At 35.0% G+C, this 128,463-nt stretch overlaps 1 protein-coding gene across 2 annotated transcripts; it reads left to right on the forward strand.

The window, feature by feature from the left end:
• The first annotated feature begins 45,366 nt into the window (after positions 1 to 45,366).
• LOC149796044 (uncharacterized) lies at positions 45,367 to 119,780 on the forward strand. 2 transcript variants are annotated; one of them, XM_089965962.1, is made up of 3 exons: positions 45,367 to 45,551; positions 78,197 to 78,497; positions 115,735 to 119,780. In XM_089965962.1, exon 3 carries the CDS (start codon positions 115,858 to 115,860, stop codon positions 118,660 to 118,662), a length of 2,805 nt encoding a protein of 934 aa, XP_089822088.1. In that variant the 5' UTR covers positions 45,367 to 45,551; positions 78,197 to 78,497; positions 115,735 to 115,857; the 3' UTR covers positions 118,663 to 119,780. The 2 variants fall into 2 exon arrangements, with proteins under 2 accessions (XP_089822088.1, XP_089822087.1); XM_089965961.1 differs by lacking the exon at positions 78,197 to 78,497.
• Positions 119,781 to 128,463: the final 8,683 nt, after the last annotated feature.

Below are 128,463 nucleotides of genomic sequence, written 5' to 3' on the forward strand. Positions count from 1 at the left end.
CAAAATAATCTGAAGAAAATTAACACATAACTCAAAAACTCAAAACCTTCAATACTTCAATACTGGTCACAACAGAAGAAAACAACTTGACATCATTTGTTTAAAAACCCGGACTGTCATCTCGCTCTCTAAACATCGCTATTAATACTCAGTATTTCGCAATTTCGGAATAATTGCGAAATAGAGGATAACGTGATCATGTTTACGTGTAAAAGTCACATAGCTCCTGTATGTCCTTGATAAGAACCAATCATTTTACTCCGAGAAAAAGTTGTTTACGTGACCCTCAATCAAGGCCAGGAACTATGTCAAAAATAGAAAAAAGTGTTTCTATTATTAGGTATACAAATGTGTGTGTGTGTGTGTGTGTGTGTGTGTGTGTGTGTAGATTACATATTGCAAATAATGCAAATATTACATGGTTATCAAATACCATATGAAGAACTTTAAAACAGAAACTCAATACGATAATCGTCAAGAGCTGGAAAAGAGAGGATGGACAAACATATACAATCTTTTTGATGAATTACTCTTGAAATAATAATTATATATCTCTTATTTTAAACGCTTCATAAATAAATGTAGCAGTTGAACATATTTTTTGTTTGTTACTAGAAGTTACAAATTCAATAAACTTTTGAATGGATGGTTGATTCCAGAAGTACTTTTGAATTAGGTTTACACACAAGTTAGTATACGCAGGCATACACAAAGAAGATGATATTCATCTTCAATGTCATGGTTGTTACACTTTCCATTCGTCAGCAAACATTGTCAAAGATAAAGACAACTCGTTTATTTCTATACAGACGTTCGTAGATTGTAATGATATTTTATGTTCTTCAATAAATTATGAAAACAGAGTTGGTGATAACACTTCCCCTTGTATCAACCTACTCCATACTAAAAAAGGCAAAATACGAATACCCTAATGTGTAACATATAACTTATCTACACTGTACATAGAAGGAAGACCATTTAACATTTTGCCATTTGTCTTAAAAATTTCAACCACAAATCATTTCTGTAAACTCTATAAAATGTATTTTAAAGATCAACAAAAGCTGCGTAAAGCCTTTTAACTTTACTTAACTACTTACTAATCAAACAATCTAGCCTCATTAGTCATTGACCTTCTTCCAATTCATCAGTATTTCATAGACAATACTGGTAAATAATTTTCAAAAGCAGCTTAGTAATTTAATACCTGTATACTTTCCAGTATTACAAGCGTCACCAGACTTGTAATGTATGTACTATTTCTCTCGCACCCCATTGGCTAGGAAAATGACCATTATCGAATATTGCATTAAAAATATTACATACATGGTGTCTAAGTATCGTCTCTCCGTTTCTGAAATATTAATTCAAAACGTAATCACTCCCATTTTGTTTCTAAGTTTTGAGATTTTATATAGCTTTTGTAATTTCATTCTCTCTTATTTGTTTTTCGAGTCCTTCAAAGATTGTACATTCATCCATTAGATCAAAATGATTCGTTTTGCAAAACACTAAAATAATGGAAACATTTTCAGGCGAAACACTTTCAGCATAATTTATATTTTTGTTTTTCTGAAAGAAATTTCATATTTTCCCGTGATTATAATTTTCATATATTCGATAGCTCGTGTGAAATTTTTTTATTTTGAAGTTTCTTCTTTCTTGCACATTTGTTTTTCAATTTCGTGTTTTCAAACATAGATAATATATTCGTTTCTCTTAAAGTTTTTCGACAGATTGATATCCATTCCACCCCAGAAGAAACCAATAGTTAGAGATGACACGGGTCAAACATGTACCCGTGTCAAACCTTAGCTTTTAGTGGCACTGGGAATACTTTGAGGTTTTTTATGTTTAATCCTGTACTGCTGAAATCATAAATGTTCGACACCCATTGTTACGTGGAAACTGAAAGAAAGTGAATCCAACAATACATTTTAAAAGAAAATCAATAAAGAATTTATGTCTGTACAATACAAAGTTAAAATGCAACAGTCAGTATTGTGAAGTGAATCCCAAATAATCCTAACTTTCCTATCACAAGTCCAAAAATATATAATGTTCCAAATGAATATCCTTGATGAAACGCAATGATGCAATCCAGCATGTTCTTTGAATGAGTTCACAAAAGTCAATGAACACTTTACTTATTCAAATTAAAATTTTAAATTAGCTTCATGGCCCCTCCTAGGACAGAAAAAAAGAGTAGATTTTTTAAAAAGATCCGACGAGTGAGACTAAAAGAAAGTTTGAACATTAAAATACAATTATTTTTTTAATTGGGATGCAACCTCAGGATCTTATAGCATGAATGAATAATGTCTAGAAGAACAAGATTATATAGTCTTCTACTTTACCTCGGTCACAATTAGCATTTTCTTACAAAATGCCTATTGGAAAATAAACTTCTAGAAGGCTCCTAACGTTTACAAAATAATATTATTAGTTACAATTAGAATATGAAATGTGGTAATGTCCTTGACTCAGGCCAAGATAATAATCCTAATAGTTAACCCGTACAAATAGGTTACTGTTTTCTATGCATTATGTGTTTACAGAATATTAACATCAATGATGCAGGACAAGTAGAAATGAATTTCATTTTGGACAAGGTTAGGTCCAACGTACAATCTTACATAGCATGCAATGAAATGATAAGAAATAAACATAAAAATAACTAACAAACAATGCAATTTAAATATACGTGACACAAATATACATATTAATACAGTCTTCCTGGATTAAATAATTACTGGAGTAAACATGTTAACACAGTCTTCCTTCGTTCAATGTTTACGCGAGTAGACCTAATACTCATACTGGATTCAATTCTTATTCGAATACACATATTAATATAGTCTTACTGGGGTCAGTGATTACAAGAGTAGAAATATTAGCACAGTCTTATATAGATTAAATCCTTACACGAATAGACATATGAACACATTCGTACTGGATTCAATCCTTACACGAGTAGACATATTAACACAGTCGTACTGGATTCAATCCTTACACGAGTAGACATATTAACACAGTCTTGCTGGATTAAATACTTACACCAGTTGATATATTACCACAATATTGCTGAATTAAATGCTTACACGATTAGACATATTTGCACAGTCTTACTGGATAAATACTTACAGGATTAGACATTTTGACAATCGTCAAGAGTAGCTCTACACAAATAAATTAAATGCGATGTATTGTATACTTAAACCACGGTTCCATTTGACTATATTTTTTAAACGAATGGTATATTTTATTGTTACTTCTCAGACTTACTATGTTCCTTCAAAGTGCAGTTCTTGTCTTTCTTTGGTTGTCTGTGACGTTATTTGTTACTAAACAAGACAAACCCCAAACGTTTCACGCATCTGTAAACAAAGGATGACATTGTTTCTTAGTGCTAACTTTAAATAGAGGATGACATTGTTTCTGAGTACTAACTGGAAACAAAAGATGACATTATTCCTAAGTATTTCTGTAAACAGGGGATGCTATTGTTTCTGAGTACTAACTGTAAACAGATGATTCCATTGTTTGTGGTGCTAACTCTAAACAGAAGATGCCATTGTTTGTAGTGCTAACTGTAAACAGAGGGAGGATTCCATTGATTGTGGTGCTAATTGTAAACAGATGATGACATTGTTTGTAGTGCTAACTGTAAAAAGAGGATTCCATTTTTGTGGTGCTAACTGGAAACAGAGGATTCCATTGCTTGTAGTGCTAACTGTAAACAGAGGATTCCATTGTTTGTAGTGCTAACTGTAAACAGAGGGAGGGTTCCATTGATTGTGGTGCTAAATGTAAACAGAGGGTGACATTGTTTGTAGTGCTAACTGTAAACGGAGAATGCCATTGTTTGTGCTAACTGTAAATAGAGGATTCCATTGTTTGTAGTATTAGCTGTAAAGAGATGATGACATTGTCTGTAGTGCTAACTGGAAACAGAGGATTCCATTGTTTGTGGTACTAAATGTAAACATAGGATGACATTGTTTCTTAGTGCTAACTGTATCTATGCAGTAAAATATGTATCGGAAACTGTATGTTCAAACGATAAGTAAACATAATGAAATTTTAAATCAACACTTTTTTCCAGATTAGTGAATGTAAAATCTGATTCTACCCATGAAGCTTCGGACCGGAAGCCAGCTATACTGCATGGTAAACACCAGTGAGATGATGGTGCTGTTTATGAAAGCTTTTATAAATTAATTTGGTAAGTTTTTCATGTTGTACATTTTTTTCTAATGTCATGTCATCATGATTTTTTAGTGACTGTCGTCATGACATGCGAATTTGTATTTGCTATGAAATTGTTTTATTTTAACATAAACGTGGTTGAAGTCGGTCCTAATATGCGATGGCCCTGGGTGGGTGACTGATATATCGTTATCCGTTTTGTAGATCAGGTGATAAGTCATTTGTATAGCTACTTCAATTACCATGAGAAGTCATGAACATGGAATTGTTTTTCACTCAGATTCGAATCAGGCCTTCTTTCATTCACTGGCCGGATATTTGGCCGGATATTTGAAACCAACATATCGTGAGAAGCACAACTTTATCATCAATATATCATCTATTTTTGTCCCTAAGTGAATGAATCAACATGACAAAATATGATATTTATTGGGGTTGTTTAACAAAAGATTACACGGTGTACACAATCTTGCATGATGCATGTCTGACGAATATCATACTTCAAGAAGATTTGTTTTCACGTCTGCCTTTACATACATAAGTAAATGAAATAGCTACATAATATAGTAGAACGAAAGTAATGTACATGAAGGCAACGTAAAATGAAACGATTTGTAGCCCTGCAATCAACGACGTTTGCTAAAGATATATTATTCTATAAAACCATTTAGTAGTCATTGCAGCAATATTTTATCGCCTGACAATGTTTTTCTATAAGAAGATTTCCATTTTGATTTGAATTGTATGTATTGATAGAAGTATATAGATATTTTACTTGGTACGTTCATTAAATCATTATATGTATTGATAGAGGTATATAGACCATTTACTTGGTACGTTCATTAAATCATTATATGTATTGATAGAGGTATATAGACCATTTACTTGGTACGTTCATTAAATCATTATATGTGTTGATAGAGGTATATAGACCATTTACTTGGTACGTTCATTAAATCATTATATGTATTGATAGAGGTATATAGACCATTTACTTGGTACGTTCATTAAATCATTATATGTATTGATAGAGGTATATAGACCATTTACTTGGTACGTTCATTAAATCATTATATGTGTTGATAGAGGTATATAGACCATTTACTTGGTACGTTCATTAAATCATTATATGTATTGATAGAGGTATATAGACCATTTACTTGGTACGTTCATTAAATCATTATATGTGTTGATAGAGGTATATAGACCATTTACTTGGTACGTTCATTAAATCATTATATGTATTGATAGAGGTATATAGACCATTTACTTGGTACGTTCATTAAATCATTATATGTGTTGATAGAGGTATATAGACCATTTACTTGGTACGTTCATTAAATCATTATATGTGTTGATAGAGGTATATAGACCATTTACTTGGTACGTTCATTAAATCATTATATGTGTTGATAGAGGTATATAGACCATTTACTTGGTACGTTCATTAAATCATTATATGTGTTGATAGAGGTATATAGACCATTTACTTGGTACGTTCATTAAATCATTATATGTGTTGATAGAGGTATATAGACCATTTACTTGGTACGTTCATTAAATCATTATATGTGTTGATAGAGGTATATAGACCATTTACTTGGTACGTTCATTAAATCATTATATGTGTTGATAGAGGTATATAGACCATTTACTTGGTACGTTCATTAAATCATTATATGTGTTGATAGAGGTATATAGACCATTTACTTGGTACGTTCATTAAATCATTATATGTGTTGATAGAGGTATATAGACCATTTACTTGGTACGTTCATTAAATCATTATATGTGTTGATAGAGGTATATAGACCATTTACTTGGTACGTTCATTAAATCATTATATGTGTTGATAGAGGTATATAGACCATTTACTTGGTACGTTCATTAAATCATTATATGTGTTGATAGAGGTATATAGACCATTTACTTGGTACGTTCATTAAATCATTATATGTGTTGATAGAGGTATATAGACCATTTACTTGGTACGTTCATTAAATCATTATATGTGTTGATAGAGGTATATAGACCATTTACTTGGTACGTTCATTAAATCATTATATGTGTTGATAGAGGTATATAGACCATTTACTTGGTACGTTCATTAAATCATTATATGTGTTGATAGAGGTATATAGACCATTTACTTGGTACGTTCATTAAATCATTATATGTGTTGATAGAGGTATATAGACCATTTACTTGGTACGTTCATTAAATCATTATATGTGTTGATAGAGGTATATAGACCATTTACTTGGTACGTTCATTAAATCATTATATGTGTTGATAGAGGTATATAGACCATTTACTTGGTACGTTCATTAAATCATTATATGTGTTGATAGAGGTATATAGACCATTTACTTGGTACGTTCATTAAATCATTATATGTGTTGATAGAGGTATATAGACCATTTACTTGGTACGTTCATTAAATCAGTATATGTGTTGATAGAGGTATATAGACCATTTACTTGGTACGTTCATTAAATCAGTATATGTGTTGATAGAGGTATATAGACCATTTACTTGGTACGTTCATTAAATCAGTATATGTGTTGATAGAGGTATATAGACCATTTACTTGGTACGTTCATTAAATCAGTATATGTGTTGATAGAGGTATATAGACCATTTACTTGGTACGTTCATTAAATCAGTATATGTGTTGATAGAGGTATATAGACCATTTACTTGGTACGTTCATTAAATCAGTATATGTGTTGATAGAGGTATATAGACCATTTACTTGGTACGTTCATTAAATCAGTATATGTGTTGATAGAGGTATATAGACCATTTACTTGGTACGTTCATTAAATCAGTATATGTGTTGATAGAGGTATATAGACCATTTACTTGGTACGTTCATTAAATCAGTATATGTGTTGATAGAGGTATATAGACCATTTACTTGGTACGTTCATTAAATCAGTATATGTGTTGATAGAGGTATATAGACCATTTACTTGGTACGTTCATTAAATCAGTATATGTGTTGATAGAGGTATATAGACCATTTACTTGGTACGTTCATTAAATCAGTATATGTGTTGATAGAGGTATATAGACCATTTACTTGGTACGTTCATTAAATCAGTATATGTGTTGATAGAGGTATATAGACCATTTACTTGGTACGTTCATTAAATCAGTATATGTGTTGATAGAGGTATATAGACCATTTACTTGGTACGTTCATTAAATCAGTATATGTGTTGATAGAGGTATATAGACCATTTACTTGGTACGTTCATTAAATCAGTATATGTGTTGATAGAGGTATATAGACCATTTACTTGGTACGTTCATTAAATCAGTATATGTGTTGATAGAGGTATATAGACCATTTACTTGGCACGTTCATTAAATCATTATATGTGTTGATAGAGGTATATAGACCATTTACTTGGCACGTTCATTAAATCATTATATGTGTTGATAGAGGTATATAGACCATTTACTTGGCACGTTCATTAAATCATTATGTGTTGATAGAGGTATATAGACCATTTACTTGGCACGTTCATTAAATCATTATATGTGTTGATAGAGGTATATAGACCATTTACTTGGCACGTTCATTAAATCATTATATGTGTTGATAGAGGTATATAGACCATTTACTTGGTACGTTCATTAAATCATTATATGTGTTGATAGAGGTATATAGACCATTTACTTGGTACGTTCATTAAATCATTATATGTGTTGATAGAGGTATATAGACCATTTACTTGGTACGTTCATTAAATCATTATATGTGTTGATAGAGGTATATAGACCATTTACTTGGTACGTTCATTAAATCATTATATGTGTTGATAGAGGTATATAGACCATTTACTTGGTACGTTCATTAAATCATTATATGTGTTGATAGAGGTATATAGACCATTTACTTGGTACGTTCATTAAATCATTATATGTGTTGATAGAGGTATATAGACCATTTACTTGGTACGTTCATTAAATCATTATATGTGTTGATAGAGGTATATAGACCATTTACTTGGTACGTTCATTAAATCATTATATGTGTTGATAGAGGTATATAGACCATTTACTTGGTACGTTCATTAAATCATTATATGTATTGATAGAGGTATATAGACCATTTACTTGGTACGTTCATTAAATCATTATATGTATTGATAGAGGTATATAGACCATTTACTTGGTACGTTCATTAAATCATTATATGTATTGATAGAGGTATATAGACCATTTACTTGGTACGTTCATTAAATCATTATATGTATTGATAGAGGTATATAGACCATTTACTTGGTACGTTCATTAAATCATTATATGTATTGATAGAGGTATATAGACCATTTACTTGGTACGTTCATTAAATCATTATATGTATTGATAGAGGTATATAGACCATTTACTTGGTACGTTCATTAAATCATTATATGTATTGATAGAGGTATATAGACCATTTACTTGGTACGTTCATTAAATCATTATATGTATTGATAGAGGTATATAGACCATTTACTTGGTACGTTCATTAAATCATTATATGTATTGATAGAGGTATATAGACCATTTACTTGGTACGTTCATTAAATCATTATATGTATTGATAGAGGTATATAGACCATTTACTTGGTACGTTCATTAAATCATTATATGTATTGATAGAGGTATATAGACCATTTACTTGGTACGTTCATTAAATCATTATATGTATTGATAGAGGTATATAGACCATTTACTTGGTACGTTCATTAAATCATTATATGTATTGATAGAGGTATATAGACCATTTACTTGGTACGTTCATTAAATCATTATATGTATTGATAGAGGTATATAGACCATTTACTTGGTACGTTCATTAAATCATTATATGTATTGATAGAGGTATATAGACCATTTACTTGGTACGTTCATTAAATCATTATATGTATTGATAGAGGTATATAGACCATTTACTTGGTACGTTCATTAAATCATTATATGTATTGATAGAGGTATATAGACCATTTACTTGGTACGTTCATTAAATCATTATATGTATTGATAGAGGTATATAGACCATTTACTTGGTACGTTCATTAAATCATTATATGTATTGATAGAGGTATATAGACCATTTACTTGGTACGTTCATTAAATCATTATATGTATTGATAGAGGTATATAGACCATTTACTTGGTACGTTCATTAAATCATTATATGTATTGATAGAGGTATATAGACCATTTACTTGGTACGTTCATTAAATCATTATATGTATTGATAGAGGTATATAGACCATTTACTTGGTACGTTCATTAAATCATTATATGTATTGATAGAGGTATATAGACCATTTACTTGGTACGTTCATTAAATCATTATATGTATTGATAGAGGTATATAGATATTTTACTTGGTACGCTCATTAAATCATTATATGTATTGATAGAGGTATATAGACATTTTACTTGGTACGTTCATTAAATCATTATATGTACTGATAGAGGTATATAGACCATTTACTTGGTATATAGACCATTTACTTGGTACGTTCATTAAATCATTATATGTATTGATAGAGGTATATAGACCATTTACTTGGTACGTTCATTAAATCATTATATGTACTGATAGAGGTATATAGACCATTTACTTGGTATATAGACCATTTACTTGGTACGTTCATTAAATCATTATATGTATTGATAGAGGTATATAGACCATTTACTTGGTACGTTCATTAAATCATTATATGTACTGATAGAGGTATATAGACCATTTACTTGGTATATAGACCATTTACTTGGTACGTTCATTAAATCATTATATGTATTGATAGAGGTATATAGACCATTTACTTGGTACGTTCATTAAATCATTATATGTACTGATAGAGGTATATAGACCATTTACTTGGTATATAGACCATTTACTTGGTACGTTCATTAAATCATTATATGTATTGATAGAGGTATATAGACCATTTACTTGGTACGTTCATTAAATCATTATATGTACTGATAGAGGTATATAGACCATTTACTTGGTATATAGACCATTTACTTGGTACGTTCATTAAATCATTATATGTGTTGATAGAGGTATATAGACCATTTACTTGGTACGTTCATTAAATCATTATATGTGTTGATAGAGGTATATAGACCATTTACTTGGTACGTTCATTAAATCATTATATGTGTTGATAGAGGTATATAGACCATTTACTTGGTACGTTCATTAAATCATTATATGTGTTGATAGAGGTATATAGACCATTTACTTGGTACGTTCATTAAATCATTATATGTGTTGATAGAGGTGTTGATAGAGGTATATAGACCATTTACTTGGTACGTTCATTAAATCATTATATGTGTTGATAGAGGTATATAGACCATTTACTTGGTACGTTCATTAAATCATTATATGTGTTGATAGAGGTATATAGACCATTTACTTGGTACGTTCATTAAATCATTATATGTATTGATAGAGGTATATAGACCATTTACTTGGTACGTTCATTAAATCATTATATGTGTTGATAGAGGTATATAGACCATTTACTTGGTACGTTCATTAAATCATTATATGTGTTGATAGAGGTATATAGACCATTTACTTGGTACGTTCATTAAATCATTATATGTATTGATAGAGGTATATAGACCATTTACTTGATACGTTCATTAAATCATTATATGTATTGATAGAGGTATATAGACCATTTACTTGGTACGTTCATTAAATCATTATATGTGTTGATAGAGGTATATATACCTTTTATTTGCTACGTTTATTAAATCATTATATGTATTGATAGAGGTATATAGACCTTTTACTTGCTACGTTCATTAAATCATTTCCACAACACGTGGGCATGCCTACTCTTCTATAATATGCTTTTATGCTGCACTGTAAGCTATACCTGCAGCTGCCAGTTTGTTATTTCTTAATGCCAGCGTCAATTACACCGTCAATAGTTTGGTCAAGTTTATGTTGCATTCATCTGTATTTACTGATGTTTTGAAATACTAGCGCGATAAACCAGCCTTCCATATATTTATATATCACGCTGCATTGAAATTAGATTTTACAAAAACAAAACACCCCATGATAACATTGAAATATAAACTTGACTCTTGCATTGTTTTTGTAGGTCCAAGTATACTTTGATAATTGGTCCTTTTACGTGCATGCACGTGTGGCTCATTATCTTATGTTCAAGTAATCTCGATGTTAAGTCAATGCACACACATGAATGTACAAAACGCACAAGCTCCTTGAGCGTTTAGTACCGACTATATTCCAAATGATTTCCTCTTTTGTTTCCTTGCGAACAACGAAGAAATGCGGTCTTGGAAGATGTGGAACATGTCATTAGTTAATAATGACTGTGCATAATATTACCAAATGCTGTATTGAATATTTTACTATTGGTATGCTGTTCACATAGAGAATCTGCTTGCATGTGGTCTATTGTTTATATATGGTCTATTGTTGCATATGGTCTATTGTTTACATATGATCTATTGTTTACGTATGGTCTGTTGTTGCATATGGTCTGTTGTTTACGTACGGTCTGCTGGATACATATTGTCTCTTTGCTTACTTATGGTCTATTAGATACGTATGGTCTGTTGGATACGTATAGTCTGTTGTTTACTTATGGTCTGTTGTTGCATATGGTCTATTGTTTACATATGGTCTATTGTTTACATATGGTCTATTGTTGCATATGGTCTATTGTTTACATATGGTCTATTGTTTACATATGGTCTGTTGTTGCATATGGTCTGTTGTTTACGTACGGTCTGCTGGATACATATTGTCTCTTTGCTTACTTATGGTCTATTAGATACGTATGGTCTGTTGGATACGTATAGTCTGTTGTTTACTTATGGCCTGTTGTTGCATATGGTCTATTGTTTTCATATGGTCTATTGTTTACATATGGACTATTGTTGCATATGGTCTATTGTTTACATATGGTCTATTGTTTACATACGGTCTATTGTTTACATACGGTCTGCTGGATACATATTGTCAGTTTGCTTACTTATGGTCTATTAGACATGTATGGTCTGTTGGATACGTATAGTCTGTTTGATACATATGGTCTGTTTGATACAAAGTGTCTGTTGGATACAGATTTTCTATTGGGTACATACAGTTTGTTTGGCACATTAAAAACATGTCACCCTGCTCATAAACTGGATATACTGCATAGACACTACCTGGATTGTGTCAAAGACAAATTTGACACGGAGTAGATCATTTTTATTTGGAAATCATTCTTCTCATTCAGAATCAGTTTTCGTAGTGTTGCCGTACGTTGATTTATATCTTACAAATGCTTACTGCACGAGATTATCATAAAAACCTGTTTTCCTAATAGTATGTTTAATTGAACCCAATTGTCTTTGTAGATGATGCTTACTATCCACATTTACGTGCAGCGTGTAGTTTATCTTCCCTACTTACAATGCCACGTGACTGGTCAAAATTGGTTTTTCTGTAAAGAAGACTTAACACAGTAAATGGAGAATAAAAGTCACTAATAAAGATGACAAAGACAAACAGCTTTTTAAATAAGTTTTGAACAAAACTTTAACATCAAGGTCTTCATAGGAATCAAATAGACTTTACATAAACTTGTTTCTATATGCGTATATTCAAATAATGTATCCAATACCAATGTACACTCAGTACAAATCAATTTTCGTGCTGATATGCTGTCATATAAAACTTCTTAGTGAAAGTCACTATATTACCTTTTAAAACCATTGATCAAAATCTACCCCATAGGCTAAGTGCACCTTTGTCTATTTGCTGGGAGCTAGTCCCAAATTGATGTATGATAATGACATAAAAAGGCGTCCGTAAGCTAGATATATTCTTTGATTTGTGTCATCATGTTTTGTAAATACAACATCAATAGTGTAGGCTTCATGATATAGGCCAGATTTCTATATAGCCCATACATAATAATATAGGCCAGATTTCTATATAGCCCATACGTAATGATATAGGCCAGATTTATATATAGCCCATACATAATGATATAGGCCAGATTTCTATATAGCCCATACATAATGATATAGGCCAGGTGTCTACTTAACATAGACCATGCTATAGGCCATGTGTTTGTAACGACTTAGACAACAATGAATAAAAACATCTTTCTGGCAGACATGACTCCATTTCAGGAGTAAAGTGGTACTAAATTTCAGGAAAACTTTCATGATAAAATTTGGACTGTCAATGCAACAATGGAAGACAGAGACCGATATAAATTATATACTGTAATAAATTTAGAGTATGCGCACTTGGTTATAGCGCCCCGTTTTAAGCAATTCTTAGATTTGTGTGATTACTTGTGTGATTATTGGAATTCGACGCCATGGAAATATTCCTAGCCCGAACTAATGAGCTAGTTATTAGGAGCAAACGTCACGGAGTGAAGTGTTAGTGTGTTTCCATGATGTCCTGGTTCACTAACAGTGAATTCCGACCAAAACCGAATGAATGTCCCTGTCGTAAAATAATCCATATTAAAATCTAGTGGTATACATTGGTAGCGTGATTGCAAGGACAGTACTACAGTATTATACCAGTAAATTACACAAGGGAATAAATAAAAAGGGACTTGGCAGACACCGTTTATGTCGCCATGTGGGCGAATATGGTGCAGTTATATTGGCGAAATGTGCCTGGAAAGCATACATTAACTGGCCTAAGGTGGCGGAGTTAAAATAGTTCCCATTGTTATGGAGTACTCACATATTTTCTAAGGCGTGAACGGTTGGTAGTACGGAAACATGATGAAGGCAAAACATGCAGAGGTGCGGTTGATAGATAGCTGGCAGTTTGGTTTATCTGTGGTCTTGCATTAATTAGACAAAAATTTAGGTATAGAATGGACACGTCGGGCTTTCTAATTTACAACTGAAGTTGTATGGAAGTCTTTGGAAAGTCGGGGTAAACTTATGACTTCTAGCGAGAATCGCGCCAGGGTTTGACAACCTCTCGGTCAAGAAAATACCCATGTGCGTGTAACAATACATTCTTCGCCAGCACTCTTATACAGTTATGTTTACGTCTTTTCTTTATTTAAAACAATGTTCAGGTTTATTTTTTTTTCTTAGAATTTCCTTTGAAGTTATATTTTATAATTTTTCTTCGGCTAATCACTGTTTTTTTGTATACAGATTTGTCTGGAAAATGGAAATTAGTTGATTATAGCATATATATTCAATTGTCTTAGATGTATCCGTACCTGCGTTGTAGCATTCAAGCAACGTTTGTTTCAGATGAAACTAATGTTTGTATGAGAAGTTCGTTTTGACAAAATGTAAATGTAAAAAGTCTAATCCCATTCCCTCCTGCTAATATTACTTGTTTTATCGTTTTCTTTCGGTTTGTTTCTCTTTGCGGAGAACTAATTCAAGAACAATAAAAGATATCGATGTAGATGATAGTGATAAAGCCTATTTTAGTTCAAAATACTAGGGCAGACTAATGTACAATGACGTTTTGTCTCTGATCAGTCAATCCTGTTTACTGCATTTCTCCACGTTGAAGTATTTTCATGAAGAGTCTTACTCAAATAAGTAAATGGTGGTAAAATATTTCACTTTGATAACACTCTTATCCATGACCGTTTGTTGCTAAAATTGATCGAAAAAATGACCCAGTTAGTGAAACCTTCTGCATACCTTTTTGACAAAAATGTCTATTAACAATTTTGTTTCGTGTGGCTGCCCATAATAAATTCCAGCGACGTTAGTCATACAGTCACTGAGCGATATAATAGGGAAAGAATGAATAATTTATATCAAATTTTAACAATCCAGAGTATATTGTTATTTCATATGCCTATTGTCATCTATTGTGTACATCTCAAAACCTAAACAATTTTGTTTCATAAGCCTATAGTCATCTATTGTGTACATCTCAAACCTTGGCAAAGTCTGTGTTTCATATGGCTATAGTCATCTATTGTGTACATCTCAAACCTTAACAACTTTTGTGTTTCATAAGCCTATAGTAATCTATTGTGTACATCTCAAACCTTAACAAATTTTGTGTTTCATAAGCCTATAGTCATATATTGTGTACATCTCAAACCTTAACAAATTTTGTGTTTCATATGGCTATAGTCATCTATTGTGTACATCTCAAACCTTAACAAATTTTGTGTTTCATAAGTCTATAGTCATCTATTGTGTACATCTCAAACCTTAACAAGTTTTGTTTCACAAGCCTATAGTCATCTATTGTGTACATCTCAAACCTTAACAAATTTTGTTTCATATGGCTATAGTCATCTATTGTGTACATCTCAAAACATTAACAAATTTGCCCATTGTCATCTGTTGTGAAGATGTCGATATCTTAACAAGATTTTGACAGCAAAAAGACGATTAAATTATTTTATGAATCTGATGTCATGTCATGTCTCTAAATGTACGAGTCCATTTAACATGTCAGTACGGATTTGTCAATACTGTAGGTACCCATATAATATTATGGTGCGTGCTACATTAGTACATGTTTTTTAGGTCACTAGGTCACTTTCATAAGTCTAAATATGATCTATGTCAATGATTTTCTGATTCATTCATTTGTCAATATATCATGTAATTTATTCTGTCACAATGGAAACGTCTATAAACTCACGCATTTTCTTAAACTGACAAAAGATGAAAATTGACATGTTGTTCATCTAATGAATAAAAGACATGTTGGAATCAGAGTACTATGACCCAGGTATGACCTGAAAGATAAATTTATCTGCAAGATTAATGTCCTGTTACAACCAAATTAAACATAAAGCATTTTGGCCATTTCTTCAACGTCGTTAAATTACGTTTATGTTTTCTTTCATTGCCTACTTTACATGAAACATTTGACCATTTCTTCAAAATCGTTAAATTACGTTCTTGCTTGCTCTAAGTACCTACAGCTGGTAACATTGAATGTTTGCAATAGCTCATCGACAATTAGCACGAGTACCGTACTAAATGGAATTTAACAATTAATCTTGATAAAACTAAGGTTACGGTATTTTGTAAAGGAGGTCTATTAAGGCATAACAAAGTATACAATATAACAGAAAGTAATATTGTAAAGGAGGTCTATTAAGGCATACAAAGTATGTAATATAACAGACAGTAATATTAATGTAAAGGAGGTTTATTAAGGCATAACAAAGTATACAATATAACAGACACTATTATTTTAAAGGAGGTCTATTAAGGCGTAACAAAGTATACAATATAACAGACAGTAATATTGTAAAGGAGGTCTATTAAGACATAACAAAGTATACAATATAACAGAAAGTAATATTTTATAAGGAGGTCTATTAAGGCATAAAAAGTATGTAATATAACAGACAGTAATATTGATGTAAAGGAGGTTTATTAAGGCATAACAAAGTATACAATATAACAGACACTATTATTGCAAAGGAGGCCTATTAAGGCGTAACAAAGTATACAATATAACAGACAGTAATATTGTAAAGGAGGTCTATTAAGGCATAACAAAGTATACAATATAACAGACAGTAATATTGTAAAGGAGGTCTATTAAGGCATAACAAAGTATACAATATAACAGACAGTAATATTGTAAAGGAGGTCTATTAAGGCATAACAAAGTATACAATATAACAGACAGTAATATTGTAAAGGAGGTCTATTAAGGCATAACAAAGTATACAATATAATAGAAAGTAATATTTTATAAGGAGGTCTATTAAGGCATACAAAGTATACAATATAACACACAGTAATATTAATGTAAAGGAGGTTTATTAAGGCATAACAAAGTATACAATATAACAGACACTATTATTGTAAAGGAGGTCTATTAAGGCGTAACAAAGTATACAATATAACAGACAGTAATATTGTAAAGGAGGTCTATTAAGACATAACAAAGTATGCAATAGAACAGACAGTAACATTGATGTGGTGGAAAATTTTAATTACCTTCGTCGTGTTTTCTCAAGCATTGGAAAATTCTATAAAGCTCAAGAAACATTAGCTGATTAAGCATTAACGGCAATTAATATGTGTTTTTGAAATTTGAAAATATCATGCTTAAATTATAACGAATGTTTGAAACTTTTTACATTTATGTTGCTCCAATTTATAATTACACATCAGAGGTATGAGGTTTTCACCAAGATGACGCCATTGAACGTGTACAACGAAGGTTTTAAAAATATTTGGTAAATATAAAAATATCTACTTTTGACGTCAGTGTATAAGGTGAACTTGAAGAATCACACTTAAATATTTAAGGTTGGGTAAGTTAAAATTGTTGAGAATTAAAATGCATGCGAGTATTTTACTGAGCATTGCATTGAAATTGAATTAAATAATCACTAAGAGATACTTTAGACAGATTTGGTTTGGTGAAGTGTTTCCTGATTCTGAGAAATTGTTTCAAGTTTATTCCATTTCAAATAGAGATCTATGGACTATTTCTATCAGACTTGGATAATAGATTACAAACTTCTAACAATACAGCTCTATATAAACATATAAAAACTGACTTCAGCCTGGAAGGTTATTTATAACTCTGATAAAACTCTCTGAGTGTCTTGCCATACCCTGAGAATTGAAATTGGGAGATATTGAAGCAATATAATCTATAGAAGCAAAAGACTTTGTATGCTCTATGCCAGTCTATAGAAGTAAAAGACGTTGTATGTTCTATGCCAATCTATAGAAGTAAAAGACGTTGTATGTTCTATGCCAATCTATAGAAGCAAAAGACTTTGTATGTCCTGTGCCAATCTATAGATGTAAAAGACGTTGTATGTTCTGTGCCAAACATGATATTGATATTTCCTATTAATGTGTCCACTATATATTAGTATATGTAAGCCTAAAGTTCTTTAGAATAAACCATTCATGCACACGAAACTGAATTTTTAATCTCTAGTAATGAGAAAATAATAAGTTCACTATCGAAATTTGTTTACAAAGCGTTTAAACTAAGAAGTGGATAATAATCTCTAGAGTAATTTTATTTTTACAAAGATTGTGTACGTGTACTCGTCCACTCCTTTTCAGCTCTTGGCGATTGCCGTTAACTAAAACTATCTGCCTACTCCACACACAAACACACACACACAGACAGAGCTCTGAATGGAAGTTTATATTTTAAGGAAAATAATGGCATATATATATATATATATATATATATATATATATATATATATATATATATATATATATATATATATATATATATACATACATACATATATAAACCAACAAACAAAAAAACAATAATCCTCAATAATTTTCAAGAAATGCTTAATTTTGAGATGATAAGGGGAATATTCTTAAGTAGACAACACTGGCTACATAAGTTTATTACTAGACAATATCTTTTCACACCTGTCATTAAATCAACTATTTCTTACTTAGTTAATTCAACAGGTGAGTAGAAAATTAAACTGTCTGTTACTTTACAACGTTGTTGAGATCATTTGCAATAATTCCCTCAGTAACACCTCCCCACTCCTATTGTTTGTTGTATGGAACTCTTTTCAAGATATCGGAACTGGAACCAGGTAGATGTAAGGGAGATTCACCGGCCTTTTTGGTGAATGCGTAGGAATATGACTCAGTGACATCTTAATAACTATGTATAAGATCAAAAACGCATTGAAATCTTAGGAACCTAAATTGGGTGACCTCAGTTAATTTGTATAGCTCACCGTGCTGATGTATCCTTTTTCTAAACACGTAAGCCTTCGTTGCATGTTAAATAGCACTTCAAAGAAGATTTGGTCTTAAATTGTACCTACTACATAACTTGTACAGGACTCCTATAATTAAAAAAGTCTGTCTTAGCTTGTCACCATCTTGAACAAAGTTATTACTGACATAGGTGGCGCTCCACAGTTTTGTTTATTTTCATAGAATTAAATTTTCAAAGGAAAAGAATTTCCCTGGTTTTCCTTATTTGCTATTTAGAAATAAAGACCTTATATACCTTAGGTATTGTTAAAAGAACTTTTGATTCCCTTGATTTTGTTTGGGTTATAAAGATTACATATCGGCCTTACTTCAGATGTGCACTTATCAAAAAAGGCCAGCTTCGCTTGCTCATTTCACTTCCTGGACTTGAGGAGTAAATTGTAAAAAGAAGAGCTTTAACCATTTTTTGACATTTTATATACTTGTTAATTCATTCATTGCGCTTTCAGAAACTGGTACTGTGTAGAACTGTCAAAATGCGCATTTCCTATCTCAAGAACTGCTAAAGTTAGTGTACTTTAGAATTATTCAGTCTGTGATTTTAAGCACATGGGAGTAGTCATTTTTGGTTAGCTGTGTATTTAGATCATGTATAATTTCCATAAGAGCAAAAACCAATAAAAGTTCAGCCTCAGTACATGAACCTAACACAGAGGTATGCCAACATTTTCTCCATTGTACATGTTATAAATACAAACAACTTGACCTTACACCCGCCACTCACTCAGAAGTTCATAATATTTGTAGAACACCCCACAAAATAGCAAGTAATAACCATTTTACTTTATGGGTGGTTGGAAGAATAAAATAAATCATGTCAAATTACTACAAGTAATCACCGACTGTTATGAATGTAACTCACAAAAACAAAACATACGACCTGCTCATTAACTCTTAAGCCGAATTTGATGTTTTTTTAAATCCTACAACGTCCTACATTACACAAAAATAATGTTTCCCCAAACGCTTCACCAGAATATTATTAAACCACTTTTTATTCAGTTCATTTGTTAAAATTTTGATGTCCTTGCTGTTACCAAGTTTTTCTTAATATTGATATAATACAGCGACTGTATGCACCTGTCCTATTTTCTTCGCTGAACTCTAATGATCGTCTTAAATTTTACACAATTATGGCTGTTAATGTTTGGAACCTCTTTCTCACAATTTATTCACCGGGTGAATAGGAACAAATCAAAGGGATTTGTCACAAGTCTAAACAGTGTAATTTACTCTCACAAATAGTTGTTCTGGGTGAACACCCATAACTTTGCTTGAGAACTTTGCGAAAAAAAATCTGTTTCACTCGATCAAATATTCTATTTAAGGACAACAATTGAACAATATATCAAAATGTACATGGAATTAACTTAGGTTCCAAGATGTCGGCGATTTGTCATAGTATTTAATAAGGCTTTGAATACCAAACAAGAGCTATTAAAACAAAACAAGGGCTGTGAATACCAATCAAGGGTTCTGAATACAAACCAAGGGCCTTCAAAACAAAACAAGGACTGTGAAGACCAGTCTATGTCTTTCAATACCAATCAAGGGCTTTGGATACCAATCAAGGGCTTTGAATACAAATGAAGGGCTTTGGATACCAATCAAGGGCTTTGAATACAAATGAAGGGCTTTCAAAACGAAACAAGGGTTTTGAATACCATTCAAGAGCTCTGAATACCAATCAAGAGCCCTGAATACCAATCAAGGGCTTTGAATACCAATCAAGGGCTTTGAATACCAATCAAGGGCTTTGAATACAAAATGAAGGGCTTTTAATACAAAAATCAAGGGCTTTAAATAGAAAATCAAGGGCTTTTAAAACGAAAACAATGGCTGTGTATGCTAATCAAGGACTTTGAATACCAATCAGGGGCTTTGAATACCAATCAAGGGATTTCAATAACAATCAATAGCTTTGAATACAAAACCAAGGGTTTTTAAAAGAAAAATCAAGGGCTTTTGAAACGAAAACAATGGCTGTGTATACTAATCAAGAGCTTTTAAAACAAATCAAGGGCTGTGTATACCAATCAAAGGTTTAAATACCAATCAAGGGTTTTTAAAACGAACACAATGGCTCTGTATACCAATCAAGGGCTTTAAATACCAATCAAGGGCTTTTAAAACGAAAACAATGGCTGTGTATACCAATCAAGGGCTTTGAATACCAGTCAAGGGCTTAAATACCAATCGAGGGTTTTTAAAACGAACACAATGGCTGTGTATACCAATTAAGGGCTTTAAATACCAATCAAGAGTTTTTAAAACGAACACAATGGCAGTGTATACCAATCAAGGGCTTTAAATACCAATCAAGGGCTTTTAAAACGAAAACAATGGCTGTGTATACCAATCAAGGGCTGTGTATACCAATCAAGGGCTTTTAAAACGAAAACAGTGGCTGTGTATACCAATCAAGGGATGTGTATACCAATCAAGGGATGTGTATACCAATCAAGGGCTTTGAATACCAATCAAGGGCTGTGTATACCAATCAAGGGATGTGTATACCAATCAAGGGATGTGTATACCAATCAAGGGCTTTAAATACCAATCAAGGGCTTTTAAAACGAAAACAATGGCTGTTTATACCAATCAAGAGCTGTGTATACCAATCAAGAGCTTTTAAAACGAAAACAATGGCTGTGTATACCAATCAATCAAGGGCTGTGTATACAAATCAAGGGCTGTGTATACCAATCAAGGGCTTTAAATACCAATCAAGTCTTTTAAAACGAAAACAGTGGCTATGTATACCAATCAAGGGATGTGTATACCAATCAAGGGCTTTGAATACCAATCAAGAGCTGTGTATACCAATCAAGGGATGTGTATACCAATCAAGGGATGTGTATACCAATCAAGGACTTTTAAAACAAAAACAATGGCTGTGTATACCAATCAAGGGCTTTAAATACCAATCAAGGGCTTTTAAAACGAAAACAATGGCTGTGAATACTAATCAAGGGATGTGTATACCAATCAAGGGCTTTTAAAACGAAAACAACGGCTGTGTATATCAATCAAGGGTTTTGAATACCAATCAAGGGCTGTGTATGCCAATCAAGGGATGTGTATACAAATCAAGGACTGTGTATACCAATCAAGGGCTTTTAAAACGAAAACAATGGCTGTGTATACCAATCAAGGGCTTTGAATACCAATCAAGGGCTGTGTATACTAATCATGGGCTTTCAAAACAAAACAAGGGCTGTGAATACAAATCAACAGTCTGCATACTGGTACCGTTTTATGGAATAGTTTGCATACCGGTACCATTTTATGAAAAATTCTACAAAAAATGGGATTCCATGAATACAAATGAAGTTACAGTACGCAAACTACATTTAAGGATTTCAGGTAATATTTCTTACCAAACATCAATAAACCCATATAAACTAACTTTCATACGGATAAACTTTTAAAGAAATATTTTGACGAGTTACTTGTAGTTAACTTGTATTATACAATTTTACTTTTGATTGTCTCATTGTCACAAGTGACCGTTTTTAATCTATACTTTTAACATTCCAGTTAGTCTTGGCTTGACACCTGTTTCCAGTTTGTAACAAAATTTCCTTACTGGGTTCTTGTCTTTCATCTTGCATGAAAATATTCAAATTATGTCATCACAGAATTTGTAACATTTAAATGTTGGAAATTAACGCTACCATGCTATTATCAATAAATATTTCATCAAAACCAAAATGGGATTTGAGAGAGATTTTTATTTACCATATACGTCAAAGGCTTGAATGGAATTTTTGTCCCTTCATATTTACGATTTTACCAAATCAGTCAGCTTTCGTACACGACAAAGCAGCTTCTGATTGGGTGAATATAAGTAATGACGTAATAATCAATTTATTGATAATATCAACTTTTCCTTGTCTATTTGATGTTTTCGACTTTCAGTCACGTGATTATTTTGTGTTGGGTTTACGGTTGTTATTTTATATAAATTATTGCTATATTATGCCGAGGAAATGGAAATTAAGTATCTTTCACATGCAGAGAGAGATTCATCGCAGTTATGTGGATTTACTATGCTTGCCTGATGTGATTTGTCGTGCATCAGTATTTTTCAGCCGTTGTATTTTGTCGTACATCAGTATTTTGTACTCACTGTATTATTTCGTGCACCAGTATTTTTCAGTCATTCAGCTCATTTTTCTACGTATGTTAAACTGTTTATCTAGTCACAAAATTCTTCAGATCTCTTTACGGTAAAAACACCTTTCTAATTAAACATAAGTAGGGTGTGCCAACACGAACACCAGTATTGTTATAGATGCTGAACATAATGAATAAAACTACGGCATATTTAAAACTACATAGCTCCTCGGCTGGAAAATAAATGCGCCCATAATTTGTAATAACAATAGTTCAGGAGGGCAAAGTGTAAAGGGGAAAAGAAATGTTTTCTTACAGAAGTGAGAACTTTCAGATAATTGTTTCTTTTTCTATGATATTAGTACAACGAAAAAGTATTATAAAAACAATGAAATACGTAAACAATTCAAAAGATATAATTATTGGTTAGAGGGGCAAGTCATGGTTTCATTTTAAATGTATGTTTTGATCTATGTTTACATATTAGTCACAATGCAGTCCAGCTAGTTTTCAATCACTTATATGTACTACTTAAAATGTCTATGTACATTTCAAAACTCGGTAGAAAGAAGTTGCAAATGAATGACAGGTGCAAAATAATACTATTTTGTTTGACTCTAAATGCCATGTATTGATAATACATTTACCCTTAAGGGGTATGACACTGTCAATTTGGTGTTAACGCATTCCATAGTTAATGAAGATATGTCAGTGGGACATTGACGTGTGACATCTTGTAGACATACAACACTATGGTTATTGTTTACGGTGATTAGAGAGGGTACAACACCTCTGTTCGTTCGTCTTGTCTTTTACAGTCGTGTATTGTAACTCCTTGATTCAGCATGTTTGAACTGAATAAAGAACGATTGACACGTCTTGTCTGTTACAGTCGTGTATTGTCACTCCTTGATTCAGCATATTTGAGCTGAATAATGAACGGATGGAATCGAATACATGATGAATTAATTTTCCACATTTAAAATCACACAACAATGGAATCGGCATCTTGGCACATGAATACGTTTTTTGCACTAGCATTCATTGGGATGAAATTGATACATTGATATTGGTTTCTTGTATAGGATATACATTGTTATTTATGGCTTTTAGACATGATGGCAAAATATGCCCCAAATTTCGGGTAATATTAATTTGTATCAAACACCATGTATGACTGAGAAGCTGAACCTAACATTAGTAAAACAATGGTATATCTTTTTCATTAATAATGTATGGCTCTTAGCCAAAACGTTTCAGCGCTGCACGACACACGTTTGACCTCTTGACATCTTCTTTTGGGCGTATGTCATTAGAATCAAAGACCATTAATTTGTATAAATCAATTGAATCTAGATTGGAAGTTTCCGACTCAATATAATCTTCAAAAAAGACGCACTTCCAAGAAACTTCTCAACTATTATCTCAATTATCTCTGTTATTTCTTAGAATTTCTACGGTTTGAGAACATCATGATTGTGTATTTATTTGCCTTGGAGCAAAAAACAAAAATCGCGAGTCAAGCTTTATTAATGTAACTAGCAGAATCGTATGTTCCTATCCCGCGCTACTTTCATATTTTTGAAAGGTAAATGAACTCTGGCCAAACGCCTCTTCACATTTCTGCAAGGGAAATGAACTCTGGTTAACCACCTCCTCACATTTCTGCAAGGGAAATGAACTCTGGCCAACCACCTCTTCACATTTCTGCAAGGGAAATGAACTCTGGCCAACCGCCTCTTCGTATTTCTGCAAGGAAAATGAACTCTCACTAACCGCCTCTTCAAATTTCTGCAAGGGAAATGAACTCTGGCCAACGACCTCTTCATATTTCTGCAAGGAAAATGAACACTGGCCAGCAACCTCTTCATATTTCTGCAAGGGAAATGAACACTGGCCTGTAACCTCTTCATATTTCTGCAAGGGAAATGAACACTGGCCAGCAACCTCTTCATATTTCTGCAAGGGAAATAGATTTCAGCCAACCACCTCTTCACACACAGCAGATGTGCTAAGAAAAGGTTGCGAAGATAGCTATGCAGTTTCTTAGTAGTGCATAATATATTATCTAGTCTGAGGCATGGGAAACTAAAATATATGAAAAAATTTGAATCCTATAAAATTTGGTTACATCGTGGACTTAAGAGCTAAAGTCAAGCGTCAAAAGCAAGACCTAAATGGCGAACATTCTGAATATTTTGTTATAAATTTTATGTTACTTTTAACCTGTAATTAAATTTAATGTTGATCGAGAGACTAAACAACAGGTTATATAAAGTGATTCACTGCTGCACGTGTAGCACACCTGACATCTGAAGACATATGCATGTAACGTAAAATAGGTTAATTACAGCGATTTAAAATGTCAGAGAAGGGGAAATATTGTACTATTGCGCAAAGAGCATATTGTAACATCCGGGCGTTCTTAGGTTACTCTCGAACTAATACCAAGGCCGACTTGGATAAAGCTTACTGATGTAATTCGCTGTTATATCCTCCATCTTTGAGGCAATCGGTGACGTAATGGTCACTTGAATGTGATAATGCAATTCTAGTCAAGGTCGGTGCAGTAATGGTCAGTTGAATGTGATAATTTAATTATAGTCAAAGTCGGTGCAGTAATGGTCAGTTGAATGTGATAATGTAATTATAGTCAAAGTCGGTGCAGTAATGGTCAGTTGAATGTGATAATGTAATTCTAGTCAAAGTCGGTGCAGTAATGGTCAGTTGAATGTGATAATGTAATTATAGTCAAAGTCGGTGCAGTAATGGTCAGTTGAATGCGATAATGTAATTGTAGTCCAGGTCGATGCAGTAATAATCAATTGAAAGGAGCTAAGACTATATAAAGTACGCTAAACAGAACAGAACAGTACAGAACTGAATGTGACCTCATAACATGGTGGCGAGTAGTTGTGCTGTTGAACTTCGGATCAATAATTTGAGTGGTTGAATTTAAGACTTCATTTTTACACGCTAGAGTACTCAATCATGTTTGAAGATAATGAATTTGGGCTGCAATGTTGTGGTTAGAAGAAGACGAAGAAATAGCAAAGCGCTCGAGACTGCAGGAAATTCATCGCGCCCAGTGCAAATGTGCAAGTGTATGGTCACAAATTCACAAGGTCGAACACAGAGTTCTACATGTGATACGTCCGCCAGAGCTAGTACTCTTTTACAATATAGGACATTTAAAACTAAAGACAAAAATGAGTTATTTATATTTGATTGCAAGAATTTAGAATGTTAGTGAAAGGATCCCAATCGTTGAGGCTAGACATTAACAATAACAGATCACGAGACCTGTTTGCAAATCTACTGATCCAGAGGCGCGCTAAAGATGTGGGAAAGCGATATGTTGAGGAATACCCGAGTTCGTTCATGAGGACTGTTTGGCGGTCCTGCATGAGTTCCTGCATGGCAACCTCAGTCATGACTGAGTGTGTATATCTGATGGGAGGATTGTGGAGATTCCAACACTGGATCTATCCAGATGAGACATATCATAATGGTAGCTACTCTTCGTTTCTATCAAGATATTAATAAACTCAATGTCCGGCGTAGCGTAACTGCAAGCTACCCTATTCGGTATTAGTCGTGATTAATTACGAAAAATTGCTGAAGACCGGAAGTCTCTATTTTCTGACCTGAAAGCTTTGAAAACAAAATAGCCAAACACCGCTGTTAATATTATATTCCCGGTCAAGCAGGAAGTGGACGAAATACATTCAGGGTCATGTTCATGTATTGACACCGAAACAACCATCGCTACAGACTGAACGAGAACAGGACAACAAGAGATAGACATCATAGCCCCAAACCAGGTCTTTAGGGCGGGATGAAGTACCACGTGCATTCATACAGAGGCAGCATGTAACGGAGTACGATAGTGAGTGGGATGAATACGATGTACAGGAACAATTGCCAATTATAATCGCATTGGCATTGCAATATGCATGCACACAAGGCACGTGCTCCTGTTATAGTTGATGTTGTTACCACATCTGGCGATCCTTCTAACGAAATCGACTCCATCCATATACTTGAAACAGCTAACAAGATTAATACCAACGCATTGACACGAGTGTCTACCGATCGAGCTATAGATGATTTTGGTGGAGATTCTGGTTTGGACTGACCTAAATCGAAGTTCGAAAGTGGAATATGAGTGAGCGGACTCATTCGTGATGACCATGTATGATACTGAAAGTAATAGTGTCATCGAAATCTAATGTAACTCAAAATACACAGGACTATAACGTGTGACATAAATCCATCAATGCTCATCTCTAAATCACTATCGTCTCTTATGTAAATATCTTTATCCAGATTTTGCCAACTGATTGAAAGTTATTAAACTTGTATGGTGCTTGTGAACCAAAGTTTACAAATATGATATTATCGATTTTTATGATAGACAATACATTTTATTTTGTCATGTACTCACGTGCTAAGATATATCTACAAGAGTGGCAGGATAGGTTTTTGTAACGAATGCCATTTCTAAGTACGTATCAAATATTAAATTAAATTTTGAGTATATTTTGTGAGCAAACATGATTTTTAAACTGATGAAGACATTTATTTGGGAGTTATTCAAGATTCATTACAAACGATGAATTTGATCTGTTCGTAACCAAAAGTTTTCCAGCATGTGTCTCTTGAATATATATGTGTTTAATGTGTGAGTTTTACAAACAGCATATATGACATTTGGTGATTTTATTGTTAAGCATGTTGATTTTGTTGTCATCTTAACTGATATTTACAAATGTATCCAATCATTTTTTGATAAAGGCAATTTACGTACGAAAAGTACATGCAAGGATACTGCACCAAGTGCAACGAGAGCATAATACCTGAATGGAAGATTTGGCCAGGACATAAAAATGTCAGTGTCACGACTTTTATAAATATCCCTGTGATTGATTACTCCGTTGTCTCCTGTCCGGCCTTGACATATGTCCATGCTATAATAGCACACTTGAACTTGACACACGTTTTACGGACGGACATTTTTGTTGGTTATGGGTCGTTTTTTTCAGTGCAAGCCGAATCAGATTATATTTGCCAAGAATGAAAACTTGTCTAACAAACCGCGATTGCCAAAACGATAGGCAGCCGACTTTATTAATGAGATTAAAGAATGCAAAGTCCAAGATATATATTAAGTATACAGGAGGGCATGGGACAGCGTAAAATATATAAGTAGGAATCATGTCAATGATATATATTTACAATTTTTCACGATTTGTCCTCAAAACATTTATCCAAGAGGTTACTGTAATTAAAACCATAATGATAATAATAAATGTTGTTTCAGAGCTAAATGATAAAAAGCTCATAGAGATTATTACGTATCTTGGGAAATACATAAAATCCAAGTTATACACAAATTACGAAGATGAATTTTATCAATGCAAGCAACATAAAAGAAAAATAAATTTGCATTCAAAACAAGAATAACAAATCTTTGTAAATAGGCTGCATAACTAAAGATTGTTGGAAAAAAATGTAATATGTAAATGAATCAGATATCTAAAACGAATATCGTTATTGGTTCTTAGAAATCAAACTATTTTAAGAGACAGAAAAAGCTGAGAGGAAAATAAAATAAATATTTCATTTGATGATGATGATGATGATGATGAACTTATTAATATAGTCCTTATCAAGTCGGAAATTCAAGGACCTCAAAAATAGCAAAGCTCCATCTCAAGACAACGACAATGGATTTCTAAACTAGTGATGCAACGGTACGGTTAATTTCTTTTCAGTGTAATGTTTTATGCTGTGCGGATTGCAGATGCATGACTAGAGTCAATATTTAGACCTATATATATATAAAGGAAAGATATATAAAGGGAAGGCAATGTCAATCTATTCAGATCCGTTCTTGGTTTTCGTAATTTGATACTAAAGGGAAATCAGACTGGATCCAGAGTTTCCTTATTTTCCTGAGATGGGTATGGGAAATCAGACCGGATCGAGATTCGCTTAATTTTCATGAGACAGGTAAACAGAAATCAGGCTGGATTAAGATTTGCTTTTATTTTATGAGCCACTTAAGGAAAATCATGCTGGAATTGGGCTAGGTTAGTCAATAATAGGTCATATATTTGTCCTTCGTTCTCATTCTGAAATATTGAAAAGCAAGAATATAAAACTTTCCTATGCCTTCATCGACTTTCGTAAAGCGTTTGACTCACTGTTGTTGGTAGGGCTGCGGATGAAGTAATTAAGGAATAGTGTAAATTTTCAGAATTATATATATATCCTGTGTTAGTTTGGCAGGAATTATCTTTTTGTGCAGGATGAAAATATCTCAACAATGTTATACTACACTTGGAAAGTTATCATCTTGAAAATAATTGGACTGGTTTACGCATCTAATTCTTAGACAATGTCTTTTCTTCTTTTATCATCCTATAATATTGCTGTTATTTTGGGAATTTGAGAAACAAACTTTTCCAGGATAAGTCTAATGCATTTTATGAAATTTCAGTTATATGGCAGTTGCATAATAATAATAAATAATAATAACAATAATACTTTATTCAGTAATTTAGGTCACCGGCCCATATTACAAAATACATTACAAGTAAATATAATGTGCACCATGGTTTAAAGAAGTTAAATATGGTGTTCCTCATGAGTAAAGATACATAATTTCCAAAATTCGGTGGATTATTTTATAAAGATGTTACTACCTCTAAGTATATTATTCACCATTCGTTTGAGTTATCAAATATTGTCTAAGACGAAAAGCCAAATTGATGTAGTGAGAAAAAATTCTTATGATTAAAATATTGCTATGACTCATTAGGGATACAAAAGTTTTCTACAGACAGAAAGAGATAATAAACTTCATTAAAGTATTTCTTTCTTATATCGTCGTAAGCTGGACAAACACAAACAACATGGAATTCATCTTCTACCAAATAAACATTATTTATGTGGCATAGTTCACAATACCTATTATTTCTCTCAGTCCCGCTATGCCTACATGTCTCTGTTTTCAGCGTATGCACTGAGCGTCTAACGTTAGCAAGTAATTTGATAAGAAAATACGATAATCCACATGAGAGGTATTTTTCCGTTGCTATTTCGGTTTCATACATGCTATAATACCCACCTCTATGTGAGTTGCTAATATCACTTTGCCAGTTTTGTAGTGTTGAATACTTTATTCTTTGCAAAAAGTGCGAATAATTGTTTTGCATCTCCAACATCTTGATTTAGCCAAACATACCCAAAACCGAAACGAAATAACCTGTCTTTAACTTTGCAGCCCACTTGACACGGTTAGTTTCATCTAATATTTTCAACATTAAATAACACTGGTGTGAGTATCGAGTTAAAGGCATTCTTACGACCTTCAAATGGTATTTCATGCAAAAATAAATACGACGTACAAAGTAGATATCTTCCGCACTCCCCTAATACAATTACCTTAGGAACACCTAAATACTGTTTTAAAAAATTATATTGCAAAAGTTCAATATCTCTACTAAATTCACATCCCTAAATTTCTGACCCAGAGCAAGCAATTGGTTTTATTACCGAATCAAATTTTTTAAATACACCCTCTACACTAAAGCAGTCTAATCATTTTGGATAATTCAAAATCTTTGAATTTGCTTTCTTTGCCTGAGCTGCTAGTATCTGCTTTGCTTTCGTCCAAACCAACTTTGGGATAAAAAATAAACCCATGTACTTGTAATAAGGCACACATTCAATACGACTTTATTTGTAAAACCATACTTGTTTTTGCTTGTGATATCTCCCATTTCTGAAAATAATGAATTTACTTTTATTGAGATTGACCATCATACCAGTTTGATCACAGAAACGTTCGATAATATTTATTTGATTCTGAAGTAGCTTTACAGTATCTGCACAGTTTATCAATATCATCAGTGTAAACTATTGCAAAATGATATTCAATATCTTCTGAGATAAATACATCTCTGCAGCAGTCAAGCTTCGGCTTTGTAATAAAATCATTAATACAAATGCAAAACATGATAGGTCTTAAAACACAACCTTGTCTTGTACCTAATGTACATTCCAAATAAGCAGTTAATCCTTTGGGTGTTGGGACACGGCTTTTTAGATATCTATACATATCTGTTAAAATGTTTACTATTTTACCATTTATACCCTAACGTATTATTGATGACCAATATCTATCATGCTGTACTTTATCAAAAGCTTTTTTAAAATCTGCAAAAAGACAATACAATCTACTTTTTCTTTTGGATGTATATTTCTGAGCTAACGCCAGAGTAATAAAGACACTGTCACATGCGGAGTATTTTTTTCCTAAAGCCTGCCCATACCTGGTCTTATGTCACTTGTTTAGGCTCGAAAAATTTTGTAAAAATGAAAACAAATATGAACTTACGGTTTTATAGAATCAAATCCAAAAATAATCCAAAAATAATCCGAGAATAAAATTTTAGTAGTGCTAATAACATGTTCTACTGATTTCACGTTCGAATCTCGACGAAAAATCCAAGATGGAAGACGATGACGTATACTACAATCTGTAGTATTAAAGTCTACAGTTCCTTGTAGAAATAAGAATTTTCACTCCGGTTTCTGATAGTTGAATACATTTTTATGAAAAAAAGCTGTTATTGTTCCACAATATTACATGACCACACGTATTTTCCAGAAAAATAACAGAATGAATCTTTTTGAATCCAAGTAATTTGAAATAACTCCAAACCAAGTAATCTGAAATAACTCCAAACAGCACAACATACAACGAACACTTTAACAGCCCTGCTTCTACTGATATTAATTCTCCAAAACATGGGTTATATGGGCTTTCTAAAACGTAAACAAGGATCACGCGATCATCTTCTGGTAGTTTATAGAAGCAAGTACTTGTTACAGATCACGTTTACTCAGCGTGAACCTGACGAAAACCAATCATTTTTACTCTAAGAAATAAAAAAATAAAAAAATGGTTTATATCTTAAAGACAAGGTCCCATCATGACCTTGGAAACAACCAATCATTTTAAAATAAAATAGAACTTGTTTACAAAGGTTGCTACAAATTCTGAAACAAAGTCAGGATTTAGATCAACACCTGGTGTTTATAAACTAAGAGTCAAGGTCAAACTATTTTCTAAAAAGTATCATCCTTAGTGAATAAATTTACATTACAATATCATATAATGAAAAATAAAAAATAAAAAACTGACAAACAAATAAATTGAAATAAATAAATATATATATATATATATATATATATATATATATATATATATATATATATATATATATATATATATATATATATATATATTAAATCAGATATAATTAAATTAAATATATATAACACTCGTCTAAAACACCACTGTCTTCCGCCCATGTGTATATACGAGTATTCGCTATATCAGTAAAGGATTTGCATAGAGTATCAATAAAAGAAATACCTCTGTAACTGTTTGGATCATTCCTGTCACCGCATTTACATTTAAGACAGATAATACTATTCTCCCACTGTTTAGGAAAATAAATGGATTCAAAGATTTTGTTAAGGAATGGTAAGATCGTTTCCTTCGTGTACTGTTAAAAAAGGATTAGGTATCAGATCAGGTCCAGTGGGTTTTGTTTTTTTTTTATTTTAAGTAATGTATGCGATTGACCGCCAAATGTGGTATGGCCGTTGAACATAAACTCTACAAAAACAAAACTTCTGATATTTTGAACACGAAACGACATTAAATTTTATTTCGTTATTGGAGAAGCAGACGATTGCCACTTTTTATTGATTTAAATACGTAGATGTCTTTTTTTAAAGAGTCGGAATAAAACAACATATTAAACAAGCCAAATAACTGCTGCGCACTTATTGTATCAGAGAATGTAATATTTTTTGTCTGCCAATTGATTAGTTGCTATTTTATTTTAGTACTCTACCTGCTTTGCTATGTTAGTGTAATATGTGAGGGTTTGAATGCATCAAATCATTAAAAACTTGCATTTTGATTATCAAAGAAATATTAAAGCATTGCCAAAACGCACTCTGATCTCTATACGATGAATCCAGTCGATATTATTATCATATCTGAAATGACAGAGTTCTGATTTTGTTATTAGTGGCCGTTATACTAAAATACCCAGAATCATGTGCCAAATTCTTTCTTCTGAGACTAATGGCGAGTCAAGCATTTATAACCGAGTGAACTTCATGACGAATATTTTGACATCTGTCAAAAGACCTGATCGTTTTAACTATGAATGTATCATTAGTTCTCAAGGAACACAACACGTGATTACAAAAACTCTACAAGATTTTTGTATTAAGGATTGGCATGACTCTGTAACCTTATCTAGTGATGGAATTTGTATGGTATTACACAGGATCTAAATTTTGAAAACTGCATGTCACACTGTCCGAGAAATATATGTATGCCACTGATAAGGTTTAGGAATTCAAAATAATACGCTTCCGATTGGAACTGATCGATGAGAAAAATTTGATACACGAGGAATGAAAAATGCTTTTTCGGTTGTGAAAAGGATATTGGGGAAGAGTACTGTTGTTGATTTATTTGTCCTCTTTTCAAGACAAAAGAGCTAAGCTTCTGAATCTCTCCTACTACGCCGACCCAATATTGTAAAATTATATGGGCTTTTTATACACATTGCCAGATTCTTTATAACTCGTCAGTTTCTTTAATTTTCTAATGTGTTATGTATATCTATATTTTCTGTAACTTCTGGTACATGATTTTATCTAAATTTTGTCATTTTTATTCATGGTCATAACCTGTATAGGATGTTTCTTGTTATAAATTGTGTGCGTCATTTGGCTCCGTTGGAAACAGAAATCACGTAGGATCTATAAATAGTTGCTTACACACGTGTTGACAATTAGTAATAATAATCGTAAATTAAAATACAAGGATGAAATGTAGTTAAGAAAGCTTGAGCTTGAAGCAGAGGAAAGAGAAAAACAAATGCAAATTCAAAAAGAAGAAAAAGATATAGAATTGAAAATGAAAATGCAAGAAAAAGAAAGAGAGAAGCAACTGCAAGAAAACGAAAGAGAAAGGCCAATGAAATTGCGAATTCAAAAGGGAAAAGGAAGAAGGGAAGATACCAAAGAAGATAGAGAGACGCAAATGAAATTACAATATCAAAATGAATAGAAAGAGACGGAAATGCAAGTAAAATTAAAGGAAATAGAAATAGCAAGTAAAAAGAACTCCTCTCGTGAAAGTTCAGCATTTTATGTTAGAAAATATATTAGATTGGTACTTCTTTTTACAGAAAAAGATGTAGACCAATATTTTTCACTTTTCGAAAACATAGCTACAATTCTGACATGGCCAAGATAGCAATGGACATTGTTATTACAGAGCGTACTTATTGGCAAAGCTAATGATGTATATACTTCACTATCAGTCGAAGCAAGTAATGATCATGATCTGGTAAAGGAATGTATTCTGAAGGCTTATGAGATGGTACCTGAGGCATACTGACAGAGGTTTCGGAATTGTATAAATGAAAATAGCCAAACCCATGTTGAGTTTGCTAGTGAAAAATAACAATTATTTGATCGGTGGTGTGCATCTAAAACAATTGAGAAAAATTATGACAAACATAGACAACTCATCTTAGTCGAAGAGTTCAATAACTGCTTCCATAGCGAGGCCACAATTTACCTGAACATAAGATAGATATTTTAGAAAACATTTCTGGTGCAGCTAACGAGTATTCCTTGGATCGCAAAGTTTCAATTGTCAATAAGTCTTCCTCTCAGGAAATGGTTAGTAGGAAACCAAATCAGTCTCATTCGAGTACTTACAAATTTCAATCTGGTACAACTAATCGGAATCCAGCGTCTGATAAGACTGATCAGAAATCAGAAATCCTTATCTCTTCCTACGTGCACTTATTGAAAGAAAATGAGCACGTAATTTCTGATTGCTTTAAATTAAAATATGAGCAACATAATAAAGACAGAGCAGTTCCAAATGCTCTTGTTTGTCATAGGTCATGGTCAGAGTCATGAATTGGAAACAATACATTTGTGAGATCAAACAAACCCCAATCTCAGTCTGATTATATTATGGAGACGTATGTACCATTCATGTCTAAGCGTTCTATATCACTTATTGTTGATTCGACCAATCATATCCCAATTAAAATATTAAGAGACACAGGCGCTTCTCGGAGTCTTTTATTGTCAGGTACTTGTCTTTGTCTGAGAAATCCTCTTCGTTTTAAAGTGTTCTTGTTCGCGGAGTAGAGTGCAGCTTTATTCAAATTCCTTTTCCAGAATGTTAATTTAACATCAGACATAGTTTCAGCGCCAGTGACTGTTGCGCTGTTATTTCTTTACCCACTGAGGGTGTTTATTTATTGCTAGACAATGACTTGGCTGGAGATAACTCTGCGGTTAATCCACTTTTAACTAAAAGCCTTATTTGCATCAAATTTGATCTTATTGAAAATGAAATCCCTGATTTATACACAGCTTATGCATTTATTAAAGCTATCACAAACGGAGCTCTTGAGAATGAAGATGATCAGGAAAGTATTCCTTTGGCTGACACGTGTATTGGTCAGGCTTTTGATGAGGTCAAAAGATATTGATCATTGAGATTCTCTTTTTTCAACTCATTATCTTTTGTCTAATCAGGATGAGAAACGACAATAACTTGTCGTCCAATAGGAAACAGATTATGAGATCTCCTATTTGTTTCAAAGGGCTATTAGCAAAGCTGATTATGCAGTGGTATATAAGTTATATATACGAAAAGTTCTAAGTTTAGCCCATGAAACTCATTAGTCTGGTAATTAAGACGTCTTCACGATATACCACAACGTCTTACATCATTTTTATTTGCCGGATATTCAACGTGATGTTTCCAAATGTTATAGATCTTGTTTTATTTGTAAATTGGCCAGTTTTATTTCTTTTAACATGTTGTCCATGAATTCTTTAAAAAAATATTTCTTTTAACAGAGGATTTCGATATTGATCTCTTTGATCATGTCTTTGATTGTGAAATAGCTACAACCATTCTTTTGTCTACTTACTCAAAAGTGACACTGAGGTAGGTCAAAACTATAAAGATAAGAACTTTTCAGCCTGATAATAAAGTTCTGTCTCTCTTGCCTATACTTTAATATCCTCTTCAAGTTAGATAGCATGGTCCTTATGAAGATAAAAAAGTAATTTAAATTATATCAACACTCCTGGGAAGCGGAAACAGAAATATTTCCGTTACCATTTTTTATATAACTATTTGCAATAGTATGTTGATCGATATAGCTTTGTAAATAATTCAATAAATATAGTTGTTCTTGTCCACACAATGTCGATTTAAATGATGAGGTACAACCGCGATATAATGACTTTGGTTCAACCAGCCTTCAAAGTTCTGAAATATTAAAAACAGTCTGGACAGAAAACTTTCACGTCTACAGCAAGAGGAGAAGAATGAGTTAAAAACACTTAACATATGAATATGAGCACTTGTTCCCGGATGTTCCAACTCGAACAAACAAAATATATCACGATGTCGAAATTGTAGCTCTAAAACCTGTAAAACAACACCCTTAATCCTCTTAATCAGGAATGTTTGAAGAAGGAAATTGAATATTCGTTGAATAATTGCTTTATTAAACCTAGCAAAACTAAATGGAGTTCGCCGTCTATTCTTGTGCCGAAACCAAACAATTCTTCCGTATGTGCACAGATTACAGAAAAGTGAACAGTGAAATGCAAAATATGTTGCCAAGTTTGACCTATTAAAAGGATTCTGGCATATTCTACTTACAGGTAGAGCAAAATAAATTTCAGCTTTTGAAACTCCAGATGGACTCCATCAATACGAAGTGATGCCATTTGGTATGAATAGTTCAGCAAACTACATTCCAGCGCTTAATGAACATGGTAACATTTGGGTTTGATGGCTGAGTTGCATACAGTGACGACGTCATTGTTTACAGCAATTCTTGGTAAGATCACATAGAAACTATCTGGAAATTCTTCGTTCGCTTGAGTAAGACAAATTTGATAGTTAATCTAAGTAAAAGTGAATTTTGCCGAGCTTGTGTCAAATTTTTAAGACATATCGTTGGACACGGACAAGTTAAGTCTTTAAAATCTAAGGTGAAAACTATCTCTGAATTCCCTTTGCCTATGAGTAAAGAGCAGCTGATGCGATTTTTGGGTATGGATTGATATTATCGTAAATTTGGCTCAACATTTTCCATAACTGCTGAATCTCTGACCAAGTTATCAAGTAAGATGTCCACGTTTGATTAGTCTGACATATGTCAGGAGGCGTTCGATAAATTAAAAGCCGTCCTTAAGAGTGCACAGTTCTTTCAGCGCCAGATCTCAGTCAACATTTTCAAGAGTATATGTTGATGCTAGTGATGTAGTGGTTGGTGGTGTATTTATTCAGCATGATAAAAATGATGTAAATAATCCAGTGTGCTATTTCTAAAACAAAAATTTAAATAAGCACAGAAAAAAGTAGCTCTAATTTTGGCTTTACAACACTTTGAAGTGTATAATAAGTCTACTCCTTCTCCAATTATTATATTCACAACCCCCTTACTTCCATCAACAAAATGAAAAATAAAACCCATATGTTTTTGAAATAGTGTTTGATGCTGCACGAATATAACATCGATATTTGGTACATCAAAGGAAAAAATGTAATCGCAGAAGTACTTTCACATGTATAAAAATTTCATATTACTTTGTCTTGTATAGATTTTGGTACATTCATTATACCTCTTCCTTGGAAAAGTTTGTAATGTGTGTATTCTTTTAATATGGAAAAAGAAAGCTTTATTGCATAAATCTTTCTTTTCTTTATGAGGGGAGGTGTTATGTATATCTATATTTTCTGTAACTTCTGGTATATAATTTTATTTAATGTTTGTAATTTTTATTAATTGTCATAAACTGTATAGAATTTTTTTAATTATAAACTGTGTGCGTGATTCGGCTCCGTTGAAAACACAAATCATAAAAAATCTATAAATAGTTGTTTACGTACGTGTTGACAATTAGTAATAATAATCGTAATAAAAAGACAGAAATTGCACCTATGGCGTTGTTTCTCAGTGACTGATGGGATATGGAAGTTTCGAGAAGAATTCAGGGGCTTCCACATCGGTTGCGTGATGTCATGTGAATATAGTACGTTGTGGCTTAGTACGTCGTAAATAAATAGCATAAGTTGCCATATGGGGTCCATCGCGAATTACAGTCGAAATTTATACTGTATATAGGAGAAAGTTAAGTTCCTTCTGATTTCTGGAGTCATTCATACTTTTTGTGTTCCTGATGTAAGTCCGCAGACGTAATTGTGTTGTACTTAGATATATTTCGAGACAAAAATCATTTGTTTGGACTGTTCAGTGGTGATAAAAAGAGCTCATTATTTGGACAATAACATCATTCCAGAACCGTTATAAATTATTCGAAAGAATTCCTGACAATGCCATCTTGACAACGTTACGGTTCTTGAAGGACCAGTACATTTCAGGTATTTGAATTATATGGACTTTTCATTCGTTTAGAAATTTCAAAGACTTTTAATAGGACAAATTTGGATTCATTTTATTATACTGTAAATCCCTCTCTCATTTTTCATTTTTCACTTTAGTAATTAAATTGTTTGCTGAGTTTTACAAAACGTGTTGGTTTTGCTTCTTTCCTGTTACTTAAATTTGTGACCATAGAGTTGTAACAAATGAAAATAATATTTTCCATTAAACGTCTTCTATTTATTTATTAATCTTTACAATGCGACTTTTGCAATTAATATTGTACAGTCTACCACCATTATGCTTGTACCCTACTCCATCTATAACATGATTATGTACGGAGAGTTTACTTTTTTTAATGCTGTATCATAGCCACTTATTCAAGCAGTCTGATACTTAAACTATTTATCGCTGTTGCTTATATCCGGATCAACAGCACCATTTCAACTAATAAATCAGTGTTTATTTATAATGTCACGTTTAAATTTAATAATTATTTTGTTGTGCTTTCATATTCTTTCTTTGTTTTGGCCTGAACGACTTGTTATAAATAAAGATTTGTTCTAATCTGGTCTGTAATCCAAGTTAAAAGCAGTACGCAATGGTCAACTTAATGCTTAAACAAAATATGCCGAATGTGGTATTGTAATCCAAAGTTTTAAAAACATCCACCGCAATCACCGCAGGTAAATGTTTTCAAAGTATGCTGAATGTGTTATTGTAAGTCAAAATCAGTATGGTAATGGTCAGTTGAACTGGCTGAATGCGTATTGTTATACTGGTCAAGCACAGTAATCGTCAATTGAACGCACTGAATGTGTATTGTTATTCGGGTCAAACGCAGTAATGGTCAATTGAACGCACTGAATATGTGTTGTTATATTTGTCCAACACTGTAAAGGTCAATTGAACCCGCTGAATGTGTGTTGTTATATTGGTCAAACAGAGTAATGGTCAATTGAACGCACTCAATGTGTGTTGTTATTTTGGCCAAACACAGTAATGGTCAATTGAACGCACTGAATGTTTGTTATATTGGTCAAACGCAGCAAAGGACAATTGAACGCACCAAATGTGTGTTGTTATATTTGTCAAACGCATATATATAGACAATTGAATGCACTGAATATAATATGTGTGTGTGTGTTTGTGTGTGTGTGTGTGTGGTTGGATTTTTAATGTAGCTTTAACAATTTTTCAGTCATATCGCTACGATCTCTGCAGTGTGGCAGTTTCTAGTGATGTCTAGCACTGGGGCATCATGCCGCAGACATGTAGCATGATGTCCCACCCAGTCACATTATCCTGACACCAGGCCGTCCAGTCCTAACACTAACCTCTTAATGCTGAGCGCCAAGAAAGGCTGCTGTTAGTACCATTTTTGTAAGTCTTTGGTATGACTCGGCCGGGGATCGAAATCACGACCTCCCTCATCCGAGGCGGACGCTCTAACCACTAGGCCACCAGAGCAGTCCACAGTAATTGTTAATTGAACGCACTAAATGTGTGTTGTTATTCTGGCCAAGAACAGCAAAGGTCAATTTAACGCGCAGAATGTGAGTGTTGTTATATTGGTCATACATAGTAATGGTCAATTGAACGCACTGAATGTGTGTTGTTATATAGGTCAAACACAGTAATGGCCAATTGAACGCGCTGAATGTGTGTTCTTATATTGGTCCAACACAGTAATGGTCAATTGAACGCGCTGAGTGTGTATTGCTATATTGGTCAAACACAGTAATGGTAATTGAACGCACTAAATGTGTTTTGTTATATTGGTCAAACACAATAATGGACAATTGAACACACTGAATATGTATTGTTGTTTTGGTCAAACACAATAATGGTCAATGCAAATTAGTTACAACTTGTGTATAAAACTGACAGTGAAAACACACAGAAGTCAAATACAAATTTAATGCCACGCGCATTCAATCAAATTTTTTTCAGATAAAAGACATGCAGCTCTTGGCAATATATAGACCTTAACTTGTACTGTTATTAATTTTAAACGTTTTGATTCGAAAATTGTCTTTTTGTGGCGCTTACGCTGTTTTTAATGTTGCTGAAAAGGGAAAACTCGTGTTTGTCGCAAGTTATACCAACAACCATGAATGATTGCACGTGTTTTTGGAGAGCTGATATTGGGTACCGTTTTTATTTTGCTCTTTACTAACACGTATTATATCTACTTTTCATCATTTACTCTCCTTGCAAGCAGTGATGTCAAATGATAATATGGCAACTTGTATACATGTATTCCTGCAGTACTTAACACAGGATTCAACCACATGGAAAATACGGGCATTTATCTGATACAAGTTGAACATGTATATCAACTGTCTGGGTTTTGGTCCATAACAAGATGAAGGCAAATCGGTCAAAGTAAGTATATACATTTGCGGAAAAAGACACATTACATACGTAGTGTTTGTGTAACATATCGTCAAATTGCATTTTCGGTTGAGGAAAAGGCTGGAACTTTCATGTGATGAGCATAAATAGTTCAGTTTCCTGTATCAGGGAAGTAATCGGAGCTTTTATGTGATGAAGATAAATAATTCGGTTTCTTATTTCAAGAATATAACTGCATGATAACGTCTAGCGTTCGTTCCCTAGCTCTTTAACATATTCTCTCTCTCTCTCTCTCTCTCTCTCTCTCTCTCTCTCTCTCTCTCTCTCAGGATTTATGTGTAAACACGTCTGATTCGCCAGTATTCATGCATCTGTTCATTAATTTATATAACAATGTATGCAGTGTATTGACTATGTGTCAAAAATCAATACAATTATAATATATTATATCCCTAACATACGTAGCCATGCGCTTATCCACAAGAAAGAGATGGCACGTGGTAACAGGAAACTATTCGGGGTTGCACGAGAGCTTGTAATCGCTAGGTAACCGGAAATTAACGCACAAAGAAGCCTATTGGATTTAGAAATTCAAGGTATATATCGCAGTTAAATTCTATTTTATTTTGCATTCTTTGTATTTGGAATATAACTTTTAGCTGCGGGCTTGCCATACAAGGCATGGTCAGCTGCAATATGTCTGTGTGTGTAATATAAATGTTGGTCACGGACTGAACATACATATCATGGTCAGCGTCAGTATGTACGTGTATAGAATACAGCTTTTGGCTATGGGCTGGACATACGAGCCATGGTCAGCGTCAGTATGTGTGTAAGTTTATGAAAGAAATTCCTTTGATACCAACACTGTGTATTACTGGACGAACTCAATTTAATCTCTATAAAAATGCATATGAATAAGTTTTGGCTATTCAATGGTAAATCAATACATAACGGAATTAATTTTGGCTATTCAATGGTAAATCAATACACACCAGAATTTGTTTTGGTTATTCAGTGGTAAATCAATACATAACGGAATTAATTTTGGCTATTCAATGGTAAATCAATACACACCGAAATAAGTTTTGGTTATTTAATGATAAATTAATACACACCGGAATTAGTTTTGATTATTCAATGGTAAATCAATACACACCGGAATTAATTTTGAATATTCAATGGTAAATCAATACACACCGAAATGAGTTTTGGTTATTCAATGGTAAATCAATACACACCAGAATTTGTTTTGGTTGTTCAGTGGTAAATCAATACACACCGGAATGAGTTTTAGTTTTTCAGTGGTAAATCAATACACATCGGAAAGATTTTTGGCTATTCAATGGTAAATCAAATCACACCGGAATGAGTTTCGGCTATTCAATGGTAAATTAACAAACACTGGAATGAGTTCTCTTTATTCAGTGGTAAAACAATAGACACTGGAATGAATTCAGGTAATTCATTGGTAATCAGTACGGGAATGAGATTTGGCTATTCAGTGGTAAATCAATACACACCGGAATGAGTTTTGGCTATTCAATGTTAATCAATACACACAGAATATAGCTTTGGCTATTTAATCTTAAATCAGTACACAAAGGAATGAGTTTTGTTATTTAATTGTACATCAATACACTAATAGGCAGCAGTAATAATGAAAATAGGTCCGGTTTATTTACTGCACTTGATTAGTTTTGGTATTAATTCGAACTTGATTGTTGCAGAGCTGCAAATATATTAATGCAATAGACTTCTCATATATAAGATCTAAGCGATATGACTGAAAAATCGCTAAAGCTACCTTAAAAATCCAAAACACACACACACGTACGTACACACACACACACACACACACACACACACACACACACACAAAACAGAGACAAGACAAACACAACAAAAAATAGAAAAATAGTTGAGGTTACACAATTTTACGTGACTATTTCTACAGGAATAAAAGCTTGAATTTTTGTGTCAACTAGTTTACTTTAACTTGATGCAGATGCTGAGAAGTATTTCAAGCGGTTTAAACCAAGAAGACTAGAAAAAGATAGCCATGGTCAGAAATAAAAAAAAACAGTGAACTATCCGAGATATAATTTGCACTTTGAGAAATTTCCATAAAATAACAGATGGCGATATAACTGATAGATTTCTAGGTCAGTGTTTCCCGTAGATGATATTGCATGATTTGGATTTTTAACGTCGCTTTAACAATTTTTCAGTCTGCCTTGTGGCAGTTTTATAGCGATGCCTAGCACTGGGGCATCATGTCGCAGATACGTAGCATGATCTCCCACCCAGTCACATTATCCTGACACCAGGCCGACCAGTCCTAACACTAATTTCTTAATGCTGAGCGCCAAGCGAGGCAGCTGTTAGTACCATTTTTGTAAGTCTTTGGTATGACTCGGCCGGGGATCTAACCCACGACCTCCCTCATCCTGAGCGGTGTCGTTTCCTGTAAAAAATAGTCATGTAGAATTGTGTAACCTCAACGATTTTCATGTTTATTGTTTGGGTGTGTGTCTCTGTTTTGTGTTTGTGTTTGATTAATATTCATTTAGAGTCGAAAGAGCTGAGGCTAGTTAGAAACTAGTTATGCACTGTTCGTTGTCAGTTTATTACATTTATCTTAATCAATCCTTGGCACACGTGATCCCTTGCTAGATACAGTACACTTGAAAGGATTGTTATTCGCCATATGATTTTATATATATATAACCTGAGAATTACTTATGAGATCTGTGAAAACGTCATAGGACAAAAGCTATCGGCAATAAGACCACTACTAGTAATTCCTTGTGTATACATGACAAATTAACTAATCTTAATCATCAAACGTCTGATGTTTGTCTACCACAAGCTAGATAATACGGCGTACAAGTAGTGAGCTGATGTTTGTCTACCACAAGCTAGATAATACGGCGTACAAGTATTGAGCTGATGTTTGTCTACCACAAGCTAGATAATACGGCGTACAAGTATTGAGCTGATGTTTGTCTACCACAAGCTAGATAATACGGCGTACAAGTATTGAGCCGATGTTTGTCTAACACGGCGTACAAATACTGAGCTGAGTTATTCGTTTATCTCTTCAGAAAGAGACGATAAATATCGGGGCACTACCCGTGTTCTTCGACCACTCGAAAAGAAACTTTTGAATAATCTCTTTTTCTTGAGTGTAAAAAAAAAAATCTAATTTTCTACGTTTTTAGAAATATAAAGAACAAAATGTAATCGTAATTAAATTAATATAGCACATATGGAGTAAATATCAGAAATAGGAACAGGAAACAGAGAATGCAGGCGTAAAATATTGCGATAGTGACATACACCGTATAGATACATATATATGTATGTTCGTATATACATGTATACGTATGTTCGTATATTCATGAATACGTATGTTTGTATATGCATATATAACTATGTTCGTATATTCATATGTTCGTACATACATGATTATCGTATCGAAATGCTTTTGAAAGTTCCACTGAAATGCAGACTTTTCATTTATATCACAGGACACAACGCTATATTGAGCCTGGCATAATTGGCCGTGGTAAGCTAAAATATAGATCTAAAATATGCTGGAAGATACACCTCCTAAAAAATCATTGAAATTTATTTACAGTTTCACATATACCATGTAGACTTGAAAGGGGTTACTTTTGTTGAAATACAGTTCAGAAAGGATTTTTTTTATAGCTCCATGGCAGATATTTCGAGGTGGTGTGTTGGCTTTGGGGCTCCAACCCCACTAGTTTATGACTGTCAATTTTTAAAACTTTTATTATCATTTATTGATTTATTTATTTTATTTATTTTATGCATTCCTCTTCTGCCTGGAAATATAATTCTTTTGAGTTCTGTTGAGCCACTATTGATTTTGATCTGTGGTTGGGGTATTGTAAAAGTTTAATTGTGTTTTAAGGTAGTTCATGTGTAATGTAATCATTAAAATGAGTGTCTCATTGATTGTTGGAAAAATAAACAGAAAAAACGATTGATAATGTATTCATCAATTGTAGAAATTGGAATGAAGTACTCAGTGTAGAAGAATGATGCTTACTTTACTGTTCATTCTCTGTTGGAATGTGTGAGTCACGGGTGTACGTAGGTAAGTAATTATACGACAAATACAAAAGATAATTTTATGTCGATTTTATTTTTGGGGTTTTGATGAGATTTTTTTCTCATCCCTTTTACAGCTGGAAAAGATACTGTGCGCTATATAGAAGACCAATAGAGCATACCTCGCCAATCCTCAGCGATGTATAATAATGTGCGTTTTCCTTACCTGGATATTTATCTGACAATACACCTGTACTTACCTGGATTTGAGAGATGAAGCCGACACAGTAGGTTCGTTCAGTAAGTGGGTCCGCTCTGGATTATATTGACTTGTTTTTAGTGCTGTAATGAAAGTACTTCCCTTGTGGTACTTGTCTTGAGGGATATTTATTCGTCCATGTATTCTGTCAACAGGACTTACTAATGTAGATGTATTCGGAATTGCTGTCAATGGGACATATTTAAAAGGTAAGTTATGCAGAGAGAGAGAGAGAGAGAGAGAGAGAGAGAGTCTTGAGAATAAACATAGAAAAATACTCATATGCTTATAGTAGTACAAAAGAATTATAAATCTGATCAAATTTTGTACTCTATATAGCGGTTTACCTGAAGCAATCCATACATACATTACGCTTTCATTGAATGAAAGGTCCGAAATTATTATATTCTCAAATGCATTGTAAATTTTTTTCTGATCTATATTCAGTAATAAATATTTATCACATCAGCGCACGCATACACACACACATACACACACACATTTTAGTTAAAATACATGTATATACAATTAGATATTTGGATAATTGAGTAAGGATGACACACTATTTCTTAATTGTGCATAAACTAATTCTATAATTCATCGCATGGATAAAACATAAATTTATTTGTAAAATTCGATATTAATAATAAATTTTCATAGTGTTATGCAACACTGCCTTGACAGTGCCGTTAATAATAAATTTTAATAGAATTATGAAACACTGCCTTTACAGTGCCGTTCACCTGAAGGTTCGGAATTGACTGATAGCATCGCTTCAACCGTCTATATTTCAAGTGAAACATGATATATATTAAAGTCTGTTCATATTACCTTTTCAATATTTTGGACATTTGCATGGAATAAGCGTTTTAGTCTAAGACGAAATTACGAAGACCGCCATATGCAGCATCAAGCTGATCACTATTCAAACTCATTCTTAACATCAGATCTTCTGTCTGACGCAGCTTACAGTTATTATTACAGAAAGGTCTCTCTACTCATTACTAAAAGTTTTTGATCATTATATTTACAGTCTTATTAGATTACAGACTGAGATGACTGAATACATTGGACGATTGTCCTGGGTCATTGTACACAGCACTTGTCAATTAAATAGATATAATTTTATCGCATGCTTGAAGCACGATTCTGTACGTACTTGCATACAGAAAGCTTTGTTTACTTTTTATTGATGCATGTATCGTGTTCTTCAGTGGTAAAGAAATTTGTCCCATGTTTTATACATAACGTACGTCCCATGTTTTATACATAACGTCCCATGTTTTATACATACGTCCCATGTTTTATACATAACGTACGTCCCATGTTTTATACATAACGTCCCATGTTTTATACATAACGTCCAGCATAACCAATCAAAACTTTTATCAGATGTCCACCGATATGAACACCATTAGATAAAGGGCCTATTGACGGTGCACGGCATACATCCGGGTAATACATGTCTTATGACGTAAAACTATATTGTATGTGCTGTAACATTTTATTGTACAGGAAGTATGTCCTGCAAATCAGGATGGACTTCAGAAGATAAAAAGCTGATGGTATTGAATGTATGTGAAAACTTTAACAAAGCAATACGGTATACTATATAACTATATTTATGAGTGTATGCATGTCTTTGCGTGCTAATAAGGTGGATAGTAATTTTGCAAATAAAGCGGTTGTTGCTATACCTAATTTAATAACATAATTTTATAATATAGTATTGAATCTGGGAAAAGTGTTCCCAATACAGTATCTCATCCGTTGTCTAACACGATAGAGATGTCATCAACATCAAAGGGACTAAGTTATTATTGGATACACTCCCGTGATTCTCATCTGAAATGAATAAGGCGATTTCTAACGTATTACTTGACTCCATAACGAAATTTCGATCTAGGTATATTCGACCTTATATTTCCCCAAGAGTCACAAGAACAGATAAAACAGTAAACGATAGTACAACAAGAACAGATACTAAGATAGTAAACGTGAATGCAACAAGAAGGACGGATAATACAGTAAACAAGAATACTAAAACGTAGGGATATTAAACTGAATTCAGTTATTTTCGTAGACATCACATTTTGTGGTTTGAAAGAAAATAACACTTTTGTTTGTATTTAACATACTGGATATGACCCTTTTTGGGAAAGGGTTCTATTGCTCCTACTTGATGTGACCCTAATCGGGAGGACGTTCTCTGCTCTTACTAGATCTTACTCTAGCTGGGAGTGGCGTCTATGGTCCCACTCTCGATATTGCTCTAATGAGGAAAAGGTTCTATGGTATTGCTGTATTTGTCTTATTGGAAGAGGGTTCTTTGGTCCTACTGTGTATGACTCTAACTGGTATGTGGTTATGTGTTCCTACTGGATATGACTCTGATGGGGCGGGTTCGATGGTCCTACTGGATATGACTCTGATTGGTAAGTGGTTCTATGGTCCTACTGGATATGATTAATTGGGACGAGGTTCTATGGTCCTACTGGATATAATTAATTGGGACGAGGTTCTATGGTCCTACTGGATATAATTAATTCGGACGAGGTTCTATGGTCCTACTAGATATAATTAATTGGGACGAGGTTCTATGGTCCTACTGGATATGAGTAATTGGGACGATGTTCTATGGTCCTACTGGACATGATTAATTGGGACAAGGTTATATGGTCCTACTGGACATGATTAATTGGGACGAGGTTATATGGTCCTACTGGATATGATTAATTGGGACGAGGTTCTATGGTCCTACTGGATATAATTAATTGGGACGAGGTTCTATGGTCCTACTAGATATAATTAATTGGGACGAGGTTCTATGGTCCTACTAGATATAATTAATTGGGACGAGGTTCTATGGTCCTACTGGATATGATTAATTGGGACGATGTTCTATGGTCCTACTGGATATGATTAATTGGGACGATGTTCTATGGTCCTACTGGATATGATTAATTGGGACGAGGTTCTATGGTCCTACTGGATATGAACCTAATTTTTAAGAGGTTATGTGGTCTTCGCCGATGTTTGTTGGGTATAAATAAGATAAACTTGTAAGTAGGTTATTCAGTTTTATTGATATTAGAAGAAATTAAAATGGATTTAATCCGCTCATAGTTAAGATTTTATATGAAACTATTTCAATACCCCGAGCGTTGTGTGGTTGTGAAACCTTTCGCCAACGCTCTCAGAATGTACATGTAATAGAGAGACTATTGATTTTACGCTAAGCATATACAAGGTAAATATTACATACACCAACTGACGTTGCTTTAAGCCTATTAGGTACTTTACCAATTCAAGCTTACATTTACATAAAGAAACTAATTTTCTTTGAGACACTTTGCAGTCTGCCTGCATTTTATTTTGCAAAACAATTATTTTGACTTCGTCTTTTTAGCTATCAGATTCCAATATTACACGTAAAAGAAATGGCTTCATTCCAGAAATATAAAATCTGCTGGATAAATTTAATCTAAAGACGTCATAGAATAGTATATTCTTCATGGTCGATTCCCGGTACATAAATCTGAATGGGGAAAAATATTATTAAATTCCTATTTCATTTATTATATAAAAATGCTTTGAAATGTTGACTTTATGACGATATTTTTCTTGTCGATTTCGTAAGTTATTGCATAATGGCAGTTTGATTCCCTCTGTAATATGGGAAGTAGGAAAATAATTTTCACGATCTCTCGAGCCATGTCGGCTCATTGGCATTATTGTCACAAAACATTTTCCATCTCTGTAAGAATCTGCACGTACTCGTTGTCTGCATCACAGTGGTTGTTCATTTTCTATCCATATGTAGTTTTCTTACACAAGACCGTGAAAAGTCAATGTCTACTACTGACTTGGTAAATACTCTCTTTGAAATAATGACCATAATTTGTTAATTCTTTTAAGCAACGATGAACTAATGTATTTCCATCTCATTTGTATTTTAGCTTTTGCTTCGACGTGAAGAAAATATACAACACACGTTTGAATTTATCGATGCTGATAATGAACATATTCCTTGTTAAATAGTCATAGTTTATTAATACCTTGTTAAATAGTCATAGTTTATTAATATCTTGTCTTCTGTGGGGTTCATCGTTAGTAATTTTTATATCATCGCAATGGATAACAATTTTTTCCAGTACTTTTTATATCAAGGAAAAATATAACTAAATTTGATAAAGTATTTTATGAAAAGTATAAATTGTGTTTGCTTCCAAAGCTATAGTGCAATCATGACATTTCTGTTCAATCAAATGGCAAACCCACTTTTATAATGCGCAGAAAAGAAATGCTGAAAACGAAGTATGACCCGATGATATACTCAGTTAATTTTCCTTAGTTCGCATGGCAAATGTTCACCATATATGCATTTATCTATGATTTATCATTTTCAAATGTGTATTTCTCATCTTTAGTTACTGTACTTTCTATTTTTGCTGTATTTTTTCTACAGTTGATCGTACTCCTCGTAATATACGGATGAAATAAAGATATCAATGAATCAGTCAGTTGGGTCAGGGCTCTTTGGTCCTACTGGATATGACTTTTTGGGACGGGGTTGTATGGTCCTACTGGATATGACTAATTGGGACGGGGTTGTATGGTCCTACTGGATATCACTCTAACTGATCTGTTTTACTGATCTGTTTTATGGTCCTAATGGATGTTATTCTTATTGGGAAGCTGTTCTATGGTCATGCTGGATATGACTCCAGTTGGGAAAGGGTTGCATGGTCCTAATAGATACGACTCTAAATGGGAGGGTTATATGGTCCTAATGGACATGAATCTAATTGGGAAGGGGTTCTATGGTCCTAATGGATATGACTAATTGAGAAGGGGTTATATGGTCCCAATGGATATGACTCTAATTGGGAAGGGGTTCCTTGGTTCTAATGGATAGGAATCTAATTGGGAAGGGGTTCTTTGGTTCTAATGAATATGAATATAATTGGGAAGGGGTTATATGGTCCTGCTGTATATGAATCTAATTGGGAAGGGGTTCTATTGTTCTAATGGATATGACTCTAATTGGGATGGGGTTCTATGGTCCTAATGGATATGAATCTAATTGGGAAGCGGTTCTGTCGCCCCAATGGATATGACTCTAATTGGGAAGGGCTTCTTTGGTCCTAATGGATATGACTCTAATTAGGAGGGGTTCTATGGTCCCAATGGATATGACTAATTGGGAAGGGGTTATTTGGTCCTAATGGATATGACTCTAATTAGGAAGGGTTCTATGGTCCTAATGAATATGACTCTAGTTGGGAAGGAGTTCAATGGTGTTTACGGATGGTTGTTGGGTATTTAAATCATTGGCGGGTAGCAAAACAAAATCCACTATACTTATTCCACCACGACTAGTCTTGATTTTACTGCAACATTATGATTTTGAAGATTCTGTTACGAACTGTGTGGAAATTTTCAGCATTGTTGAGATAAAGTACAAGGTTTGAACAATCTTACCCTATTAATAGAAACATAATAGGCATAACTCAAAGTATATTTGCCCCCGAGTGGCCGAATGGTCTAAAGCCCCGAGTGGCCGAGTGGTCTAAAGCGCTCACCGTTCCAGATCACGGCCATCTCACCTCTGTCTGCGTGGGTTCGAGTCTTAGACTCGGCTAACGTGGGTACGTGAAAAAGCCTTCCAGTAGCTTCTCGTGGGTCGGTGGTTCTTCCCGGGGTTTTCCAGGGTTCTTCCTCCGCCGTTTATACTGACCGCCATTTATAGCTTATCTTGTGCTGAAAAATGGCGTTAAACTATACAACAACAACAATAAATATATTCTTATCCTATGAACAGAAATATAATCGGTACAATATATGGCATTGAAGGATCTTCCAGAGAACAATCTCTTACAATGAATGAATGAATGAATGAATGAAATAATGAATGAATGAATGAATGAATGGTCAAATGACCTCCTAATATAAAACGTATAGAAGCTCAGTATAGATGATAGCCCTGGTGTTATTAGTCTAATATTTCAAAGCGGTAATGGCTTCATAATAACTCCACAATAAAAGAGTAAATGTTCAAATTGTTTAATATATACTCATTATAAATAAGCGTCGCTTAAGGCCAAATTCCACTGCAGGTTTATCAATTATTACAGGTCAACGTGCATGAAAATTTAGAAAGGACGTCTATAATTATCAATTTGTGGCGCCATTAGTCCCTTGTTGATTTTAAAGTCAGTTTTAATTATTTAATGTTTGTAGCAGATACAGTACCACTTTGAATGTTTCAATTGACCCGCTTTCTACATACCAGTTCACGAATACAACTTTCTTTATGAAGGGATTTAAAAGCAATGAACCTGAAACATGAAATTTGAGACATAATCCTAGGAGTCTCATAATTTGGTTTACTGAAATCTGGTCACTGTGACTGAAACACGGTATCAAGCATTTGGTTTTCGAGGTGTAATTAACAACAAAACTAAATCGACATTTTGCGTGACTTTTTCGCGCAGAGCTCATGGATGTAAGATTAACATGCGGGGGGAATAATATAGCCGCACGTTGATGTAACAATTGACATACGGGGACAATACCGATGCAGCACATGGATGTTTTGGAAGTTAATGGTCAACTCCACCAACCTTTAGGAAGAAAGGGTCAAGTTCTGTTAGTACGTCGTTGTGGTCAGTTTTTTTTAGTAAAGTTCTTTTCATCATGCTTAAATTATAGATGGAGCAACTCTCAAATAGAAAGACAGGTAGACATACATCGTTCTAGCCTCCTTTTTGCGAGCGGGGTCACTCCTTGCGATATGAGTTTCGTGGCTAATGTGCTACGAGTCACTGGGTTTGAACTGTGAAAAGGAAGTCAGGACCTGAAGTCTGCAAAGTAGGATTTGTTTACTGAAATCAAGCATCACATAATATATAAAAAAATACACGAAGGTAGGATTTGTTATTGAAACAATATAGAAAAATTACACACACATCTAATTATACAGAATATAATTGTTATGTTTATTTAAAGCTAACCATCTTCACACCGTTCTGAAAGTTCTGTATTTGATAATATGATGTAAATAATTAAATGTCGAATAAGTTAACAATAATCCAAAAAATGTTTAACAATTACATTTTCCAAACTATTACCAAAATTATTTGCAATAAAAGTATTTTATTGAATGTTTGATATAAAAATACCCAAATATTATTTTCTGTAAGTTTAAAGCATTTTTTACTCTTGAATTGATTATTTGTGAGCATGAAGCTGGTGGCGAAGTCATTTTTACAATAGTCATTTCTATAATTATAAACTGATACAAATTCTAGCTAAAACTTTAAAAAAAATCCATTGCACACTATATTTTTAAAATTATTATCAAATAATAAAAGGTGTCAATCGCTTTCAAAGTGAGTGAAATACTTTCTAAATATGTATCTTATCTATAATGAATGTGTTAAGACACTTAGGAAAATTCTCTAAATTATGACTAGGTACATTTCTCTTGCCTGTAAAAAGGAAGTTAGAATCCGAAGTTTGCAGTGTAACAGTTCTGACTAGGCTGTCGAGTACGGAATATATATATATATATATATATATATATATATATATATATATATATATATATATATATATATATATATATATATATATATATATATATATATATATATATATATATATATATATATATATATATTACTCCTACATTGATATAATATTTGCTTTGTCCATAATAGATTATTGGCTTATAACACCTTGCTTCTACTTTCGTGTTCTTGAAGCTCGGAAAGCCGATCGTACTTCGAAAAACTACGAAGGGTTTTCAGATTTTGCATTCCACCGCCAAGAATAATTGCTCCCGTCAAAACTTGCCTACAGTGCAAGACTTAGGCTGTAACCTTATAACATGTATCATTATGTCACTGACGTAAGCAGCGACGAATCTGCTATCATACAGTTTCTTAATGTACTCTATTAATGAACGGAATAAGATAAATACAGTAATATATCTGTGTAATGTACAAGTGCCTTGGTACATAAGAATAATTATATTCTTTATTAAAGATATACAGTCTGAGTTACAATAATACAAATTCTGACAATCATAGACTTTCTTAAATGTATACAATTTGGAATTACACAATACAAAAATACAAAGGCGTCGAGGGTTCTGTTGTAGGATAGCCAAAACACCATTTAAACATAACGACATACAATTACATATTCAGAAGGTATTTAACAATATGATAAAATAGAAGCTGCCTTTATATGGCACGCGTCTAAAATAAACAATGCTGTATTCATCCCAATGATCATTTCTAGTCAAAGGCAATCTGTATAATTCCATTCTCATCCAGCAGAATGGCTCTATCCACAACCTTTATACATGTGTACGACGTTTGGCTATATCCACAAACTTTATACATGTGTACGACGTCTGGCTATATCCACAACATTTATACACGTGTACGACTTCTGGATATATCCACAAACTTTATACATGTGTATGACGTCTGGCTATATCCACAAACTTTATACATGTGTACGACGACTGGCTATATCCACAAACTTTATACGCGTGTACGACGTCAACATTAAATGCAGCATAGATATATGAAAGGAACATACTGATCAGCTTTGAGCGCTAGCTTCAGTGTTACACATACGAATGCCTACAACAAACATAATAGACTATATATAGCATGCTCATTGCATACAGAACTTAAGTACGGTATTTAATGGTAGCTCAAAATGTCAATATGTGTGATTCTTATGCTACAAAAAATAAGCTACATTTATTATACAATCCTAATTTAGGAATGTACATGTCGACCACGGACACCTGGGAGTAGTACACAATGTATAAATTATAACGTATATTTTGTTCTTCCAGAAGGTAACATTTTAAACAATTATAGGGTGGCAAAGGTAAGTTGAAGCCACATACACAACAAACAACAATCATGTATATATGTGGGTGAGTGTATTAGCGAGATATGTGTGTACTGGAGAGATATGAATGTATTGGAGAGATAAAATGAGAAATCTGACGAAACGATGTTTCGACAGAGTATTGAACAAATTGGGCCCTGGTGTCTTTTACTATTGCCCGTCCGTCCGTAAATGTTTTTCTGATAACCTGAACTCCATCAGTACCAGTTCAAGAGACTGATTATATTTGATTTGATGTTCGCTAGAATGTGTCGATAAGACTGTATTCCCTCGGTAGGAGGGGTGGGGTAAACTTTCACATTTTTATTTGTGATATGTAGAGCACTTGTCAAGACTTAAAAAAACCTCTATTTAAAAAGATATCCTTACACATTATGGAATATTAAAAATATATGTCATTTGAAAGATAAGAGTTTCAGCAATCACAGAATTATAATCGTGAATTTTTAGAATTATAAGTGGCAATTTATTTATATCACTGACTATTTGATTAGCGTGATTACCATTGAACCGAAAACGTGAAGTATTATGTCTGAAAGTACAAACTGATAGGCCAGAAATATAGACCTAACCTGGAAACAAACGACTGAATTTTGTGCAAAAATTGTGCATTTTTGAACTTTTAAAATTTTGATTAACAATTCTTCGAGCTAGTCGCAAATACAATGAAGGTCGTCTAAGCCTTTATTGTAACAGTACCAACTTGTTTCATTGGTGGCTGACAATGTTTATCTTGATGAGTTATTTGCCACCGGTTTGCGTTTCACAAATATGTCCATGAAAATTGTATACCACCCTTCTGGGATAGCTGTAATTCTACCAAATTTGGTAAGTTAAAGATTCAAATTGCAGCAGCCCTACGGATATATTTTAAGGATCGATTAATTGTATCAGTCCAAATTATCAAGAAATTGGAGGCATGAACCTGATGATAACAACTTTTGGCCTCGATTAATATTGTGGATTGAGAGGATGATAGTGATGCGTGTATCTGGAATAGATGTTGGACATGTGTGACCCAATGTCAGCCAGGTTGCAGCCACGTCATGGCCGTGTAGGTTGATTGTTTATTTTAATGATAATGTCAAAGCTATTCTCGTTAACACCAATACAGACTCTGGGAGCTTTAGAGCTCATGCAGACAGATGACTAATATCTTATTAATTGGATCCCCAATTCTAACAAGTGCCTTATGCTCTTTCGGGTATCCTGTGTTGTAGAATCAGAGAGGTCGCATTAAAGAACTTTTAAGCTGTACTGGTTATTTCTTTTGTTAAAAGACACTCCACCAGTGATTGGGGCTTTTGTCAATTTTAGATAAATTTGGTGCGAATCTGAGGTTAGTGTTTGCCCTGTTCTCAAAAGGCAATATATTGGCTAGAAGTACACGAAGCATAGAATTGTCTGTAGGGGCCTTATATAGCATGTTGATCGAATGAAATTGGGCCATACTTCAGAGGGATGGAACAAAGCAGCCGTATTGCTGACCGTAAATTTTACATTGGCGCATAAAGCCTTGCCGTAGGCATTTAAGACCAAAGACAGAGTTTGAACTTGAATCTTGCATTAGCAACTGGCAAATTGAACTGCTAAAACTCGTGAATACTCAGAAATTACGCAAACATCATAACAATCGATAATATTCTAAAATATAAACACGAGTATCTATTTGAATTTAATTGTGTCCTTAACCATCTGGTCGGCATTGTTAATGGCTTTATTATATTCAATGGGACCGCTCCGGTGGCCTAAGTGGTCAGAATGTCCGCCCCTACCTAGTCATACCAAAGAGTTATTTTAAAAAACAGTACCAGCAGCTGCCTCGCTTGGCACTCGGCATTAAGACGTTAGTGTTAGGACTGGTCGGCCTGGTGTCACGATAATGTTACTGGGTAGGACATCATGCTACATGTCTGCGGCATGATGCCCAAATGCTAGACATCACTACAAATTGTCACACTGCAGACATCGTAGCGATATGATTGAAAAAAATGCTAAAGCTGCATTAAAATTCCAAATCACATACACACAGACACACGCGCCCACGCGCGTATCCACGGGATCATGTCACTTTTAAGCCGTCGCTATAAAGGACAGCAACAGCTAGCTGGCTTAATGCTATCAAAATCATGGTAATGACAGCAATCATTCCATCATAATAATTCTGTCATCCAGTAACTAGAAAAAACAGGTCAACATTGGCAAATGTGCCAAAACTGTTTATCAATGAGCACTTTGAAGCTACAATGAATATATTTTTAATAAATGATTCCTCTCAATTTATATCTCAACACAACAAAAAATAATTAAGAGCGTGAGCTAAATAATTTTTTTCAGAGTCTTATATCAAAATCTAAGACACAGTAATGTGGCCAGCATGTAGGTCAAAAGTTTTCTTCTAAGTTGTAAATTAGTCTACACCTTGAATTCATAAATATCAGTAAACAACTTTAAAGTCAAAATTATAAAATTCGTTTTTATTTTAGACTTTTCAGGCTTTTTTTTGCAAGTGGCAAAGAAAGATGTCTTCTTTTACAATTTACTAGACGTGGGACTCATATATCTTTGACGCATTTATATTTTCAGTGTGTGTGTGTGTGTGTGTGTGTGTGTGTGTACAAGTGATCACATTAGCGACCACTCTTGTTTTTATTTAGCCATATATTTTCAAGCACGGTTATAATGTTTATTGACGTAATTTTTTTTCAAATCGGTGGCTTTCGAAACAGCGTGAAACAATGTCACATTTTACCCTTAAGCAATCCTTTTGATATGTTTCTAATAATGTCTGAAATTTATGGGCCAGTCAGTTTCAAGAAATTTATGAATTACTTTAATATTTCTGCTGCAATCATCAGACACAATTCTTGTACGATTGCAACGCTTCTTTTCACATTATATTTTTTTTCCAAATAAATTTTCAAATGTCTTTTTTTCATAAACAACTCTAGATTTAGGGAAATCCTGGATGCAGCCTACTGAGTCGATGGTAGTTGTGTTCGTATTGGTGATGGTCGTAATAGGGGAAATCAAAGGTTACATTTGAAAATGTCATTTGGACAGTAATATGAAAATAGGTGCTTTAGATTTCGCTTACTACTTTAGGTTAACGCCTTCATTATCTCATAACTTTACAAATGTTTACCAGCGCGTCACACGAGAACGTATGCAGTGAGGCGAATCTTGGATAGTAAAAACGAAATTCGCACGCTAGTATGAACGATTTTACAAAGCTAGCGCAAATGGCGAAAACGCCTTGAAGCAGATATTCGTTGACAAGTGGACCCAAATTACTAGCGATGTTAACATTCCCTGTCAGCCGATCGGTCATCATCCCTTTCACCAAGTCCAGAATTCATTACGCATATGCAAAAATGACAAATCTTAAACACAAATGCCAATGACGTTAAGTATCAGTGAGGATGGACGTTGCATACGTCAGACAGAATTTCGTCTCTGGCAACTAATGATGTTGATATTGTATATGTAAAAAGTAATTCAACTTTACGATGCTTGTCGATACCTGATATTGGTGGGAATGAAAACTAAATAATATAACCCTGATCATTTATCAACATTATCATTCGACCCCACACACCTTTGCTTCCGGTCACTATAAACAAGTAAGATCTGGACCCGTGCACCTTTAAGTTATGGCGTTTAGGTCTATCAAAGCTATTTTCAATAGTATGGAAAACGTTGCCATGTCAGCTTATTCCTTTGATTCGCTGTACAATATTTCTTTACTTAGGCTCCATGAAGTTACTACCCGTGGTAGTTAAGGCATCTCTGCTGTCTCTTCATCCACGTATTATTTTCTTGTTGTAGCATCAGCCCTCGTCAACATGGGTTTTGATTTATTTGCGCAACCGATATGTCAGTCTCTGATTCCCCCGATTTGTTTAATTTCAGGCAGATTTTTCAGGACGGTAACTTCAGAATAACATTTTAAATATCCACGTTAGCTTTCCAGTTTGATCATGGGAAATTGCAAGCTCGCCCGGGTCGACGTAAACAACAACCTGCCTTGCAAACTCAATCAAATCTACTTTGGTGACAGATCCATCAGCCGTTTTGGGCTTCTTCCGCTCTAGCATACATATATGTTAATAGCCACTTTAAATAATATCAAGTGTACTTTAAGACATGGTACAAAAGCGCCCGCGCGTTGTGTAGGTGAATTATACAGGGCACGCAGCTCTTCAAGAGAGATATCTATATATAGGGTCATCCAGCCGAAACTGCAACGTGGTAGAGTTCCAGGTCCTGCTGATGAAGCCATATAAATGCTTCGGTCTTGCATCGAAGCTGGTTCTTTCTGCATGAAAACACATCACAAATGCTTGAATGACTTTGTCACTGCGAGTAAATAAAAAGTTGATCAATATACATGCGAGAAGCGTTATGAACAGCGAGGCCTTTTGCGAGTTCTACCGGGTGGTCGAGGATGTCTGTTTGATGGTATTGTGCAGGTCATTCCAGGTGGCAGAAGACCTTTTTCTTTTTTTATTCGCCTTAGAGACGCAAAATGACCATCCCAGATACAACTCTGACCGCCTCTATTGCAGCCTTTTTACATCAGCGATAGCAGTAGACGCTAACAATGCTGGAATGGCAGCGATGAATGGAAATATTCCACCTGTCTTTTGAAGCTGCGTCACCTTTGACTTGGATAGCTTTAATGTCACAGCCATATTCGTTTGTTTATCTGCAATAAGCAGATCAAGTCTTTGTTCGTTTAGTCGCACGCCTATAATTAAAGTTAACCTTGCCGGAGAAAGTCTCAATGTGACCCCGCTATCGTTTCCTATTACGCTTTTGACTGCTCTGAGCTAAGGCTATCCTTGACTCGATGACATCAAATTATTATTTTAAAACATACCACACTTAGTTACTATTACTAGTTTTCAACACGCGTCGTTGACCCTCATAAGGTCATATATGCTCTCCTTCTGTAATATCGAATCAGAGAAAATTACACCAATGAGTCTGTAATTGGGGAAAGAGATGATTTTGCGTGTGGGTTTGATTAGCAGCTCAAGCGTTCTTTGAACCCCACTGTGAGGCCTTCCGGTGCAGTCTGTGGCGACTGTAACATATGTCTGACATATCTTCATGCATCCATGTATTCGCATAGAAGTGATAGCGCACAACTTTGCGGCGTCGGTCAGCAACTTCTGTTGTATCATCGTTGGCGAATTCGTCATTGCCTATGTTTTCTATGGTTGTTACATTGCTGCGTCTAGACTAGCTCGATTCTTTTTTCGTGAGACAGAGCCTCCAGATAAGTCAACAACGAGTCAGCTCTAGGAGTCGTGGGTGACCGACTCAAACATATTCCGAAGCTCATTCCCACAAGTGCTCAGCAGCACACCAAATCCAACGAATGTTTGCAAAGCCATCCGCGTTAATGCCACGAAATATCATTAACAAGTTACAACTGTCTCGAATCATATTAGACACGTGCGCGTTTCCTTGAGTCATATAGATCACGTCTGTGTTTTGTGTTAGCAAAAGGGAAAATATTCTCGCGGGTTTGTCTTGGTGTTCCAGGATTACATTATCGCTTCAGGTAAAGATCGTCAATGAATGGCGGAAGCTTCATCGATTGTGGAAAATATACCATAGTGACGAAGAAGTAAGCGGCTAAGCGATATTGACTAAGCACTTCCTTGAAATATTTGAGTACATCATAAAATAGTTGGTCGTCCTCTGATGTCGCAATCATCCCATGTTAGCTAACGTATGACCAGATTCAAGAACATTGTGTGTTTTTCATGATCTAGCCAGGCAAAAGATCAACGTGCGAGCTGAAGTTGTAAACATAAAATCCTGCTTGGATGGTTTGGGGCTTGGTTTGCGCAGAAAAGTCAATGACAGTAATGTCGACAATCCATTTCCATAATGCCATTTTACATGTCAATTTTTGTGTAACACAATCATGACTTCATATTATCTGCGATGCTGCATGAAAACTTGCACTGTACATCCCGCGCGGACTCAAACACGTGATGGTCAAGATTTGATCGCTGGATTTTGGGTTCGATGTGGAGCAAAGTATTTTAAGTTCGTGGGCGTATGCAAAGGAGAATCTGAAAACAAATTTGACTGATATCGCTGCTGAGTTAATGAGGCTAACCAGGACACCATGGAGTAAATATTCTGGCGAAAAGCTTCCTTAGCTAAATCTGTAACCTCGATAAAATTATTCCAAGATTGGGAGATGTATGGATAAACGGCTTGGTTCTAACTCAGAGAATAACCTTTAATCAGCGTCGAGGTTACATGTTACCGACATAGATCATAAAGTGATATCCTTGCCTATCAACGCGTCGATGTAGATCTTGTCCATGACGTCATCGCGAGGCCTGAAAGTTCGTATTGCTTTTGGAGGCGAAGCTTCTTATGGTCACTAGCGCGCCCTTGGTGGACTAAAGACACTCATTGGAAGTAAAACTAATATAAAAGACATGAAACAGGCTGCGATATACTACATTCTCCTCGGTTTATGGAATGGTGAAGCTGCACTTGAAAACTTAGCGAGTGCAGCATAAAGCACCCATTTGGTTGTTCCGCTAGAGAGTGGCTTGCCAAACAGGTATTGTTGTAGATTTACCTACCCTCGTTATGATTTTCTGTTGATGGTTTAATGTGAGGATGGTCAACAGGCGTATCATTGTTTATTCCACATGATTGGGTACTAGAAAGCACATATAGGTACGCTTTAACCATTGTAGATATTATCAGCTGATACAAGTAAGCGGAGCCGCTAACGTTTAGATATTCAGTAAGTGTCACAGATGCGCTTAAACGTGTTTACACACGTTCACCACTAGCATGGCCTCAACTGTTATATGTGGAAACCCCCCCCCCCCCAAAAAAAAAAAGAACTTCTATTAGTTGCTGTTCATAAATGTTAAGGTGCTAGTTCGTCTTGGACATGTTGGCATATGTCGCGACCAAGCGAATGTTTTAACCTCACACTTGCGGAGCGATTATTCGGACATTAGTGCACGCATGACTCGTCAATGAATCGTAAAGATTGGTCTCGCGATTAGGAAACACCGCTTTGATCAGTCATAGCAGCATTAAATAATGATAATACCCTTTCAGCTGGGCTGAAACCTGCTGAGACGATTCGGCAGAGCACTCTCACCGTTACTCAAAAATCAGTTTCACAACCACCCTTGTGAGTCTCAGTGGAAACAATTTAATTCTGTATTTGTATGCACCGGAGGAGTTAAATATAATTCTTTACGAAGAAGTAAGACGAACCTTTTTCCAATACAGTCTGGTCCGGACGGATAACTTCCATTGTGATAAAATGCTTCATTAAAAGTACAGCCGTTCTGGCGAGTAATCATAAAACGATCATTACCATTCGCTTCACGGTAACCCACGAGTTTTCCAGAGGTGAATTTAGAAACTGTAATGAGTTAGTAAAAATTGAAGTTGACCAAGCCTAAATGCTATGTATTATTTACATGCTGTTGGGAATGACACTTATTGGTTTCTTCGATGCCGTTGTTATAGCCTGCATTATTAAATGGCGCTCCGACCAGCACAGGTTATGAATCACTAAGGGAATTCGTATTTTCTTTCGAGACCAAATGTGCTGTAGATTGCATGCGCTGTGTGCAGCTCCTCTGTTCGAGCCATTGATGTCGCAGTGACGACGAACGTGTTCTTCAGTCGAGCTAAAAGCACAATCGCAGATCAAACTCAGATACAAACCATAGCTAGCTCGAGTTTCAAAGTCAAACCAAGGGAAGGTTTAATCACGTGACCTCTTTCTGTGTTACCACTTTTGCCTGTCTGGTTTTTTACTTTTTAGTCACATCAGATATTTTTGACGAAGTTATGCATCCACATACATCATATCTAGGTAGTGTATCTTATAGTCAGGGCACTAGCTCAAAGATTTAATAATGGCGATGGACATGTCACAAAACGAACTATCATTGTGTCGTAAGTGGTACTCTTGTCTCCTTTTTCTATTGTTCACTCATATTTCGCTTATAAGTATATAGACTTCATGTTACATGTCTGATATTTATGTTCTTTCGATCATATATATGGGCGAATAATATACTACTCAAACACACCCGGATGTGCGATAAACTAAACCCCCGGAGAAAGGGTGGTATTGAATTTCATTCAATAAGATAATATTTTATCGTTTAAGTCACGGAAAATAGTTGAAACTGACACATTGTTATTCCTGGTACATAAGACATTACTGTGTTAAAATTTCGTGCATGGTTAAATTTTACACATAACGATTCATTTAGAACAAGTTTTAGACGTACGCATTTCCAATCCTCAATATGGCGATGATCATAGGTTTAACGAAACTTTGGCTAATTTAATTGGTACCTTGACAGCTTCTTATGGCAATGTGAATGACTGGCTATTATTTAATGTTTTCCAAAGTACACAGAATTCTTCCTCTTTGTAATTATATTGATCTATCAATCGTACGAAATGGAATTCAAGCAATGTTTCCATTAAACTAGATGGTATTGTATAACAAATATGGAAAACGTTTTGAAAGATAATATTAACGTGAATATCTTTAAAATTTCTCATGCCTTTTGACAGAGAATTGTACCGCAGATCTTGTTTTCATTTGTTTTGCTTTCTCTTTGTTTTGCCTTTGCAGATTGAGGAACAATAAAAAGTAGGTTAAGACGATGTTAGTATGTATAGTAAACTAATATTCAAATAATGTGACGGGAAAATTACAATCATTTCTTTGTATGCTATGCACTTTGTTGTTTCACTACATAATTGATCATTATATATATTCAACCCTTTGTTGCCATCATAACTAAAAGAAAAAAACCGATCTATGTAGTGAAACCTTTTGCGTACGTTTCTGACATGGTAGTGATCAAAGAGTACATTTGATGTGGCCTTCAATCTATATCAGATTCTAGCAATAAAATTAATATGGTTGACGGGCACAGAGCTGTGGAAATATGCATTGATACCAAACAGTAAGATAATATGACTTTTGTATTTCAAATGCATTTGACCATATATTGTGCAGCTCTCCAAACTTTTATTTTAGAAAAGACTTTGACAGTGAAAATGCATTGTTCAAGAATTCTAATCACATTCAGTCAAGAAACAAAACCCAAACTAAGAATGTCAAAACCGATTACTTATCAAATTTCTATTCTCACCATATCAAAGTAAAGTGCACTTAGCTTTACTCATCTACGTCCGCAGGAACTTTCCGGGGTGGAGGTGGGGCAAAAGATATTTCTCTGGCTTTTTGGGCAAAGATAAAATAAAAGGGACAAGGCAAATACTGCACAATGTATTTTTTTAAACTCGAGGGTTGCAGTCTGAGAGGGGGAAACTGCCCCATCCGTTTGACCCTCCACCAGGGGATTTCACTCGCTTTAGTATATGTGTCATCTAAGTCAACAGCTATAAGAGGGGTATGACCTGTTTTCTGGTCCATTAACCAAACATCTCAGTCAAAAGACATTGTTCCATTCATCTAATATCACAGTCAAGAGGCATTGGTCCATTCACCTAATATCTCAGTCAAGATGCATTGGTCTTTATATCTAATATATCAGTCAAGAGGTATTAGTCCATAATATCTCAGTCAAGAGGCATATGTCCAGTCACCTAATATCTCAGTGAAGAGACTTTGCTCCATTCACCTAATATCTCAGTCAAGAGACATTGGTCCATTTACCTAAGATCTCAGTCAAGAGACATCGGTCAATTCACCTAATATCTCAGTCAAGAGACATTAGTCCATTTACCTAAGATCTCAGTCAAGAGACATCGGTCAATTCACCTAATATCTCAGTCAAGAGACATTGGTCCATTTACCTAACATCTCAGTCAAGAGACATCGGCCCATTCACCTAATATGTCAGTCAAAAGACATTGGTCTATTCACCTAATAACTCAGTCAAGAAGCATTGATCCATTCACCTAATATCTCAGTCAAGAGACATTGGTCCATTTGCCTAATAGTTCAACCAAGAGGCATTGGTTCATTTACTTAATACCTCAGTCAAGAGACATTTGTCTATTCACCTAATACCTCAATCAAGAGGCTTTGGTCCATACTACCCCAGCAAGAGGCATTGGTCCCTAATACCTCAGTCAAGAGGCACTGGTCCATTACCTAACACCTCAGTCAAGAAGCATTGGTCCATTCCCCTAGTATTTCAGTCGAGAAGTACTGGTCCATAATATCTCAACAAGAGACCTTGGTTCATTTACTTAATATTCAAGCAGCTTACATCCATTAATGTTACAAGCAACTTACATATAACATGTTATAAACAACCTACATCTAGTTTGTTACAAGCAATCTACATCTAACATGTTACAAGCAGCCTACATCTAATATGTTACAAGCAACTTACATCTAACATGTTACAAGTAATTTGCATCTATCATGTTACAAGCAACCTACATCTAACATGTTACAAGCGGTCTACATCTAACATGTTACAAGCAACTTACATCTAGCATGTTACAAGCAACTTACATCTAACATGTTACAAGCAACTTGCATCTAGCATGTTACAAGCAATCTACATCTAACATGTTACAAGCAACTTATTTCTAGCATGTAACAAGCAACCTACATCTAACATGTTGTATGCAAATCACATCTAAAATATTATCAGCACTTCACATGTATAATTTTACAAGCAGCACAGTCTAAAATGTTACAAGCCAACTCACGTCTAAGATGTTAAAAGTAACTCACGTCTAAAATGTGCAAGCGATTCGTGTCTAAGATGTTAAAAGTAACTCACGTCTAAAATGTTGCGAGCGATTCGTGTCTAAGATGTTAAAAGTAACTCACGTCTGAAATGTTGCGAGCGATTCGTGTCTAAGATGTTAAAAGTAACTCACGTCTGAAATGTTGCGAGCGATTCGTGTCTAAGATGTTAAAAGTAACTCACGTCTGAAATGTTGCGAGCGATTCGTGTCTAAGATGTTAAAAGTAACTCACGTCTAAAATGTTGCGAGCGATTCGTGTCTAAGATGTTAAAAGTAACTCATGTCTAAAATGTTGTGGGCGATTCGTGTCTAAGATGTTAAAAGTAACTCACATCTAAAATGTTGCAAGCGATTCGCGTCTAAGATGTTAAAACTAACTCACGTCTAAAATGTTGCAAGCGATTCGTGTCTAAGATGTTAAAACTAACTCACGTCTGAAATGTTGCGAGCGATTCGTGTCTAAGATGTTAAAAGTAACTCACGTCTGAAATGTTGCGAGCGATTCGTGTCTAAGATGTTAAAACTAACTCACGTCTAAAATGTTGCAAGCGATTCGTGTCTAAGATGTTAAAACTAACTCACGTCTGAAATGTTGCGAGCGATTCGTGTCTAAGATGTTAAAAGTAACTCACGTCTGAAATGTTGCGAGCGATTCGTGTCTAAGTTGTTAAAAGTAACTCACGTCTGAAATGTTGCGAGCGATTCGTGTCTAAGATGTTAAAAGTAACTCACGTCTAAAATGTTGCAAGCGATTCGTGTCTATGAAGTCGTGTAGCTAGACCTCTATATTGACCTTTTCTCGTTCTTTCCATTCTCAAACGTTGACAGCGGTCTACAGCGTCCAGCAAGAAGTTCATTTGTTCATAGAAAATCAACTAGATAATATTAATTGACTTTTATATTGCGATTCTATTGTAACTGCAAACACCTGTGCCGTTTATGATGTTTTACCTGAAACTCTGCAATGTATACATGACCATAGTTCTTCTTCACTAAGACGGCATATTTAAACGTTATTGTCATTTCTTTTAATATAGTCAAAGGTCCCATTTGTATATCACCAAAGTATATTTCGATGTAATCAAGGATCCCATTTATATGTCCCCAAACATTATTTCAGTGTAATCAAGGGTCCCATATGTATATCTCCAAAGTATAGTTCAGTGTAATCAAGGGTCCCAGTTATACCTCACCAAAGAATATTTCAATGGTAATGCATCTTTTAGCTACAAAATCTGCAGCTGTATATAAACATACGGTTCGTAGTGGAAATCGTTTATAAGTACATGTATTTATAATTACAAAAATATCTTGTCAATTGCCGACTGTCAGTCAGTATATACATTATGTGATAAGACACTTCTAGCTCAAAGAGTAACACTGCTAGTAAAGTCAGACACAATAATTGCTTTCATTCCATTGAAATTTCTGTTCAACAAATATTTATCGCATGCAAGCCCACCAATAATCATTTCTGACGTTGATTTTAGCCAAATTAGTTACAACAGTACGGTGAACCCAATCATCCAATTAGCATGTCGGATCCAATTAAACATCACCTTAAATCTCATCTCCTAACGAAATAGTGACTCCTACACATAGGGTACACTATTTTAAGAATGACTTTACATGCGATAGTACCACTGTGGACAAGAAAATACGTGAATCAGATTGCGATTTCCAAGGAATATCTCCGTTATTTGTACAAATAGGAGAAGGATTTACTCTTAATTTCATAGATATGAAAATAGATTGTTATTTTTACATATTATGATTACCTTCACATATTTCATCGAATTTTCAATCCATCTCCTTTATCAAAATGGAATCATCCCTTGCGATGTCATACTCAAGGTATATCACGTGACATGTACTGGCAAAGACATATTGTGCAAAAAGGTTTGTTTACAATAACCAAATACTTCAAAGGAACCGTATTTACTTTGTGTAAAATAGATTATTCTACAGGGACAGAAGGATATTTCGATCGAGAGTAATCGAGAATACAGTATAATTGACTTATGGTAGCGTTTATTTAGCCTGGATATTTTGCAACTATACCATCCATACATCTCAGTCGCAGAGGGTCAAATATTCCTTTTCAAAGGTCATAACAACTGAAAAGCACATGCCTATTCATCATTTAAATTTAGATGAGATGTTGAATTTATTCATTTAACAGAATAGTTAGCATGGGTGTAAGGATCTTAAAATCATTGTAATTGACATTAAACGACTGTGGTTGTGGCTGCTGTTTAAGATGTCGGTAGGTATTACACCATTTTATCGCCTCTCTCATTAACCTCTAACAGTAAAGGGCCATGTTAATGACTAGTACAATCTTGATATTCATCGTAACATGTAGCAGGTAGACTAAATATATTTTATCTGGCACGTGATAACTGTTTTTGAAACTGATCTGGCAAGTGTTTATTGTTTTAAAGTTTATCTGGCTTGTTTTTATTAATTTGAATGTGTCTGGAAAGAGTTACTGTTTTAAAGTTGCTACACATGAAAGAAAGGATAAGTTTGTGCTTTACTGTGATTCTTTGTTTCTTAATAAAATATCAATACGACCAAAAGAACAATATATGAATTTGTATGAACCGTTGGCTCTTTTTAAAATTCATATCAAGATAAGTCCTGGAATTCATCGAATCATTCAAGTAAGAGATTTGACCTTGTGCCCAGGCCTTGTGACCTTGTGCCCAGGCCTTGTGACCTTGCGCCCAGGCCTTGTGACCTTGCGCCCAGGCCTTGTCACCTTGTGTCCAGGCCTTGTTACCTTGTGCCAAGGCCTTGTGACTAAGCGCCAGACCTTCCGCCCAGAGAATAATTCACATTCTTAGAAATCGTCCTAATATTCAAGCAGAAGTTTTTAACAGAATGGTTTTATTCCAAACATTAGCAAGCGATGATTATTTCATGCTTGCGTCATCCATAATTCTGAAGATATTTCATTTGAAGATTCCAGTAAACTCCGAGTCGTACTCGTGACTTAATGAATTCAAGGCCAGGTGCCATCAACTAAACTGAAAACTAAAATTATTTAGAGCAGAAACATAAAATTCCGTACTCAGGTAGAATTATATGATTTCCTCTTTTTAACATTACTTTACTAAATTCCTGTTTAGTTTAAACCATATTTATGACAAAAAAATCACATATAATTCAATACAATGCAACACTGATCGTGAAATTGAAAGCCTACAAAAATATGTTTCACAAATTACAAAGAAATTCGATAAAAAAAGCATTATTATTAAAAGATAGGTGTGGTTATGATCCATGTATTGATCTGAAAAGAGTTCTGACAATCGTATAAAAATATTCACTGCTGAAACTATGTTTAAAAATGTCATCAGGGTACAGGTATATGTTGAAGATTGTCATCAGGGTACGGAAATATGTTCAGTGTTGCCATCAGGGTACCGGTATATGTTTAACAATGTAATCAGGGTACAGGCATGTGTTCAATATTGCCATCAGGGTACATTCACATGTTTAATATTGTCATAGGGCACAGAAATATGTTTAACAATTTCAGCATGGAACATGCCCAATGATAAGGTCCTAATTGTAAGTCTGTATGGTATTGTAAAAACTATGTCCGCATGTACAGGATCTATTCTTCAAAACACGATTTAAGAATAAAACCTTTTTTCAACCGCAACATTTGGTTCTCAATCGCGTATGCTGGGCTTATACCACCCGAACAATAATGTAATAACATGAAAGTTATATGTTTATACCGGCTATATATATATAAAGTTTTTAAAGGACAAGCTTTCCAATTTATTTTCAATTTCTCCAAGGTATTATCCTCTTCCCATACCTTTTTACATAAATGTTCTTTTAGAAGGCAAGGGGGAGATCGTCGGTTTTTATACTGGTATTTGACAGGTTTTTTCATTGCGTTCTGAATCACATTAAAGCAGATATATCTCTCATGAGAAGGGCCGATTGAGTATTCTCACTTATTTGGGCTTTTGTGAGCTATCATTCAACACTTTAGTAGAAGAAGATAATAAAACAACCTGCGCCTTAAGGCCTGATATAAAATCCGGACATCCATATAGACTTTAAAACTATTCAATGTGCCCTGTCGTGATGTCAGGGTTCAGGCATAAAACAGCATAAATACTGTAATAAACCTAAGGTATGGGCTGTTTGTGTTTACGTGTCCGTATATAGCTTTCTGAGATTTTTGTGATTATTTGTTTGATTATGGAGAGTCGGCGTTGGGAAGATATTTCTCAGCCCGAGTAAGTAGCCAGTTTCTAGGAGCAGATGCCATACAGTACAGTATTCACTAGACTTTATGATAAGATGGATTATTTTCTTAAAATGGACCTTAACTAAGTCCTTAACATCGGGACTGCTCTAGGTGTGTTTAGGTATACGTGTTTAGAAATTTGAGATAGGAAGAATTCTTTCTAGCAGGTATTTGGGTCGTGTTTTGTATCGCATGGGGAAAAGTACTAATATTCGGCTCAGAAATACTTACTCATATGTCATACAAAATGTGAAACAAGATGAAACCGTACAAGTGTGTAAATTAAGAGTTTTGTGATGTGTCGTCATTAGGTGATTAAAATATATTTGTTATATTTGCGTATTTAAGAACCTTCCAGTTAACAACAGGTGATAGCAATTAGACCTTGAGCCACGCTCACACGGGTGTATGATTCGCTCGGTAGATAAATAATACTAATGAGGACTTTGTATAGCGCCTAATCTTTAGAAGCTCTAAGCTCTTTACAACATTAGACAACACCTATAAGATAACAAGCATATAATGATATGATTACAAAAACAAACACCGTGAAATTAGAAAACATGAAAAACATGCTGAGAATATTTAAGGTAGGAAACATTATTAGGTCTTTAAGTTTCTTCTTGCAGTCGATAATCCTTTTAAACTCACTATAAACTAAAATACAAATTTGCACTTCCTCGCTGGCAGAAATTAAAATTGTTATCAGCATTACGTTCGCGTGTACATATGATCCATTAATTGGTATTTTCAATTATATAACCAGAGAGCTTTGAGTTTATTAGCATTTAACTATCAATTGATGGGTAATTAATGATTTTATCGGTTTCTATATCAGTATGCTACCTTGAATTTTTACAAGCATTCAAACTAAAATTTTAATATTTTGTTATTCGAAGAGAAAGATGTTGATGTTTGGCAGTGTTGAAGATTTAAGTTTTACTCCCTGATATGTATAGGTATTTTAATCAATGTACAATTCATTGTCATGTTCAAGTGTTTTAAGCAATCAATATACGTGTCATTGTCATGTACAAGTGTTTTAAGCAATCAATATACGTGTCATTGTCAAGTACATGTGTTTTAATCACTCAATATACAAGTCATTGTCATGTAAATATATTTTGATCAATCAATGTACAAACTCATTGTCATGTACATGCATTTTAATCAATCAATGTACAAACTCATTGTTATGTACATGTATTTTAATCAATCAATATACAAACTCATTGTCATGCTATGCATTCTAATTGATCAATATAATTAGTGTATACGTAGCGTCTTCGTATCTAAAGCCCACCCCTATTTGATCATAGTTTTTTGTCGAGAAACATTACTTATAGGTTTTCAAGGTGAAAACATTTTACTTGATTAAATAAATATTGGGTGTGCCAACATAAACACCTGTATTGTTGCACCTGCCAAAGGCAATAAATGACCTCTGTATATTTAAAATGTTTATAGCACCTTTCGCCCCATACAGGACGGAGGAAGTAAAATGTACATAACTGATTTAGCCCCATACAGGTCAGTAGGAATAAAATGTACATAACTCATTTAGACCCATACAAGCCGGAAGGAGTAAAATGTACATAACTCATTTAGCCCCGTACAGGCCGGTAGGAATAAAATGTACAAAACTCGATTAGCCCCGTACAGGCCTGTAGGAGTAAAATGCATATAACTCATTTAGCCCCATACAGGCCGGAGGGAGTAGCATAAACGGCAAATAATTCGTACACAACTCAGGATTGGATGAAGCTACCTGCACATGGAAATACACTGATAAATTATTTTTGTCTTGTAAATGTGATGAAGGAAAAGTTAATGTAAAAAACAGGAATCACTGAAATACTTCTAAGTGTAACTGTAGAGAATTCAAAGCAATTGGCACGAGGAATAGGGATGTGGTTTAATTTGGAATACATTTCTGATCACTACTGGCATACTATTAGTCTAGATGATCAGTACTGGTATATTATTAGTCCAGATGATCACTACTGTCAAACTCTTAGCCCAAATGATCACTACTGGAATACTATTAGTCTAGATGATTACTACTGTCTCACTCTTAGTCCAAATGAGCACTACTAGAATAATATTAGTCCAAATTATCACTACTGGCATACTATTAGTCCAAATCAGCACTACTGGCATACTATTAGTCCAAATGAGCACTACTGTAATACTGTTAGTCCAAATGATCACTACTGGTAAACTCTTAGTCCAAATGATCACTGCTGGCATACTATTAGTCTAGATGATCACTACTGGCATATTATTAGTCTAGATGATCACTACTGGCAAACTCTTAGTCCAAATGATCACTACTGAAATACTATTAGTATAGATGATCACTACTGGCAAACTCTTAGTCCAAATGAGCACTACTGGAATACTATTAGTCCAAATAATCACTACTGGCAAACTCTTAGTCCAAATGAGTACTACTGAAATACTGTTAGTCTAGATGATCACTACTGTCAAACTCTTAGTCCAAATGAGCACTACTTGAATTCTATTAGTCTAGATGATCAATACTGGCAAACTCTTAGTCCAAATGAGCACTACTGGAATACTATTAGCCTAGATGATCACTACTGATAAACTCTTAGTCCAAATGAGCACTACTGGAATACAATTAGTCTAGATGATCACTACTGGCAAACTCGTAGTCCAAATGAGCACTACTGGAATACTATTCGTCCAAATGATCACTGCTGACAAACTCTTAGTCCAAATGATCACTACTGGAATACTATTAGTCTAGATGATCACTACTGGCAAACTTTTAGTCCAAATGATCACTACTGGAATACTATTCGTCCAAATGATCACTGCTGACAAACTCTTAGTCCAAATGAGCACTACTGGCATATTATTAATCCAAATGATTACTACTGGTATAATATCAGTCCAAATGATCACTACTGGAATACGATCAGTCCAAATGAGCACTCCTGACATATTATTAATCCAAATGATCCCTAATGGCAAACTCTTAGTCCAAATGAACACTACTGGAATAATATTAGTCTAGATGAACACTTCTCGCATACTATTACTCCAAATAATTACTACTGGCATACTATTAGTCCAAATGATCACTACTGGCAAACTCTTAGTCCAAATGAACACTACTGGAATACTATTAGTCTAGATGAGCACTACTGGCAAACTCTTAGTCCAAATGAACACTACTGGAATACTATTAGTCTAGATGAGCACTACTGGTATAATATCAGTCCAAATGAGCACTACTGGAATACTATCAGTCCAAATGATCACTACTGGCATGCTATCAGTCCAAATCAGTTCAAGTCAATAAATAGTTCACTGTCTTTATCTTAGAGTCTATCTACTTTAAAAAAATCAGAAGAAAGTTGTCACACAATTATAGATAATAAAAACACTAATAACGCATTTTGGAAAATTTGTTTTTCTACCACAATGTATTTTGCTATGAAGTTTTACTGCGCTCACTTCGATCTGCTTAAATCTATTAGTGAAAACCACGTGCTCTTTCAGACCTGCTTACAAATGGTCATACAATTTAGTTTACTACAAACTGTTTGAAATTATGCAGCATGCCTGAAAAGCATAGATTTATTGCGTTTATTTCCCCCACCCTTTGTTTTCTTAATTTCTTTCTGAGTGGGAGAGAATGGCAGTATGTTTGGTTTGGCCTAATGTATGACGATGATATGGGGAGGAAAATACTTACCCTATGCCTTCCATTCCATGTTACCATTGGCATTCAACCAGTCCGAAACCACTATAAAGTGGTGACTATTGTGGTGAATAAAAAAGGAGAGAGAGAGAAAATCTTTCCCAAAATAATTTCATCACCATTTATGTTTTATTATTGCTTTATCTTGAAAGTTAAAAATTATGTCAATGAAATGGTTTTCATTTTCACAACAAATATAAAAGAAGTAACAGTGACAGAAATTGAGAACTGCTCTGGTTCCTAATGCAGATCATGTGGCATTTAGAGTAAATAACAACACATACGTTTGTTTTAAATACGGCGCTTTCTGCAATCTTAACTGCGGTAGCTTCATTTTTTCTGATCTCGTCCGAATAAATTTAATTTGTAACAGGTATCAGAAAAGTAAGAACTATGATTACCGTTCCGAAAGAGATTTAATCATGCTTTTCCCTTTGTTTGTGGTTTTAGGGCTGGAGGTGAGGGGTAATGAAGCCTTTTACGAGCTGCCATGTACCATTTGTGTACATGAGAGGAAAAGATTTCAAGTTGTGCATTACCTGTGTTTATAGTTATAACACCGCATTCAATTACACCCGTTCCTGGTTGTGTATAATTACAATGCTGTAGCGAATGGAACCATTATGTAACGATGACAAATAATTACATTCATGCACGGCAGCAAGAAAAAAATGTTGTCATGCGAGCTGAAATAATCATGATATTGTATCTATGTATCACAACTTAAAACTATTTATTTCGTGCTCATAGCGCTGAAACTTACTTCATATTTTTATCTTCAAAGGTACTTAGGGCGATGGATCTTGTATTTAGATGATAATATATAGCTAGTACATATATCTGGAGAACTACTGTTTCTCCAAACTTGTGATAATTGCAGGTATTTTATCTTTCCTATTTTCTCTTGTGTGTGTTAAATGAATTTCATACCAACACTATAATTTAGTATAATAACAAATTTACATTAAATCACAGTATAAACTGTTTAGCAAATAGGCAATGAATATTTATTTATAGGTAATTAACTTGTAAATGAACTAGTCTGGGGTTACAAATATCCGAGTAAAACTCAGTCAACACGCAGATATATATCGTCGCATCTTGTGCAAGAAAATCAAGGTTTACTCTGTTCACAATCGTGGGTAAATAAAGATGCCTACATCAGGTCCTGGTGTTATCAACAAGTCTTAATCTTTAATTCTTGCTTTAACACATTTTATAGGTCAAATTTAAAAACAAACTTTAAATTTCGTGCAATTAAATGCAAGGATACAAACCTCTACTTACATTTTTGCTGGAGAAATCGGGACCTGAACTTCCAATACATTTTGCTATTCACAGTTAAATACATGTTAAGCAGGAATAATACGATTTACAAATGATTCAAGGCTGTATGTGGCAGTAGGCTGGTTCACAAAACGAGGGTACATGTTTCTGGTTATTGCATTGATTACAATAATAACAATGTTGTGGGGCGGCCAAAGTTTCCTAGGAACTCTTCAAAAGCATGAAATCTCCAAATTATTGTCACATTATTTCAATTGATTTTTACGAAATTAGTCACTCAAACTGCCTTCTTGAGAAATATTTGTATGTTCGCTTTTAAAAAAGATTTTAAATTGGATTTTTTTTATATCTGTGAGACCTGCTCTACTTTACCATTAATTGCAAACGCATTTTAGGTAATCTCCAATTCTTTACTGGAAAGCATTGTTAATCAAAGGATAGACACAACATTTATTTTGATGCACTTTAAACAAAATAACATGACTAAGTGAATAAATTGATGGTAACTTAAGAAACTGTTGTTCATCATTATCTAGGTCGAAAATGAATCAAAACAAGTCTTATGCAACTGTCCTCGTTCATTAGTGGAAGACTGAACGACTATACCGCTTGATATAATTTTACATCAGTATAACAGTCCTAATAGCATATATTTAGTAGCAAAGATATGGTTTCTAGATGAATACCTCAAGATATGTAACTTTCCATGCAAATGTTGTTCGTCCTTTGAGTTCTAAGATGACAATGACATCACTAACTGGTTTGACTTCTGTGAGTACGTAATTGGCTGATAAAGCCAACTTGTAATCTAAACTGTCTGCGGCGTACATGACACGAGATGTCGCTAGGGTTTGCTTGAACAAGACGTGCTGCAATTCTGAGATTTCCCCTGCTACTGCTTCTGCATTGCCTTTTCAATTCTTCTTCGTTCAAAGTCGGTAGTTTCAGTGTGGACGAGACTCTGCCAAATGGAGAAATCCTGTTTGAGATCTTCCCAAGACTCAGGGTCAATGTTGATGTGTTTCAGGCATGACTTTAGGGTATTTATGAAAGTGTTTCTTCTGACATCCTGGTGACGTGACCTACCCATCTCAACTGATTTCAACAGGAGAATATGGATGCATGGAATGCCTGTCCGTGTGAGGACATCGGTGTCTGGGAGCCTGTCCAACCATATTCTCCTCAATATGTTTCCTTCGCCATTCCACGTGATAATAATTCACCTTCTTGGGTGTGAAGTTTGTACTTTTCAGATTTCACAGGCAGGGTCGGCAAAACAGTGATTTTGTAAACCTCCACAGAAGACCTTCCTAGGTAGGCGATCTACCGGTATGCGGACAACATTGCCAGCCCATCGGAGTTGTGCCATGCACAGCATGGTGTGGATGTTTGTCATGCCGACCTTAGTGAACACCTCTGTGTTCAGTACCTTGTTCTGCCATCTGTTCTGCTATACACAGTCCATGTCTCCCGAGCATAGCATAACAAGTACGTAACATGAGTCTAAAAGGGAGTTCAAAATGGAGTCCAAATAGGAAGCCGTGAAGCGATACACAGTGAATAATGCAATGGGAGGTAATATGTATGTCATCTTAGCTCCGATTTACACTCCATTTAGCGAATTTAGTGGTTTTATAATCACATGTGTATTTTTTTAGATGATCGATCCATTGATATTCGTTTAAATGATGATCGGTTCTTTTCAACTCTATTGATATTTGTACACATGATGGGTTCTTTTCATCTCTGGCCTGCGAACAACTTTCGAATACTAACATGATGTCAGATTCACTTTATGAAAACTACTGGAAATCTGAGCTTACCATTCCATTTGGTCTTGGAAATCACTGAAGGATATGTCACAAAATTGCCTATGCCAAATAAGCAAATGTTCGGTTTCTTCTATTCCGTGAGTTAGAGGCATTAAATTTACACAAATTGTGGACCGTAGCAATTTTATATCGGAGTTACATACTGCGTTACCTATGTTTCTAAGAGAAAGTTTACACATAATCTAGAAATGTGTTCATACGCCACGGATACAACCGCCAGTACGATGCAAGCAAAAGGTAAAGTTTAAGTCAAACAGGGGCCATAACTCCATGAACTTATTCCAGAAAACATTAAAAACCAAAGAGTTATTTGATCTACGTGTTCTTAATATAACATTCAATATTAAATTTTGGTTCAATCTATATACTAAACTATGGCCTTCAACATTATGTCAAATGTATAGAACACAGACTTCCGGTGAAATGAATTCCGCCATTATGACAACATACGCTATATATTTCAAATCAAAGTCGCGTTAGGTAAAGGACGCTTGTTGACACTAGCCTATACACAGTCATTCTTACTGTCATTTCATTGTATGTCTAAATACGTACTAAAACACCACTCCGTATGATTCCGTATACATCTTCAAATACCCAAAATCTTCGTCCATTTTATTTTTGCCAATACGTTTTACCGACTTTATTTCAGTCAACAAAGTTTGTCGCGATGGTTTCTCGTTAACAGAAGGATGAAATTTCTGGTGAGTGCGGTTCAGAACAGTAAATTTAAGATCACACTTTTCCTTCCTTCATCAAACGATATCGTTCATAATTTACACACACACACACACACACACACACACACACACACTCATATATAATCTCCAGTTGTTGATGAAGAGATGGGCAAAGTCTTTGGATATTTGGACATGTGTAGGAATTATAGAGAAAGACTTGTGGAGTTTTATCTGAGCGCATTTGGCACCAATTTTATGAAAATCCTTAATTGTTCTCAGTTTTACTGAAACCTAGGATCTTTATTTTGGAGTTAGAATTCTCTTGCTTACTGAATTGGGTTTACACTACTAAAACTAAGGTTGATTCAAAGATCTCACATCATTTCTGGAGACTATTTTGTGTAATTTGTATTGCGCCTACGATGAATCAATTTCGTGCGCAATAATAATTTGCATGATCTCTCTCTCTCTCTCTCTCTGAAACTATACTTTGTATCTATGACTTGCATGAAACTAACAATAAAGATGGCGAAGGTGTAAGAGACTTGTAGTTCATCTGCATTTCGTACCAATATAATGGCAACAAAAAAAGACATGACCTTGATGTTTTATCTTCCTTATTATCGTTATCTATTGTCAAGTAGCATACATATACATTTCCTATCTATTGCTGAGCGGTACACTCATAATTGCTATGTATTATTAAACAGTATATGTCCTGATACAAGATAAATAAGGCATTGGAATAAACATGCAACTTCATAAAAAGGGTTTGAATCTTGGAATTGTAAGCATTCTTTATAGTATTATTTCGCTTTATAAAGGACCTTGGAACAAGTAGGGACTTCCTCCAAAGGATATGGTTTAGAGTAAATATAAATAAACGACGATATTTTGAATATATTTCGCACGGTTCTTTTCGTTCATTACGACAAAATTATCTTATTATTTTATGTTCTTTTTATCATTCATCTATGATCTGGCACGGACACACAGACGCACGCAGTACCCAATCTTGGCTAGTAGTTAACTTAACTGAATAGTGTGGCTGGTGTATTTGTGTTTTTCTGATAGCATGTGTGCTATACAATCAAAAAATCTTCATCATTAAAACATAGTCTAACTAAGTGCTGGGAAAGAAGCTAATATGAGAAAAGATGATGTGTTCATTAATTAAATGATGCGGTCAGCTAAATAAGTACTCACTTTTTCCTCATCGTCTCTGTTTAGAGATACGTCACAGGTGTAAGTAGGTAAAGAAAAGTACACGAAAATAGAAAGGATTAATTCGTTTTCCGTGTTTAATATATTGGGGCTTTTTATTCTCTTCCATTTACAGCATGACAAGACTATGTACGTTCAATAGAAAACGGAGCATGGCTCAGCAATCTGAGGGACGTATAAAACTGTTTTCTTACCTGGGTTCTTACCTGACAATACACCTGTACTTACCTGGATTATAGAGCTGAAACCACCACAGTAGGTTCATTCTGTAAGTGGCTCCGATCTGGATTACACTGATTTTCTTACGTTGTGATCAACGTTACAATTTGGTCCTTGTTTTGCGGGACACCTTTGTGTATTCTTTTGACTGAACTTGTTATAGCAGATCTATCTTAGCAGTGAGATGCATGAAACAGGTAAGCTGTTATCAGTTTAACATTACAGTCATAATATCACATCACGAGAAAGAGTGGGGGACAGGCGTAGTATCTGTTAGCATCGTGGTTTTAACGAAATAACAGTTGTCATTTTCCCTTTTTTTTAAAAAATAACTATAGTAATGTAGGTTAGTGTAATGAGGGTATCTATCGGTTAACCTTCTCTCAGTTCCACGTCCAAACTCACACTCTCTCTCTTTCTCTTTCTATGCGTGTATGTGTGTCTGAGAGACAGACAGACAGACATACATAGCTTTGAGTCTCATGTGCACATTAGAAAATAAGTATAAAAATTACATAAGTAGGCTCAAGTTAGTTGAACATCTGATTCGAATCTTACACATTATATACCGGTCTACCTGACAGTTCATCGATCTTGTCTGCCTGAAATGTATTGAACTATTAGCTTGAGTCATTTTACTTATGTTATATTCAATAGAAGGAACATATATATGTCGTTATCTTTCACGACTACAGTAAAATTGGATACCTGTATAGCAATGGCTTCAGTCCATGTATCGAAACGTACTAACCATGAATGTTTAGTATGCATTACTTTTACATAAAAAAACACAAACACAAAAATAAATGTGTAAGCTGGAGTCTCAGAAACAGATGGTGATGTTAAATTCTTTGTATACTCAAATACATAAAATAATTTTGATAATTAGGTTAAATGATTACCGTTTCCTTTATACTGAATATAATTCTATTCATCAAATCCCTTTCGTCAAGAAATAGATATAATTATTCTTGGTTATTCGATGAGGATAGTAGCTTTTATAATATAGTGAGAAAACAACAAGCACTGCACTGTATATGGGGATAGACAACCGGTTCATTTCCAATGGACCGTAACGTTAAGCTATGCTACTATAATTTAGCCATAGTTACGTCATCTAGCCATAGTTCTATAACTTCATGGTATGATCGATCCAAATCGAAACGCTTCAAATGATGAAACTGCTATGTTGCGAAGATCGACTTTTAACAAAATTTCCATGTTGGTACCCACAATAACAGTCCGGCCATTTGAGATCTCCCCATTGTACTTGTGCACTTGTATTAGTTGAAATGTACGAAAGCTACCACGTGCAATTTTAAAGTGCTCAGACAAACAGAGAGGTGGGGCCGGCCATAGACCCACCCCACCGATTGGCTCTGCAGAGAGGCGAGGAGTTTAAGCCACTGTCTGACATCACATGCAGCTATTTCTACACAAGGGTCACTCAATCGGTTCTAGAGTACTCCAAATCTCCATATATGTGTGTAAGCCCGTTAGAGTACAAGCCGACTCCCAAACTGAATAGGTACGGCATTAGAAAATGCATGACCCGCGCATACGCCGTCCCCTAAGTCCAGCCTGAACATGCAAATCCGAGTGTATCGATTGTTCATATTGGATAGCATCTGTCCTGATTGATACGAATATTATGTCAAAGGAGGTATGAGAATATTCTTTGACACCGCCTGGGGGGAGTAAAATGGGTATATACGGTGAAAAACTTTTCACACTATAGCGAAAATTTAATAATGAATTGCATGCTCAGACGGCTTATGCATTCATTAAAGTTGGTGAGTAATGGTTTTCTTTTCAAAAGCATGCCAGCTCTTGGTATTAAATTTGCATATAGGTCAGTTAGGTCACTAGCAGACTTTTCTGAGCCTCATTTGTCATAAATTGACCTTTATGATGGACTAACTGACAGCTGGTCCCATACAATTTCTTATTTCAAGGAAAGCTTCACAAAAGGAGGGCACACATTATTAACATAGCCATTGGGGGTCCCGAGTGGCCGAGTGGTCTAAAGCGCTCTCCGTTACGGATCACTGCCATCTCACCTCTGTCTTCGTGGGTTCGAGTCTCGGATTCAGCCAACGTGGGTATGTGAGAAAGCTTGCCAGTAGCTTCTCGTGGGTCGGTGGTTCTTTCCGGGGGTTTTCCCCGCTTCTTCCTCCACCATTAATACTGGCCGCCATGTATAGTCTATCGTGTGCTGAAAAATGGCGTTAAACCCTACTACAACTACAACATAGCCATTGACAAAAGGTTTGTTTTCTGTTTCGCAATTGATGTACCCTTGTTTCCAAGAGTTTATTTCAGCTGCTTTACCTAACATCCAACATAATAAAACAGATAAGTCCCCCAGGTGCAGATTTGTTGTGCAATACACACATTCTGCAGAAGTTATAAAGAGTCTTATACCTGTAATGCACACACACACACACACACACACTTGAATTTATAAAATAGTATGAGATCAAATTGTCAGTGGTCTGGCTGAAACGACAGAGATGTTGTGAGTTCCACGGATAGTCATTATTCACTGATAATTGGAAAATGCCAGTCGCTAACCGATAACATGAATTCATTATGGAAGTTTTATATTAATATATTCAATCACGCAATGGTAATCTTCTAAATACAGTCACCAGTAACAAAGGTGAGAATACTGCAAAATTACTGAGTAATAGTTACATATATGAATATTGTACTCTTGCAGATACATATAGTAACATTGTACTCTTGCAGATACATATAGTAACGTTGTACTCTTGCAGCTACATATAGTAATATTGTACCCTTGCAGATGCATATAGTAACATTGTACTCTTGCAGATACATATAGTAACGTTGTACTCTTGCAGCTACATATAGTAATATTGTACCTTTGCAGATACATATAGTAAAATTGTACTCTTGCAGATACATATAGTAACATTGTACTCTTGCAGATACATATAGTAACATTGTACTCTTGCAGATACATATAGTAACATTGTACTCTTACAGCTACATATAGTAACATTGTACTCTTGCAGATACATACAGTAATATTGTACCCTTGCAGATACATATAGTAACATTGTACTCTTGCAGATACATATAGTAAAATTGTACTCTTGCAGATACATATAGTAACATTGTATTCTTGTGGATGCGTATAGTAACATTGTATTCTTGTGGATGCTTTTCAATATAGATATTAACATTGTATTGTTACATATACTTCGACAATTATGGGCTTTTTTAGTAACACACGTGTGTGTGTGTGTGTGTGTGTGTGTGGTCCTTGATGAACTTCAAAAAAGCTAACATGGCGGCAGCATAATGCATGATCCGTTAATCAGAGTCTAATATATACAACTTGGTAATGTTTTCTAACAACTCCATTAAACGAGAGAGTCTTAATAACGCTAAATACACATTACAGAACATATCTTATGACTATTTTCCATTCGAGATCAAGGATCTTGTCAGTTTAAACAAGTCAAACATACATTCAGATTTCCAGTCAATAAGTGCAATAAAATACACAATATTACTTATAATTTTACAGTAAGCTATTCCATACATACCATTCAACGAAATTGAATTGTTTGTCTGGAACCGAGACAGAATTTACATTAGAAAGTAAAGACAACCTTAAAGAAATAGAGGGACTCAAAAATACTTTTCTTTAATCCTTTGATATTATACTAAAGTTTAATGAAAGTTCTCACTGAACAAGACGACGCTTCACTGCGCGATATCAAACATGACCGCAAACGCCTGATTTTCTTGATGTAATCTCTTTTTCCATTCTACTTCTGTTAGAAGTAAGCCAACCTTTCAACAAAGTTGCGCTATCCTGTATTAATTGTTCCTTTTCAGCTAAAATGTCCGTGGGTCAAATTTTAACTACAAATGCAACAGTATCAAATGTTGGCAATAGCTATTTTACCGTTAAAGATTTTGGCATCATATATATCTATATTTTAAAAACACGTTCGTATGGAACTGGGCATACCTAGTATTTTAAAAACACGTTCGTATGGAACTGGGCATACCTAATATTTTAAAAACACGTTCGTATGGAACTGGGCATACCTTGTTCTTCAAGATAAGCTAAACCTATCGTTTTTTATTCGGCTAAATATCAACACAACTAATGGTATTAGATTCAAACGGTATTTAAGAATTTTGCGTAATTTTTTTAAACCCCACTTAATTTCGTAAAATATTACTGCATTTCGCTCGACAAAATATTATAATAGACTGTTGATATTGGTTTTCGAATTCATCGAGCATAGAGATGTGTATTACGATTAAGCGGTAAATACTTAACCAGATTCTAGCATAGAGATGTGTATTACGATTAAGCGGTAAATACTTTACCAGATTCTAGCGTAGAGATGTGTATTACGACTAAGCGGTAAATACTTTTCCAGATTATGGCATATAGATGTGTATTACGATTAAGTGGTAAATACTTCACCAGATTCTAGCATAGAGATGTGTATTACGACTACCCAGTATACACATTAAAATTCTAGGATAGAGATATGTATTACTATAAATTTCACGCGAAGGATTCCAATTATGTCTACCCATCAATTTCCGCGCTGAGGATTCCCATTATGTCCACCAACAACCGCGCTAAGGATTCCCATTAAGACCACCCAGCATATTCCGCGCTAAGGATTCCCATTATGTTCACTAAGCAAATCCCTCTCTAAATCTTACCATTATGTCTACCCACCAAATTATGCGTTAATGATAAGACAATTGTAAAGTCGAGTACCAGTCGAGCGACATTACACGCCATATAAGAATATACAAATACGGTTGATCACATGGCGAGTCCACGTGTTTCTTGTTTTAATTGACTGACATGTTTTAAGCACACAATAATTTAAGAATATAAAATTGAAAGCATGCCAAAACATCTTTGAACGTAATGGTATCAAACTGTGTATTACAATATATAATTTTGCTCTATTTTGTAAACCAACAGATTGATATGGCACGCTTACAAAAAAGGCAACTCATTGATTCTAGAAGTAGACAAATGCATTCATCACAATGATCGTAGCGAGTTTAAAGGATATATATCTCAGTAGATGGTACACATTTCAAGGATATATATCATAAGATGGTATACTTATCAAGGATATATATCAATAAATTTTATACATAACAAAGGTGACTATCCGTAGATAGTATATATATATCGAGGATATCAGTCAGTAGATGGTATACGTATGAAGAATATATATCAGTAGATGGTATACATATCAAGTATATATATATATATATATATATATATATATATATATATATATATATATATATATATATATATATATATATATATATATATATGGTATACATATCGAGTATATCTGTCAGTAGATGGTGTACGTGTGAAGGATATCTATCAGTAGATGGTACACATATCAAGGATATCTATCAGTAGATGGTAAACATATCAAGGATATATATCAGTAGACGGTATACATATGATGGATAACTGTCAGTAGATGGTTTACATGCCAAGAATATATATCAGTAGATGTTATACATATGATGGATAACTGTCAGTAGATGGTATACATATCAAGGATATCTATCAGTAGATGTATACATATGATGGATAACTGTCAATAGATGGTATACGTATGATGGACAACTGTCAGTAGATGGTGTTCATATCAAGGATATATATCAGTAGATGTGTACATATGATGGATAACTGTCAGTAGATGGTATACATATGATGGATAACTGTCAGTAGATGGTATACATATCAAGGATATCTATCAGTAGATGGTATACATATGATGGATAACTGTCAGTAGATGGTATTCATATGATGGATAACTGTCAGTAGATGGTATACATATCAAGGATACCTATCAGTAGATGGTATACATATGATGGATAACTGTCAGTAGATGGTATACATATGATGGATAACTGTCAGTAGATGGTATACATATGATGGATAACTGTCAGTAGATGGTATACATATGATGGATAACTGTCAGTAGATGGTATTCATATCAAGGATATCTATCAGTAGATGTATACATATGATGGATAACTGTCAGTAGATGGTATACATATCAAGGATATATATCAGTAGATGTATACATATGATGGATAACTGTCAGTAGATGGTATGCATATGATGGATAACTGTCAGTAGATGGCATACATATGAAGGATATATATCAGTAGATGTTATACATATGATGGATAACTGTCAGTAGATGGTATACATATCAAGGATATATATCAGTAGACGGTATTTTGAACTTTTTGATGTATACATATGATGGATAACTGTCAGTAGATGGTATGCATATGATGGATAACTGTCAGTAGATGGTATACATATCAAGGATATCTATCAGTAGATGGTATACATATGATGGATAGCTGTCAGTAGATGGTATACATATCAAGGATATATATCAGTAGATGTATACATATGATGGATAACTGTCAGTAGATGGTATGCATATGATGGATAACTGTCAGTAGATGGCATACATATCAAGGATATATATCAGTAGATGTTATACATATGATGGATAACTGTCAGTAGATGGTATACATATCAAGGATATCTATCAGTAGATGGTATACATATAATAATAATAATAAATAATAATAATAATAATGACTTTGTATAGCACCTAATCTTTAGAAGTTCTAAGCGCTTTACAACATTAGACAACACCTATAAGATAAAAAACATAATTATATGATTACAAAAACAAACACCATGAAATTAGAAAACATAAAAAAGCATGCTGAGAATATTTTAAGTAGGAAACATTATTAGGTCTTTAAGTTTGTTCTTGCAGTCGAAATAAGTGAGTTTTGAGAGCACTCTTGAATGGGGTCACTGTGTCTTTTTGTCTAAGTTCAGTTGGCAATTCATTCCACGTTGCTGGGCCCTGGTATGCACAAGAACGCTGTCCATACGACTTTGTTTTCATAGTGGGAATAATGAGTATACGATTGTCAAAAGAGGAGCGTAGGTATCTTGCTGGTGTGTGCACGTGTGTGAGGTCGGATAGGTATGTTGGACTATAGTCCGACAGTGAAACGTAGCACAGAGAACAAATTTTGTGTTTGATTCTGGATCGAATGGATAGCCAGTGTATGGTACAGAGCAGCGGGGAGGTGTGCTCTGATCGTGGTACTCTCAGTATGATCCGAGCAGCTGTGTTTTGAACTTTTTGAAGTTTCTGGAACAGATATTGAGATGAACCAGACAGAAATGAGTTACAATATATATATATATATATATATATATATATATATATATATATATATATATATATATATATATATATATATATATATATATATAACAACTTAGCGTGAAGACATAAGTAGTGATTAGAAAATATCATAGTCCAGTCTTGAAAGTACTAATGAACACACACGTGTTTTAGTGGCATCAACTGAAAGATATTTGCGAATTGAGCTGATGCATCTCAGCTTAAGATATGCAGCCTTGCATATGTTCATGACATGTTGGTGCAATGTGAGAGTACTGTCCAGATTAACACCTAGGTTTCGTACTGATTGTGTGAATTTAATGTTGGTGTTACTGATATTTATTGTTTGAGGTAAAGGATGTGAATGAGAAAGTCTTTGTGTTGTGATCAGAATGGCCTCAGTTTTATCATCATTCATCTGCAGCTTGTTACATGTCATCCATGATTTCACATCAGAAATGCACCTCTCTACAACTTGGATGGTAGCATCAACTTCAGTTGGGTGGCTAGATTTGTATATTTGGGTGTCATCAGCGTACAATCGGTGAGACACTGGATGATGATCTATGACACTTGAGAGCGACTGAGTGTATAGAATGAAGAGAACAGGTCCAAGAACAGACCCCTGTGGAACACCACAACATAGATCAACTGGGCTGGAGTGTATTCCATTTGCAGATACAGTTTGTGTCCTGTTGACCAAGTAGGACTTGAACCACAGTAAGGCTGTATCATGAATGCCAAATACATGCTGGAGACGGGGAAGTAATATATCATGGTCTATTAGATGGCATCCATATGAAGGATATATATCAGTAGATGGTATACATATAGAAGATCTCAAATACGTAATGATTTAATATTGAATTCATGAAACGAGTTGAATATTGACAAGCCTTGGCTCGCAAAAGCTGGATATTATTCAACGAGTTTCATAAATTTAATATTAAATCATTGCCCATTTGAGAGTCTTTTTATCATATAGTTTTTATTTCAGTTGAAATTATTTAGATAGAAAGAAGAATTAATAATTTCGTTCATTCTGACATACGTTGCACATTTTATTTGTTGTGCATAAAATATAGTCCCAAACAAAGTTGAACTAATACAAGTAGATTGTAATTTTTTACAAACTATAAATCAAAGGAAAAGCTTCCATCCGAATAAACAGAACATTTTATAACGACAAAATCATTTTTCAAAACAGAATGATCAATGCGATGTGATGCCAAATTGTTTGATACGGTACACAGTAGGCATAGAGTACTTGTTTACCCTAAAATGTCATTCCAGATCATAACATTACTTTGTTGCGATTTTCATGTGAAATAGGATTACTGGATGCAGAAATTCCCATATTTACTGTAATGCATTTGTGACCGGATATTTGCAGTATTTGATTTGGAAAAATAGACTGTACAGAAAACGTAAACAAATTTCTTTTTGCATCCCGTAATATACTGCGTAAATATGCTGTGGTTGGATAAAGTTCTGTCAGTTGGAAGACCCATATATGTCCACATTCTTCTGTGAACAAAGGTGGGTTTATTTACTTCTGTAACTTAACATTTGAACCACGCTTGTATATGGGGTGGATTCTATATCTATGTTACATATATACCGTCCCCCACCCCGCCACCCGCTATCAAATGAGCAATATCCTTAATTTTATTTCTTATTGTCGTTCTTGTCTTGTAGTTTTACGCCATTTTTCTTATGATGAAAATGTGTTACACATGACATAACAAACCCCACGTTTGTCCATATTCAGATACCCGAGATAATTGTTCCTCAACTTAATTTCGCGAGTCCAGTTGAAAAATGGCCGCGAAAATGTTCATTCAAAATATAACATTCCAGAAGGCGTAGTTGAAAAAGTTTGCCCACGATTGCACCGAATCAGTAAAGAGAATATCGCACAATAATTTAATGTGCTTATTTGGACCAATCAGAAATACGTAAAGTGATATGTTCACATGTTATTATAATATCAAAAATATTAAACTGCACACACTGTAGGCAAAGTGTACGGACTCTGATAAAAGAAGGATGGTGTACTTGTCAGAGGTATCTTATCAGTAAACAGTATCACAGTATACATGGGAAGGATATATATATATAAAGGATATCTAACTGTACAAGGTACACATATATAGGATATCAATCAGTAGAAGGTATACATATCTAGTATATCAATCAGTAGATGGTGTACATATCTATGATATCTATCAGTAGAAGGTATACATATATTTGGCATATATCAGGAGATGATATATATATATATATATATATATATATATATATATATATATATATATATATATATATATATATATATATATATATATATATATAGTATATCAATCAGTAGAAGGCATACATATCTAGGACATCAATCGGTAGATGGTGTACATACCTAGGATATCAAATAGTAGATGGGATACATACCTAGGATACCTTTCGGCATATGGTATACATATCTATGATATATATCAGTAGAAGATATACATATCTATGATATCTATCAGTAGATGGTATATATATCTAGGATATCAAACAGTAGATGGGATACATACCTAGGATACCTCTCGGTATATGGTATACATATATATGATATCTATCAGTAGAAGGTATACATATCTAGGATATCAATCAGTAGATGGTATACATTCCTAGGATATCAAACAGTAGATGGGATACATACCTAGGATACATCTCGGTATATTGTGTACATATATATGATATCTATCAGTAGAAGGTATACATATATATGATATATATCAGTAGATGGTATATATATCTAGTATATCAATCAGTAGAATGTATACATATCTAGAATATCTCTCAGTAGATGGTATATATATATATATATATATATATATATATATATATATATATATATATATATATATATATATATATATATGATATCAAACAGTAGATGGGATACATACCTAGGATACCTCTCGGTATATGGTATACATATATATGATATCTATCAGTAGAAGGTATACATATCTAGGATATCAATCAGTAGATGGTATACATTCCTAGGATATCAAACAGTAGATGGGATACATACCTAGGATACCTTTCGGTATATGGTATACATATCTATGAGATCTATCAGTAGATGGTATATATGTCTAGTATATCGATCAGTAGAAGGCATACATATCTAGAATATCTCTCAGTAGACGGTATACATATCTAGGATATCAATCAGTAGATGGTATACATATCTAGGATATCAGTCAGTAGAAGGCATACATATCTAGGATACCTCTCTGTAGATGGTATACCTATCTATGATATCTATCAGTAGAAGGTATATATATCTAGAATATCTCTCGGTATATGGTATACATATCTAGGATATCAATCAGTAGAAGGCATACATATCTAGGATACCTCTCGGCAGATGGTATACATATCTATGATATCTATCAGTAGAAGGTATACATATCTAGGATATCAATCAGTAGATGGTATACATTCCCAGGATATCAAACAGTAGATGGGATACGTACCTAGGATACCTCTCGGTATATGGTATACATATCTATGATATCTATGAGTAAAAGGTATACATATCTATGATATCTCTCAGTAGATGGTATACATATCTAGGATATCAATCAGTAGGTGGTATACATATCTAGGATATCAATCAGTAGAAGGCATACATATCTAGAATATCTCTCAGTAGATGGTATACATATCTAGGATATCAATCAATCAGTAGATGGTATACATACCTAGGATATCTCTCAGTAGATGGTATACATACCTAGGATATCTCTCAGTAGATGGTATACATACCTAGGATACCTCTCAGTAGATGGTATAAATACGAATGAGACACATTGTAATATTGAGACTAAGTTAAAGGTTTAACGTTACCGATATGAATGTATAAACACGTATCTCTTGCATAAGGAACTAAGTGGCATTGATGGACTGAAAGGTGTTACAAAAACTAGGCATGCCAAAGGTCTATGTTACAGACAAAATACTACAGTTAGCGTACAATCTTAGTTCGTGACTGCATTCATCAAACATTGAAACCTGATTGTAATACACGATGTATGCATAAGAATTTGTCTTTTGTTCTCTCAGACGGCACAATTTTAAGCAATTTAGAGCTTAGTAAGGTGACTCCAGTACAACTAAAAATGTACATGGTGTAGGTTGAATACTCAAGGTACATTAGATATTAAGCTACATTAGATATTAATGTATTAGTAAAGGAAACTGAAAACTCGGAAGAGTCAGTACCAGATCGTTCAACAAAATAGTGAACTATTCGGAGTCTTTTCGTATTTTGCTGCAGTTTTGTATCCGCCCGTCTCTGTTTTTCTCATAAATTTCCTCCAGCACCGATTGAAGGGGTGCTCACGTTATAACTTTAGTCCTACACCGATTTGTGAGGGTGTTCATGTCATAACTTGAACTCCTTCTACACCGATTCGTGAGGGTGTTCATGTTATAACTTGAACTCCTTCTACACCGACTGAGGGGGTGTTCATGTCATAAAAACTTTAACTCCTTCTACACCGATTCGTGAGGGTGTTCATGTTATAATTTGAACTCCTTCTACACCGATTGAGGGGGTGTTCATGTTATAACTTGAACTCCTTCTACAACGATTCGTGAGGGTGTTCGTGTTATAACTTGAACTCCTTCTACACTGATTCGTGAGGGTGTTCATGTTATAACTTGAACTCCTTCTACACCGATTGAGGGGGTGCTCATGTTATAACTTTAGTCCTACACCGATTCGTGAGGGTGTTCATGTCATAACTTGAACTCCTTCTACACCGATTGAGGAGGGTGTTCATGTTATAACTTGAACTCCTCCTACTCTAATTAAGCAGGGCGCCATTGCTGATATGTTAACTTGGTTGAGTAGATAACAATTTGGATCCTGGATATATAGCACGCGGTGGAAGAATGGTTGTGTGGCTGATAATCACAATTTCATTGGCATTATGGAATCCTCCTTTTCCGGCCCATCGCTGGAAGCCACGGGCAATAATCCGCTGAGCTCTTTTATCACCCGTGGCCACCTGTGCGAAGATCCTGTCTTTTCTCAGGAATATGCATAGACCTGCTTAACCACTCATTGTGAGAGCAAATAGGTTTTTTTCTTCTCGCGATTGTGACCCAACCTGACTTTTAATGCTGTTTGAGCGGGCTGATCAAAGTTTCTCTTCCAATTACAGTCACCACTTAATGATCGATAAAATCGGGCACTTTCATTGATAGATCGGAACATGGTTCGGTCATTTCCGTCAGATTGAAAAATGACCTCGGAAGTAGTTGAAGGAATACATATCAATTTGATGTGTTTGGTGATTCTCCTCTGGCGGAGTGCACCACATATGTTACAAGAACAACGGCAGCATCCGGTGGAGAAATTTGCTGGGAGTGTGTCAAGGATTATAGATTCATAGGTGATAGGGACTCTATCTTGTAACAGTAACTCAATCAACCACTGAGTCAGGAAGGGCATATTGGATTTATGATGTTTCACGATAATGAGTACATGACAACGGAGGTTTTTGATCCTGAACGTATTCCCAGAGAAGGAAGGGTTGAGTGGGTGAAACGATGAAAGCCAAATTTGCGGGTATTTCTTAAAGCTTCCAGCTGTAGCTTAATTTTATAGTGCATAGCCATGTAGAGAAGTTGCAACGAACACTTCTGTTATGGCTATATTATAAGCAATATTAATTTTAGTACTATCACCACAAGCAAGAATAATTGTTGTACAAGCATCACAAGCAATTTGCAATTGCAGTACTACCACCACAAGGAAGAACAATTGTAGTACTATAACCATAAGCAAGAGTAATTGCAGTACTACCACAACAAGCAAGAGTAATTGCAGTAATATCACCACAAGCAATTTGTAATTGCAGTACTATCACCACAGGCAAGTGTAATTGTAGTTGCTTGTGGTAATTATAGTTATATCACCACTAGCAAATATAATTACAGTACTATCACCACAAGCAAGAGTCATTGCAATAATAGTACCACAAGCAAAATTAATTTTAGTTCTATCACCACAAACAAGAGTAATTACAGTACTACCACCACAAAAAAGAGTAATTGCATTAATATCACCACAAGCAAGGGTAATTACAGTACTATCACCACAAGCACGAGTAATTACAGTACTATCACCTAAAGCGATTTGTAATTGCAGTAATATCACCAGAAGCAAGAGTAATCGCAGTACGAACACCATAAGCAAGAGTAATCATAGTACTAGCACCATAAGCAAACACAGCAGCATAAGTATTCCGATCATCTAGACATGTTCTTCTTTACACTCAGATATGCTGCCATTGGTTGTTGTCTGTTACATCTCGCTAGACCTTTGATTGGTTTATTGTGGCACTTTGTGTAGTCTTATTAATATTGTCAAGAAGTTCCCAGAGAACACTATGACAGATCGCCATTGCGCATGAATGACAGCTTATGGTTAACGGCACACAGTACGGTCGCTAAATCATCACACATATCCCGCATAGACTAAGTCACAACACTGTGATCGAGAATATTCCCAGACAGGACATTATGTCCGTCAATATTTCATTTTAAAATAAATAACTTGATATAATATTGCAATCAACATCAGCTGTTTTTATTCTACTTTGGAATAAATACACATCCATACCCTTATTGTACCTAACGCGAATAAAAATTAATTTGTATTTAAATACAACGATAGAATTGGAACTGTTTCAATGAAGCCAGCTTCTAATAACCACGGATTTGACTGAATCATTTTTTTAACATTCTGGAATATCAACTCTATTTATATCAAGACATTACTTTTACCAGCTTGCTCAAAAAAGCAGAGTTAAGAAGATAGTTGTACACGGTTAGACGACATTACCTTAAACAATTTGCCCCAAAAGGCAGTGTGTTAAGAATTTATCCTTTTTGTTGTTGTTGAACCAGCTAGTGTGTTTTGTACAAAGCAATGCGTCGTTTTCTTTTCAACCGATCTGCCTGCACTTTAAGTGCCGTGAACCAGCTATACACCTACATTCTAACCCTAAATTAATGTCATGCAAAAATTATCTGAATCTAGTTCCACTGATTTAATTATTAAGGCGTGAATTTCAATTACTATGGCAACGACTTTTTCTTTCAGCTTCACATGTCTAATGAATTGATTTGTTTTAGGGTTTAACAGCTCGGCAGTACCATAACGGATACATGTTGATTATGGAATCAGGTCTACGTACGTGCAATAGATTGATTCAGTTTAGGGTTTAACAGCTCGCCAGTACCATAATGCACACATCTTGCTGATGGACTCTAGTCTAAAGGAACAAAGAATTTATCCTTTTGTTGTTGTTGTTGACCTTGGTTATCGATTTTTGAATGGGGTGATGCATTGCAGCATTTTTATATGGAATGTAGCTCTGTGGTGGAGGTTTGCATTTTTATACGGAAAGCAGCCCTGTGGTAGTGTTGCATTTTTATGCGGACTGTAGCTCTATGGTGGGTGATGCATTGTTGTATTTTAATATGGAATATAGCCCTGTGGTGGGGGATTGCATTTTTATACAGAAAGCAGCCCTGTGGTAGTGTTGCCTTTTTATGCGGAATGTAGCCCTGTAGTGGGGTGGTGTATTGTTGCATTTTTATATGGAATGTAGCCCTGTGGTGTGGGATTGCATTTTTATATGGAATGTAGCCCTGTGGTGGGGTGGTGTATTGTTGCATTTTTATATGGAATGTAGCCCTGTGGTGGGGTGGTGTATTGTTGCATTTTTATATGGAATGTAGCCCTGTGATGGGGTGATGTATTGTTGCATTTTTATATGGATTGTAGCCCTGTGGTGGGGTGATGTATTGTTGCATAAGAGAAGATCGGTTTTGAGCGATTGTGGATCTGAATCTGTTGTACACGACACGTCTGCCACGTGACTTTAAAAGAATTTGGTTTTTTCTAAAGCGCAAATCACAGAGCAAAATTATCAGTAACTGCGCATTTATTCATTACTTATTTAGGACATATACAGTTTGATATCCTTCGTAATAAAAACTCACTCATGTCGGTAATTCTTTGCAATTTAACCCAAACAATTGGTTCATATGTTTTGGGAGAGTAAATAATGAAGAATATACCCCATGGTAAATTACTGTTTGAAGAATATATCCAGTCGTAAATTATCTTTGAAAGAATATACTCCAGGGTCACTGAGTTGTGAAGAGTATAACCCAAGTTTAAATACTCCCCATATCGTTGATTTTGACAGTAAAATTCGGATTCAACCATTTGTGGGTAATTTACGTAGAACATGAAATATTTTGAAATGCGTTGACAATATACCTGTACTGTTTCAGCACTGGAATCGTGTTATTTTTCGAGTACCATTTTGAACTTCTTAAAATCTCAGAATAAATACTAAAATAAATAATCTGTCGCGAAAATATAACGTTCATAGGAAATAATTCAGAAGCAACGAACGCTCTGGCTGGAAATAGTTGGCATGTGGATGTTACTTTCCCTTCATTTCTTTTGAAATCGATGATTGAATGCTCTTTTTTCAAAAAAAAATCGGCCTGTCTTTTAACTAGAATATTCTTCACCAACTTTTATCTAACAGATTTAGCACTTGCTCTTTGATTACCAACTGTACCAGCCTGCACAATGAATGATGTAAATTTATACAAAAATGGTGGAAACTATTCATTCTAGTGCAGTCCTTCCTACATAGCTTTTTATTCTGAATGTTATATCCTTGTGCATATATGTTTTGATGGGTGTGAAAAAAAATTATGAATGGAAACGGAAACGATGTGTCGAAACCGATTCTGCAGGCATACACCTTTAAGCTTACTTGTGATTCAAGTAACAAATATTTGTCTTTACTTGATTTCCATAGCAAAGCTTTATTTTGGTCTGAAAAATGGTACTGTCATCCTCATCTGGTAGTAGTTAACTTACTATCCGTTGTTAGATTTACTAATCTGGTAGTAGTTAACTTACTATCCGTTGTTAGATTTTTTAATCTGGTGTTTAACTCGTAACTACATTTCATCTACAGATAAGCTGCTTTCTTATATTTCAATGATGTTCAAGAACACTTTCAGGAAATTGGACCAGATTAATTAAATTTGTTATTGTATAAAATCTTTTTTTGCGATCGAAACAGGTGTGAGATCAAATGTCAATCAGATGTCAAATGCCTATAATTCATACAGGTACACATACATATACCTGTACCTCATAATCATCTCGTGCGATACATTCGCGTTGCTTAGTCTTCGTACTTCGGATTGCGTATCAGAGACACTAGAAGAAAGCAGATGGTAATACGAGTATGGTGAGAATGAACAGGCTAGACTTCATCTACCGTAGCTGTCCATGTATAATCATCATGTAACTGATGATTGCAGGAATCCTGATACATCGATGTATAAAAAGTAGGAAGTAACTGATGATTGCAGGGACCCTGATACATCGATGTATAAAAATTAGGAAGTAACTGATGATTGCAGGGACCCTGATCCACCGATGAAGATAAGATACGTGAGAAGATTCATGCATTACTTCACCCCGGATCTAGTTATGCACTATTCCTTGGTTGCTTGTGCATGGCAAGCAAATGAATGAGCAGTCCTCCTGTACATTTGCATTGTAAATCCCTGTTATTATGAAGTATGGCGTGTCTGTGACAGTACGTCTTCCAAGACAAATACATATGTTATAAATGTATCCAATGTTGTCCAATTTTTTAACGTCCAATGCTGCCTGATTTAATATTCAGTTTTGTCTAATTTAACCAATCCAGTTTTCGGAAATAAAATACTTCACCAAATTATTTTTTAAAAAAAATGATAACCACAAACCTTAACTAAACAGAAACTGTTGAGTTTAAGCAGGTAAGTGACTAAATTTCAATTGATAATGTAATTTATAGCACTTGTATTTATTTATGCAAGCAAATCTCACAACATAAACAATGTGGACCCTGTTCCATTACTATGTAAAAGTTACGATCATTTCGATATGTCATCATAAAGTTATGTACTTGAAAGAAGCGAAGAAATGTTTTTGTGTATATTGTTTTAATTCCGATATGAGTACCCTCCACGATGTATTGTCTCAGCTGTAGTAATCTTAGTCCATTACACGACTTTCCTGCTACACGAATCTTCAGTAAATGGCACTTCCATTTAAAGCCAACATTATACAATCTTATTCTTTACAGTATCAATACAATGTATGCATTTAATATGAGGAATAGGTCAGGTTACGAAGTATCAACTTTTAATTTGGAGATCAGTGTTTATGACAATTTTTGGAAAAAGTTTAAGGAATATGCTCATTTTGAGGTCCAAGGTTAGGAATGACAATGAATGCTTCATTGCAAACTGAGCACATGATCTGTGGAAATTACCTTGCAGCCCGTGTTATAACAGTAATATCAACCAGGAAGTTGCATTTTCAGCAATTAATATTACTGGCATTAGTAGTAATTGCAAGGGTACTAGTAGTCGTTTCCTGCATTTTTGCCACGTTCATTCCTCGCGACTTTTACGTTCACACGAGCCAGCTTGTAGCTATTTTATACATGGGTATTACACTGTCAAATAGTGCAAACCAGACAATTGTGATTGATTTATTATGACACATTGTGCGATGTCATATATATTTGACACCAGTTGCCCAATACGCCTACAACAGATAACCTTGATAGAATGAAGACGAATTATGCTGAGGTACATATACGACAACCACACATAGATGCCACATTGATCATTGATCTAGACATATGTAGTTTCTGCCTACACATTAGAAAATGAATTTGCGTTAATATTTTCAACTTTATGCCATTGAAAAATGAATATTTTAATCAATATTACTAGACTATTGCCATGTCTTCAAGTTCTCGTAAGTTAAGAAGATGCTTTATATACTCAAGATATTGTATTTGACATCTATAAATACCAACCATTTTGGAATATCTTATATACTCACGATATTGTATTTGACATCTATAAATACCAATCATTTTGGAATATCTTATATACTCACGATATTGTATTTGACATCTATAAATAGCAACCATTTTGGAATATCTTATGTACTCACGATATTGTATTTGACATCTATAAATAACAACCATTTTGGAATATCTTATGTACTCACGATATTGTATTTGACATCTATAAATACCAACCATTTTGGAATATCTTATGTACTCAAGATATTGTATTTGACATCTATAAATACCAACCATTTTGGAATATCTTATATACTCACGATATTGTATTTGACATCTATAAATACCAACCATTTTGGAATATCTTATGTACTCAAGATATTGTATTTGACATCTATAAATACCAACCATTTTGGAATATCTTATATACTCACGATATTGTATTTGACATCTATAAATAACAACCATTTTGGAATATCTTATATACTCACGATATTGTATTTGACATCTATAAATACCAATCATTTTGGAATATCTTATATACTCACGATATTGTATTTGACATCTATAAATACCAATCATTTTGGAATATCTTATATACTCACGATATTGTATTTGACATCTATAAATACCAACCATTTTGGAATATCTTATATACTCACGATATTGTATTTGACATCTATAAATACCAACCATTTTGGAATATCTTATATACTCACGATATTGTATTTGACATCTATAAATACCAACCATTTTGGAATATCTTATATACTCACGATATTGTATTTGACATCTATAAATACCAACCATTTTGGAATATCTTATATACTCACGATATTCTATTTGACATCTATAAATAACAACCATTTTGGAATATCTTATATACTCACGATATTCTATTTGACATCTATAAATAACAACCATTTTGGAATATCTTATATACTCACGATATTGTATTTGACATCTATAAATAACAACCATTTTGGAATATCTTATATACTCACGATATTGTATTTGACATCTATAAATACCAACCATTTTGGAATATCTTATATACTCACGATATTGTATTTGACATCTATAAATAACAACCATTTTGGAATATCTTATATATTCACGATACTGTATTTGACATCTATAAATACCAACCATTTTGGAATATCTTATTTAATCACGATATTGTATTTGACATCTATAAATAACAACCATTTTGGAATACATTATCTATTCACGATCTTAATACCAGGCAACTTATATGTATTGATTTTAATTCAATGTTGCCTCACATACAAAATTAATATAAAGTATTGACGGAAAAAGCATTAAGTTGAATCATGCATGAACCGTTTCGCACTCAAAATTAGCATGGCAACTCATCTGATATCTAAAATATGGAAATGTTATTTCGTAACCAATTTCGAGAAACTTTCATTCAAACACGAAAGACGCATTGTAAATGATCCTTGCTGTTAGTATTTCTTGACCTTGAAGAGTGAAGGTCATACAGTTAGGCTCTTACATACATACGGGCTACATGGACATGCGCACTTGCTCTGCATGTATGCTTTGGTCGACGCTGGACCAATGTGAAATTTTCAGAAAAGATCGACCTGGAAACTAGGTTTTGGTTAAAGTGACAACTGGAATGTTGTTCAATTGAAGAGAAAACATTTGTGTATAAACGTATTATAGCAAAATGGAAGCTTGTGGATTCACCAAGATCGGTACAGCTCATGTACCCAGCTGGAAAGGCTACCTCAGTAATAGTCCACGTATCCTGTTTATATTACTGGTTTGCATTTTATGCAATAAAACGACGAAGTAACTTCTGGAGTCTGTCTGAATTAAGGGCGTATCGATTGCTATCTTATATGCTTGCTACAACACCATCCAACTGCGAACGACGTAGACTCAGATCTGTCGGCAAATTGTTCGCAGGTCTCGTTCTAATTATGAAAATAAAGCGAACACTAAAGACTTATCTGCCGGTGAATTATCGACGGAAAATACTGGTCTAGACTATTCACAGTTTGGCGATAGTCAAACCAGAAGCGGTTTTAGTGATGCGCGGGCCCTGTGCGAGAAAAGGACAAAAAGCCTCCCAAAATCTAATTTCTATATCAATAAAGAAATTCTGTGAGATATTCATAGAAAATACAGGTTTATTTTCAAAGTCGTATTTAGTTTTAAAGAATCTGCTTTAATTATAATCTGTTTTAAACAAACTCCAATTTTTTTCCGCCCCTCCCTCCAGCACTTTTTGCGCTTTGCTAAGGCCACTTCTGGTCACACTATGGTTAATAGAGTACTCCAATTGATGCACCCGCTCAGTACAGAACTTTGGCATTGAAAATGTCTAAAAGATGAAACATGGTCTTCTTGTTTTCCTCATCGCACAAGAAGCATTATGTACAAATGATGTTTCTTTCATTATTTTTAATTATTTTATATTGTTGATTTTCACGGCACTTTCATTTAACACGTTTTTGGCTCATGCAGAGGAATTTATCTTGGCATTAAACATTATATATCATATATGACGGTCTTTTCTAGATGGCGGACCCGTGTGTCCGATTGGTCTGAAGCGGTCGTCTTTATCCATCACTGCCATCTGATCTATGTTAGTGTGTGTTCGAGTTTCAGGCTCTGCCTATGTGGGTATGTGAGAAAGTTTGGCAGTAGCTTTCCGTGCGTCGATAGATCTTCTCGAGGGTTTTCCCTCGTTCTTCCTCGACCAAATAGACTGACCTCCGTGTGCTGATAAAAGGCGTTAGGTACACAACAGCAACAACTTTCTAGACGGATATCAAAATGCGACTTTTTATGAATGCGATCGAAAACCAGGAAAGAGGGGAAGATTGAAAATATTCATATATAAAGAGTAGATGACGATAATCAATTTAGAAGGGCTTTCCGTAAAATCTATACAGACGATTGATTGGGACGTCTCGGTAAATCGAGATGACTTTTGCTACACTGCGTGATCTAAGAGAGCTGTCGTATTTCTCTTGTACCACGTTAATGAGTCAGTTGTACTATTCTTCATCTCTGACAGCTAATAGCTAACACAAAAAAATGAGAGTGGAAAAAAGATTTTTTTTCTGGAGATTTGTGGAAATAGAAGTAATAGTTTTTATGAGATTATTCGTTCTCAGTGTTAGTACACGTCATTTTACTGAACTTTCTCGCTAATATTCTCGCTATTTTCTTTAAACAAACTGGAATGGTCCTAAATAGGACCTGTACCAAGACTTTTAAACAAACTAGGATTGATTGTAATGATTGATTGTAATGATTGATTGTAATGATTGATTGTAATGAGAGAGCGGTATACATGCATGGGTGATGCAGATGTGTGAATTATTTAAATGAAGAAAGAAATAAAATAGGGAATATTTGTGAATTTTTGGATTACAAAAATCCCCTCTTTCTCAGACTTAGAAAAAAATTGTTGAAAGCGTATTTGTACATAGAGAGAACCTCTGTTTGTGTACACAAATCTTACCGCATAAACATTCATATAGACGGACAAAGAGAAACCAAAGGATAAATCTGGAAATTTAAACTGTATAAAGCTCGAGTTTATAAATCGATGGTATTTCTGCAGTGTTATTTCATGGACGTTATGTATAAATATAAAACTAAAGAAGCTGTATAAGTCAAACTTCACCATAAGCAATACCCACCGTTCTTCCTCCCCCCCCCACCCCCCCCACCCCCCACCCCCGTGAGAATATGCGTTTAGTTGCACCCCAAGTGACTCTAGAAAGCAGAATTCGCTTGAATGGAAGGAGAAGTGTTGATGATATCCGGTTTCTCTTGAATGAAAAGAGAGTAACTTTTGTTTTTGATCAAACAGTTGGTCAGCTCAGACCGTTTTTGACCACTCAGACAACACGTTCATCTTTGTTAGATAGGTAGACATTATAAGAATACGTGTTGCGACATCTTAGAATGTTTCCAACGCTAGGTCGTCATGTGTGGAAAAATTCGAACATCACCCATTCAACAGATTCGTCTTGTTGTCGAAATGACGAGGAGAAATTGCTTTGCAATCAAATAAAATACTTACTGCTATATATGCTCATTTTGATCACGGATATCTGTATTGTCTCGATCGATCGATTGATTTGTATTGTCTCGATCGATCGATCCAACTGCAAATTGCAGAGACCCACATCAAGTGTAGTACACTGCACATACAGCCGTGGGTCTATTACAGCCGTGGGTCTATGCTGTTTGTTAGGACTAATAAGTTGAGCAATCAACCCATACAACGATCTGTCGGCGTATTATGCTTCGCCAGATCAGGATCGATATTGTTCTTACTTGATCTGACTGATATGCGAGTACGTACGGTATATATTCAACGTAGTAGCAATATTGATATTTCCCCCATTTACCAGTATCCAGGTTTTATAACATATAATAAAAATATAACAATCAACTTTGTCAAATATAAATCGCACGAGAGTGCAAATAGGCATGACCCCAGGTAATAATGATAACACTATCAAATGACTACATCCTTTTTAAACACAATAGGAAAGTATCAGCTTGCTCGGTGTCACTGTATATGAGTATTAGATTTCGTAGAACTCTTCAGTTCTTGTTTTTCTAGACAATAAACATGTATTAAACTTTTTTGAAGCTTCTTTATTCTGTATTTTATCTTTCTTTTATATCAGAAACATAAATTATAGCACACCAGCATATGTAATGCGAGTTCTGATTGGTCTAAAGTCAAAAGTGACAGTGAAATCATCGTCTGCATAAGAACAATTGGGCAGGCCCAGTGCGTAAGTTAATTATCTATGCAACCGTTGTTCCGATATATGCATGCAAAAACCCTTTCATATGTGACGTCATCACAACATAATGTATTTCCTTATATGTCATACACGTAGCTTTGAATAGACATAGAAAAGCGACTAATACCGAACAAGTCAATGTCAAATTTACATAAAAGGAAATAAATTAAATCATTGTTTTCAAAAGCCAATACAGTGAGAGAAAAAATCCTTTCACAGCAATAAAACAAAATGTTTGGCTGCAATCTGCTTCTAAATAAGGAAGTTAATTTTCTTGTATTCAGCTGGTACCTGGCCTAAATTTACAAGCCAGTATCACGAGTCTGTAGCTAGCACAATCTATGTATCTCAGCTGGTTAGTCAGTGTCGCTACAACGGTAACGTTATTCCCATAACTTCTACTTCTGTTAATTTCCCTTAAATCTCAGTGATTGCTTGGAATCTTCACGTTGGCGACGTACCGGAAGTGTAACGCATTTGTCAGTGAACACGTTTATAAGAAGAGCACCAAAAAGAAGTGAATTTTGTTAGACATTTTTTAAATGGAATTCCATATCAATACGATAATCTGTTTAAAGGACAGTAATATTTTCGTTCCGTCTGCAAGAAAGAGATATGTATGTTCTAGTAAAATCTACAATATTTGCCATTATGACTTCACGACTGTCTCGGTGACGTGATGCCACAGAGAACTGCATATTCTGCTATTTATCAACAACATTTTACATAGTGTTAGGCTGTAGATAACAGTCATTTGTTTAAAGATCTCAGTATTTTAATGGTGGTGTCACTGTCGCAAATATTTTTTAACCGGCTCCGCTGATGCATCTTTGGTAAACCTCATTGTTAGAGATGAAAACCACCACTGGACCTAAAGTCCTCATATATAAGATATCAAACCACTATTAGGCATAACGCTCTCTTATTAGATAGTAAAACCCCGACTGGACCTAACCCCCTCATATTAGACATTAATACCACCCTTAGTCCTAACACCCTCGAGTTAGACATTTAAACCCCGATTAGGCCTACCGCTTTCATATTCGACGTTAAAATTACGATTAGGCCTAGCTCCCTCATATTAGATTTTAAAACCACAATTATGTCAAACGCCCTCATTTTAGACATAAAACAACCATTAGGCATGGGGCCCAGAGTGGCCGAGTGGTCTAAAGCGCTCACTGTTACGGATCACTGCCATCTCACCTCTGCCTGCGTGGGTTCGAGTCCCTGGTTTCCCGGGTTCTTAGTTCACCTATAATACTGGCCGCAATGTATAACCTATCTTGTGCTGAAAAATGACATTAAACCCTACAACAAAAACAACAACAACAACAACAACAAGAACCATTAGGCATAGCGCCCTCATATTAGATATTAAAACCACGATTAGGCCTAAAGCCCTTATATTACACACTAAAAACCCGATTAAGCATAACGCCCTGATATTGCACACTAAAACCCCAATTAGGCCTAACGCCCTCATAGTAGACACTAAAACCCCGATTAGGCTTAACGTCCTCATATTAGACACTAAAACCCCGATTAGGCCTAGCACCCTGATATTACACACTAAAACCGTAATTAGGCCTAACGCCCTGATATTAGACACTAAAACCCCGATGAGGCCTAACGCCCTGATATTAGACACTAAAACCCCGATTAGGCCTAACGCCCTCATAGAAGACACTAAAGCCACGATTAGGCCTAACGCCCTCATATTAGACACTAAAACCCCGATGAGGCCTAACGCCCTGATATTAGACACTAAAACCCCGATTAGGCCTAACGCCCTCATAGAAGACACTAAAGCCACGATTAGGCCTAACGCCCTCATATTAGACACTAAAACCCCGATGAGGCCTAACGCCCTGATATTAGACACTAAAACCCCGATTAGGCTTAACGCCCTCATAGAAGACACTAAAGCCACGATTAGGCTTAACGCCCTCATATTAGACATTAAAACCCCGATTAGGCCTAGAGCCCTAACATTACACACTAAAACCCTGATTGGGCTTAACGCCCTGATATTAGACACTAAAACCCCGATTAGGCCTACCGCGCTCATAGTAGACACTAAAATCACGATTATGTCTAACTCCCTCATAGTCGAGACTAAAATCACGATTAGGTCTAACGCCCTCATATTAGACACTAAAACCCCGACTAGGCCTAAAGCCCTCAAATTCTCAATAACTCGGATGTTATCCCCTAAATTTTCCAATCACATTTTATGCAAGCTAGTGTTTAAAAGTCCCAGCATTTTGGATTGGAATAATTATATATATATATATATATATATATATATATATATATATATATATATATATATATATATATATATATATATATATATATATATATATATATATATATAGTTTTTAGAATTGTCAACATTTTAGATTTGAATAGATCTAATCGTCTTTTGTTCTGCCTCCTTTAAAATGATGCAAACAACAAAAAAAATGGGCCTTGACTTTAGAAAAAAACACGTTAATTTACGAAAACGTTTACATAAAAATGACTCCGATGGTAAAGAAACCTTCATTTCTTGCCTTTCCCCTAACGCATGACAAATACACATATCACGTATATCTTCCACTTTAATTAGAGAATTATTCCAAGCAGGGTGATTTAACTTAAATAACAAGGTTTTTCTTCCATTCCAGTCAGTCAGTAAAATATTAAAGTTCCCTATTAATTATGCTATGTTTTATTTAAAGCTTAGAAGGGATAGCGATATTTACAAACTCTGGTACCCTGGGTCGGATTTAGAGAAGTTTTGGGCGTCGAGCTCTAGGATGGGGTGGGGTATTTGGCGGGCAATAAGAAATAAGATATTCTAAAGTTGAACAAATAGAGGATGGACAAATATCTGAGGTAATATTTGGTCTACGGCTGACCCTGCTGGTACCAGTGATTGGGGAAGGGAAAACCAAAGCGACGTCTTAAATGCAATATTAGACTTTAGTTAAAGGTATACAAACCATATTGCATGCAAACTATGATGCATACAAACCGAACATTAAGCTATTTCTCATACAAGTTATATGTTGGTATATGAATATTTCTGAATTAGGTATCACACCTATTGCGGACACAATAATTTGCAAATGCGAATCTGTCTGGTGCGATTTTTGTTATGAAGCAGTTTTTCTGTATTGGAGTGTGTCATCAATTTATTGGGGGGGGGGGGGGCGGAGATCGCATTGGGAACTTTGTAACGACCAACCTAGATCAACAATTTGCAATGTCTTTCCTGTAGTGAATACAAATTTCGTTTAAGTTTGGGGTCGGTCTGAACGTCGTGATATTGTTAAATTTGCCTTCATTAAATAAGCCATTGAAATATGTCCTTAAACGATACTGTCTGAACGTTTGTCACTTTCAAGGAATAACGAAATTACTAAAGTGGTAAATTATTTCATAATTATATGCAAAATTAGTACCATAAAATATTTGTGTCCATACTGTATTTAACCTTGAAAGGCATAGAAGAATTTCGTGTGTACAAAAGGTCTTTTTATGACGGTATTGCTTGCTTAACGTGTATGTTATATCGATAATAATAACTTAATTATTCAAACCAGTCCTTGCTCCTACGAACCACAGTGACTGTGGTCACATAGAGAAGAACAGCGATGTAGCTAGTAGTTATGACTTAGACCGGATGTTGCAAGCTCAGGGATAGAATGTATCATGTAGAATTCGTCATTGTACTATGCGAAAGCAGCCAAACACAATACATTAATTATTGGCATTATCGACCCTGGAACCCTGCTAGCTCTGCTTGTGGAGGTTCGGACTTGTAATGCAAGTGTTGAACGCTTCGATACCTGCCAAGTGCCAATCAGGATGAGCTGACCCGGTGTGTCCATGAGAAAGGCATTTACATTCTAATTCCTTATCCTAGCATAGTCGATAAAGCGATGAACATGCCGTTAAAAACCAATCAAACCAACTAACCAGTCTGAGACTTCGTTGGAGACAACTAGATCAGGTACGTTCGTAATGATCTTACTGCACTGTGACACAAAGAATCATTTACAACTATAAATGAAATGTTTAGAATGAAACACGAAAATTTTAAATTCTGTGATTTAAAATCCATGTAAACTTGGGGCCCTGGCTGGTCGAGTGATCTAAGGCGAGAAAGCTTGCCACTAGCTTCCTGTGGGACGGTGGTTCTTCCCATGGTTTTCACAGGTTCTTTCTCCACCGAATATACCAGCCGCGATGTGTTTTTTTTTTTTTTTAAATTATAAGACTTTAAACCATAACAACCAACTAAATCCATACAGAATAATTTAGTAAATTATTTCGAAGAAAGATTTGAACCTGTCAAGTGAGACAGTGATGTATGTTCATCATCCACAAGAAAGCAACGAGGACAATGGCTACATTTCTTGTGCGACTGAGTGTTTGTCAAAGAGAGATTTATTTATTTTTCGGCGGTGGCATATTTTTGTTATCATTTCAAAACAAAACATGTTGAAAACTTGCAATTTCCATCGTTATATTTTCATTTGTAAACAATGTATTTTTTTGTGTGTAAACATCAGGGAAATGTATACTTCAAATAAAAATACTGTAGTTGTCTTTAGTACAACACTTTTATTTCTACCGGAAAGGATGAAGTCTCATCTAGTTGTCTCCCTTTATAATTCTCGCTGTATCTTGATAGCAATACTTCAAGCCCAATATAATTCGAGTGTTTTATCAATGATATCATCCAAAAATCAAATATTTTCACATGCAACTGAATCTCACACCATCACACTAAGTTTTAACATGTTATTTTTATACCTACATAAAACTGAGACGCGTAATATATTGCATAATTTGTTTACGATAACAAATTCCTGAGATAAGTGTTCAGACATAATTCCTGCATATATTATTTACGGTTATAAATGCCCATAGTAAGTGCTCAGACATAATGCCTGCATATATTATTTACGGTTATAAATGCCCGTAGTAAGTGCTCAGACATAATGCCTGCATATATTATTCACCGTTATAAATACCCGTAGTATGTGATCAGACATAATGCCTGCATATATTATTCACCGTTATAAATGCCCATAGTAAGTGCTCAGACATAATGCCTGCATATATTATTTACGGTTTTAAATGCCCGTAGTAAGTGATCAGACATAATGTCTACATGTATTATTTACGGTTATAAATGCCCTTAGTAAGTGCTCAGGCATAATGCCTGCATATATTATTCACCGTTATAAATACCCGTAGTATGTGATCAGACATAATGCCTGCATATATCATTCACCATTATAAATGCCCATAGTAAGTGCTCAGACATAATGCCTGCATATATTATCTACGGTTATAAAAGCCCGTAGTAAGAGATCAGACATAATGCCTACATATATTATTCACCGTTATAAATACCCGTAGTATGTGATCAGACATAATGCCTGCATATATTATTCACCGTTATAAATGCCCATAGTAAGTGCTCAGACATAATGCCTGCATATATTATTTACGGTTATAAATGCCCGTAGTATATGATCAGACATAATGCCTGCATATATTAGTCACCGTTATAAATGCCCGTAGTATGTGATCAGACATAATGCCTACATGTATTATTTACGGTTATAAATGCCCGTAGTAAGTGATCAGACATAATGCCTGCATATATTATTTACGGTTATAAATGCCCATAGTAAGTGCTCAGACATAATGCCTACATGTATTATTTACGGTTATAAATGCCCGTAGTAAGTGATCAGACATAATGCCTGCATATATTATTTACGGTTATAAATGCCCATAGTAAGTGATCTGACATAATGCCTACATATATTATTTACGGTTATAAATGCCCGTAGTAAGTGATCAGACATAATGCCTGCATATATTATTTACGGTTATAAAAGCCCGTAGTAAGTGATCAGACATAATGCCTACATGTATTGTTTACGGTTATAAATGCCCGTAGTAAGTGATCAAACAAAAGCGTAGTACTTTCCTTTTATTTAAATAAAATGTTTATTTACTTTAGTTGGACAATATATTTCTGTGTTAACATAACATTGAAAGTGTACGCTGATGAACGCGCTTTAAGTCATTAAATTGCACTGAAAAATAAATTCAGAATTAAAATCAAATATATTAAAAGACATGCAATTCACATGTGAACTATGAGGCGTAACGTCGTATTAAAACTCGGAGACAGTGGTATACTTATTCGGTACTCACGGTATTAGTTTGGAAGCCTTGTTAAAGGTTACTATTACCTGAACACACAAGCTATGTCTAAAATTGTTTCATGTCTTTACCCTAAAAATTTTTCTTTTACTTCATCTGACATAAATATAATATTTGATATAGATCAGTACAATAATTTAAGACCTCTAACACACACACACACACACACACACACACACACACACACACACACATATATATATATGCAAATAATTCCTCTGTTATCTTTACATTGCCAGATTCGTGTATTATTTTTTCCATATTGCATGGCTTCATACTGCACGAAACGTGTGCCTAAAGATAGTATAGTGCATTAGGATTTTAAAAAGAAATCATGTACACTGATGTTATCGACACTTTAGCTTTTAAATTTGTTTGTGAATAAACTAAACAAGCTGTTTCGTCCATTTGAAAGTAGAGATGATAAAGTTAACGATGTAGACGAGTTCAATCAGTCAAATTGAAACTTTCAAACAAGAAAACGAATGATCGTGTTATTCGCAATGTCCACAACAAACGTGAGTGACGCAGTAATTAAAAAATCCATGCAGATTATTGAAACAGTTATTTAGGAGAAATATTCATAGCGTTTCGCAAATAAAATGGTTTAAATTATGACCAGTGCTCTCTAATACCTAAAAAGACAGCACAGAAAAGCACACTGAAGCCAAGGGCTATCGCATATCTATCAGGGAGGTACTATTTTGCAAGTCAGTCAAAGCACTAAATTCGAAAACAAAATGCAACTGAAGGGTTTGTTAAGAAAATAAGAGTTCGAGAGCCAATAAGCCAGGACGATGAAAATGTATTACTTCCGCTGGCTAAGTGGACTGTCACGCAACAGCTGCTTTACAATCTTCTCCTTTATATATTTTGATGTAATGTTATGCTAGCTGTAGAAGACATACACTATGATACATGTCATAGCTGGGGTCCCTCCAACAGCGAACATGCAAGTGACAGGGCATAAACGTATGCCTCCTGTACTTGGTAATAAGAACGGTAATAAATATACTTACATTTACGCATCATGAATTTCCTCAAAATGGTATTTTCTTAGTTACTTCTGCAACTTCGAATGACATTATTCATGTCGTGGAAATCCTGATACACACCGAACTTGTACTGTAATTTCGACTATGTTTCCAACTGAAATCACTTTCTCCCTACTGTACTGAATTGAGACAGTAAATACAGTCCAGCATAAGCAGAAAAGCAGACCAACTTGAAACTTTTTTCGATGCGTATTCATTCAAATTATGACTATAAACTTCAATTTTAAATAGACCAAAACAAGATTTAAAAAAAAAGAAACTAATGTCGTGCGCGCGACGAAGTTCAAAGGTCGCTGGGCGGTGCTATGTGACCATTAATATTGCTACTGTGTATTGATGAATCTACGGTTGAGTATTTATTTTGATATACAGCATAAATTGAATTACTTCGTTTCTCGTAGTGTATTTCTTTATTATTAAGCCCTAGGTAGGAAAACGAAATGAGTATCTAATAAAAAGGTTACTGCAGTTGTATGTGAAAATATAAACTCGTTCCTTTCGGAGTAATACTCTACTCCCGTGGTCGTGCACTATTACTCGGAAGAAAAAAATTCGTTCACACGTTTCCATACAAATGCAGTAATGTCTCTCTCTCTCTCTTTACATATATTTCTCTCTCTCTCTCTCTCTCTCTCTCTCTCTCTCTCTCTCTCTCTCTCTCTCTCTCAACTTCTCTTTGCTGATACATAGATTTATAATCAATTTCACACTTGTTCCGAACTATTTTCTTTTCTTTTATGATGACATTTTATCCTCTTCACATAAATGAGCTTATTTTCGGGGCTGCCTTGTTTCGGTCCAGGCTGACTTATTTTACGGGCTGGCTTATTTCGATCCAGGCTGACTTATTTTACGGGCTTGTGTATTTTTGGTCTAGGTCGGTTTCTTTTCAGGAATGGCTTTATTCGGTCGAGGCTGACCTATTTTCAGGTTGGCTTTTTCAGTCTCGGCTAGCTTTCTCTTCAGGACTGACTTATTTTCAGTCATGGTTGGCTATATTTTCATTGCTAGCTTATTTCGGCTGAGAATTGCTTATTTATGTTCGAGGCTGGCTTTGTTGGTCGCAAATGGCTTTTTTTGGGGTGCTGGCTTAATTTGGTCGAGGCTGGTTTGTTTTGAAGCTGATTTTAATGGGTTAAGTCTGGCTTATTTTTTGGCTAGCTCGTGTCGGTCAAGGCTGGTTTAATTTTGGGTCTGGCTTTTGTCGGTCAAGGCTAATATATTTTTGGGGCTGTTTTTGTTGGTCAATTAAGGCTATTTTCGATGATGTAGTACATATTATTGCTATGACATGGTTTTCATAACCTTCTTCCGCAATACTTGCTATGAGAAGGATTACTCATAACTTAAGAAATGTCTTCAACCATGGAGAGAGAGAGAGAGGAAGAGAGAGACAGAGATAGACTGAGAGAGAGAGAGAGAGAGAGAGAGAGAGAGAGAGAGACTGAGTGAGTGAGTGAGTGAGAGAGAGAGAAAGAGAGAGAGAAAGAGAGTGTGTGTGTGTGTGTGTGAGAGAGAGAGAGAGAGAGAGAGAGAGAGAGAGAGAGAGAGAGTGTGTATCTGTGTTTTGATGCTCTGTAAAATACAAGAGGTGTCACTCCTGACAGTGTAGATAAGCTTACATCTTGGAAAGGCTGAGCAGTAGGTTCGCTGTAAGAAAAGATTGACTCCTGAGCTTCAGGCAAACGAATTAAATTGAAATACGTTATATATAAAATTACATTCTAGATATAGAAATACATCTACATAAACTTTATATTTTAGATACAAGAAATACATATATACTTACAATAATCCTTCAAGCTTACCAACTTCAAACAATTTTCAAATTTTTGTCTTTTAGAATATAGTAGAAATAATTAAATATTAATAAATTCACGATAAGTAAAGTGTGAAAAAATTCAATATTTGAGACTAATTCAACAATCATTTGTAGAAAAGTATTTTACTGAATGTGATCTAAAATACCAAACTATTAAAATACTACTCTAAGAATATTTTGTTTCTAAATTAATTATTACTGAACATGAAGTTGTTTGTGAACTCATCTTTTACGACAATCAACAGTATAACTGGAATAAATATAAATTCCCTATACAATTCAACTTTCCAATAAATTAAAAGAAAGGAATAAAAAAGAGAAAGAGCAAAACAAGACAAAAGTGTTACAAATGTGCCGATCTTAAATTGAAATCTTACTGTAACATCTTGAAATAAAAAATCCCTAGACTGTATAGAAAATTTTACAAGCACAGACCGCTGCTTACATGTAAGAAAAGATGGACTTCTAAGCTACAGGCAAACGAACTAATTTGCGCACTGCGGCTTCTTGTTTTATTCGCGATTTAGGATGTATACTCGAGAACAAATAAAGACGTACGTTTTGTTGAATGTGCGCCTTATCTCTTCGCCAGAACTAAGAAATCCACTACTGTCTGTTTTCTCTGGGTTTGTATAAGTCATTAGCTAAAAATCTACTGCATATGCTTTTGCCATGGAACACGTGAAATCTTACTGATATACTGAACAGAAAAGAATTTAGCTTACTCAACAAAAAAGAATTTGGTTTGCTCTCCACTCCCTGTTACTAAGTCTAAAATTTTTGGCTTAGAATGTAAGACGAAATGCATTATGCAATGCGGAGGATTTTACAATTTCCACATAAAAAGCACAATCTTTATTCAAATAACACATACAAGATTAAAATATTTCAATAATACCAAAAATTGATTTAATACAATTTACTAAAAACATCATTCCTAACAATACCCTCCTGTTCATTTTAGCCTAGTCCTCGAACTCGATAGAAGAAAAAAATACATTCATAAAAAGAAAGTAAAAGGTGAAAGACCCATAACTACAATGATAATACAATTGTAAAACATTCAATAAAATAAAAAGAAACAAGGATAAAACATTCAATAAATTTCAATGATTAAATTTTTAAAGACATTCATTAAAATTGCACGTGATCTACGTCTACGACTAGTCTTGGTAGACAATTATAAGCATCAATTATCAGCATGCAGTTCTTGTTTTCTTTATTTTCTTTTCTAATGTTATTTTACTTATATTTTTTAAAAAGTTAATTTGTATAACATCAGCAGAACATAATTATGGGTGACTACGGCTATTCTTTTGCTTCAGTGCAGTGTGGTGAAAATAATTATTATTCTTATGAGTAGTACTGGTAACCGATATTGAGTGTATCTCCCTATTGCATGCATCAACAAAAATACTACCAAACACTGAAGTAAAAATGTTTGCAAATAGATTTGCGTCAGAATTTGGTAGTAATGAAGAGTACGGAAAGTGAATATTTTAGTGTTGCATTAGTGCTACCCTAATAACCATGACGTCTGTTCACTTGCAATCAAACTTTGACATGCGCATATATGATGTAGAAATCGCATTTAACCTGAGAACTATACGTGAAAGTATCATTATAATCGTAAACCTGGTAAGGTGTGGCCTAGTGCTACCGTGAAATGTTTATGAGAGCAATTGCCAGATTCAGAAAACTCCGTGTCGAGCAGTTGCTCCGACAATTTGGATATTACATCCTTTCGGCATACATATATAATGAGCAATACGACGACATCAATTGATGTTGCCAAACCAGGGAAGGAAGCGCCCCTTCTGACTGGTTTAAAGGTGTAACAGCCGTTTCTGTGGCGTTATCGCTGAGACACAAGACCATAACGTACACTTTCATATGACTCAAACGAAAACGTGAGAGACAAATCTAATTAAAATTATCGAACCCCATTGGGCTGACAAAACAAAACAGTATCTGCATCAATAAGTTTGACACGGCAAGGTGGAAATTACAACTCTCCCTAATAATGTAAATACGATATGACTTTGTTATGTGTGTTAGTAGCGAAACATATATACTGTGGTTTGAAATTTCAGTATGAACATGTTTGACGTAAAGCTTAGTCTATGGAATGCAAGTTAAGGTCAAAAGGTTCATTAACACTCTCTGCAGTGTGGAAAGCTACGGCAATATTTATAGAAAGAACTACTGTTACTTAATTAAAAAAATTAATGACAGCATAAATTAGATCAGTTCCTTTGGAATATGTTGCAACTGACGACTAACAAATTAGGCCAATGACTAATATCATAATTTGAAAGCTTTTAAGTCACGTTTTAAGAAGCAAGATATGTGTCATGTATATTTGATTTAATTTATATTTGATTTAATTTCATTGCTTGTTTGTTAGTTTTTTTTATATATTATATTACGTGGTGTTGTGATGTAACTTTATTTACTGGATTTGACATTTTCCAGAAATTAGTTTGACCTGACTTGTTTTGTCACAAACACTTAATAAACGAAACTTTGTATCAAATGGTGACCTAGTTCCTGACCTTGATTCAGAATCAGTGAGAGTGAAGTAAAAACATTTTTTATTCTTTCTTAGTGTAGATTCATAAAGTGAAGTCGAGCCCATACCGATGTACGCGATGCTGGGCATGTAAAGCTTCTATGTGGTTCTAGAAACATGATCATGGGACCCTCAAACGGGAATCTGTTTTGCATCTTACATTAGTGTATAACTCTTTTCTATAGAGAATTTAGTCAGCTGGCGCTTTTAAACACTTAGACGTTAATGTGTTTTTATCTGTTGTGACCAGTTAGGGTTTAATTTTAACTTTTGTTTAAATTATTTGGATTCTAAAAGATTATTTTTCCTGGAAATACTTGTGTAAGGAATCATTTCTTGGACAAAGATAGTTATTGAAATTTACATAATTCATACACCGGAATATTATTTTATGTGGTTCAGCAAGGAACTGTTGACACTTCAGTACTATACTGACTACGGCATACGTCATCGCCTTCCATTTTAGATTTCGTCGGGACTCGAACTTAGATTAATTAGAACATTTTATTACTAGGACATTTTTTTTAATTTTTCGAATATTCTTGGATTATTTTTGGATTTGATTCTTAAAACTGTAAGTTCATTTATTTATTTTTAGCTTGTTTTCCTGGGGAAATAAATTATTTGTTAAATTTTGCAAAGCTTGTTGTCTTCACTGTTTTCGTGTTACTGTTTAAAAGAGTCTAAACACGTAACATATTATATAGCAAAAACATACCTGTGTGAGAATTACCACAGTCCAGAAATATTCTCGAACTGAAGCGAATTGTGTAATAAAGGAATAGTAAACAATACACGAATTGTCTGTAATATTGAAAGAGTTCAAACAATAATAGTTAAAGTCACCATCAGTGGAAAGGAAACTGTCAATGCGGTTGCCATTGACTTTGACTTTTCTGAGATGTCGCTGTTGGACCCATGGAAATCTCAGTTTAGGGTATGGATATATATATCTCAGTCTGTGTTGCAGAAAGCTCGGATTCGGAACTGTACAAGCCAATGTGCTCTTTGCATTCGAAATGTAGGAGGTTGCATGTATTACTGCAGGAAGAATTCTTACCGGCGATGTATATATTGCTGCTGGAAATCCTCTCAATTGTGATTGTGTTCTTTTCCTTTGCTATGTACCTGGTGCTCATGTCTCAGATCAGACCCTTCTTGTGTGCTAAAAGTTCGAAAGTCTTCTGTTCAGTCTTGTTGGAGTGACGCCTTTATTCATGATATTCGTCCACCACTTGTCATGTATATCTTTAGTAAATTAATACATACAAGAGTAAAATATTACAAGAATACCAAAGGTTGATCTATTACAGTTTTCTGAAATGGTAATTTAACAATTCCATAACCATGCATTAACAAATTCATATCAGGATTTGTTACCTAAAAATACAATATCATTGCCCTTAACATTTGCAACAACATACTCACAAGCAATGTTCGAGAGGGAGATGTGGTATTCATGCATTTCATTTTCTTGTTTAAATGTTATATAATACCTCTTTGATGAGGAGGCTGTTATATTTATTTTGGATGAATAGGTATCTTACCTGTATTTTGAACATGCATTGTACATGTGCTGTTGCTAGTAATAGTAACTACCATTCAGCTTGACTGGGTTCATCTACTTTTTATTATTTGGCTATTTATGTGTGTAATTTCAAGACAGAGATTCCTATGCAGACGTCATGGGAGGATAATGTTCGCTATTCACAGCAGTTTTTGAAGGAAGTTATTTTATACTGCTTAACTTCATTTACAGAACAAAGATGAAATTGCAGTTTGAAGTGGTAGTCCAACTCTATTTTGAATCAGATTTCAGGACAATAGGTTGTGTTTTCTTTTCATCAAAGTGCGTATTTCGTCGCTAAACTATCCGGTTTTCCGTAACATTTTGCATCTCACGCCTAATATCAAACGTTATTTGTTTCCGATCTCACGTCACGGTTCATACGGGTACCTTTTATATTATGCTTTATTTATTACAGGCCATAGATACTTTTAATATAAATTAAGCCTTATATAGATAGAAATGGCCTTATGATCTGCGACTTGAGATCGGAAGTAAAAAACCGTTGCTATAATGGACTGAGGTACATAATATAACAGAAAAGATTAAATCGGCAGGTTAGGCGATGAATGATAATATTTGGAGAAAAATACAAGTTTATTTCCGACTCAACCATCTTTTGTTGCCCAAATGAAGGAAAGTTTTTGAAAAATAACTTGCCATTAATAACTGCTGTCAATGGCGAATAATCTTTTCTGCGTTGACTCTGTCTTGAAAAAAAGCAGATAATAACTATCTATAAAGAGGGAATTTTAAGACAGACACTCTTCATTTAGCTAACAAACTGATGCGTAATAAATTATTAGACGATTTAAATTTAACCAGTCCTAAACATTAACTTCCCTCACATCTGCTAAATCATAAGAAATTAATTTTTGTAATAATTAAATGAGCGGGTAAGTACACTTGAATGCATGCCTCTTCTAAATGGTTTCACTTACTATGGCAGTGCTATCACCAACAACGACTTGCAGATACAAAAATCTAAGAATACATATCTCGTATAAAAACGGAATTAAAATGACGCCAGAACAGTTGATTATTTTGAAATAGTAACGCATGCGCAGTAATTTTGAAGAAATATTTATCATTTGCTTTTTCTATTTCACAGATGAGGATGATATGATGTCCGTTTGCTAGACCATGATATGAACCCAAGGAATTCGATTCCCTTCTTACTAGATTTTAATTTCCTTGGTCGTCTTCACTAATCTAGGAATAACACACAAGTAAAATGGAGGAAACCGTCAAGATGGATGCATTAAACCAAGTTAATCAAGAGTTCTTAATATGTCCCCTATGTCGTAAAAAGTACAGGGACCCAAAGCTGTTGTCATGCTTGCATACCCTTTGCAGTGACTGTCTGTTTGATCACATTCAGAAATGTGCAGATCTGAGAAAAGAAATAAAAGAAAACAAGGAACAAGAAAATGAAGCAAAAGCAAGCGAACGTCCAGAAAAATCCGGGGAAAATCCCAAACCTTCTGAGAACAGTTCCCTCAATGCTGAGATTAACGACGTCCTGAAACTACAATTCAAGTGTCCTTTATGTCGTGCGGAAACACCTGTCATAAAATCTGCAAATCAGAATCTAAAAGAAGTTTTAACTTCTTTTACAAATAATTACTTGATTTCTGGAATGATAGAGGGGATAGATATTAATGGCGTCGAACATTGCGAGTCTTGTTGCAGTGATGGACAAAACAGAGCGAAAGCGGAAATGTGGTGTCACAATTGTAAAATAGCATTTTGTGATTCCTGTATCAAGGCGCATAATGTAATACAGGCATGCAGGGAACATGCTGTATTTTCTCTTCGTGATATGCGTTTAAACCCTCTCCAGTTCATTCAAACAACAAAAAAAGAGATTCCGTGTTCACAACACGGAGATAAAATTCTGGAATTCTACTGCATGGATTGTAAGTCTCTAAATTGTTCCTCTTGCGTTGCTATCCACCATAGACGATGCGAAATGATAGAGACATGCGCAGATACGGTGAATAAGTTAAAACCAGAAATGGAAAGGTTCGTTAAAGACCTTGAACTTCAAGGAGAATCTATAAAGGAACTGAATGAAGATCATCTAAACGAAATCCAGGAATTAGAACAAAACAAACTGGAACTTGTTGGAGAAATAAGCATGATAAAAAAGATGGTTCATGACGTTTTAATAAAACTTGAAAAGAAAATATGCCGAGAGCTGGATGAAAGACACAAACACACGTTGCAGGAGGCAAAAGAAAGGCATAGTGAGGTCGACGCAATTAAGATGAATTTAGAAAATACGAGTATATTTGTTAAAAATCTACTTCATTATGGAAGCGATTCTGAAATATTGTCTGTTTTGGACAAAGTAAGGGACCAAGTAGAGGAAGTAAAAGAAACAATTCGAAAAAGAAAAATACAAAAACTTAGTACTCGGCATAAATTCGCTCTAGATCATGGAATAGCTCGGATTCTGGAATTACAATCAATGGGAAAGATACTTGATGTGGTAGACATGAATAAGGATGGATTCGCTCAGATGAACGGTAATGATATGATGCTTTCACCCATGCGAAGAAACTCTATCAAAAGAACAGGTACCTTCCGCGTTGATAGAACTGATACACCATCTACACCATCTAGTTCACGGAACAGCCTTTCCACGACCTCGCCGTCAACCTCCAGTGAATCGATGAGCTCACAGGAGGCCTTGAATCCCATTCCAAACATAAAAGCTAGAACTGGAAGTCTGAATCGCCGAAACCTTAATAATATTTCTTCTCATGGTTCCCTAAGAGCTAACAGACGTCTAGACAGCACAGGTGATATAAAGAAATCCGGTACTCTTGATAGAAGGAGTACTACTGCACACAAGTCTGAAAATGTTGGCGAACACAAGAAAACGCCAGTTGCACACCGAAGCGTAATACCGAGTGCTGACATCACGCGAAAACAAGACAGTGTGAATGAGAGCAAGAGACCTCCTACAACTCCAAGAAGTATGAGTAGACCTTCCCTTGCAGAACGCCCGTTGTCTTCTCCGTTTCCCAGGACACACCCAACACCTCCCCCACGAGTTCGTGCTAGTCTGGTCTCTACAACACACAAAACACAAAATGATGACTCCACGCCGCAACCGACCGAAGAACTTCCAAACTCTTCAAGCGAAAGTCTAAGCTCTCCGCCATTTTTGCACCCTCCTTCTGGTGCAAAACTGCTAATTTCTTTTAATGGCAAGATAGAGGGTGATAAAAAGAAATGTTGGCCCTTAGATGTAGCAGTTTTGGATGATGGGACTCCAGTGATCACAGATTTCCATAACAAGAAGGTGAAGGCTTTTGATGTAACGGGTAATTGCGTAGCTCACATAACTTTACCCTCGTGGCCACACGGTATTGCGGATGTAGGAAAATCCACTTTTGCCGTGACGCTTCCAGAAATCTTCATGATAGCTTTGGTAGAAATGGATGGCGAATCAATGAAACTGCAGAAAAGGATAAAGACAATCAAACAGTATCGTGGTATATGCTGCCAGATAGCCGAAAATCCATCCGATTCCAAACTTATCGTCTCAAGCTGTGCATCAAATAATCAATGTGTTGATGTTCTGAACTTTGAAGGGGAGGTCTTGATGTCTTTTCGCGAAGACACCCGTTGTCCGGGCAAGCAGTTGTTCACGTGGCCGTATTACGTCACAACGAACATCGCTGGGGACATGATGGTATCTGACTGTGAAACCAAGACTGGGCTAGTGTATTTGGCTAAGTCCGGTCAAATTAAGCACGACTGTCTCGCAATTGGAATTGTCATTCAAGACCCTAGAGGAATCTGCGCTGACGTCATGGGAAATGTTTATTTGGCGGACAAATCGGCTCACGTGATTCACAGTCTTACTGCAGATGGAAAGTATGTTAAAGCCGTAGTGACCGGCAGGGATGGCCTTGTCCAGCCTATAGCAGTCAGCATCAGTCCATTTGGTCACCTGATAGTTACACAAGACAACGGAGACATCAAAGTCTACGCTATTGAAACGGACATCTTGCAAATGGTCTAAATGTGTTTTCTTACGTGCCTTTTACAAATAGACAATTAGTACAGCTCCTGATATATGAATTATATTTATGTCATGTCATCTTGATTCCCTATTTGTATGATATATGCTTTGAAACTGTTGCAGTGTAACTAGAATATGTCGGAAATGTCAAAATTATGTTTAGGAATCCTTTTAATGCATTCCATCGTTAAAACATACTGCTACAGGAAGGCTAAATCTCAGACATGACGAACTTCATCAGTTCATTCATTTTCATTAAAACCAGCTTTCAGCTGTGAACCTTGAAATCTGTAATAATTTTGAAAAATCTAATCACTAGTCTGGCAAGATAAAGTTTGCCTTACCTAAATATTGCAATCATATTTTGAAACGGAAGGTGGAAGAAGTTTATAAGATCAAATAAAACGTTGCCGCAGAACCCAAAAACTCACTATGAATCACAGACTTCATGGCTACGGCATAGAATGGGCAGTGCGATCACGGTCTAGAATGGGCACTGCGATTCTAAGATTTACGAGAAAGCATAAAATATGGACTTTTTACTGCAATAACTTATATAGTGTCAGACTTTCTACTTTAACTCACAAATATTGTTTTGCATGCTGTAATTAAAACAGTTTGTGCGTGTTTAAATACTTTCACATATTCTTACGTCTGCGAATGCTAGTGTGCAATCGTGTATATTACTTCTACGAATATTTTGAAGGCAGTGCATAATTTTAATTTTCATATTTTAAACTTGATTTACCGCTATAATTTCTTATATTAGTATTCTGATCGTGTTTGCGCATGTGCATCATGGTATATGTAGGGTTTTCGTATTTCTGATAACTAGCATTTTGTATTAAATTATTTCAGTGTTTAAATTTATTTTAAAAAAATATGATTAGCAATTAGTGGAATTCCGATACAATCTGTAAATATGAATTTCTGTATAAGGAATATATAATGCTTTTTAGGTATGTATTTTGTTGTTTAACTTATTCGTTTATGTTTGGATGCTCTTCGTGTCAAAGTTTGACGGAAGATTGTATATGAATGTTTAGTAACTAGTTTCAATCTATCAACCTTAGAAACAAAAATAGCCACATATTGAATAAATATTTATAATCTTAAAAGTAGTAATGTACATCTCTATCCCTCTCTCTCTCTCTCTTTCTCTCTCTCTCTCTCTGGTTGCTTCTTATTTGCACAATGTTTTCTTTGAACAAGCTTCGACATTATCCTCCTCTAAACATTTAATTAATATCTTCTTGAAAGGGACATTACTGTTAGTATTTTGTTTTCGTTCACTTACATCAAACAACAAATGACTTGTAACTGATTTCTCTTGTTGTTGTTGTTGTTGTTGATGATGCTACTATTCTTCTACTAGATTGTTTATTTTTACGTTGAGAAGCAAAAATAAACTGTAAAATAAGGCTTATTTAAATGCGCATAGTTTCCATGGAAATTAAAATCCGAAATTCACAATCACACTGTTACAAACAATCACACAGACATAATCACGCACGTAAAACTGTATATTTTAAGGACATTGATTTAATTTTTTGACCTTTCCAGTTTATGTGGTAGATAATTTAGCGTTCTTACGATTTTGTTTGTTTATTATCTATCTGCATAAGTAAACAAAATAAGCGTACTTTGCGATTTTAGTCAAGAAAAATAAACAATACATGGTCGCAAACAGCATAAGTACAGCACTCAAAACGTAAAGTTATCGTTTTTCATTTGTCACTGGTCATGCAAAACAACTGATATAATTCGTAATGGATAGATCGTCGTTTGATAACTGAAATAAAATGTCAGGAAAATATGATAAACATTTCACAGTAACATGAAAAAACAGTGAAATTTTTACCATTGCATCTACTGATTTAATCTCAGTGTGCCTTTCAGAAAATAAAATTAATTCCCATCGGCAATATGTTGGGAGTAGATGCCAGCTTGCTATGTTAATTTTTATGATAACTGACTAAAAGAGCGACAGTGTTCTAAAGGGGATTTTAATACGCACTGATATGTATGGGCCACACAGTATAATAAGAAATATATATTGCAATAAAATTTATTTGTAATTTTAGTCTCGGAAACAATATTTTCTTGCAAGAGAGCAATTGTTATTTTGCTGTACTTAACACACACACGCGCAAATTAACATGATATTGTCACTAAGTCTTGACATTTAATTAGGCATAACTCAAAACATCAACTTCTTGTATACAAGTTTTTTTATATAGAAAAATATCTGAAGCCATACCTAAAATAAACTGCTTTTTCTGTTTGTTACATTAGACAAACTAGTTATTAGTCACTGTGTGATATCTTTAATATATTAAGTACAACAAAAACGACAGCAAAATGTCTAAAAATAAAATAACGAAATAAACGAAAACTACATGTAGTTCGGAGTTACTTGCTAACCCCAGATTGATGAAAATATATTGCTTACACTATGTGATGATGTTTAATGTACACGGTGGCAGACAAACCCGTTAAGTTTATTCTCTAGTCTTTAAAGACCATTAAGGGCAACTGCCGCTCAATGATAGACAGACAGACAGACCCTTGCGATACTCTGCAGTCATCTCTTCATTTGAATTGCTAAGCTGGATATGTGCGACTTAAATCATTTTATCTTTGATGGACTAGGAGAATTGCTAAGAAACATGAATCCCTGAGGATTTTTTAGAAAATGTTTGCAAACTGAAACCAATTATTTTGCTTGCCACGACCTAATTTGATGTTGTTGGGCCGACAAATAAGCAAAATGCACGTCATGCGAAACTTCAAACACCCATAATTTCTTACTATAGCCCGATCGATCTTTGCGAGATAAGACCATGGTGTTCTTGCCTCGTTCTTCGTCCTCTGAGTTACTTGAGTGACTCATTGGGCCAATCGAGGCTTTGAACTGTAATAGCACACTTGATAATTAATGCCGCTCGGATTTGCTTGTCAATAAATAGCGTACTGCAGTTCTCAGATTTACTTTGCTTGTCAATAAATAGCGTACAGCAGTTCTCAGATTTACTTTGCTCAGGTTCTGCACTGCCTCTACATTTCTCGGCAGCTCAAATTCTGTAGTTCCAGGTATGGATCAGATTGCGACAGGTGGAGCGACCCTGTGCGCGATCTTCCAAAGACTCGGGGTCAGTGTTAAGCGTTTCTTCCGACCTCCCTGCGATAGCAGAAGATCTTGGATTGTCGCTCTTCTGACATCCTGGTGACGTGACCTGCCCATATCAACTTTGATTTCATCATCAGAGTGTGGATGCTTGGAATACCGGCACGTGTGAAAAGCTCATCGGTTTCTTCAGGCAGCCCATGTGAAAATCGTGCAGCTTCTTAGTATGGCATCTGTAAACAGTCAAGGTTTCGCAAGCATACAACGAGGTTAGCAACACAACGGATTTGCTGACTTTCAAATTTTTTGGTCGACTTATATCTCTGTGCTACCATACATTTGAGCGTTGTCTGTCAAAGGCCACAATTGCTTTAGAAATTACGTAGTTGTTTTCATTATCGATGTGGACTGCACGTGATGTTGTGATGCTTGGATAAGTGTACTGCTTGGAGGGTTTGATAATTTACTGTTATTGGCTTTCCTGGTGACGTTGGTGCATCACCTCTGTCTTCTTGATACTGATTTTGAGGCCTAAATTGTCACAAACTGTAAAGAAATAGCCCACCTTCAGTTGAATATCAGACTAAGATTTTGCATTCAGGGAAGAGTCGTTAGCAAATAGAAGAACACGAACAGTCGCGTCCTGTTCTTTCTCTTCTCCTGTAGTCTCCTAAGAATGCAGATCTTACTGTCAGTCCAGGATATGATGTCGGTCCAAATGTTATGTCAAGGAAGGTATCAGTAAGCACGGCATCCTGAAGAGGGTTGGGGCCAACACATAGTCTTGCTTGATTCCACTAGTGACTGATAATGGTTCAGATGCCGCCATTCACGATATGAGTGAGCGTGCCATCTTAGAATTACTGAACTATCACCATGAAGGGACTCACAGCTGATTGTGTCAAATGATTTTTGCCAGATCGACGAAGTCTTTTGCAGGTTGGTTTTCTGTTCCTGCCATTTCTCTTGGAGTTGAGTCCTGAACATCATGTATACGATCCCTCTTCCTTTCATGGAGCCACGCTGACTTTCATGCAGGATCTCATGATGATTGTGATGCTCAATGATATTGGAAAGGATTTTGTTATCTATGGACAACAAGGAGATGCCTGGCTGATTGTCGCAGGATTGTCTGTAGTCTTTCCGCTTGAATAAGTGGATGATGGACGCATCCTTGTAATCCTTTAATATAGCTGCTTGAATCCAAATTGACTGAAATAGGTCAGTCAGTTTATGTGCCATGTCTCCGGCTTTGTATAACTGTTTGTATAGCGTCTGCTTTGCCATTTGACAGTATGTCAATGGTTTTCTCCAGTTTCAGTCAGCGTTGGAGGATCAGGAAGTGATATGTTGATTTTCTCTAGAGGAACTCACGTAATTACCTCCTCACTGATAGCTGATTGTTGATTAAAGATGTTATTGACTTGTGCTTCTCGTTGTTGAAATATATTTTCTTCGTCGGTGAGCAGGGAGGTCCAGTCAGTGTTCACTATTGGAGATGATCCTGTCTTCAAAGTATCATATAGGTTCTTCGTGTCATCTCTATCGCCGTATGACTGAAAGTTATCCGCAAAATTTAAGCATTCTGTAGATAATTCTAATGTTTGTAACCCAAAAAAGCTGGACTACGCTACAAAAAAATTGCCGATGAAGCAGGCATTGCAATTCCATGATCATTTCTCAGCCGGCAATCTACATTTAAAGATAACGTTTAATCATTGATCAATAATGTCTATTCATTTATCGTACTGCGTGATCATGCTGCATTTGATAGGCAAACAATACTTGTATCATAAACTTCAGCGATATTCCTTCTCCAAATGGCACCATATAATCAGGAATTGGATGAAGGATTACCTATTATCCCTGTCTTGCCGTCACAAGAAGATAGGTTTCTCTACATGACCCGTGTAGCATTGAAACTGTGATTAGATATAGTGCCATTCTTCATACAACAAATTGCGAACGAATAGCCTTTGTTCCGTGGAGTGTTCACTCATCTATTTATTGTTAAGTACCTTGACACTTTTTGAAGCACCCCCAAGGGACAGGATTGTGATAAGCAGGAATTCCACAAAGACCCAGGTGGTTATTATTGCGAAGGCTCTTGTATATAGCAGGTGTAGGGGACGAACATGACTCCAAAGTACCTTGGCTTCGGATTGCTACTGGATCAAAGTAACTTGTGGAGTTAGGCCAAAGTGATTTTATCACTTTGTTAGCTGCAGAGAAGTCCTGCAGATTGTCACAACAGTGGCCGAGACAACATTAGAGATTATGGACCGTGAAAACGGAACTCTAATCCCAGCTAGCTTGATACAAGGACGATTTGTTTACTTCCCAGCGGACAATAGAGACGTCAAATCTAGATTTCGGAAACACTTTCCATACCACGTAAATCGCAGCGTGGCAGAGAGAACAAGCTCCTGACGACCAGATGAATAACACTGAGCTTTCAAAACATGAGACTTCTAGTATTCCGTAAATACTGGAAGTTATTAATATCAATATCGCTGGAGGAAAAACAGGAGAAAACTGGTAGGAATTACCTAAACTCGTCAATATTGACATATGGACTCGGTGATGTAACCACAGGACCTGCATTGAAACCAGAACAAGTGCACTGTTCATGGTTGGGCATGAAGACTAAATGAGACACAATTAAACCACTTTAACTCGAATGAAATGGGACATTAAAGAGGAAAACAACAGTGTGTCAGTGCTGTATATTCAACATATGTCTACCCAATAAATTCAGTAATGTTCTTTTGTGAAGGAAACACTCAAAATCTCTGACAATGGTCACTGAACATCTCATCCCTCTATGAAATAAAAATAAAACGAGAATGGAAAATAAGCCATTATAAAGACACTCTGGAATATACTACTGCGCTTCATTATTGCCTGCAAGGCTTGTATAGCAATGTGGATCTATACAAAATATCACAGCTTGGGCTAATGGCTGAGCCAGTTGCCCATTTACATGCAAATGTTAGCAATAAAGCCATTCAGGCCACAATGATAACAAAGAGTGTGTCCTGCCCACCAGAAGATACCCATGATAGTTCGTCTGGCCTCATGATATATAGATTAACAGGATATATATTGGATTCAAGATGACCGCTATCGTTTAACCGGCTTGATGCAGCTGTTCTGTTTTTGTGCCGTTTTCATGATATTTGTGCTTGTTGCATGTCTTCGTCTACGTTATAGTGTTCATTATGTATTGGCTGTTCAGTTCGTATGAGTTTCTTCATCTCGTTTATTTGGAAACGAGAACAATTAGACTTTTTCTCAGATGTCTCTCTCCACTGCTACAACTTCCATTTGAACAAACCGCCATCACGTGATACTCGCCAGTCAACCCGTTTATGCTATGATGGACCCTCATTAATTGCTTTAAATGACCACTCCTTGGATCTCCACAGTACATTGTGCTCTAGACTACACGAACTGGGACTACATTCATCATTACCTAAATGTAAACAGAAGCGATAAAAGAAACGTTGTTTCAAAGCTGGCCGGCGTAGAACAGGAAGAAGAATTCCAGTTATCTCCCTTATGCCCTTTTCGGCTCAACAATTTAAAAATTCGACCTTTAATTTAGATAACCTAATTCAAATCCCTATTAAATCGTCAACCTATGTGTCAACTAACCAAGAGATACAATGCCATATCAGTAGAACTACAGGAAAACCAAGAGATTCAATGCCCAATCAGTAGAACCACCGGAAACGCGCACAGAAATAGTTAATTTTATCAACGACCAGAATATTGACGTCTTTTTCCTGACAGAAACATGGCTAAAAACATCGGGCGATGAGCCCAAGTGTGCGGATCTAACACCCAAATAACTCCATCAAGTTGTTCCCCCGTAACTCTCGCGGAGGTGGAATTGCTGTCATCACAAAGAACTCCATGATCAAATGTCTTAACCACACCACAACATTCAATTTCGACCACACATCGTTTGAACTAGCTAAAAGGTCAGTCCATTTTTTCTGCCTATACCGCCCTGCTCTTAGTAGAAAAAACAAGCTGACTGAATCTCTCTTTTTTGGAGAAGTTTCCGAATCTCCTGGAGTATGGAAATTCGATAGGTGGCAACCTGATTATTCTTAGAGATTTCAACTTTCGCTTTGACTGTCCCGGAAACCCAAACACATAAAAACTCCTCGATTCCATTAACGTTTTCAACCTCAAACAGTCAGTTAAACCAACTCACCCATAAACATGGTCACATTTTAGAATGGATTCTTCATAAACCTGACGATAACATTCTACGGTCCTCCCTGGTATCCTATAAACTTCCATCAGATCACCTCTGCATTATATGCCATCTTGACGTATTAGTCCCTAACCCTCCACCTTTATCTGCTACTAAGAGAAACCTCTGTATGATAAATAGAACCAAACTAATGCATGACATCCAAGCAAACCTAACAATTTGCTTACCTCCTACAGCAGAACAACTTGATAACTGCCTGCATTCATTGCTCGACAAACATGCCCCAGCTACCAAGTGCAGAGTATCAATTCAAAAGTGTTCTCCATGGTATAGCAGTGTTAGGGACCAGCTTCACACCGCTAAAAGAGACCGCCGTAAAGCTGAAAGGCTTTGGCCTTCCACCAGACTCACTGTTCATAAGTAAATCTATGAAGCCGCTAAGAAGAATGTCACAAATATAGTCCATGCAGCGAAATCAGCCCACTACACTAACAGCTGCAAAGAACAAATATACACCCCTTCCAATTATCTTCTCTCCAGTCGACCTTCCGGACATGTTTGCAAATTTCTTCCGTGACGAAGTATAAATCATTAGAGATAAGCTTGATACCACAATTTCAATTGACTCGTTGTCACCATACAGTTGGGATACAGAATTTGAGCGGCAACCATTAGCAGCATTTGAACCTGTCTCTATGGATTTCGTACGTACAATCCTGATGAAGAGTGCACCAAAGTCATGTGAACTTGATCCAATTCCAACATCACTGCTGCTTAAGTGCTTAGATCCAGTATTGCCTTCACTAACTGATGTTATTAATACCTCACTCTCTCATCCGGGGAATTCCCATCAATTTTCAAAACTGCCATTGTAAAGCCTCTGCTGAAGAAACCAACACTAGACCATAACGATTTAAAGAACTACCGCCCAGTTTCTAATCTCCCATTCATATAAAAAATCTTAGAAAAAGGTTGTTCCATCCCAGCTTGTATCTCATCTGAATTCAAACAGTCTTTTTAGCAATGTACAATCTGCATATCGCCCTTTCCACAGTACTGAAACTACTCTTCTAAAGGTTGTTAATGACATTCTCTCTGCTTTGGATAGCGGAAAGATTACAGTCCTCACCCTCCTTGATTTGTCTGCATCATTTGACACAATAGACCATGATATTACTTCACCGTCTCCATCATGTATTTGACATTCATGATACAGCCTTACTGTCGTTCAAGTCCTACTTGATCAACAGGACACAAACTGTGTCTGCAAATGGAATAAACTCCAGCCGAGTTGATCTATGTTGTGGTGTTCCAAAGGGGTCTGTTCTTGGACCTGTTCTCTTCATTCTATACACTCAGTCGCCCTCAAGTGCCATTGATCATCACCCAGTGTCTCACCAACTGTACGCTGATGACACCCAAATATACAAATCTAGCCACCCAACTGAAGTTGATGCTACCATCCAAGGTGTAGAGAGGTGCATTTCTGATGTGAAATCATGGATGACATTGAACAAGCTGCATATGAATGATGATAAAACCGAGGCCATTCTGATCACAAAACAAAGACTTTCTCATTCACATCCTTTACTTCAAACAATAAATATCAGCAACACCAACATTACATTCACACAATCAGTACGAAACCTAGGTGTTACTCTGGACAGTACTCTCACATTGCACCAACATGTCATGAACATATGCAAGGCTGCATATCTTGAGCTGAGATGCATCAGCTCCATTCGCAAGTATCTTTCAGTTAATGCCATTAAAACACATGTGTGTTCATTAGTATTTTCAAGACTGGACGATTGCAATTCAATTCTGTCTGGTTCATCTCAATATCTACTCCAAAAACTTCAAAAAGTTCAAAACACAGCTGCTCGGATCATACTTAGAGTACCACGATCAGAGCACACCTCCCCACTTTCAAGTCTGGACTATGATATTTTCTAATCACTACTTATGTCTTCACGCTAAGTTTTTATCTATCTATCTATCTATCTATCTATCTATATATATATATATATATATATATATATATATATATATATATATATATATATATATATATATATATATATATATATATATATATATATATATATATATATATATATATATATATATATATATATATATATATATATATATATATTGTAACTCAGTTCTGTCTGGTTCATCTCAATATCTGTTCCAGAAACTTCAAAAAGTTCAAAACACAGCTGCTCGGATCATACTTAGAGTACCACGATCAGAGCACACCTCCCCGCTGCTCTGTACCCTACACTGGCTATCCATTCGATCCAGAATCAAACACAAAATTTGTTCTCTGTGCTACGTGTCACTGACGGACTCTAGTCCAACATACCTATCCGACCTCACCCATGTGTACACACCAGCAAGATACTTACGTTCCTCTTCTGACAATTGTATACTCATTATT

The sequence above is a fragment of the Sinohyriopsis cumingii genome, chromosome 7 (assembly GCF_028554795.1).
Source record: "Sinohyriopsis cumingii isolate HCF-2022 chromosome 7, ASM2855479v2, whole genome shotgun sequence".
Taxonomy (NCBI): Eukaryota; Metazoa; Mollusca; class Bivalvia; order Unionida; family Unionidae; genus Sinohyriopsis; species Sinohyriopsis cumingii.

What these genes read in the sequence shown, in the direction of transcription:
- LOC149796044 (XM_089965962.1), top strand. Translation starts at nt 115,858, where the DNA reads ATGGAGGAAACCGTCAAGATGGATGCATTAAACCAAGTTAATCAAGAG.